We start from the raw sequence: 120,730 nt of genomic DNA, 5'->3' as shown, positions 1-120,730 counted from the left end.
TTTGAGTCGGTTTTCAGTATATTTCAATACAAGTGGAGCTCGATCCAAAAAAAATGATGTCTTTTTTTTATTTTGTGGACTGCCAATTTTGTATTGGAATATACTGAAAACGGGCGTTCACGTTGGTTTTCAGTATATTCCAATACATATGGAGCTCGATCCAAGAAAAAAATGATGTCTTTTCTTTTTATTTTTTGTGGACTGCCAATTTTGTATTGGAATATACTGAAAACGGGTGTTTGAGTCGGTTTTCAGTATATTTCAATACAAGTGGAGCTCGATCCAAGAAAAAAATGATGTCCTTTTTTTATTTTGTGGACTGCCAATTTTGTATTGGAATATACTGAAAACGGGCGTTCACGTCGGTTTTCAGTATATTACAATACAAGTGGAGCTCGATCCAAGAAAAAAATAATGTCTTTTTTTTATTTTGTGGACAGCCAATTTTGTATTGGAATATACTGAAAACGGGCGTTCACGTTGGTTTTCAGTATATTTCAATACAAATGGAGCTCCATCCAAGAAAAAAATGATGTCTTTTTTTTATTTTGTGGACAGCCAATTTTGTATTGGAATATACTGAAAACGGGCGTTCGAGTCCTTTTTCCGACTATTTCTATACACATTCCACTATATTAAAATGACGTCATGGTTGAGTCCAAACAGAGTCGTCCCCGGATAGAGTCGTCTCCGGACAAAGTCGTCCCCGGACAATTTTATACCGAATTTGTATAGAAATATACTTAAAATGGACTTGGAGGGGGGGGCGGAGTCGAAACAAAGTCGTCCCCGAACCATCTTGATGACCAGACATATTGCCTTTTCAACAGCCCGTATTATTCTGAACAAAAACGTGGAATACTTTTATAGAAAAGAGAAGAATTGAAAGTGAAAGTCAAAAAGCAAAATGGGATCGGCTGGGAAAAATTTCTGAGAGCCGAGAAAAAATTCTGATTCAGAAAAAAAAAGAAAAAATATATAATATATATATTATATAATATATATATTATATAATATATATATATTATATAATATATATGTTATATAATATATATTATATAATATATATTATAAATACTTTTTGTTAATTTTTATCATGTCTTCTAGACATGATAAAAATTAACTCATCCCCCTTTTGTCTGGGTATGTTGTCTCACCGTTTCTAAAAATAGACCAGAACCCAGTCTTTTCTTGGAATTCTATTCTTTAAAAGGATGAGTCATGATCTATTTTTAGAAAGTGGGAGACAACATTCCCAGACAAAAGGGGGGTGAGTTAATTTTTATCATGTCTAGAAGACATGATAAAAATGAACAAAAAGTTTTTTTTTTTTTTTTTTTTTTTTTTTTTTTTTTTTTTTACATCTCAGAATTATTTTCTGAGCTCTGAGAAATTTTTCCTAGCCGATCCCATTTCGTTTTTCGACTTTCACTTTCAACTCTTCACTTTTCTTATCCACTGTCGTTGGAATTGTGTTCACTGGAGGCTATTTCTTTTTTTGCAATCTCGCTTTTAGTTTTCTCTGAGATTCTTTAGAAATGGCTATACAAATTTCACCATCTATATAGAAATGATGTCCAAACAAAGTCGTCCCCGGACCATCTTGATGACCGAATATGTATAGAAATAGTCTGAAAATGGGCTTGAGGGCTGGTTTCTGGACGATTCCTCTACAAATTCCGCCGCATCCAGAAAAACAAAAATACATAGTTTCTTTTTGGGTGGACAGGAGATGATAAATTTCTTTTCTCTCTCTCTCCCAATATTGGAGGAGAGAGTGGCCCAAAAAAATGGGTCTTGGAAGGAATCGAATGCATTTTGAAATGCACTCATTCCTTCCATGACCCATTTTTTTGGTCTCCTGATTCAACTCTCCAGTCTTTGGAATAGGGAAAGCGGAGAACGTTTCCCCTTCCTTAAGTGACTGGAGACCATATCGCATCATCATCATCATTATCATCATCATCATCACCACCATCATCCTCTTTCTGATACTTTTCAACGAAGGCTTGATGTCTCTGGATGATTTTGGGGAGATGATGGATCCCGAATTGAGTGATGAAAAAGAGAGGACTCTTTTTCCTTTCTTGTTCGTCTTGCAATGTCTCTCGGAGGGTGATATACGTTTCCCCGTCCTCCTCAATTTTCGTCAGTGGTCTCATGAATATTTTACACATCCAAGGGAAGAGCGACTTGTTATGCAGGGATTTTGAAGCGACGAAGGCCGCTTCATTCGAAGTGAGGACAATCTGGTTCGGTTGACCCCATTCTTTGGAGTAGTTGTCCAAATCGCCTAGTCGAAGAAAATGGTGTCGATTAGGAAAAAAGACTTGGAGAACACTCGTCGTATGCGAGACGTTCGTAGGCAAGAGAGTCAAGATATCTTTGGCATTCCAGTACAGGAATGTCTTTTTTTTATTTTGTGCACTGCCAATTTTGTATTGGAATATACTGAAAACGGGTGTTTGAGTCGGTTTTCAGTATATTTCAATACAAGTGGAGCTCGATCCAAGAAAAAAAATTATGTCTTTTTTTTTTATTTTTTGTGGACTGCCAATTTTGTATTGGAATATACTGAAAACGGGCGATCACATCGGTTTTCAGTATATTCCAATACAAGTGGAGCTCGATCCAAGAAAAAAATGATGTCTTTTTTTTTATTTTGTGGACAGCCAATTTTGTATTGGAATATACTGAAAACGGGCGTTCACGTTGGTTTTCAGTATATTTCAATACAAATGGAGCTCCATCCAAGAAAAAAATGATGTCTTTTTTTTATGTTGTGGACAGCCAATTTTGTATTGGAATATACTGAAAACGGGTGTTTGAGTCGGTTTTCAGTATATTTCAATACAAGTGGAGCTCGATCCAAAAAAAAATGATGTCTTTTTTTTATGTTGTGGACAGCCAATTTTGTATTGGAGTATACTGAAAACGGGCGTTCACGTTGGTTTTCAGTATATTTCAATACAAATGGAGCTCCATCCAAGAAAAAAAAAGATGTCTTTTTTTTATTTTTGTGGACAACCAATTATGTATTGGAATATACAGAAAACGGTCATTCACGTTGGTTTTCAGTATATTCCAATACAAGTGGAGCTCGATCCAAGAAAAAAATGATGTCTTTTTTTTTATTTTGTGGACAGCCAATTTTGTATTGGAATATACTGAAAACGGGCGTTCACGTTGGTTTTCAGTATATTTCAATACAAATGGAGCTCCATCCAAGAAAAAAATGATGTCTTTTTTTTATGTTGTGGACAGCCAATTTTGTATTGGAATATACTGAAAACGGGTGTTTGAGTCGGTTTTCAGTATATTTCAATACAAGTGGAGCTCGATCCAAAAACCAATTATGTCTTTTTTTTATTTTGTGGACTGCCAATTTTGTATTGGAATATACTGAAAACGGGCGTTCACGTCGGTTTTCAGTATATTCCAATACATATGGAGCTCGATCCAAGAAAAAAAATGATGTCTTTTCTTTTTATTTTTTGTGGACTGCCAATTTTGTATTGGAATATACTGAAAACGGGTGTTTGAGTCGGTTTTCAGTATATTTCAATACAAGTGGAGCTCGATCCAAGAAAAAAATTATGTCTTTTTTTTATTTTGTGGACTGAAAACGGGCGTTCACGTTGGTTTTCAGTATATTTCAATACAAATGGAGACCCATCCAAGAAAAAAATGATGTCTTTTTTTTATTTTGTGGACAGCCAATTTTGTATTGGAATATACTGAAAACGGGCGTTCACGTTGGTTTTCAGTATATTCCAATACAAATGGAGCTCCATCCAAGAAAAAAATGCTGTCTTTTTTTATGTTGTGGACAGCCAATTTTGTATTCGAATATACTGAAAACGGGTGTTTGAGTCGGTTTTCAGTATATTTCAATACAAGTGGAGCTCGATCCAAGAAAAAAATGATGTGTTTTTTTATTTTGTGGACTGCTAATTTTGTATTGGAATATACTGAAAACGGGCGCTCACGTCGGTTTTCAGTATATTCCAATACAAGTGGAGCTCGATCCAAGAAAAAAAATGATGTCTTTTTTTTTATTTTTTGTGGACTGCCAATTTTGTATTGGAATATACTGAAAACGGGCGTTCACTTCGGTTTTCAGTATATTCCAATACAAGTGGAGCTCGATCGAAGAAAAAAATGATGTCTTTTTTTTTATGTTGTGGACAGCCAATTTTGTATTGGAGTATACTGAAAACGGGCGTTCACGTTGGTTTTCAGTATATTTCAATACAAATGGAGCTCCATCCAAGAAAAAAAATGATGTCTTTTTTTTTATTTTTTGTGGACAACCAATTTTGTATTGGAATATACTGAAAACGGGCATTCACGTTGGTTTTCAGTATATTCCAATACAAGTGGAGCTCGATCCAAGAAAAAAATTATGTCTTTTTTTTTATTTTGTGGACAGCCAATTTTGTATTGGAATATACTGAAAACGGGCGTTCACGTTGGTTTTCAGTATATTTCAATACAAATGGAGCTCCATCCAAGAAAAAAATGATGTCTTTTTTTTATTTTGTGGACAGCCAATTTTGTATTGGAATATACTGAAAACGGGCGTTCACGTTGGTTTTCGGTATATTCCAATACAAATGGAGCTCCATCCAAGAAAAAAATGATGTCTTTTTTTTATGTTGTGGACAGCCAATTTTGTATTGGAATATACTGAAAACGGGCGTTCGAGTCGGTTTTCAGTATATTCTAATACAAATGGAGCTCCATCCAAGAAAAAAATTATGTCTTTTTTTATGTTGTGGACAGCCAATTTTATATTGGAATATACTGAAAACGGGCGTTCGAGTCCTTTTTCCGACTATTTCTATACACATTCCACTATATTAAAATGACGTCATGGTTGAGTCCAAACAGAGTCGTCCCCGGATAGAGTCGTCTCCGGACAAAGTCGTCCCCGGACAATTTTATACCGAATTTGTATAGAAATATACTTAAAATGGACTTGGAGGGGGGCGGAGTCCAAACAAAGTCCTCCCCGGACCATCTTGATGACCAGACATATTGCCTTTTCAACAGCCGGTATTATTCTGAACAAAAACGTGGAATACTTTTATAGAAAAGAGAAGAATTGAAAGTGAAAGTCAAAAAGCAAAATGGGATCGGCTGGGAAAAATTTCTGAGAGCCGAGAAAAAATTCTGATTCAGAAAAAAAAAGAAAAAATATATAATATATATATTATATAATGTATATATTATATAATATATATATTATATAATATATATTATATAATATATATTATAAATACTTTTTGTTAATTTTTATCATGTCTTCTAGACATGATAAAAATTAACTCATCCCCCTTTTGTCTGGGTATGTTGTCTCACCGTTTCTAAAAATAGACCAGAACCCAGTCTTTTCTTGGAATTCTATTCTTTAAAAGGATGAGTCATGATCTATTTTTAGAAAGTGGGAGACAACATTCCCAGACAAAAGGGGGGTGAGTTAATTTTTATCATGTCTAGAAGACATGAGAAAAATGAACAAAAAGTTTTTTTTTTTTTTTTTTTTTTTTTTTTTTTTTACATCTCAGAATTATTTTCTGAGCTCTGAGAAATTTTTCCTAGCCGATCCCATTTCGTTTTTCGACTTTCACTTTCAACTCTTCACTTTTCTTATCCACTGTCGTTGGAATTGTGTTCACTGGAGGCTATTTCTTTTTTTGCAATCTCGCTTTTAGTTTTCTCTGAGATTCTTTAGAAATGGCTATACAAATTTCACCATCTATATAGAAATGATGTCCAAACAAAGTCGTCCCCGGACCATCTTGATGACCGAATATGTATAGAAATAGTCTGAAAATGGGCTTGAGGGCTGGTTTCTGGACGATTCCTCTACAAATTCCGCCGCATCCAGAAAAACAAAAATACATAGTTTCTTTTTGGGTGGACAGGAGATGATAAATTTCTTTTCTCTCTCTCTCCCAATATTGGAGGAGAGAGTGGCCCAAAAAAATGGGTCTTGGAAGGAATCGAATGCATTTTGAAATGCACTCATTCCTTCCATGACCCATTTTTTTGGTCTCCTGATTCAACTCTCCAGTCTTTGGAATAGGGAAAGCGGAGAACGTTTCCCCTTCCTTAAGTGACTGGAGACCATATCGCATCATCATCATCATCATCATCATCATCATCACCACCATCATCCTCTTTCTGATACTTTTCAACGAAGGCTTGATGTCTCTGGATGATTTTGGGGAGATGATGGATCCCGAATTGAGTGATGAAAAAGAGAGGACTCTTTTTCCTTTCTTGTTCGTCTTGCAATGTCTCTCGGAGGGTGATATACGTTTCCCCGTCCTCCTCAATTTTCGTCAGTGGTCTCATGAATATTTTACACATCCAAGGGAAGAGCGACTTGTTATGCAGGGATTTTGAAGCGACGAAGGCCGCTTCATTCGAAGTGAGGACAATCTGGTTCGGTTGACCCCATTCTTTGGAGTAGTTGTCCAAATCGCCTAGTCGAAGAAAATGGTGTCGATTAGGAAAAAAGACTTGGAGAACACTCGTCGTATGCGAGACGTTCGTAGGCAAGAGAGTCAAGATATCTTTGGCATTCCAGTACAGGAATGTCTTTTTTTTATTTTGTGGACTGCCAATTTTGTATTGAATATACTGAAAACGGGTGTTTGAGTCGGTTTTCAGTATATTTCAATACAAGTGGAGCTCCATCCAAGAAAAAAAATTATGTCTTTTTTTTTTATTTTTTGTGGACTGCCAATTTTGTATTGGAATATACTGAAAACGGGCGATCACATCGGTTTTCAGTATATTCCAATACAAGTGGAGCTCGATCCAAGAAAAAAATGATGTCTTTTTTTTTATTTTGTGGACAGCCAATTTTGTATTGGAATATACTGAAAACGGGCGTTCACGTTGGTTTTCAGTATATTTCAATACAAATGGAGCTCCATCCAAGAAAAAAATGATGTCTTTTTTTTATGTTGTGGACAGCCAATTTTGTATTGGAATATACTGAAAACGGGTGTTTGAGTCGGTTTTCAGTATATTTCAATACAAGTGGAGCTCGATCCAAAAAAAAATGATGTCTTTTTTTTATGTTGTGGACAGCCAATTTTGTATTGGAGTATACTGAAAACGGGCGTTCACGTTGGTTTTCAGTATATTTCAATACAAATGGAGCTCCATCCAAGAAAAAAAAAGATGTCTTTTTTTTATTTTTGTGGACAACCAATTATGTATTGGAATATACAGAAAACGGTCATTCACGTTGGTTTTCAGTATATTCCAATACAAGTGGAGCTCGATCCAAGAAAAAAATGATGTCTTTTTTTTTATTTTGTGGACAGCCAATTTTGTATTGGAATATACTGAAAACGGGCGTTCACGTTGGTTTTCAGTATATTTCAATACAAATGGAGCTCCATCCAAGAAAAAAATGATGTCTTTTTTTTATGTTGTGGACAGCCAATTTTGTATTGGAATATACTGAAAACGGGTGTTTGAGTCGGTTTTCAGTATATTTCAATACAAGTGGAGCTCGATCCAAAAACCAATTATGTCTTTTTTTTATTTTGTGGACTGCCAATTTTGTATTGGAATATACTGAAAACGGGCGTTCACGTCGGTTTTCAGTATATTCCAATACATATGGAGCTCGATCCAAGAAAAAAAATGATGTCTTTTCTTTTTATTTTTTGTGGACTGCCAATTTTGTATTGGAATATACTGAAAACGGGTGTTTGAGTCGGTTTTCAGTATATTTCAATACAAGTGGAGCTCGATCCAAGAAAAAAATTATGTCTTTTTTTTATTTTGTGGACTGAAAACGGGCGTTCACGTTGGTTTTCAGTATATTTCAATACAAATGGAGACCCATCCAAGAAAAAAATGATGTCTTTTTTTTATTTTGTGGACAGCCAATTTTGTATTGGAATATACTGAAAACGGGCGTTCACGTTGGTTTTCAGTATATTCCAATACAAATGGAGCTCCATCCAAGAAAAAAATGCTGTCTTTTTTTATGTTGTGGACAGCCAATTTTGTATTGGAATATACTGAAAACGGGTGTTTGAGTCGGTTTTCAGTATATTTCAATACAAGTGGAGCTCGATCCAAGAAAAAAATGATGTGTTTTTTTATTTTGTGGACTGCTAATTTTGTATTGGAATATACTGAAAACGGGCGCTCACGTCGGTTTTCAGTATATTCCAATACAAGTGGAGCTCGATCCAAGAAAAAAAATGATGTCTTTTTTTTTATTTTTTGTGGACTGCCAATTTTGTATTGGAATATACTGAAAACGGGCGTTCACTTCGGTTTTCAGTATATTCCAATACAAGTGGAGCTCGATCGAAGAAAAAAATGATGTCTTTTTTTTTATGTTGTGGACAGCCAATTTTGTATTGGAGTATACTGAAAACGGGCGTTCACGTTGGTTTTCAGTATATTTCAATACAAATGGAGCTCCATCCAAGAAAAAAAATGATGTCTTTTTTTTTATTTTTTGTGGACAACCAATTTTGTATTGGAATATACTGAAAACGGGCATTCACGTTGGTTTTCAGTATATTCCAATACAAGTGGAGCTCGATCCAAGAAAAAAATTATGTCTTTTTTTTTATTTTGTGGACAGCCAATTTTGTATTGGAATATACTGAAAACGGGCGTTCACGTTGGTTTTCAGTATATTTCAATACAAATGGAGCTCCATCCAAGAAAAAAATGATGTCTTTTTTTTATTTTGTGGACAGCCAATTTTGTATTGGAATATACTGAAAACGGGCGTTCACGTTGGTTTTCGGTATATTCCAATACAAATGGAGCTCCATCCAAGAAAAAAATGATGTCTTTTTTTTATGTTGTGGACAGCCAATTTTGTATTGGAATATACTGAAAACGGGCGTTCGAGTCGGTTTTCAGTATATTCTAATACAAATGGAGCTCCATCCAAGAAAAAAATTATGTCTTTTTTTATGTTGTGGACAGCCAATTTTATATTGGAATATACTGAAAACGGGCGTTCGAGTCCTTTTTCCGACTATTTCTATACACATTCCACTATATTAAAATGACGTCATGGTTGAGTCCAAACAGAGTCGTCCCCGGATAGAGTCGTCTCCGGACAAAGTCGTCCCCGGACAATTTTATACCGAATTTGTATAGAAATATACTTAAAATGGACTTGGAGGGGGGCGGAGTCCAAACAAAGTCCTCCCCGGACCATCTTGATGACCAGACATATTGCCTTTTCAACAGCCGGTATTATTCTGAACAAAAACGTGGAATACTTTTATAGAAAAGAGAAGAATTGAAAGTGAAAGTCAAAAAGCAAAATGGGATCGGCTGGGAAAAATTTCTGAGAGCCGAGAAAAAATTCTGATTCAGAAAAAAAAAGAAAAAATATATAATATATATATTATATAATGTATATATTATATAATATATATATTATATAATATATATATTATATAATATATATTATATAATATATATTATAAATACTTTTTGTTAATTTTTATCATGTCTTCTAGACATGATAAAAATTAACTCATCCCCCTTTTGTCTGGGTATGTTGTCTCACCGTTTCTAAAAATAGACCAGAACCCAGTCTTTTCTTGGAATTCTATTCTTTAAAAGGATGAGTCATGATCTATTTTTAGAAAGTGGGAGACAACATTCCCAGACAAAAGGGGGGTGAGTTAATTTTTATCATGTCTAGAAGACATGAGAAAAATGAACAAAAAGTTTTTTTTTTTTTTTTTTTTTTTTTTACATCTCAGAATTATTTTCTGAGCTCTGAGAAATTTTTCCTAGCCGATCCCATTTCGTTTTTCGACTTTCACTTTCAACTCTTCACTTTTCTTATCCACTGTCGTTGGAATTGTGTTCACTGGAGGCTATTTCTTTTTTTGCAATCTCGCTTTTAGTTTTCTCTGAGATTCTTTAGAAATGGCTATACAAATTTCACCATCTATATAGAAATGATGTCCAAACAAAGTCGTCCCCGGACCATCTTGATGACCGAATATGTATAGAAATAGTCTGAAAATGGGCTTGAGGGCTGGTTTCTGGACGATTCCTCTACAAATTCCGCCGCATCCAGAAAAACAAAAATACATAGTTTCTTTTTGGGTGGACAGGAGATGATAAATTTCTTTTCTCTCTCTCTCCCAATATTGGAGGAGAGAGTGGCCCAAAAAAATGGGTCTTGGAAGGAATCGAATGCATTTTGAAATGCACTCATTCCTTCCATGACCCATTTTTTTGGTCTCCTGATTCAACTCTCCAGTCTTTGGAATAGGGAAAGCGGAGAACGTTTCCCCTTCCTTAAGTGACTGGAGACCATATCGCATCATCATCATCATCATCATCATCATCATCACCACCATCATCCTCTTTCTGATACTTTTCAACGAAGGCTTGATGTCTCTGGATGATTTTGGGGAGATGATGGATCCCGAATTGAGTGATGAAAAAGAGAGGACTCTTTTTCCTTTCTTGTTCGTCTTGCAATGTCTCTCGGAGGGTGATATACGTTTCCCCGTCCTCCTCAATTTTCGTCAGTGGTCTCATGAATATTTTACACATCCAAGGGAAGAGCGACTTGTTATGCAGGGATTTTGAAGCGACGAAGGCCGCTTCATTCGAAGTGAGGACAATCTGGTTCGGTTGACCCCATTCTTTGGAGTAGTTGTCCAAATCGCCTAGTCGAAGAAAATGGTGTCGATTAGGAAAAAAGACTTGGAGAACACTCGTCGTATGCGAGACGTTCGTAGGCAAGAGAGTCAAGATATCTTTGGCATTCCAGTACAGGAATGTCTTTTTTTTATTTTGTGGACTGCCAATTTTGTATTGGAATATACTGAAAACGGGTGTTTGAGTCGGTTTTCAGTATATTTCAATACAAGTGGAGCTCGATCCAAGAAAAAAAATTATGTCTTTTTTTTTTATTTTTTGTGGACTGCCAATTTTGTATTGGAATATACTGAAAACGGGCGATCACATCGGTTTTCAGTATATTCCAATACAAGTGGAGCTCGATCCAAGAAAAAAATGATGTCTTTTTTTTTATTTTGTGGACAGCCAATTTTGTATTGGAATATACTGAAAACGGGCGTTCACGTTGGTTTTCAGTATATTTCAATACAAATGGAGCTCCATCCAAGAAAAAAATGATGTCTTTTTTTTATGTTGTGGACAGCCAATTTTGTATTGGAATATACTGAAAACGGGTGTTTGAGTCGGTTTTCAGTATATTTCAATACAAGTGGAGCTCGATCCAAAAAAAAATGATGTCTTTTTTTTATGTTGTGGACAGCCAATTTTGTATTGGAGTATACTGAAAACGGGCGTTCACGTTGGTTTTCAGTATATTTCAATACAAATGGAGCTCCATCCAAGAAAAAAAAAGATGTCTTTTTTTTATTTTTGTGGACAACCAATTATGTATTGGAATATACAGAAAACGGTCATTTACGTTGGTTTTCAGTATATTCCAATACAAGTGGAGCTCGATCCAAGAAAAAAATGATGTCTTTTTTTTTATTTTGTGGACAGCCAATTTTGTATTGGAATATACTGAAAACGGGCGTTCACGTTGGTTTTCAGTATATTTCAATACAAATGGAGCTCCATCCAAGAAAAAAATGTCTTTTTTTTATGTTGTGGACAGCCAATTTTGTATTGGAATATACTGAAAACGGGTGTTTGAGTCGGTTTTCAGTATATTTCAATACAAGTGGAGCTCGATCCAAAAACCAATTATGTCTTTTTTTTATTTTGTGGACTGCCAATTTTGTATTGGAATATACTGAAAACGGGCGTTCACGTCGGTTTTCAGTATATTCCAATACATATGGAGCTCGATCCAAGAAAAAAAATGATGTCTTTTCTTTTTATTTTTTGTGGACTGCCAATTTTGTATTGGAATATACTGAAAACGGGTGTTTGAGTCGGTTTTCAGTATATTTCAATACAAGTGGAGCTCGATCCAGGAAAAAAATTATGTCTTTTTTTTATTTTGTGGACTGAAAACGGGCGTTCACGTTGGACTGGATGAATAAAACATCCCCGTTTCTTTAAGAATGGGCTCACTGTTAACTATTTCAGCATTCGACGTTTCGCGTCCAATAATAACTGCCGCGTGTTCAAGAATGCAGATGCACCTACTAGATTTTCTACAGAGAAGCTTGACTGGATGGAGAGAGTGGATGACTTTTTCCAAGATTCTCGACTTTGGACCGTCAAGAGGTAATGGATCTTTTTGTTTTTTTTTCTTTTAAGAAAATTTATGGATAGATTCATTTCTTTTTGAATGGACCTAGAAAAATAGGACAAAGTTCTTTTCCAAGATTGGATGAGAGAGGGACCCAAAAAAATGGGTCTCGGAAGGAATCGAATGCATTTGCACTCATTCCTTCCAAGACCCATTTTTTTTGGTCTCCTGATTCGTCTCTCTCTCTCTTCTCAGTCCATATCCATAAATATAGGGAAAGCGAACCTTTCCCTACTTATTTCTAAAAATCTTTTCTTTATTTTTTTTTCTCCTGAGTTTATGTATATATCAATTCAAATACTTTTGAGAACGGTCATCCCAATTCTCTGTCGTCTTTTCGGTTTCATTGTCCCAACACTCAGTGGACATAGTCTCAGTCGATTTTGGAGCATGGGTCGTCCGTTCATTGTCCCAACATTCAGTGGACATAGTCTCAATAGATTTTGGAGCATGAGTCGTCTGTTCATTGTCCCAACACTCAGTGGACATAGTCTTAGTGGATTTTGGATCATGAGTCGTCCGTTCATTGTCCCAACACTCAGTGGATTTTGTCTTTGGATCCTCTGAAGATATTTTGGGGGTCTCATGAGATTCTTTGGAAGGTTCGTCCCAACAGGCTGCTGGATCGTAATGGGGAATATTTTCAGGTATGTCTCCCCAACCCTCCGTCTTCCTCGAGTTATTGGAGGAAGTTGACGAAGTAGAAGAGCCCATCAAGTTTAAAGGCGTATGCTCATCCGAATGTTCCATCACTTGGAAACAGGACAGATTATCCCATTTCTGGATGAGGTTATCGTACGCTTTTGGGGACGGATCCTTCTCTAACTGATCGTAGGCCTTATCAAAAGCTTGCAGAGGATTGTCTGCTTCCTCCTGAATCCTCTCCTCTTTCTCCGTTCCGTCTGGATAGACGTGATTGATATGAAAATCTCCTTCCGTAATATGCCATCGATAGTTGCGCACTTTGTTTTCGGCACAATGGAAATATTTCATCCTTTGATGATGTCGGGCACATTTTCCCCGATACTTCCAAATGATTCCATCTGGCACATAAATTTCCGTCACGGGTTTTTGATAATCCAAGGCTTTAGCAAAGAATTTAGCTTTCTGGCATCCCACCACATAAATCGTGGAGAAGCTGTGAGTGAGCGATTGGAGAATGCGTCCTAAATGGTTGTAGGGAATATGACCCTCGTTCCAACGAAGTCCGTGCCGGTTTCTCGTCAGCCAGGCATTCGTCTTTTGGTTTTTTTCATTCAGTTGGTGGAAGGGGTGAGGAGGAGCAAACGTCAACGATCCCACGGTCAAAAAATCTTTTGTCGCATAGCCCAATTCTTTTAAAACGTAGGTAAATTCACCCTTCTTGTGGTTGTAGGACTGGAAACCCTCTAGATCGAGCACGATAAAGTTTTCTGAACACGCCATGGCGATGAATACGGTGATGTCTTCCACAAACAGGAGCAAAAAAAAGAATCGAAAAGGTATATATGTATAACAGGGAAGATCTAGAAAAGGAAAAAAAATAATAAAACGTTTTAGAGTCGTCGTCTTGAAAGAGACATTTTTCTTTTCAAAGGGTTAAGAAGTTTCAAAGGTCTTTTTAAATGAAGTTATGATTAAACCATATTCATAGGACCAAAGGGACTTACCAGCTCAGTTCACGTCTTCTTCTGTTCTCTGAAGAAATCTCGCGGAGGATACACACTTTTATACTCGCGCGACATCTGTCGGGATCGCGACCCCATCTAAATGTCAGGGTCATTCCAACCTCTTAAAAGGATAGGAATGAAAGAAACATTTTGATAAAAAATATATTTATGAAAAGATATCTGAGGGTCGTGAGAATATTTTCTCTCCCCACCCCCGCCTATTTCAAAAAAAATAATAAAAAGTCTTTCTTAGATCGCATCAAGATTACAAAACAACTCACAGGACTTGTTTATCTCGATCTTGTCAGGGTCACCGTTTCACATAAGAAGATGGATGGACCCTGAACTTTAGACATGATAAAAATTAACTCTACCCGCCTTTTGTCTGGGAATAGGGTCTCACCGTTTCTAAAAATAGACCAAATCCCATTCTTGGAATTCTATTCTTTAGGAAAGGAGGAGTGATGGTCTATTTTTAGAAAGTGTGAGACAACATTCCCAGAAAAAGGGGGGGTAGAGTTAATTTTTATCATGTCTAAGACATGATAAAAATTAACAAAAAGTTTTTTTTTTTTTTTTTTTTTTTTTTTTTTTTTAAGGCTTAACAATTTTTCTGAGAGAGCTGAGAAAGATTTTTCCTCCCAATCTTTTTCGATGATGAAAAGGGAAAAACTACTGATCCGATCTCCCCACGCTTTAGGGAAAAAAATAAAAAAAAATACTTATGAAATATTCATGTGTTGAAATTGGCTATTCAAATAAGTGACATTTTGTTTCTCATTGGAACTGTTCAACGGCGAGTCCATTCGTCTCATTCTTTGGGGTAGGGGATGAAAGTACAGCGGTTTGTTGAAATCGATGATAGTTTCCTCTTTAGTCGGCGGAACTGTAAATCTATCCCGTCTTAACTCTTCTAATCTCTTTGAAAGTCTTTCCACTTGCTCTGCTAAGGTTTCCTCGGTACTCATGATCTCATCATCATGTTTAGGGAAGTCTTGACGTATTGGCTAGAGAACAGAGGGTTTTTTTCTCTCTATACATATATCATGTGGGAGCGTGTAATTTATAAATCCTTGTGAAATATTTCTACGTCTTGTGTAACTTGGAAAATTCTTCTTCTTCTCGTCGATTGGGGTGGAGTTATGGAAAAGAAATGGGATTGGAAAGAAATCAACATATTACAAAAAAAGGAACTTTTTTTTTCTATTTTTTTTTCTCTAGGGATTTACATACCATTTCATTCATGAACATTCAAGGGTTCTCTCCAAGACCAAATTTTAGAAGAGGACCACAAAGAGTACACTTGAGGATCCTCTTTCAGGTCTAGGTGAGATAAGGGTTGAGACCAATATTCTTGGGTCTCTAAAGCATCCCAACTTAGACATTTATTATTATTATTAGAAAGTTCATCCTCCTCCTCCTCCTCATCGTCGCACGAGTTCTCCTGGGGAGATTCTTCCGCCTCCTCTTCGTCTTCGACAGCTTTGCTCTCGGAGGGGTAACAATGTAATTTCCGGAAAACGTAACTACCCTCCATCAAATGGTATCGAAAATTTCTCACCTTGTTCTCGGCACAATGAATCATCTTTTGGAAATATTGGTGTCGCGTGCATTTCGACTTGTTCCGCCACTCGGTTTCCCCTGGGATGTAAAACTCGTAAACGGATCGCTGGCAGAGCTTGCTGAAAAATTCGGCTTTATCGTATCCATTGACGTAGATCACCTCCACATTTTCGGTCAGTATTTTCAGGATTGTAGGAAGATGCTCGTAGGAAAGACGACCCTCGGTCCATTGCAGGCCGTGTCGGTTATTTGTAGTCTGGTTGACCACAGCTTGATTGCGGGACGATAAGACATCGTAATGGACAGGAGGGAGAAAAATCATGGATCCGCATAAGGTTAAATCGCAAGTGATGTAGCCCAGTTCTTTCAAGATGAAACATATATCTCCCGTCTTTGGATCATAACAGTGAAAGTATTCCATGTCCAGAACAATGTAGGAATCTTTGAGAGGTTTGGCACTCAAAATGTCCATCTTCTTCAATTGAGGAAAAAAAGAAAACAAAATTCTCTCTCTCGCTGTGTGTCCTGAAGGAAAAAATGGATAGCGTTCTCTCGCCGTCTCCTCTTTTATATATATAGAGAGAGAAGGTTGCACGTGACAGGTCGTATGAATTCTGGGAAAGGTCACATTCGTATATATATTTGTTTTTTGAATAATATCGTGCGTATCTCAATACACATCCATCATAATAATAATAAAGGTCACCTTGGAAAGAAAAAGATATAAAAAACATGGAACTGTTTCTCAAGGAGCCTTTATTGTGAAAGAATTGGCTTACGTCACATTGGACGGTACTTCTCGAGGGGTATTTGTTTTTAAACCCCCGTTTCCATGGCAAATGCTCACCGAGAAAGAAAAACGAACCGCTGTGTGGGCGAGTGATTATTATCACGGCTTGTCGTGGTACGAAGGAGAAATTCCGTACAGTTATTTTCCATGGGTGTTAACGATGTTGACGGAACCTTTTTCCATGATTTGGGTGCGAGGAGAAATGAAACGGCGGTTTTTAGAGAAATGGTTGCAAAGATCCATTTATTGCATTTCGCGATCTACGCAAGAGATTCTCAAATACAATGGGATCGAACACATGAATTGTCCTAACCATACAAAAGGTTTTTTCCATTGCGCTCTACAAAAAGCAGTTCGGTATCATTATTATTTAAAGACACAGAGAAGAAATTCGCAAGGTCGATCCTGCACAATTCAATCTTGACAGAACTCATTAAAAAAAAAATACATATATCACGTTACTTCTTCAACAGCATAGATGGTTCTGAAGCGAAACTTGGAATTTTGAAATAATAGATCAGACTGAAATCATTCTTAAAAAAAATGGTAAAGTCTCGAATCGGCTGGGAGAAAAAAAATTTCTCAGAGCTGAAAAAAAAAAAAAAAAAAAACTTTTGGTTTATTTTTATCATGTCTTTAGACATGATAAAAATTAATGACCCTCCCTTTTTGTCTGGGAAGGATGGCTCACCCTTTCTAAAAATAGATCATGACTCATCCTTTCTCTAATGGCAATCATTCCATGAATGAATCACGATTTGTTTTTCAAAAGAGTGAGACAACATTCCCAGACGAAAAGGGAAGGGGGGTCGTTAATTTTTATCATGTCTAAGACATGATAAAAATTAACAAAAAGTTTTTTTTTTTTTTTTTTTTTTTTTTTTTTTTTTTTTTGAGTTGTAGAATTTTTCTCAGCTCTGAAAATTTTTTTCCAGCCGACTCAAGACTTTACCATTTATATTTACGAATAGTCTTTGGATTATTTATTTATTTTCTTTTAAAAAGAAAAATTCTGAGCTAGACCTATCTATTGGCTTAACATTCTGGTCATAGAAACAGTCTAGAATCTCATTTTATTTTTCGAGGCTAATGCACGGGTTCTCCAATCAAAAGGGTTACTATAAAGGGATTGGTTTGAATGCATTTATCTGCAAATGTTGTAGGATTCTGTTGTTGAGAAGGGGGTATATTATTATTATTATTATTATTATTATTATTATTATTATTATTATTATTATTGTGGCAGATTCGTTTTCTACATGGAAGTCTAATCTCCTCCGAAGACCTTTTCTGGGGATCGTCGATAGATGGTTTTTCAATAGGAATCGTTTCCCTCGGATCCTCAAGAGATAGAGGGGGGTCCTGTCTTGAGACATGGAGCGGTCTCTCCTCCTCCTCCTCGAGAAGTCTTGAGAAAGGGAGAGGATTTTCGGTTCCCTTATTCTTGAGGGGTCTTGACAAATTGAGAGGTCCCTCCTCTTCGAAAGAGAGAGAAGTTTTGGTTCCCTTATCCTCGAGGGGTTTTGACAAATCGAGAGGTCCCTCATTTTCGAGGGGTCTTGATAAATGGAGAGGTTTTTCATCTTCGAGCGGGTTTGATAAAGGAAGAGGTCCCTCCTTCTCGAGGGGTCTTGATAAATGGAGAGGTTTTTCATCTTCGAGGAGGTTTGACAATGGGAGAGATTTCTCCTTCTCGAGGGGTCTCTCTTCCTCAAGGGGTTTTGAGGAAGGGAGAGGTTTTTCATCCTCGACGGGTTTTGACAAACTGAGAGGAATCTGAACAGGCTTCTCCTCATCCCCATCATTATCGAGGAGGATGAGGATAGGCTTTTGGAAAGGTTTTTTCTTTTTCTTCTGAACAGGCTCCTCTTGATGCTCGGGGAGAGGGATGGGGTAGTTGTTCCACCATTCTATTTTTTCTTGCTCGAGGATTTTTTCAAAAGTCGTGGCCTCTCTATGATGAGACGAAGGAGGAGAGTCCTCGAGAAGAATATAATAGGTATTCTTCCCATTCTTCTTCTCGATCGAGAGAGGTTCGTGCAAACATTTATGCAACCATTCACTAAAATGAACGAGAATCCCTTTTGTCTTCTCAAGACGATCCATAATCCTATTCATTTGCGAGACGGTTAGAAAGTGGGACGTGTAAAAATATTTGGCTCGTTTCATTAACAAAATTTGTGCATCCAAAGGTGGAATGTCACGAGCCATCAACACGTTTTCGTCGGACAAAAATTCGTCCCGCATCTTTTGATAACTCCCCACGGTATAATAACCCGCACATTTTGAAAAATCGGAGGCTTTCAGGTAAACGACTCCTTGGATGATATAAAAGGAAAGATCAACATATTTATATTTGAAAGGAATACACGTAGTGAGCTGGGGATGCCTCCTCATGATCCACTTGGACAAAAATACGACTTTGGGGCTCTCCCCTTTTATTTATAGAGAGAAAGAGAGTGTGACCTTCCCTTCCCTCCTCCTCCTCTCTCCCTGCTTCCTCTATCTCTGGACGTCCTTGGATTAGAAAGGTTGACTTTGAAAAAAAAAAGAAGGTCATGGTTGGATAATTTTTTGTTTATTAAATTATTACTTTCACTTCCTCATTCCCACACACATTCATCTTTTTAAGAAAAGAAAAAGAGGTCATGGAGGTAAGATTTCTTGGAAAGAAGAGAGAGAGAAACAAAAAAACAAATAAAACGGACGTCATAGAGCCTCTATGTGTGTCTGTGTGTGTCTATATAGATATATAAAAAGACGAGAGTACTGGACGAGATCATTTCTTTTCCATTGGGAGCCATGTCGCTATTAGACGTTTTTCCAACTCAACGGATTTCGAACGGGGAGGATTTGAAGACGCTAAAGCAAATCTCCAACTTGAAAATTTTTTTGGCGTGTCATTGTGCGACATTTATTCCGCATTTACCACCTCATCAAGCGATCGTTTCTTTCAACCAAGATGTCGAATCCTCCAACCTGCTCGTTCAGAATATATACAGAAATTTATTCGAATCGCAACAAACGAAAGAGGAATCTCCCTTCTCTTGGAATCGGATGGATCGAGCTTTAAGACGGCCCATTCAAACAGACCGGCGATATACAGATCCGCGCACGAGTTTTCGGTGGAAAAATATTTTTCTCACGAAACGATATTTTACGTTTGGAGTGAGAACGACGGCTGAGGACGAAGTTCATATTGTTCAAACCACAGCCGCTCCTCTCGCCTATTACGAATCATCGTCCCCCAATCTGAAGGAAAGAAGTTTTAAAGTCAGCGACAGGATGAAATATAAGAAATATATTCTAAGACCTTTTCAAAACTATGTCGTTCCCCCGAAAACGCAATATCTCATCGTCACAACCCAGAAGAGTCTCTTTCTCGTCGATCGGTGCTCGTACTCGCTTTGGAAACAATTGAAAGAGGAGATTTCTTTCCAATCGCCGATGATGTTTCAAGAAAAAGAAGAAGAAAACCCTCCACCACCTTTACCCATCCCTTCCTTAGATGATAAAAGGAGCTGGACCAAACCGTTATTTCCCGAAACAAAATCGACCCGGCAACGGAATGAAATTGAAGTCATCACAATTGAAGATGAGGAGGAAGAAAAAAAATTACCTCTTAAAAAACGGTCGACTTACCGGAACCTACCTGGAGTGCAAGATCCGCTTCAGAATCCAGAAGCTTCTTCTTCTTCTTCCCCGACTTGTTCAAACAGGCAACCTCTTTCGGACTCCTCACAGACAGAACCTCTTCCAGTATCCTCTTCTTCTTCTTCTTCTCCTCCAACCTGTCCCGACATCGTAGAGGTAGAATGTCAGACGGGTCCACAAGCTTCAAAAAGTCCCGACATCGTAGAGGTAGAATGTCAGCCGGGTCCACAAGTTCCAACAGGTCCAGAAATCATGGAGGCAGAATCACAGCCGGGTTCACAAGTTCCAACGGGTCCAGAAATCATGGAGGTAGAATTTCAGCCGGGTAAACAAGTTCCAACGGGTCCAGAAATCATGGAGGTAGAATCGCAGCCGGGTCCAGACATCCTAGATCCCTCCACTCATCCCAAAGAGACTCCAAGTGTTTCAAGACAGCCTTGTGAGGATCCAGCCCTTCCCGTATGGAATGATTATATGGACATACAAAATTTGGTGCAACAGGAAGGAGAAGAAAATAATCATACGGATGGGTGGGTCAAAGACTGTTTAGATCATTTAACCTCGAATGAAATTGAACTGTTATGGAATTGCATTTCTGAAATCACATCGGAAATGGGATAAAAACCAAAACAAAAAAAACAATTTTTTTAATAACAAATGGGAGGAGGGTCACGATGTCAATTAAAAAAAATATTATATAGACTCCAATCTTGGTGGTTCACTTCAGTTTTCCAGCATGAGGTGATCCACGTTTCCCGAAATATGGATCCCATTCCAAGAGAGATTGTGTAGAGCCTTCACTTCAGTTCTTTTTTTTTATTTCCTACCAAGAGGAGAGGGTCCCCAAAGGGTTACCCATGTCCAAAGAGAGAAAGTGTAGAGCATTCATTTCAGTTTTTTTTTCAAGTTTAGGGGAGGGAGGTCTCAAAATGACACCCCCCATTTTCAAAGAGAGATGGTGTAGAGCGTTCATTTCTGTTTTTTTCCAAAGTTAGGGAGTTTTCAAATGGCTACCCATTTCAGAGAAAGAGAGAGAGAGAGAGAAGGTGTAGAGCGTTCATTTCAGTTTTCCAACATTAGAAGGTCCCAAAATACCTTCTGAATTCAAAGAGAGATCGTGTAGAGCGTTCATTTCCAGTTCTCCAAGATCAGAAGAAGAGGGTCCGCTTTTCCCAAAAGGGCTTTCCGCATTCAGAGACAGCGAAATGCAGACTTCAGTTTTCTCCCTCCCCAAGAATAGAGGGTCCCAAAATGGCTTCCCATTTCAAAGAGAGAGGGAGAGGCGTTCATTTCCATTCTCCAAGATAGGGTCGTCTGCTTTTACCCAAAATGGCTCCCCAATTCAAAGAGAGAGAGAGAGAGAGAGAGTAAAAGGGTGTGTAGAGCGGTCATGTTCATTCTCCAAGATAGGGTCGTCAGCTTTTTCTCAAAATGGCATCTCCCCATTCAAAAAGAGATCGTAACCAATTTTTTCCAGTTTTTTCCAAGATGGGGGGAGAAGAAAACTTAGGATGGAATAACACGACACACAGACAGAAAGAGAAAAAAAACGCCATCTTGTCATTTTCTGATAGGGTACCGGTGTTCGAATACTTTTGTGACCGACTGTACGTCCGTACAGATGTGATTCATTCGGACCTTAACATTAAACCTGTTGATTACTATATTAAAAAGCTTAGTCAAAATTTATTCCTCAAAATTGAACAGATTGATTACCGACCACTCGTTTTCAAATATGTAAATAACACATTTTTATGCGTACATTACTTCACTTTCATTTGTTTATTACATGTTCAACACTGTATCCTATGCACATTTCATGTATTTTTATTTCTTCTGCATCTTCATAGCTCCATACACGTGATTATTACTCTTGTCTCAGGGGTAAGAGTTAAGTTACTTTGATGATTGGACTTTGTCACTATGGCCGATGGCCCCTCTTTTCCTTACCCGCTCCGATTTCCCGGCTGGGAACTAGCTGATAATTGACATTCTGATTGTCCTTAGGGGATTAGATCAATATAGCTTATTAAAGCCCAACTGGGCTAATATAAGCATAAGCAATTAGCATTTAAGCATTAAGCATCTCAACTTCTCATTTGAGGGGTGGACGCCATAGGAGAAGATTCGAAGGTTCGTCGTCGAGATTGTGCCTGCTTCCGGTCCTGTTACCACGTGTACGCCCTGTCTGATTCTGCGTGTGTTGCGGAGTGCGACCACGTGCTAATTGCTATCCGCTTGCATCAGCATTTTTAAATGCTAATCCACGGTTAGTATTATGTTTTAAAAGCCTGGATGCTTTTATTATTTTATTATTTTAAATTATTTTAAGAATTTTTATATTATTTTTGCTTTTCTTGCGAATTAGCTTAATTGCTGGTACGAGTGATACCACGCTATACTGATACTGAATTTCGGCGCTTTTATTTTTGAGTAATTATTTTTAGCATTTTAAATTAAAACATCAGATTTTAATTAATTGCGTGCGCGTAATAAAATATCGGATTTTGGTCGTTGTGTCTACTTAGTTACCCCCAGGCTCACGCTGTCAGGTGTGAGATAGGGGCCTAGTAGACTTTCGCCCGCTCATCCGTCTGCCGGAACACCTTCGAGTGGGTCCGGTTCCGGGGCGCGGGACTCTGGACTGCTGATTTGGGCGCAGGATTTCTTGATTCTGTATTGCGATTATGGACACGATTTTGGATGCCGTGAGGATACAAATTCATGAACTTGAAACCATCCGCCATCAGAATGCCACATTCACCGATACTGAAAGTAAGATGTATAATTTCTTACAAAGTATGATCGAAATGCTAGTTGCTATTAACACACAGTTAACGCAACAGGATATAAATAAAACTCAGGACAAATCATCACATGGTAAAAATGCAGAAAATGATAGAGACAGAAGTCCTATTAAATTACACAATAACTTTGACACATTAAATGAAATATCATTGGATCAACCCACGAGTTCAGATGATGACCTACCAAAGACTAAAGGTGATCAAACAGTCAGAATAAGAACACAAAGACAAAATTTTAAGAAAATTAAGCTTGGTAGTCCCACTAAAAATACTACACAAAAGCAACAAAGTCATGATAGTATTTCAGATACACCAGCTACCTCGGTAGCAGTCAGCAAAAATACTCGCACACAAAATAATGAGAACATGGACACCACTTCGCCGGACAACGAAAACGCCACTGACACAAATTCAAATAAACAGAAACAAAATAATAGGAGTTCAAGAATTCCGCCAATTACGCTAAAGGAAAATATATTGAAATGGAGTGAAATTAGAGCTATCTTCCTTCAAAGAAAAATCAAATTTCACGGGGAGCATATTCCTACGGGGAGCATCAAGGTTATCACAGAAGCACCAGACGATTACCGGGCTGTAGTCCAAATTCTTAAAGAGAAACAAGTTGAACACGATTCGTATATCCTACCGGAAGACCGATATTTAAAAGTTGTCCTTAGAGGACTTACTGAAAACACTCAGATTGAGGATATCAAATCCGAACTTGAGCAACTTGATTATCAAATTAAAGATGTAAAACAAATGACCAGACGTCGTAACGGAGATGTTACCAAACTCCCTCTGTTTTTAATTTCGCTTCCAAAAAATGATAAATCAAAGGAAATCTACAATGAGAGATTTCTATGTCATATGAAAATTAAAATTAAAGAGTATTTAGGTAGACAAGGACCCCTGCAATGTTTTCGTTGCCAGGGGTTTAATCATACACAAGCGGGTTGCAATTATGCACCCAAATGTGTCAGATGTGGCAAGGGGCATTTCGTTAAAGAATGCCCAGACAAGAACAATAGTGACAAGCCACCAGTCTGTGCAAACTGCGGGGGTTCCCACACTTCCAGTTTCAGGGGGTGTGAGAAATTCTCCAAAAGAAAATCTGACAAACCAAGCAGTTTCCCCAGTAGGGTGATTGAAAACAAATCATATTCACAGGCGCTCTCCACAGGCCTATACTCAGATATATTAAGTGAAGCTAAACAAGTTTTCACTGACCTTGCGGAACTCGTTTCCGTAATAAAAAATGCGGGATTTCAAATTTCGCAACAAGTCAAAGAAATAAAGGAAAATAATCAAGAGATAAATGCCTCTTCTACTGTAGATAATGGGTCAAGCTAGACCAACACAAGTTCCCATCTCTATTATGACTTGGAATGCCCGTAGCATACATTATAAGCTCACGGAACTTTCTAACTTTCTCACGTGTCATAATATTGACGTGGCACTCATTACCGAGACCTTCGCTACGCCAAGTACTCTGATGAAGATTCCCAATTATTTATGTTATAGATGCGACCGTCTAAGTCACCGAGGTGGGGGGGTCGCGATTTTTGTACGCAACTCTCTGCAATCCTGCCTGATCAGCGAAGAGCGCTTTAATGGGCATGAGATAGTAACTGTGTCTGTTTTTCTGCCGCATTATGGTAACGTATACTTCACTTCTATGTATAACCCTCCTAAGAATATTCTTGATATTAATTATCTCGCGAAAATACTAGACCTCAATAAGCAGGTCATTCTTGCAGGGGACTTAAATGCCAAAAATCAGGAGTGGAATTGTAGGAGGACAAATAAAAACGGAATCAAGCTTTCTGAATTCATTAAGAATTACCCAATATATTTTCATGTACCAAGTGAGTACACCTATTTGCCGAATAACCCAAATACAGGTGACATTCTTGATATTTTCATCTCGACCATCTCCTTCTCTTTCAATCTAAAAGTGATTCAAGATTTAGATTCAGATCACTGCCCGGTCATTGCGACCCTAGGTACAACCAAAGATGTCATGGATGAGCACATTAATACGACAAACTGGAAGGTCTTTAATGAAATTCTCTCTGAATGTAACACCAACTGTAAATTACGCACTCCTGAGGACATTGAGCTTGCGGCCAAACATCTTACAATGGACATACAAAGTGCCTACCACGCGGCCACGAGAAAAATTCCCAGAAGACAAATAACAAATAAGTTACCGAATAGGATAAAAAGTCTCATCAGAGACAGAAATAAACTTAGAAAAAGGTATCATCTCACCTGCAATCCTAATACCAAGAAAGAGATGAATAGACTTAGTAGGGAAATTAAAAAACAGATAAACATCAACCGCAAGGATCTCTGTGATGAGAAAATTGAGAGCTTTAAAGAGCCTAGTAGCTCATTCTGGTCTTTTGTTAGACGTCTAAAAAATAAACCCACCGTAAATAGGCCGATTTACCACGAGCATGGCATTGCGCTCACAAATATTGAAAAGTGTAATACGCTCGCTGAGCACTTTGAGAAGCAGTTCACCACAAACACCTACCCATGCAATCAGGAGTTTACAACTCTTGTGAACTTCACAGTGTCAGAATGGCTTCATAAAAACAACATGCAAAATCACTTAGAGCTTACTTCACCACAAGAAATCATAAATATTATTAAAAAGCTCAGGAATAGAAAGGCCCCCGGGCAAAATAATGTAAACAATGTGGCACTGAAATGGCTGCCTATAAATATGATCAATCGTCTTACAGGTATTCTGAATGCTTGCCTGTACAATAGTTAATTTCCGAGTATATGGAAGTCTGCAAAGATGATTGTGATCCCCAAGCCGGGAAAAAATCTGACAAAACCAGAAGGGTACAGGCCCATTAGCCTGCTGCCCAGTATGGGAAAAATACTCGAGAGAATCGTCCTCAGCCGAATACAGCCACACCTGGATAAGTTACCACTCGAACAGTTTCGCTTTAGGAAAGCCCTATCCACGACGAAACAGCTGGTTAGACTGAATGAATTCATAGGTACTGCACAACAAAAGATATGTTGCCTTACTCATGCTGGACGTGGCGAAGGCGTTCGACCGCGTCTGGCATGAGGGGTTAATTTATAAATTAATCAGCTTGCAGTTCAGCAATGAGTTAATCAAAATTATTCACTCGTTTCTTTCGAACAGAACATTCAGTATACATATTGGTGAAAGCATTTCAAATAAGAAGCAAGTGCAGGCCGGGGTCCCACAGGGATCTATTTTAGGGCCCGTGCTCTATTTATTCTACGTGGCAGACCTACCTGCAGAACATTTAGATCAAAATTTTTTCATGGGCTGCTATGCAGATGATACAGCTTCTGCTGTCAAGTCTGGGTCACCAAATTTTGCTGTTAAGAAACTTCAACAATTTATGCCTAAGCTTGAATTTTGGTGTGCCAAATGGAAAATCGCAATTAACGCTGATAAATCAAAACTTCTGATTTTTAAAAAGAATAAGATGAACCACCCCTTAACTGCACAGCTGTTGCTCTTTGATACTGTCGTACCAGTTGTAAAAAATACTACATACCTGGGATTAAAATATAGTTCTAACTTCCTCTGGAAAGAGCATATAAAATGTGTCAGAGGCAAGACTATCGGGGTCATACAAAGTCTTACACCACTCCTGTCTGCGACCTCCAGATTAGATATCAAGAGGAAGAGGCATATTTACAATTCCATTATTCATCCCATTTTTGCGTATGCTTCTCCAGCCTGGGCTACAGTTCAGAAAAAGGAGTTAAACAAGCTGCAAATTATTCAAAATAAAGTTCTTAGAATGATTACTAATGCACATTATTATGTCTCAAATCACACCCTGCACCGTGACCTGAAAATGGAATCCATCGAAATGTATCTGCATAATGCAAATGTCAAATTCTTTAACAAGGCTCAAGAATGTAATTACATGACTGATCTTAATGTTTTGGACTATGTTATTCTTGAGGCAGATGCTTCGTTAAGACCACTCGCGGCCCACCTCGCCAGGGACTTAAATTTCCCCACGTAAAATTTTCATGAAGGGTATGCACAGCTCTTGTATATAGTGTATATATTTTTATTTCTCAATTGTAATTTGTATCATTTATTATGTTTCTTTTCATGTTACCGTAGTATTGTTGTAATAATGTATGAGTATGTTTAAGTTATTATGAAATGTTTTAATTCAGATGTCATGATTGAAATTGTTGGACCTTGTCTGTGTCTTCTTTGATGATACAACACAAACATACCATACAGATCCTCACGGCTCCTGCTTTGCGAATTTCTTGATGCGCGCGCCACTCTTTGGCCTTGCGACTCATGGTCGCCCCCTGTAACCACCTTGTCATGAAAAATCAACGTCATGCGTTCTTCGGGCTCAATTTTTCAAGAGCCGGATAAGTTGCGCAGCTGCGCGACACTTCGGCAATAGCCGTACAGACTAGACTAGATCTCAACTTCTATTCCAGCTCCCGCGCCATGAGGGAAGGACGTCTCTTCAACGAGCTGCCATATAATTGCTTATAACATCATCAGCACCAGCAATTCAAGATCTTCAAGCAAAGTTATCAATCTGTTTACTTAAGAATCACATCTCCCGCAGATTCTAAATCTGCCTAAGAATATTTTCACCGCGTTCCCATTTATTATTTGCACTAACCAACACAAGCCACATGTCAATGAGCCTATTAATCGTAAACTCTTTCCTATCCGCTTTTTGCTTTAGTTTTGTATCGTGTATTAAAAAATTATAAAATATAAAAAGTACAAAAAAATTCTAAAAACTTATAAAAAAAATTATGATATTTAAGTTATTTTCTTATCCCTATCCCTAAACTTTCTCGAGCCTGTGGCTCCCTCTATTGAGCATCAAGTAATTCACTTATGCAAAATTTTTCCTATTTCTGCTCACTATTAGTATTTCTGATGTGGAGGTACATGGTTTTGAACCATAGGCACTCCGAAACTTGCAAATCATTGGCATTGGCATATCTGTTATTTTGGTCTTGGTCCTTATTTTAAAACTTTGTTACTAAAGCATTGTAAAAATGCTGAGTTTTTTACATTACTATTTGAAGAGACTCTTAATCTGACAAATCAAAAGAAGCAACTAGATATTTATGTGAGGTACTGGCATCACGAAAATAAGGTCAGAACTCAGTACCTTACTTCTGCATTTATAGGGCATGCAAAAAGTGAAATTATTTTATCCAAATTTTATGAATGTGTTGAAAAACTAGACTTGTCAAAACTCTTACAAATATGGATGGATGGTCCTGCAGTAAACTGGAAATTTTATGATTTATTGCAACAGGACTTGACAAAGGAATATAATATTGAATGCTTGACATTAGGTTTACACATTCTTAACAATGCTTTGAAGCATAGGATGCCATCCACTGGCTGGGACATTTCATCATTCTTATCCTCCTTATGTTGGATTTTTAAAGATTCTCCTGCAAGACGTGAAAATTTTTTAAGTATATCTGGCTTAAAAAAGCTACCTGTGAAGTTCTGCTTTTACGGATGGTTGCAAAATGTCCCAGCAGTTGAAAGAGCCATTGAAATATGGGATGACTTGCTACTGTACACTAAAGAAGTTCAAATGGGGAAGTTTAAAAAAAAAATCATCGAAATCCTTCTCAAATATTTTGGAGGCAACTAAAGATAAAACATTTCTTATAAAATTAAATTTTTTTCTCTCTCTGTCAAAAATATTATTGCCTTTCCTTGAATATTATCAAAGTGATAAACCACTTATTCCCTTTTTTGCTGAAGATATCTTAAAACTTGTAAATGATTGCCTTCAGCACTTTAAAATTTTGAAATTAGAATATTCAAAAATAACTAAAGCAGAAAATATTTATAAATTTAATTTTAATGATCCAAATTGTTATAATGATAGAAGTAAAGTTTATTTGGGATTCATTGCTGAGCAGTTAATGAATGATAAATGCCGCAAGGACATTTCACAAGCTGAAAGTTTTGCATTGAAACAAGGTCAACAATGTGTCTTAACAATAGTACAACACTTAATGTCTAAATGTCCAATAAATTATTCTCTTATTCAAAATGCATCTTGTAAAGACCCGCGATTGATGGTTAAAAGTCCAGAAAAAGCCCAGAACAAAATGAAAATAGTTCTAACGGTATTAATGCAGAATAAACGTGTTTTACAAGATGATTGGGATGAAATTCTGCTGCAGTTTGGAGAGTAGTCAAGACAAATTTACATGAATTTTCTACTTTTGATCCTCAAAATCTTTCTCTTGACACATTTCTCACTTCTTATTTTCATGATTTTCACTATTCAAAAGTATGGAAAATAGTGAAAATGATTCTTATTTTGTCACATGGACAGGCCTCTGTGGAAAGGGGCTTCTCTGTAAATAAAGCAATTGAAATTGAAAATTTAAGTGACTCATCATACATTTTTCAATGCACAGTATTTGATTACATAAAATTTTCTGGAGTTGTTCTTAATATCGAAATTAATAAAGAAATGAGATCAGCAGCAGCTTCTGCAAGGTCTAAATATATGCAGTATTTAGAAGAACAAAAATCTTTAACTAAATCTGAAAATTCAAAGAGGAAAAGAAATATCATTGAGGAAGAAATTGATTATATGAAGCAGAAGAAAAAATTTCTTCAAAGGGACATTAAAGATATTAATGAAGAAGTAGATGCTTTAGCAGATGAAGCTGAGACCAGCATGAACATTGATTTGTTTATCAAAGCAAATGAACTTAGAAGAATAGTTAAAGAAAAGGAAATAGACATAAATAAATTAGATGTTAAAATAGCTGAAAAGATTTCAGATTTAAAAAAAGCACAAATGTTTTGTATCTTTTATTGTACAGTTTATTATTCTAGTATCTTTCAAAAAAACCAAGGAAATAAATTGTATGTTTACAAATCAGTTATTTTAATCTGCAAAATATTCTTACATTGTGATTATAATAGTAGTTGACTGTGTTTAAATAAATATCAAATAAGTTAATAATAATCATGTAAATCTCTAAAATAGTGACTGTTATTAGTGTAAAATACACTTATACATGTTTTTAAAGAAATTATGTTCCTAATTTAATGTTATCTAATTTTTTCTTTGATGGTCCTTAAAAGTCCTTAATTTTCATGTAAGGAAATGTATACGAACCCTGTTTACAGTTGACATGGAAGGATAGCTTTCCCGAACTGGGCATGCAGTCTGTGGTAAATTTTAGCTGGTCTCAGACTTTCATGGATGAGGATCTTTATAATTATACTAGAGACAGGCACACTTCTCTCATTATAAGGCCTACTAAATAAAGCATGGGACAAGGTGGCGGTGTGGTTCCCTTACTCTAGGCAACCCCACCTAATGACTTCAACTGCTGAAACACATACAAGTACCCATCTCGATGTTCAGCCATTAAAAGCTCGTTTGTATTTGATCGCCCTACATATGGAAGTAGTATCTAAATAGGTAAAATTAAGAAAATGAAAGTTTAATGTTATGATGCATTGAGGATGCAGTTGAATTGTAACAAACAGTAAACTAAATATCTTTAGAAAGTAAGTTTTGTAATTTATCAAAATACACAAAATTTATGATAAATTAATAAAAATGTTAAGAAAAACTGAAATTATTTTTGATTATTATTAAGCAAATGGTTTGATTATTATGAAGCAAAGGTTACTAAGCAATTCTTCAATGAGATGAATAATTCTAACATATCAAATCACACATGTTGTTACTGATTGTTTTTAACAGGCAAGATGCTGGACCAAGTTACCAAATTTAAAAGACGTAGAGATTGCCCTGGACAGCAGAAATTCTAGCACTGGCTCTAATTATTACTAATTTAAAATTATTATTAATGAATTGAAAAAATTATTAAACTGAATGAAATCTTACATATCAGTTTAGATTAAGTGAATTAAACGCAGTTAAAATCCATTAATACTGTGCATTTATATGATACATATTAATAGAGTATTATTTGTAAGATTAACTGAAACTTCTAGGCTTGATATATGGAAAAAAGGGAAATGAGCAAAACTGTCTGTAAATGCATGTCTATGAAAGTATACTACTTACTATCAATAGATTGCAAGTGTATGTTTTGATATTTACATCAGGCTATTGGTCTTCTAAATCAATGTATCACTGCAGGTGTTTTGTAAAATTACCATGTATAGGTTCTCATCTTTATCAGCAGTGATTATAAAGTTCTATAATAGTCATTTTATGTCTCTGAAATGCAAGCCTTTTCATGAATCCTGCTAGCAAAAATCCGGTATACTAAGACAAAAACTGAAAACAACTAATAAAAAGTTTAAAAAAGTAATTTTTATCCGATTTAAATTTATAGGCATGAATCAAATGCCTTAAGGTGGGGTTCCCAACACTATGCCTGCGGGCACCATGGCACCTGCCGCTATGCAATCATAACAATGATTAATAATTCATTGTTATTATAATTTTCAATAAAATTTTATGTGAAAGTTTTCTCATTTTTAATGAAATAATAATTTTTATATGTTGTTTTATTATTTGAACTAATTTTTTTTGCATATTATGTGCATCCAACTATAAATTCACCTTCAAAAAGTAAATGGTGCCTGCTATCCAGCAGATATTCTAGAACATTTTAGATATCCTAGAACTATTCTCTTAGGGACAGACAAATTGGGGACCCCTGCCCAAAGGCGATGCCTCAAGCAAAATATAATAATTTACTCTTACTAAAGCAATCTGTGACAACTGTTTTAGTACTAACTGGTGAATATTCTGATTACTATAAAAATTTAAAGCAGTCGAACAGTGCTGATAATAATAGATAAAAAGGTTTTTTGTACGATTTTCGTCCATATTTTAGAATTTAATTTTGTCCATCTTAGAAAGCCCCAGAATATTTTTTTATCTGATTTAAATTTGTAGGTATGAACCTAATGTCCTAAGGCGACGCCCCTGGCAAAATAAAATAATTTAGTCTTCTAAAATAATTTGTGACAATTGTTTTGGAACTAGTTTGCAGGATTTCTGTACTTAGAATTGACATCCAGATGTATGGAAGTTTGAAGGGAAGGTCTCTGCACATCGATTCTGAACACATGAAATCCACAGAAAGCATCTGGATATCAATTCTGATTACGGCAACTTGTGCAGAAAGCAATAAAAGACAAACTGAATCAAACTATCCATTTTAACTTAAGCTGGGTCATCTGTGAAAGGTCTAACCTATATGTACCGGGTGGCCATAATTAAACTGACAGTGCTCACAGTGTTCTGTAGCGCGATCTATTTGCGAGAATGACACCACATTTTGTAGGAAGATTAAATGAGACGGGGGACGAAGGATTCCGCTGAAAAAAAATTAGTTCCAAAAGTCACCGCTAGGGGAATATTTGGCGCTATGTAATAGAAAATAGAGTGTTAACAAATGCAAATTAATATGGAATAAAATTACCTTTTATTATGGATATGCCTTACAGTACGGTATGGAAAATCTTACGAAAGATTATCAACTTCTATCCGTACAAGATCAGCCGTGTACAGGAATTACTGTACCCCGACCGTGATAAGCGATTGACTTTTGCTCTCACCTTTCTTGCCAGAATGGAGGTGGATGATGCTTGGCCGTGATGGATGATCTTATGGGGAGACGAGGCCCACTTTTACCTGAATGGAACTGTGAATACCCAGAACTGCCGAACTTGGGATGACAAATCACCACATGCAGTCACAGCAATTCCCTTACATTCACCAAAGGTAACTGTTTCGTGTGGGTTCACAGCGGAATTTATCATAGGTTCATTTTTCTATGAGAACATTACCCCAACAGGACCGGAAACCTGTTCTGTTACCGGAGAGAAATATCGCCACATGTTGAACAGCTTTGTCATTCCGGCACTTGAGCAAAGACAATGCCTGGGGGAAATCATTTTCATGCAAGATGGAGCCCCTCCACACGTTGCTGTATGGGTGCAACAGATGCTACGACAGAAATTCACAACAGAAAGAGTCATTAGCCGCTACTTTCCAACTGCATGGCCACCTCGGTCGCCTGATCTTACCCCATGCGACTTCTGGCTATGGGGTTAGCTTAAGTCCAAGGTCTATCAAGGAGTGGTCCAGGACCTGGCTACGTTAAAGGATAACATATCACAGACTACGGGAGATTCCTGCAGACATGTTACTTTCTGCTGTTGTGCATACTGTGCACAGAATGCAATATGTGGTCCACAACAATGGCAGCCACATTGAACCTCATTTGAATGCTAAATAAAAGGTAATTTCCGTATTGATTTGCATTTGTTAACACTCTATTTTCTATTACACAGCGCCAAATATTCCTGTAGCGGTGATTTTTGGAACTAATTTTTTTTTCGCGGAATCCTTCATCCCCCGTCTTGTTTAATCTTCCTACAAAATGTGGCGTCATTCTCGCAAATAGATCACGCTATAGAACACTGTTGGTTTAATTATGGCCACCTGTTAATTAAGTGTGCCAACCTAGAATATTTTATTCAGTTTCTAACTTCATTTTAACCATCCATGCCAGTTAATTCTTTAACATGTTAAAACCTTAAATTTCATAGATATCACATATTTAATTATTCCTACTTAGCGTTTGCACGAAATACGATTGGCAATTTAAAATTCTAAATCTGAATTTAATGTTTATCAGACATTTATAAAAAGAGTATATTGTAAAAAATATGTAAATGTTTAATGCAGGCGAATATTTGATACTTACGAAATTTAAGGTTTTAAAAGTAAAGGACTAAATTTATCTTAGCTTACTGTAAATTTAAAATAACCTACCTTTTATGAAGCTACAAGAGATTAAAAGTTTTATACCAGAGAAATCAAGTAGTTTCATGAAAATACAGACTTTTTAGTGTCAATTTTGATTAATGAAGTGTGTTCTTTAAACCAATATTATCCACAAGATGACTATATACAGTTTCCCTAATAGATATTTCATTTAAGATGTATGCACATTTTTATTTCAGATTTCAGTGTAAATGGCTAAGCAATTATAAAATCTTAATGCATCTTTTGAATAAAAATCAAAGTTTTATTTAATTCTTAAATAAATTATAATTAAAGAAACATGACATATTTTCATTATCCAATGAAATTTGTTTAAAAAATATATTTAAGAGCAGTGTTTTAATTTTGCAATAAAACATTTGTTTCTTAATTAAAAATCTCATTTTTAAATTAAAACTATAAAAATTATCTTTTTATTAAAAATTTTCAATCTGATTTTATTACTAAACTATAAGATGTTATATGTTCAAATATTTGCTTATGAGAATTTTTTTCATTATAAAAACTGCATAAACGATTATCAGTATTGAAAATGATATTTTTTAAAGTTGCATTTTTCTAGTCTTCATCTCCCTTTTTTTTATTTTAATGCTATAATCATTTTACATTAATGCTTCATGAAATAAATATGTAATAAAAATCATTCAAACAATTATAATTTTTTAATTATTCTTTCCATTATAAAATATTTCATATAAAGTAGCACTTGTTCATTTCCATCCACCAAGCCACCCTCTTACAAATCCAGTTATTCCACCACCTTTCTTCTGCTCAATCCGATCATCAAGAGGAGGAAATTCCACTTCATTAAGTGCAAGGTCAAAAAACAAAGGCTTGCAAGGAATTGGTTTGAAATCTGGTGGAAACTGAGCTATTTTAGGCTGTTGAGAAACTAAAGAGGAATCTTCATGATATTGATCAAGCCTTTCTATCAAATTCTGAAAATAAAAACATTTTCCATGATTTTTAACACATTTATTACATTAAATAAATAAATAATAAAATATAGGAATCAATTTTTTTTATATTATACAGCACTGTTAAAAAACTTTTTTTATAATTCATAAAACTAGCATATATTCGTTTGGTAAAATCTAAGAACTATTAAAAAAGTTAACATATTAAGATTTTATGGGAGTCTAAAATGTACCAAAATGACACACTAATGTATAACAGTTTAGAAAAGCAATGCAAAAAGCTATCTGGGCCCAAATTGCAATTTTTTAACAAATATTTAAAAGTTTTACTATGCTTCTTATGATTAGGTATGCTGTATGATAGAGGTTATTAGATTATTTGTTTATTCTGGCAAAGAACTCAGAATTAGTGGTTGTTCTAATACAACTAATGGTAATCTAAATAATGCTCAAGATAAGTATGTGACATCAGCATTGGATAAGTATAAGTAGGTTTGCTATATGTCTCATATATACAGGACAATCACAATTTCACTACTTGGTTCCGTTTCACTAGAAATCTCCAGATACAGTGGGGTTTTCTACAAAAAATTCATAAAATTACGGAGGCATGAGGTCTAATTGATTGTGGTCTTGTAAAGATCTTAAGTTTTACTAACGTTTATTTTATTTTAAAACTTTACTATCATCTCTTATTTTCCACTTCTGGCCAGAATCAACGCGTTAAATTGTTTATGCAAATTGTACTTGCTAACGCATAAGTATTTAAGTTGTGTTTTTTTTTGCCAAGAGCAGAGTTAGATGGGGAGAGAGTGAGCCTTCTTGCCACTATACTTCACGCGAGCTTGCAATCATTTGCGACCTGCCTTTAAGGCCAGAGGTTTTAGTCCTCTTGAAAGTGAAAGACGTATTGTAGTTTTCCACGGTTTGCATACTACATACATAATAATTTAAAAGGCCAGTCTTAGTGTTAGTTATTTGTGTAGAGCACTCAAAGTTAACTCTTATTTTAAATTTAGTTAGTAGTTTTTATACTTTTACGTTCAGACCACAAGTGGTTGGTCTTTGTATCCCGAAGTGCGGGAGCACCTATAATATCGTGGAAAATAAAGGGTAATTCTCATCTTGTTGTCTCTTCTACACTCAATAGGACATAGTTTGTTGTCAAACTCACTGTCTAATCAGGACACGTCATGTTTCGCCAAGCAGATACGGAGAGATACAAGTCCTGATAGTCTAATTGATTGGCTAAACTAATCCAAGGAATTGTGCTGCCAACAAACCCCCTTTCTATGTTCCAAATTGAGACACACTTTAGCTTGACTGATTCAATCACCAAGAATGAATGAAACATCTATAGTGGTATTGAAATACATTGCCCAGGAAACCATTACTACTAAATATCCAAATCATAATTGGATGTTTACACGGATGGGTCATACAGTGATGATCTAACGCCTGCAGGTTCGGGGGTTTATTCTAGCCTTTTTACCATCTCTGCCTCTACCAGAAAAAACTGAAAGATATTTGATGGCCCTGAAACAATTATTGACACTACATTATAAGTTCGAAAATGCTATCCTATAAGATTTAAGAGCAGCAATTCAAGGTCTTGGCTCTTTAGAAACTCCTATATCAAATGAAGTTCTTCAGTGCCAAGAATTACTCTAAAGCCTATTGGATCCCTGGACACAGTGGCATTTTTCGAAAGAAACATGCAGATTTCTTCGCACAAAAAGGTGCATCACTATTACAATCAACAAACTCAAATATGTCATACCACTCCATAAAAGCTGAACATAAAACAATCTATGAAACAAAGACAACAGTTGAAATTGCTGAATAGCACTAATATGAAACAATGGAAGGCTGAAGATCTCGCTTGCCTGCCAGCGGCTACTTATAGGCCATGATTGCCTGGGTGAACATCTTTACCGAATCAGTATATTTGCTCAATTATTTTTACCCACTCTGTGATCTAACGGAATCCAAGAACAGAGCTCACCTTCATCGCAGTGGGGCACTTCTAGATTATGTGTGTGTGTGTGATTATGGCAAAGCCTCGAGGGCTATCTGCCTAAGAGGAGGGATGCCTTCGTGGAGGACTTTCTAAGGGAACTGGCTTGTATACACGTTACACATGCAGAAAACCACGAAAATGCCCATGCAGCCAGCCCGTTCGCGGGATTCGAACCTCGGACCGAACTACCAGTGTTCAGCAACTTTACCGCTCGGCCGCTGGTGGGCCCACTTCTAGATTATGACTCCGAAACCACCCAATATTGGTGTGCCACAGACTGTCTTAGGAATGACTTTCGATTGCTTCTGTTATATGCCTTGCCATTAAAAATAATAAATACAAAAATGTCAACTCAATGGTTGGGTGAAAGAGTGTCAATGGAGACAAATGAAGCAAGACTAGAAGAGAAACACGCTAATGTGACAATCAAAATCGTAAAAAACAACCTTATATTTAGCGTAGGTATAATGAAATGTTTCTGTGACTCCTTCTCCTATTTTCTTCTTTCTATGTATTTCTTTCTCCTGATGAGGAGGGACCTTTAGCTGCCCTCGAAATCGATTGAGTGTTTCATTATACCTACGCTAAATATAAGGTTGTTTTTTACGATTTTGATTGACAAATGAAGCAATTTTGATTTGTCATTATAATTATAAAATGACTTGTGCCCAATTTTATAATTATATGAACGAAGAAAATGATATAATTAAGAAAATAAAATCAACTTTAAAATATGACTGGGCTCAGAAGGATTAATCTCGCATGTTATTCTACATGTTCATTTTATTAGATCCCATAAACAAAGCTAAATACACATAATTTTCAAATTGCCTTGATAAAAATTTAGTCGCAGCAGTCAGTGCCACTCCTGCAGATACACTTTTTTCAGATTCTGAGAAGGCTGAGGTGAGTTGCAACTGCTCTCTCAAGAGAGTTTCAGACATGCTCTGTATGGTTCAAGTCTGCATATTTAATTGGCCAACCTGTCTGGTTAACATCCTCACTTTCCAGAAAATCCTCCACCAGATTAAACCTACATGAATGCATCCCTGAAAAGGCACTTATAGGGCCCTATATTTCCCTTTCAGTGAGAGAGAATCTTCCTCATATCTTGCAGCAGTCACATAGCCTTAGTAAATACAATAATTTGAAAATATGAAATTATGATATTAATCCTCTAGTAAATATAAAAATTCTCTCCAGATCATCAAACCTCTGCTTCATACTGATCCCTTTCTCAGATGTCGAAATACACGTAGCAGGTTCCTGGTTCTCTCCAGATGAACATTTTTGATGCACACTGACCGAGAATTATGGATACATTACCTATCCTCCATTTTAATCATACATGTTGTTTGACTTCTAAATTTTGTCCTGTGGGGTTCAATCTCTTCTTTATTATACAGACAAAGAAACTGGGTTTCTTTTTTAAATACAAAAGTAAAAACGATGTTTTATTTGAATTTTATTTTTATATTTCTTTCGACTTTCCTTGAATTCTATTTTTCATTGCAGATACCCATGTCTCAGAAAATGTCAACTTAAAAATTTTTACTTTGGATTTTCATCACTAGACATCAACAGATATACATATACAATAATATTTTCTTAAGACTTTGTAAACAGTTTTAAATTTCAGAATTCATATGAAGTTAGTATACCTACCATAAGCTACTTATGACAGACATTAATTCATGAAAACAGAGCAAAGCAAAAGGATAATAATAATAAAAACCTTTTTCTCCTTCACTGTTTCAGATGGTACAGAATCTTCGTTTCCTAGAATGCTTAAGGAATATGCACTGTATTTGTTACCCTCAATCCTTATAGCAAGATCTTTAAGCAAAGCAATCAATTTCTGAAAGGCATGGATGGGGTAAAAAATTATTTTAAGATAAAAATAAAGCAATTTCAGTTATATCAATAAATCATGTCTCTTTGCTATAATACACATACACTTTGATTTTTAAAATTATAACCTAATATTCTGCTGCATTAAAAAGTTAAATGATAAGTATTTTATATCAAATGATGATATTAGATAAGTTTAAAATACAGCAGATATATTTAAATAAGATAGGCATAAAAATACTAAACTTTATATGGGCTAAATGATCAGTTAGGAGGACCTTTAATTAATAAAAACATATTTAATGAATTCCTTGAATATCCTTTAAAAGTGAAATAATGAAAAAAAAATTATAAATTAAACACAAAAGTCAGAGCTGTAATACTTTTTAAAACAACTTTAAGACTTACTTTATCTTTCAGTGCCTTATTTTTTAAAGCTTGCTGGGTATATTCTTCAGCTCGCCCATATAAAGCCATTGCTTCTGCCCATTTGTTAGCTGTTGCATACACTTCTGCTATATAAAAGCATCTGAAACAAAACATGCATGTTTCTTGTTTTAAGAACATTTAAAAAAAAATATATATATATATATATATATATACATATATATATATATATTAAAATTATTTTAATCCATTCTTTCCTAAATGGTGAAAACACATTCCATATCATCCAGGACTGAAAATAATGATATGTAAAAAAATAATAACAATACCTATGAGCTTTATATGCTAAAATATTTGCTTCCGTCTCTTCAAGAAAAACCGTATCTGATTCAACACCTTGTAACTGGGTCATCTCATGCAAATTCTGTTAAAAGAAACAAAGATGACATTAGACAGACTGAAAGGAACTTGAACACCTAAGAGTATCAATTCTTTTTGACTTAAATAGAATAATAACAATTACAGACCGACTACTAGTTAAAAAATAGTTAAAGACCTAAGTGTAAAAGAATTAGCAACTCTGACTTAATCAAATATCTACAAAGAAAGTTAACTTTCATATTTTCAAATAAATATTTCATTTTTATTTCTTTTCATATAATATAGATACAGCCAATGTTTATCAAACTGTTACACTTACAGTATCTTATAACATTTCTAACAATGTATCATTTTAAAATGGTTTCCACATAAATTAACTATGGTAATTTTCTGTTAAAGTCATATTAAGCATTTTTGATGCCACATTGGTGCATTCTAAATTGTTTGATGTGTTATTTTATCTTAAACCATGTTTATGTTTGAACAACATTTTATTCTCATCAAGAACAATGGCTGAGAAGCTATTTTTGTTTTGTGTCATATTTCAAGAGGTCATTATTTGAACACAATTTTCCTTTGTGAAGAATATCAAAAATAATAATAGGTTGGAAATGACGTACATAAAACTAATTTTCCTAAGAAAACAACACCTCTTTATAAACATATTAACCCTCTGAGCAGCCAGTGATTTCACTGTGAAATCCATTGCAGCAGTGGGGAAAGGAGAGAAAAACACTCCTCTAATTATATGAAAAAGTGGTTACATGATCGAATGTTATGAAGATAATTATCATCAGGCAAGGAGCTGAACCAAACTAATGACACATGGTACTCACAAAAAACATGAATAAAGCAATAAATGGCAAGCTTGTAATAGAAAAGGGTACTTATTGCAACTGCCTCAGTAGAAGCCGCCAGATACTCAGAATGTGTCAAAACACTGGAAACCGTGCATAAACATACTCCAGCAACTATGGTCATAACAATCCTTCAGTTAAGTATCATCGCCACTTTCATAGGTGTTCTTCTTGTTCTATTCCAAGTCCAAACAGTTTTTTAAGAGACAAATCATGATATTTTTTGCCTTCAACTTAGTTTTAAAATATAGCTTGTGGAGTTTTCAGCAATTGCATGCATTATCTGAAGAAAGTTGTTATTCATAATAATTCTCTCGCTGCAACTTATTTCGACAAAATAAGATTTTATTTCAAAGGAAAGAACTGTAGAGTCATTAGGTTATTTCGAAGCAGGAGAGATGAAAAATGAGGAATGCCCTCACCGTGACTCGAAACCTCTCGAATACACGCACCTCTTTTTTGAAGAAACAGGCTAGCCTAGTTTGTTGATAGCTTGACAAACCTCAAGTTGTGAAATCCATTGCAGCAGTGGGGGAAGGAGAGAAAAACACTCCTCTAATTATATGAAAAAGTGGTTACATGATCGAATGTTATGAAGATAATTATCATCAGGCAAGGAGCTGAACCAAACTAATGACACATGGTACTGACAAAATACATGAATAAAGCAATAAATGGCAAGCTTGTAATAGAAAAGGGTACTTATTGCAACTGCCTCAGTAGAAGCCGCCAGATACTCAGAATGTGTCAAAACACTGGAAACCGTGCATAAACATACTCCAGCAACTATGGTCATAACAATCCTTCACTTAAGTATCATCGCCACTTTCATAGGTGTTCTTCTTGTTCTATTCCAAGTCCAAACAGTTTTTTAAGAGACAAATCATGATATTTTTTGCCTTCAACTTAGTTTTAAAATATAGCTTGTGGAGTTTTCAGCAATTGAAAGAACTGCAGTAAATGTTTTGCAGGAACACAATACTTTGCACCCAAATCACCAAAGGGAACAATGAGATGAGATGGGTAGATAAGCAAAAACAGATCATTGTGTGCATGGGGAGAACAACAACACTAAAAAATTAAAGAAGGGTTTCACAAAAATGTATTTTATTTTTTAAATGTGTCATATATAATCTTAATTTAATACTTGAAATTTGAATCTTAAAATTAAAAAAACATTTTTTCATTTGATACATAGATAAAATTTTGACAAGTTATGATAAATATTGATAATTTGGAGATTTTTTTAAAAAAAAAAAAGTTGAGAAAAATCAGCAACTTGTAACCCACTAAGCAATTTTTTGCCTTTCCACCTGTAAAAGACCACCAGATTGTGCCAAGGTGGTTGCATTAATCTGTAAGTATCCAGAAAAATCTCTCAACATTTCAGTTTAAAAGTAGTTTAATGTTTCACCATCATAATTGGTACCACTTAATGTAATTTGTTTACAGCTCATTTGATAATATTAAATGAAGATAAAATTTATCTCTCTAAAAAAGATCATAGAAATTAAACTAATGAAAATATACTCAAATATATATATGTAAGAGAAAAAATATGTGAATCAAAATTATAATTTAAACTAACAGTAAAACATTAATTCTCCCTCTCTATTTTAAAAATCATAATAACTTCTCTCTATTTATCGCATGATTATTTTTTCGAAGCATTTGCAAAGCACCACAGCAAAAGCATGATAGGTTATTTTTTAAACACTGAAAAAACAGATTTGATGGTTCACTTCTTTCACACTGCCTTTGAAATTATCACAAAATGATGATTTGAAAAGCTGAATAAATTTTCCAATGAGGTCTCAGGCTGCAGGAATCTATCCTGTCAGGACTAATTGATATAATATAAGCACAAGGAAAGACGGGAGCAGTGTTATTGCGTACTTCGATCCATATAGGAAATGAAAAATTCTGATTGCGTAGTATGCTAATGTGTTGACTCCGTAGTATCTAAATAACTTGGTAGTTGAGACAGTTTTAATTCCATTTTTATTTTCCAGTTGACGTTTGTAGCCACAATTCACTTGGCATTCAAGTGTGCATATTCAGGAACATTTACAGTTTTGATATTATAGCGATAGCAAGCAAAATTACATTCTAGCAAGGCAAACAGCAAAGCTGAAGTATATAGTTATGCAAGATGGAAGCACACGAGAAAAGTTTTGGTTTGAGTTAAAAGTTTCAGTTCACAATTATTACATCATCAGCACTGTGCAGGCCATAGAATGATCTAGAAATGACGAAATCCAAAGAAGTTATTGCGAGTTTTAAAACAGAGAGGGGGAATTAATGTTTTACCATTAGTTTAAATTATAATTTTGAATCACATATTTTTTATCTTGCATATATATATATAGAAACTCAAATACATACTTCTTTATGATATTAGAAATAAAGCTACAACAATCATTAAATGTCACTGCTTGCAGTTATTATGCCAAACTCATTTTCATTTCACTTCTGGAATTTATTCCCACCATGCTGTGCACTTTTATCTAAATATAAGAAAAACTGCCTTCATCTTACTATTAAGAAGGAATTCCTCATCCGTTTAATTATTATGTTGGGTACTTACATATTAACGTTAACTACCTTGGTGCAATTTGGCGATTGTTTAGAGATTAAAAGGTAAAAGTTACTTATCAGGTACAAGCTGGTGATTTTAGAAACTTTTTTTTAGATTCCCTGTTCCATCTTTTCGGTAGATAGGTGGCGCTCTTGATGCGTGCCGATGAAAAATATTTCCACTTGACGCTTGAATTTGAAGAATGACGCATGTCATACTTTTTTTATGCTTGATTATGTTCTCATGGCTGCTATAGGTGGAAGTAATATACTATATCATTAAGTTTATTGTTAATAAATGTTATTTCTGTGTTCTGTGAAATCTTGAAGTTTTGATTTGAAATTCTAATGCTCTCCCAACCCGTTTCCTGAAAACAAAATTAACTTGAGAAATTATGACTCATGAAGGAGACACACATTTTTTTGGTGTCTGAAACCCGCGAAAAGGGGAATTACCTATTGAAAGGTAAGAATTTTGATTTATTTGTTCTTAGTATTGATCTTTGAAAATGAAACATAATGGATGATTTAGCAAAAGAGAAAAAGAAACGTGCTATTGTACGTAGTAAAGTTACTACACTTCTAAATAAACTTGAGAAATTATTATCGGAAGAATTAAGTAAAGAACATCTAGAAGATCTAAATTCATCATATGAATTGTTAATTGAATACCATGAGAAACTTAAAAGTCTTGACTCAAAGATCGATGCTCTCATAATTGATGAAAAAGAATAGGATAACGAACTACTTATATGTGAAGAGTATGATGAGAAAATTATAACGTTTAAAGCTAAGATTGTTAGTAAAGTAAAGAAAATTAAAAGTAATGAAGTTGTTGAAAGAAGTATAATTACAACTAGTAATGGTAATAGTAGTACTCTGAATGGTAATAATGTTGTTACAAGTAGTGCTTCAGTAAAGTTACCTAAATTAAATATTGAAAAATTTGCTGGTGATCCCAGTAAATGGCTCGAATTCTTTAATTCGCATGATAATACTATTCATTCTAATCCAAGTTTATCTAAAATAGATAAGTTTACATATTTGAAAAGTTTATTATCTGGTTCAGCATATAATTGTGTTTCTGGTTATGCTTTATCTGAAGAAAATTATTATCTATGCATTAAAAGTTTAGAAGAGAGGTTTGGTCGTAAAGATGTTATTATATCAAAATTCATGCAGATTTTGTTACAGTTAGAACCAGTTAAAAGTTCTTCAAATGTTTTTGAGTTAAGAAAGCTCTATGATCAGTTACAAATCTGCGTTAGAAATTTAAGTAGTTTAGATGTTACTAGCGGTTCATACGGACAGTTATTGAACCCAATAATTCTTAAATTGTTACCTGAAGATTTAGCTCTTGAATTCCACAGAAAAAGAACATCTAACCAAAATATAGAAGTAAGTGAATTAATAGAGTTCATTAAAATCAAAACTGAATGCCAAGAAGCAAGTATTTTGATTAATAGCTCAAAAGGTAATAAATACACAGGGGTTAATCCTAAACAAGGGTTCAAAAATTATAAAGTCAAATCACAAGCTTCTGATTTTAACACATCGGTAAAAAATGTTTTGCATATTCTGCAAATCAAACGAACATACATCTGCCGGATGTTTGAAATTTTCCGACGAAAAAAACGAAACAAATTAAAACTTGAAGGTCGCTGTTACAGATGCTTTCTAAAATCACATTTGTCGTCGAATTGTCGGTCAAAAATACAACCATGTGAAAATTGTAACGAGAAAAATCATAAACTTTTCTGCCGTTTGAAATCGAAAGAAATGGAAGATGTTAACTCCGCAGATACGCAAAATAAAACTTTAGTATCTACTTCCCACTGTAACACTCTAAAACCTAAAAATAGTGTGCTTTTACAGACATGTTCCGTTATTGCTCAAAGCAAAAATAAATCGAGAATCGTAAGATTATTAATTGATTCAGGTAGTGAACTAAACTTCATCACCCACAAGTTAGCGCATGATTTAGAATTGCAAGTCATTAGAAAAGAATCTCTGACAATTTATTCGTTTGGAAATCAGCGCGGTAACTCACAAGAATTTGATGTATATAGTCTAAAAATAAAAAATAAAAACGATGACCGCTGCCTTGTTGTAGAAGCTATCGGGATAGAATTAATATCATCAATAGAATTCCAGGCACCATCAACATGTCAAAACATTAAAGAATTTATGACTAAAAAGGGTTTGGAACTTTCGGATACAAGTCCCGTTAATGAGAACATAAATATTCTGCTCGGCGTGGAGCATTTCTGGTATATACAAACAGGAAGTAATTCAATGATAAATGATGGTTTGTTTATAGTACAGACGATATTTGGATACACAGTGATGGGTAAAGTAAAAAATAATAATACTCGAAGAATTAATGAGTTGTTTTTATCTACCGTTGAAGGAAACACATTTGCAGTCATTTTGGAAATTGGATTCGATAGGAATTGAAAATGAAAACAAAGCATTTTCGGAAACTGATTTGGATACTATTAAGCATTTTAACGACAGTTTAAAATTTAATAACGGCAGGTACGAAACAAAACTCTTTTGGAAGGACAATAAATCAGAACTCGCTGATAATTTTTTCGTTACTAACAACGATTTCAAGGACTAAAGCATAAATTAAAGGGAAATGATTTCCTATATAATGAATATGATAATATAATTAGAGAACAAGTTGAAAGGGGGATTGTTAAACAATGTACGTTTGTTGAAAATGAACCTAACTGTTATTATATGTCTCATAGACCTGTTATACGTGAAGGAAAAGTAACAACAAGAATAAGAATAGTTTATGATGCCTCTTCTAAGTCTAAAGGAGCTAAATCGTTAAATGAATGTTTGATATCAGGCCCTAATTTAAATCCTAACATGTTGGATATAATTTTAAAATTTCGCGTACATAAAGTTGCATTTTGTGCAGACATAGAGAAGGCTTTTCACCAAATTCAAATTGATAGTGAAGATAGAAATTTTTTAAGGTTCTTGTGGTTTGATCATTCTTACGACGATAGTGACAATAGTTTAGGCTTTAAGGTTTTCCGAATGTGCCGAGTGCCGTTTGGAATGACAACAAGTCCGTTTATTTTGTCCGCCACTATCAAACATCATATTAAGGGTTATGAAAAGAAATATAGCAAAGCTGTTGACATGTTAAATAAGTCCTTATATGTTGATGACCTTATCCATGGAGCAGACTCCGTTGAAGAAGTATTCTCATTATCAACTGATGCAGTTAAAATTCTTCAAGACGCTGGTATGAATTTAAGAAAATTTGAATCAAATTCCGTATCTTTCAAAAATCATTGGCAAGATATTGGTTTAATTAATAAGGAAGATAGTTTGGATAAGAAAACGTTAAAGGTGCTGGGAATAATTTGGGATTTGGATGAGGACACATTGAAATTAGATGTACAAGAACTTTTACAACCAGTTGACTGGAAACACGTTACAAAGCGAAAGGTATTACAGATTGTGGCAAAAATTTATGACCCAGTTGGCTTCATTGCACCTTTTGTTATCAGAATAAAATTCTTATTACAAGAGTTATGGGAATTGGGTATTGATTGGGACACAATTTTGCCCAGCTATTTGAAAGAAAAATTTAAAACTTGGTACTTTGAAATTGAGGTTATTCTCAATTTGTGTATTCCTAGAAAATACATATTAAATGATGAATGTGTAAATTTCAATGAAATAGAGCTTTTTGTGTTTTGTGACACCAGCCTCAAGGAATATGGAGCTGTTGCATATTTTCATGATCCTGATTCTTGCTGTACATCTTTTGTTCTTTTAAAGAGCCGTGTATCTCCACTTAAAAAATTAACCTTGCCTTGTTTAGAACTTATTGGAGCCATTATTGCCGCAAGAATAGTTATATATTTAAGGAAATTATTTAATATCCAAGAAGATAATGTATTTTGTTTTAGTGACTCTAAAATTGTTCTTCACTGGATCAGGAGTACCGCTGATAAATGGAAACACTTTGTTGCTAATCGTGTACGTGAAATACAAGATGTCGTATCACCTTCGCAATGGAAATACTGTAAGGAAAATGACAATCCGACTGACATAGTTTCACGTGGATTAAGAGCTTCTGACCTAGTGGGAAATAAACTTTGGTTCAATGGACCAGTGTGGTTAAAAGAGAAAAATTTACCTTCATCATCTTTTGATCCTTTGATCGAGCCTATGATGGAAGAGGTACAGGTAGAACAGCGTCAAACTACTGTATGTTCTGTTATTAGCCAAGAGGCTGAATTTGAATTGACATCCAGGTTTTCATTATGGAAAAAACTGAAACGCGTAACTGCATGGTGTTTAAGATTCTGCCACAATATTAAACCTACATCTTTAAAACTCAAGGATTTTTAACAGTTCAAGAATTGGATAAGGCAAGCAATTTGATTTTTAAAATCATGCAAAATTCTGAATTTAGAGAAGAAATTAGACTTTTGAAAGCAGGGAAGAAATTGAATCTCAGCAGTAAAATCCTGAAATTAAATCCTTTTCTTGATAGAGAAGAAATCCTTAGAGTCGGTGGTAGACCCTGTAACTCGAATCTTTCAGAAAACACAAAGTATCCAATCATTCTTCCCAAAGGTCATCAAGTTACTGAATTGATAGTCAAACACTTTCACGAAGTGAACCTTCACGGAGGAGCCAAATTAACATTATCTGCTCTGTGACAGAAATATTGGATCGTTAATCGCCGAGAAATTGTAAGAAAAATAATTTGGAAATGTGTAAAATGTTTTAAAAATCGAACAAGCACATCCAGTCAGATAATGGGCGACCTACCTGCTTCTCGCGTATTGCCGGATAGAACATTCTCGAATACAGGACTAGATTTTGCAGGCCCCTTTTTAATTAAAGCTAAGAAAGGAAGAGGGGGAACGAGATATAAATGTTATGTTTGCCTTTACATATGCTTCACCACAAAGGCCATTCACCTAGAAGTAGTCAGTGATCTAACAACTGAAGCATTCCTAGCATCTCTGAAAAGATTTGTGTCGCGCAGAGGAAAACCCCAAAAATTCTTTTCAGATAGAGGAACCAACTTTGTTGGGGCTGATCGAGAGTTAAGAAGATATACAGCTACACTTTCCTCTGAGGAAGCATTTCAAAACTACCTGAGCGGTGAACATATTCAATGGATCTTCAAGCCTCCTGCTGCCCCTCACTTTGGAGGCCTTTGGGAGGCTGGAGTGAAACAAATGAAGATTCACTTAAAGCGGACTATTGGGACCCAGGTTCTGACATACGAAGAATTTCACACCTTAATTACACAGATCGAGGCGTGTTTGAATTACAGGCCAATAGTTTCCATCTCATCTGACCCTGAAGATTTTAATCCTTCAACACCCGGACATTTCCTAATTGGGACTACATTAACAGCAATTCCTGAACCTGATCTTACAAATAATAAGCTAACCCCTGCTGAAAGATGGAAATTGACACAGCAAATTTTCCAGAGCTTTTCGAAATGTTGGTCTAGAGATTATCTTTCACAATTACAAGGGCGTACCAAATGGTTGAGGGATAAACCAAATTTAGCCCTCAATGACAGTCTTGACAAAGGACGAAAATTTGCCTCCATTAAAGTGGCGACTTGGACGAGTAATTGAACTAGATCCTGGTGCTGATGGAAAAGTTCGTGTTGTGAAACTAAAAACTTTATTGGGCAAAATGAAGCGTCCTATACATAAACTTTCCCGCTTACCATTGAGTGAACAAGACTCTAAAAAAAAAAAAAAAAAAAACATTAATTGCATATTCATAATTTGTGTCTTTACTGTTATTAATTCAATTATGTTTCAGATTCAGAGAATGGACCACAATTGTGGATTATGGTAATTTAGCAGTTTCATTATTTTGTTTTCCTTCTAGAGGTTGTAAGTATGTTTTATTTGTAAAATTTTGTGCTAAATTTAATGTTGTTATTCAATTTAAATTTGTCATTATGCATTTTTATTTTATATGATATACTGTTGAATGTTTGGGAAACTTGTTTAAATCTAAAATTGAAGATCTTTATAATAATGTTGTAATGAACCAATGTTCATCGGGGCGGAGTATGTTCCGTCTTTTCGGTAGATAGGTGGCGCTCTTGATGCACGCCGATGAAAAATATTTCCACTTGACGCTTGAACTTGAAGATAGACGCATTTCATACTTTTTTGATGCTTGATTATGTTCTCATGGCCGCTATAGGCGCAAGTAATATACTATATCATTAAGTTTATCGTTAATAAACGTTATTTCTGTGAAATCTTGAAGTTTTGATTTGAAATTCTAATGCTCTCCCAACCTGTTTCCTGAAAACGAAATCAACTTGAGAAATTATGACTCATGAAGGAGACACACATCATTCCCCGACTATCGATATTTATTGTAAGTTGATATTTTAATTAGTTTTCATACAAATGCTAAGAACAGTGGCAGATTTTGCTTTTGTTAAGAAAGAAATTTTTATACATACTAATAGTCACATAGGCCTGCTATTGCTAATAAAGGGTTTTGTAATGTGTCATTAAGAATATTGTATCTAAATTTAATCCTTATTGTAGCAACAATACTGAAAAATCTTCTCAATATCTGCATTACTGTGGGGAATTGTCAAGATGTCCAACATTATCCTAGAATATTTACTGTACAGTAAAATTCCATCAGAACCTTTCTGTTTTCCAACTAAACTCTACTGGATGTGAATCCTTGCTGGTTTTGTAACTTCAGTTTATCAGTTGCAAAATCAATATCATTGTCTTTCATACCTAAGTGATGTAAAACTGGATAGCTATTAAAAAAAAATATCTTGTATATAAAAAAAAAAAAAAAAAAAAAAAAAAAAAGCATTTACTAGAGAAGAAACATCGGCAACTTTAGCATGTAAAATACTTATCTGTTGATTGGAAATTTATGTAATATGTGATCACATACTTGTTAAAAGTAGTTTCTAACATGGAATTAAAACTTATTTTGTCTTCCTGTGAACATTCTTTCGCTTCTTTGTTAGTTGCAACCCATATTATCAAATCATCATCTTCCTTCTAATTTTCAATTTTGCCATAAATTACATGATATATAGGATTAGAACGCAAAACAAAGGTTGGTTTTACAAACTTTGATAAAAGGTCTTTAAACGGATCACTAACCCTTGATTACAAAACATGAATTAATGGAATTCTCCTCTATAGAACTGTGTTAAGAACATCAGGGTCCATAAAGAAAAACATAAATATTTGCTTCTCACAAAATAAACTGCAGTAATCAGAAAATGTTTTCCATGTTCAGCAATTTTTTTCAAAACTCTGAATCAGCTTTATGCTTATATTTTGAGAATTGCCAATTAAATTGTGTACATGACCAAAAATTACTTAATTTTTTTCACACCTATTGTTAAAAGTAGAAGTAGTAATTACATCTCCATGTAATTCAGATATTTTATAACTTTAGTCTTTTATCTTATAGCCTTCCTGCATGCGCGTATGCGCAAAATTTACGACAAATTCAGTTTTTAATGCACATTTTTCGCATATCGAAGCTGAGAAGTCTGAACGTCATTTCTATTCCTCCTTTCTACCCTTCCCCACATCATGGAATGTGCCAACAGGAAGTCATCTGACTTATTTTTTTAACTGGGCAATTGTGCTACGTGGCAGCTATTTTTTTAAAAGTTTTGGAAAATATTTTTTCTCAAATATTTTGTAATTTTGTTATTAATTGCTGTGTATAATTTTAATTTGAATACATTTGGCTCTGTAAATTTTATATCAGTTTTCATGGCAAAAAAAATACGTGCAACTAGCTGATTTTGCTCATATTCTTCAAGAATTATCTGACGAAGAAGAGGAAACCTTTGGATGGGAGAACAATAGCGATTTCCATTCCTTATTTTCTTTTATTGCTATTTTTTAGAATTAAATAAAAATATTAAAGTTAGTTTAAAGTGCGTTTTTGTAACAAGAAGTAAATTTTCTTGCAGAAGTAAGTAATGCTAAACTTACTTTTTTTCCTACCAAGGAAAAAAAAGTTATATTTATATTATTTTTTATTTGTCTGTACTTGCCTTTGATGAATATTAAAATTAGTTTCAATTTTAAAATATAATTATTAAATAATAAATTTAAAATGTTCTATAATGAAATATATCATTGCATTTCCATCTCACTTACATAAGAACTTAAAAATAATTTACTTACATTTGAATGTGATATCATTTGTATTTTGCTATAAAAAGATTAATATTTTATTTCTTAATAAAATTTATTATCAATATTTACTCATTTCTTTCGTTTTTCTTGCGAAAAATGGTTAAATAATGACGTGCCCGTGCTCATGTAAAATTGCCAAGCGCACGTGCTGGAAGGTTAACTCTAGAAGCATGCATTTCTTTCTTAAAAAACGTAAGATGAGGGTTCCATTGGTCGAGGATTCTAGATAAACATTTCTCTTAAGATAACCAGCATGAGCAACATGTTCCAAAATTTTTCTTATTTCAGTATTATGCAGCTGTAGGAATTGTGTCAATTCTTCCTTCCTTTTAGAACTCTTTTCAAGGTAATAATAAATATTAACAATATGTTCATCCACACTTATTGGTAAAAAAGCTGCCCCCTTTTCAGCGGCTAAATTTAAGAGATGACAGGTACACCTTATAATTTGCAGATCTGAATTTTCTTTTGTCAAGATACCTGAAATGCTAGTCTTCAAGCCTACGATTAATAATGCCTTGTCGGCATCAAGTGCTAAGCAATTATTAAAGGCTGCCGAAGCCCCTCCTAAAGTGAAGACAGGAAGTAAACTAAATTTCTAAAGACTCTAGATTAAACAAAGAAACAACTGGATACAGTTTTACATCAATTCATCTGTAGAGAGCAAAATGGAGCTGTTTTAATGAAATCAATAGCTGAAGATTTATTTTTCATGTATTTCTTTAACAAATGTAGCCATTTTTTTGCTTCCCCTTCAGTATTTCTTAGTGATTTCACTATTGGTAAGAACAGGCATTCTGAATTAATAAATTTTTGTCCTTCGTTTAAACACAAAAGTTAAAATTTTCGTTTCAGATTTGTCATCGCATTCACACATATTTAAGAACATTGGTTCTTCCATCATGCAAAAATGAAAAATTCCAGTCACAAATGGTACACACTGTAAACCTATTACATTTCCTTGACAAAATAATAGAAGGAAAGTCATCTGTGCACTAATTTTGAAAGGCACATAAGTAGCATCCACTAGCTAAGCTTCATGATGATAGCCACAAATTTTTGACGGTGTTTGCATATTGCAAATAAAAAGCAAAATTTTCTAATTAATGGAATTTTTAAAGAAACTTGGAGAAGAGATAATAAATGAAAATGATATAACGGGCTTTTCATTGCGATGATAATGCCTTAATTATCAATCAACTAAAGGCTAGTGAAATCTGTAGTATGATTCAAAATTTCGGAAATATTGCTATCGATAGTGCAGAAAGTGAAAGAGAAGTTGTTGAAAATGAAAAAATTTTGACTGCCAATTTAGTGGAAATTCTTGACATAGCAATTACAGTACTTGAATAATAGAACTTTGTAAATGACCAAAAAATTACATGTATCTATAGATTTAAATAGAAAGTATTGGCACAAAAACAAAAGAAATTAAACAACTTGCATTGAAAGAAATGTCTAATAAAGCAAACAAACAAATATTGAGCTTTTGCTTTCTAAATTTCGATTCCCTTCAGGTCATAAACATTTCATTGTTTCATATTTTTGATTTTATAATTTCTGCATATCATCTTACTAGATTTAAACTAGATGATCTAACATGAAAAAATTCCAAGTATGGAGTCGAAGTTTCAATGATTCTGGATCTCAGAGTTTGCACTATGAAGTTCTAGCAAATTGGTCTTTTTAATGATCAGGGAAAGATAACATATTAAGCACTTTATTAGAAAATATACCAGATAAAAGTGTAAGGACATAATTAAAAAAGCCATATAGTTTGGAAACACAGGTGATATCATACCTGAATGATAATCTCATACGGTCGAACCAAGTCTTGAGGTTTTGTGACTTTCTTGCCATCTAGAGACACATCTAATGAAGAACCCATATTTTGCCTAAGGGATTCAATGAATAACAAGTTTCGTTCTACAGTTTTAGAAAGTCTAATATATGTCAGGTAAGAATGCAAGTAAGCAAGGCTGGAGTGCACAGCTTCTGAACGACCTTTAGCAGTCTGTAAATAAAATAATCACAAAATTAATCTTATTTATGTTTTATAACACATGCACACACATAAAATGTTTTTTGCAGAACTAATGCAATAAGGTTTATTAGAGCAAAAATTATTAAAAGAAAAAATCATGCAAGTTACTGTTAAGTACTTAATGCAATGATTTTCAATCAGCATGCAAGGTGTCTTGAAGAGTACAGGGTTTGAAAATTCAGAAATACATAAGGAAGGGAAAATTCAAGTGGTGGTGGGAGGCAATCAAAACATAGTTCTAGAACATTTTATATTTTTTTGGACAAGATTACAAGAATGAAATAACAGAGTTAGTTTTAAAATTATCATTACAGTAATATCACAGAATTTCCAACCTCTACTTTCCTAACGCTTTGGTGTTTACTGTATAATTGTTCAGAACTTCAATGTTTACTAGTTAACTATATGATCTGGTTAACGCCAAAGTATGCAAGGATTATTTACTTTGAAAGAGATGCTTTTGGAAAGATTTATTTATTCCTTTTTCCTCATCAGGATTATTTTCTTTGCGTAAAACTGTGCATGAAAATATAATGTTTTTGTATTCTATAAATCTAGATTAAGCAATGTTTTGATAGCAATGTTTGAATTACTTGCAAAAAATCTAAGTTTAAAATAAAAATTAAAATAGGCGAAATATATATATATAAACTGAGAAAAACATGACCTATAACCTTCACAACTTTTGGTTCCAACTTATATAGATTATTGGAATTCTGCAGTACATTTTTATTAAAAGTCGTTTTTTTTTTTTACTTTACATGTCATGTAATAGTGACAATAAATTAAAAAAGTAAAAGCAACCTGATCTTTCATTTCATCTCTCACAACTTGTATAGCATCTTTGCTATCCAACAGCAATCGTTCATAGACTGCTATTTTGGCCTGCAAGTTTGGAGCTTGTTCAACTTGTGTATGAGAATCCTGAACGTTTAATAGAAACAATCTAATTTTTTCATGACGCACGGGTATTTTTCGATTTCTCCATTCAACCTCAGATAGAGTGACAGCTTGTTTTTCTCTCGTTTGAGCTATTAAATGCTTAAAAAAAAAAAAAAAAAAAAAAAAAAAAAAAAAAAAAAAGACAGTGAGAGAGAAAGAAATAAATACAAAGACATTATTAACTTCTATAATCTACCACTTAAAGTAAAGTTTATGATTACAAATTTTTAAAAATAAAAAAACATACAATATTTCACTTCTTAAATAAAGATAGCATCTGTAGTTGGCAACTCTCAAAATTAAATCTTCACAGTTGAATAAAATTAAAACTTTGTTACTGTCAGTCTCATTTTCTTACTTTACGTTATTGCTACCAAAATTCCCAGTTTCAGACAAGGCATGAATGTCAAACTTTTTCAAACACATTATTTAAACTCAACAGTGAGTATATTATATAAAATTAACACTTACATCTAAATCAGCACCTAACATATCTTCTCCTGATGTCTTTCCAGATAATCTCATTTTCATAAGATCATTAATTGCAGTTTCATCTCCAATGTTGTAGGCACAGTAACGAATATTTGGCATCAGCTCCTCCACTCTCTGTTTGTAGAGAACTATTTCTTCCTCATTCAAAGCTTCAGACAGTTTTTCGTAAATTGTTCTGTAGAAAAAAATTTAGAAGCAGTAAATTATACTACAAAATACATAAATTTTAAGCAGAAGGCAAAAGAAAATTGTTACAAGAAGGAACTCTAGATAGTTCTTTAAACTGCTTATGCTTCATTTTATTTATGAATTTGTTGGTTGTTGTAAATTTCTAATTCATTAAATTCAGAATTGATGATACTGGCAGTGGCTTGTGAAGCATTTATTTGGTTCATATACTGATATATTAGAATGTTTTATGCAGAAGGTTTTAACCATTTTAAATCATATTTATTAAAATTAACTAGCCTAAATTTGAAGACTTTCTGAAAGTGAAATTGTGACCTCTGTCACACCATAAATATGTTATTGCAGGCTACTCTATTCTTGTGGCTTACATACAATATACTTGGTAAGAACTTGCATTATTTCATAACTTTTTAAACATTTTAAAGTTTTAGAAGGGCTTTGCAAATTATGAGTTACTCAGCCAGGGTTTTTTTTTAAATTTAGAAAAACTAAAACCACATTTAAATAATAAAATGTTCAGAGGGATTACACCAATAAACTAGGGGGGTAATGCAATCAAACTGTACTTTGAAATATCTTTTTACCATAAAGAAAACTGCACAGATAAATTTAATTTTATCTAATATATTTAATTAAATTTGATTTTCCACTCACCACAAAATAATCCTGTGCTTTCAATCTTTATAAAAAGTTCGATTAAAAAAAATGAATTAGCAACATTCTCATATCTTTTAGTAAAGTATAACCTGATTTTGTCGACTATTACATAGTATTAAATCTTGGCACCAACTTTAAATATAGAGTTATTTTTATTTATTTTTTCACACATGAAGTTTTGATCAGTACTTGGCTTTTAAGCCAGCTAATGGCTGAAAATCTAAACCTGAACAGGCAGCCATTTATAAAAGGAATTTCAATGTTCTGTTATTCAATCTACAGAACTTCTGTTTCACTTAATTGCAAAATTTTGTCAACAACATATAATGTGGCAGACTATTGAATTTATATATATAACAGCCCACTAAAAACTGGTTACTGTTTTTGAAGCATGAAATTGCATAATACAAAATTTATTCAATACTAAAGGGAAAACCTACTAATACTACCATACAAATACTACATACTAATACTACCATGTGTATAAAAAAAAATAATAATAAAGCATATGACCAACTTGCGGAAATCTGCATTCTGGAAGGTATATTTTCCACATGATCATCATTCAAGATGCTGGCTCTACAATGTAAGTGCATTATTACAGATGAACAAGATACAGAAATTACCATCTAAATATTCAGCGAAAATTGATGAAAATTTTAAAAGTTGAGTTCAGAATTTTAATGAAATACAGTCCAAATTGTAACTGTAACAGAATTACAATGGTCTAGACTTATTACATGTCACATGATTGGTTAAAGGTTTTATTGCAAACAAATATATTACACCAGAGAACAATCTGCAACACAATTTCTGTTGAATTCGATATTTTAGCTGTTTTAAAGTTAAACAGTATGCTGATTTCAAACTCTAATTAGTTTTTTTCTACCACATCAAATTTTTTTCTCTATGCCTTATGTGGAGGTGACCACTCTCCACAACATCGAGTGGGCATCATAGGAAATACTATTGCTCTCCAACCGATTGATATAAACACTCCGGCTGGTGCCGGGTGAACGACACTGTAGGAGACTAGCAACAGGTGTAGAGATTAGTTCAGTTACGACTGAGATACTGTTGTGAGATATTGTGTGTAGATCTGATACACTAAAACACATTTCGACAAGGAGTTGGAGTTCTTGCTTGCACACAAGATTAGTAGCATTTAGTTTTTATGTATATATGAACTGAAACCTTTCCTTATGTCTGCCTCTGCTAGTTTGTGTCATAATTGCTGAAACAAGCCTGATTCCATTTGTTATATATGCAGCAGTTTCACCATTTCTAGTCAAAGGACAAACATCAATACATTTGCCAGGTAAGCCTATTTTAAAGTGAAAATTGGTGATCAAGATTTGATGAGATGATTTGATGAGAGCCCAAAGATCGCTCAAGCAATTGTTACTTTTGTATGGTGAAAACGTCAGGATATAACAACAACAAAAATGTAAAATTGTTAGCATAAATTTGGGTATTTTGCATAATGAAACTCGAAAGGCGTACGAAACGAACGTGCGCCAAGGTATATATTGGCGAGAGAAAGTAAAGTTCGTGTGCAATGCAGTATATTTGACTTTCACCTTAGCTACGTGGAGTGCTTTCGATTCTCACCTTATAAGCTATTTTGCACCTGGGCCAAAGGTCTAAAACAGTTAGTACTTTCTCTTTTCAGGTACGGTGTCAAAGTATGTTCCTGTTTCTTTTTTCTTATTGCCTAAAATAGGTAAGCCTGATATTTAGGACTGATGATGATTCTATGTACGTTATTCTTTTCAATACTTCAGTGTTTTAATGTCCGTGAAGATTATTACTTTTTTGTTATGCTTAAGTTAAGCAAAATTATCCTATTTTATTAAATAAAAATTTCGTAGTTAATTTTTTGATTTATGATTCTTTAATGAAAACTGTGCTTGAGGAAACGTACTCATTACGCCTTCAGTGCTAATGCACAACCAACAAAAGATTATGAGACTGATTAAGGTAATTGCCTTGTGGAAATGCTTCTAAAATTGAAATTTTGTAATGTTGTAAGATTCCAGGGGCATAAAGTGTTAAAACTCTTTGTTGAAAATACTAGTTACAAAGTTTACAAGAATAATTGTAACAAATAATAATGTCTATTCTAAAAGAATAAATTTGTATAGAAAAATTAACAGATGAAAATTATTCAGTGTGGAAATTTAAAATAGAACAACTTCTAATAAAAGAAGGTTTAGATGATGTTGTATTCGAAGAAAAACCGGAAACTGTTACTGATATTTGGTTAAAGAATGATCGTAAAGCTAAAGCTTTAATATGTCTAAACACTTCGGATTCGCAAATTATCCATGTTTTGCATAGTAAATCTGCAAAAGAAGTTTGGCAGAAGTTAAAATGTGTCCATGAACCTGTACATTTAACAAACAAATTATTTCTTCTCAGAAAACTATATTCCATTAGATATAATGAAAGTTCTAAAATGCAGGAACATATCAAAGGAGTACTAGAATTGGCTGAAAAGCTGCGTAGTATAGGTGAAGAAATTAAAGAAAATAACTTAATAGCAATATTACTATGTCCTTTACCAAATTCATACAACTCCTTAATAACTGCAATAGAAAGTAAATCGGAAGCTGAATTGTCGCTAGAATATGTTAAAAACAAACTAATAGATGGGTATTGTAGACGTGTGGAAACTAAGAAAGTTCAAAAATACGATTCAGTTGCTTTAAAAAGTAAAAGCGAAAATAAATCAAAGTATAGTACACAATATTGTACTTATTGTAAGAGAAATAACCATACGATAAATGACTGTTTTCATTTAAAACACAACGCTAGAACTTCCCCGAAAATAGATGTATATAACAGTAAAGTAAGAAATTATTCTCAAAATTATAAAAGTAATGCATGCCAAATAGCAAATATGCAAAATGTAGAAAACATAACAAAACTTAAAGGAAATAAGTATCTTAAAAGTATTGAAACTGAAAATTCACAGATTCAGTTTAATCAAGTTCTAAAAGTGGAAAATAAACATGAAAACACGCAAACGCAAGAATGGGTTATCGAGTCAGGAGCCTCAACTCATATGACGAGTGATAAGAATTTTTTCTCTCAGTTAAATGACTCTAATAAACAAATAGTAACTGTAGCCAATGGTGCTAAATTAAATTCTTATGGCATTGGTGAAGGCTATTTTAAAGTTCAAAACTTAAAGGGTCAGGTTACAAAAATAAAATTAAAAAACGTATTGTTTGTACCAGGTTTAGATAGTAATTTACTTTCTGTTCAATCTGTTACAATTAAAGGTTGCATTGTTACATTTGATAGTAATAAGTGTTACATAAAGCGTAACAATATACTCGTAGCCGGCGGCAATGCTCAGCAAGACTTATATAAATTGATCATAAACTCAATTGACGAGAAAGCATACTTAGCTAATGATGTTTCATGTTCTAATACGAACTGCATACTAAAATGGCATCAAAGATTAGGCCACAGAAATATAGATGCCATAAAAACACTTGAGAAAAATGATTTGGCAGACGGCATTAAACTTGGCAAATGCACTCATAGTGTGGAATGTTCTACTTGTGTAAAAGCGAAACTAACTGAAACACCTTATCCCAAAACTAGTTTTAGATCTAAAAATCCACTGAATTTAGTGCACACAGATGTGTGTGGGCCAATTGAAGTCAACAGCTTAGGAGGGAAAAGATATTTCGTAACTTTCATTGATGACTATTCGCGTTACACTCAAATTTATTTTATTACTTCAAAAGATGAAGTATTCGACAAACTTAAACAGTATGTTGCATCGACAACAAATAAATTTAGAAAGAAAATAAAGGTTCTCAGATCTGACAACGGTACAGAATACTGTAACGAAACTACTGAAAATTATTTAAAGAAACTCGACATTTTTCATGAAACTTTGGTTCCTTATTGTCCGGCACAGAATGGCGTCGCAGAAAGGAAAAATCGCTCTTTAATAGAAATGACAAAAGCTATGCTAATAAACTCTAAATTACCGAAAAAATTCTGGGCTGAAGCAGCAGCTACTGCTGCATATCTTCAAAATAGGTTACCAACTAAAGCCACAGATAGAACACCATATGAATTGTGGAATGGTAGAAAACCAAACTTAAGTCACTTACGAGTATTTGGCTGTAAAGCATTTTACTAGGTGAACAAACAAAAACGGCGTAAATTCGACAACAAAGCCGAAGAAGGAATATTCGTAGGATATGATTTATGAAGTAAGGGATACGGGATTTATGTAGGTGGAAGGAAAATAATAGTAAGTAGAACTGTTAAATTTTCAGAAAACTCGTCTTTATCTGACAAGCATGCAGAAAATAATGCTGAAGATTTAAAATTAATTCACTTCAATAACTCGCAAGAAGATGAAGATTCTCTTATAAAGCAGAAGACGGAGAATCAATCTTACCTAAAAATAAAGATTCAGAAAGCCTTGAAGAAATTCTAAACTTACCAAAACGTGAACAAGAAGCTTGGATCAAGGCTATGCAAGAAGAAATACATTCTCTAAAAGAAAATGAAACCTATACACTTACAGAATTACCACCAGGAAAACATGCAGTAGGCAGCAAATGGGTGTTTAAGACAAAATATGATGAAACTGGTAAAAATATAAAATACAAAGCACGCTTAGTAGCCAAAGGATTTACTCAAAAATCCGGCAGTGATTATGATGAAACATTTTCACCAGTAGTGAAACACACTACGCTAAGAGTTTTCTTAGCATGGGCAGCGTATAACAATGCCAAGGTACATCAACTAGATGTTAAAATAGCCATTTTGTATGGCAACTTAAATGAAGAAATATATATGGAACAACCAGAAGGATTTGTGGTTCCGGAAGAAAGACAAAAAGTTTGTAAATTACAGAAGTCGATTTATGGTCTCAAACAAGCAGCTAGGTGCTGGAATGCAAAAATTGAAAATACATTGAAGAATCTTGGGTTCAGTCAAAGCAAAGCAGATCCGTGTCTTTTCACAAAAGTGGTTCGTGATAAAAGAATTAATTTAATAGTGTATGTTGATGACATCCTAATAAGTTCTACAGAAGAAGGATTAATTCTTCAAACAATTAATGATTTAAAGAAACGTTACCAAATAACGCATCTTGGTGAAGCTAAATATTTCTTAGGCATGGAAATAAATCACAAGGAAGATGGAAGTTATCTCTTATCACAGAAAAATAAAATAAATCATCTTGTCAAGCAATTTCAACTTGAAGAAGCGAAACCTGCTAGCACACCAATGGAAACAAACTATTATAACCTAAACAAGGAAGAAAATCTCCTAACTTCAAATGATAAATTTTGTCAAGCTATTGGAAGTCTTTTGTATATATTGTCTATCACAAGACCAGATATCAATCACAGCTTCAACTCACATACTTAGAAGAAGGTGTAATAACCCACGTCAAAAGGACTGGAATGCTGTTAAAAGAATCATTAGATACTTAAACACGACAAAGAACCTATCCTTACAAATTTCGTCGAGTGAAGAACATAATATTAAAGTTTATTCAGATGCTGATTGGGGACAAGATATTGAAGATAGAAAATCTACATCAGAAAGTGTTATTTTATTAGTAAAAAACAGTATTTCATGGTTTTCAAGAAAACAAACTTGTGTTTCTTTATCCTCAGCAGAAGCTGAATATGTTGCACTATCACAAGCTAAGCAAGAACTATTATGGCTATTAAAATTAACAGAAGATTTCAATCTACCCCAAACTCTACCGATAAAGGTATTTGAAGATAATCAGTCTACTATAAGACTTGTAGAATCTGAAAAATTCAGTTCACGCACAAAACATATTGACACAAAAGTTCATCATGATGGTTGTGTAAATGTGTAAGTACTGTCAATTAGAATTCTAACCTTAAATACATTTCCTGCCGCTTAATATACACAGAAAGGGGGAGAAAAGACTAAAGTTAATGTTTTTGGAGGGCTGACTAATAAACTCACACATATATTTAAACTTTAGCCTCATTCATTTCAAATTTTTAAATCTGACATTGAAAAAGGCGGAAAAAAGATTAAATGGCAACATGGGAAACAGAAGCAAATAATTGCTACTATATAAAGCTATTTTCTTTTGATATTAACAAAGGAAGAAATCTTGGCATCACCAAGTTTGCAGGAAACAGTACCTGCTGCCAAGGAGCTTAAAAACTATAAAGATATGGACTCAATATCATACAGGCACAGCTTTTAAAATATGGATGACCAAAAGCTATGGAGCTTTTCCCATAGAATCCTTCAGAATGATGCTGCTAGAGGGCTGAGGTGCGTAGGTGTAGCTAACGATGTAACATATACACCCCAAACAAATAAGGAAATTAAGTGAATAAATCAAATATGTAAAAAATAAACATGTACAGATGCAATAACATTATTACAATCAATGCAAAATGGAAAATCATTTCTTCATTGAAAGCAAACGAATTCGGCTGAGGGAAAATTTCATTAGATTATGCAACATCTTGTTGAGTGAGAAGATGCCACAAGATTGGATGCCAGGCCATTAAAGCAGATTACTGGCTCATAAGCATTGTTGCTCAATTTACTTAAAAAAGAGGCGATTCTTTAGCTTGTGAAACTATAGAGGGATAAGTTTATTGAGCACTTGCTATACAGCTTTCTCCAAACTACAGTACAAGATTAGTTTCTTATGTAAATAGAACTATTGGTGACTATCAAGGTAATTCTGCACAGATAAATCAACTGTGGGCCTTATCTTTGGTCTAAGAAAAATTATGGAGATATTCCATGAATTTAATATTGATTTCATCTTTTTTTTTATTGCCTATAAAACGGCATATGATTCCACAACTGCAACAAATTTCTAAGAGCAATGCATGATTTTGATATTCCCTTAAAACTGATAAAATTAGTAAAAATTAGATTTAGTGCGACTTTTAGCAAGGTTTTGATTCACGGATACCTTTCTAGTGGTTTCCTCATTGATAAGGGAGAGACAAGGAGATGCCCATTCCTGCCTTTTATTCAAAATTGTGTTGAAGAGGGTCATCAGGAAGTCTGGAGCAGACACCAAGGGTAGTGTAGTATTTTTAGATAATCTGTTCAAGTACTGGTTTTTGAAGATGACATAGGACTCGTGGTCAGAAACAAAAGATATTGAATTGGAGAGTTTGAAGCTATTGAGAAGGAGGCTACACCAGTGGGCCTTATTATTAGCCAAGATAAAATTAAATATATAACTAATATTGGAAATACTTATACACCAATTCATCTCTTAATTGGGGATTATAAATTTGAAAAGGTTACAGATTTCATCTATCTGGGATCGATGTTTAATGAAAACAATGATATCCTACCCGAAATAAAGAGACATATTGTTATCGGTAATAAATCTTTTTATGGATTAAAGCATTTACTTAGATTTGGCATTTTATCTGAAGAGACAAAGCACTATTACTCTGCAAGACTCTAATCTAACCTGTTGACTTATGATTTGGAGACCTGAATTACAACTGTGAAGGAAAAAGAAGATCTGTGGTACTTTTGAACCCAATGTCTTAAGACCTTTTCTGGAGGAATTCAGGAAAATGGTATCTGGCATAGAAGACACAACACTGAATTACACCAAATGTTCATTACATTAAAATAAGCCACTTCAATTGTGTTGAGCATGTTATCCATGCGAACAACAATAACATACTAAAAGAAATATTTTTGGCTACACAAAGTGACACAAGAAGAGGATGACCTACACTTCGATGGATAGATGCTGTAGAGGAGGATTGCTTAGTCCTTAAAACTAAGAATTAGAGGAGTCCGGCTGCTAGTAGAGGTGGCTAGAAAGTCTGGTTCAGAAGGCCTTGGAGCATTCTAGGTTGTTGTGCCATGGATGATGATGATGATGTAAAACACAATTGCTGCTTTATGTTTCACGTTTGAGAATTTTAACAATTTATAAGCAATCAAATATTTGTGAATATTTTTAACACTGATAGAAAAAGTAAGGACTTACTGTGATATACGGAAACACTCAATTGCAGATTGCCATTCTTGAATTTCAAAAAACAGTGACCCTTTGATCCATGCTGCATAAGCCTAAAGATTTAAAGATATTATTATAGTAACTCAACCAGGCAATGATTAAACTACTTTCAGGAAGAAATTTGAAAGAATGCATGAAAAAATGCAATAAATATTAAACTACTGATTTTACTAATGATTTTTAAATTTTAAAAATATTAAACTAAAATTTATAACTAAGCTTAAAAGTATTCACTTTCATTGCAGCTGATAAAGACTTAGTACAGCTTGAAGTTTTTAAAAGCACAGCATGCCAATGCAATGTTCTTATTCTGTTCACATCTGCTACATTAAGATATTACTGTATCATAAAACTTTTCTACAGGTTTAAAGCAAAATAATGCATATCAAACATTAACAAGGTATAGGTAATTAATAAATAACTAATGATTTTCCAAATAATTTCAGACTGTACCATTAAACATTAACCTTTGACTGCAAATCAAAATATATATATATATATATAATAATTTATTTCCTAAACCGTATTGATTAATTGATTATATTATCTCCTAAGTTTAATTAAAGTAGAATTATTTTAAAAGTGTGCATCCATACTGGTAAGTTATATTTTGAAAGATGTTTTGAAGTAATTTGAAAGCAAAATGTTAATAATGTTTTAACGGGGACTGGAGTTAAATCATCACGAAGAATAACATTACAATTGCAAAAGTAAAAATTAAAACATGTAATTATTGTCATTGATCGGATATATATATATATATATATATACCCCATTTTCTATCCAAGGAAACAAAATATGTCATAAATAAGGTAAATTTAGCATTTGGGACTTTTTTGATGAATGGTTTTCAAGCCAAAGACAGGAACACATATGCCCTGGCTGTAGTTAACGGTGGGATACATATGTCCCACAAATAGCAATCAACATACTACAGTCAAATACCGAAAATCCGGCGACCTGAAATCCGCGTTGCCTCTCAAAATATAAACATTCAGTTTATAGGTTCTGGAAAACGCAACATTGAGTATGAAATATCGAAGAAACAATACTTACCGAATAACGACGTCATAATTACCGAATAATAATGAGTCATAACGGGAATACTAAATTATTAACATCATGATAAAAGTTTTCCCCCCTCTAATTTGCATCGAGGTAAAAAAGCACACGATTCACTCAACTCTTCTTTCAAGTTCACGATTCATGTTGTATTTTCTGAGCTTTGTTATTTCATGAGATTATTTAGTGCTGCCTTTTTCTTTTTTTAATCCTGATATTTTGTGGATAAATTAAGAATATTTTAAATTTCAGTCCTTTTTAATACAATTACAGATAAGAAATGCACTCATACTGCTTGCAACGTTGAAAAGCGTTAACACGTTGCACTGACTGATGGTAATGCAAAAAGTGCAAATTCTGCAAAAGATGGAGGCAGGTGCTACCAGAATCGTATGGAATTGTGACACGATTGCGCATGATATACGGAAATATAAAGAAAAACTGTTAAAATTTTACAGCAACAGTGATTCTAACACTGGAATCCGAAACCGGAAATCTTTGCATGAGGTGAAATTGGCAAACCTCAATGCTGTGTACATATAATACAGTCAAAAGTCGTTAATTCGGACACCCATAATCCGGAATGATCTATAATCCGGACCTCAAAGCTACAAACTTTCTGCGCATGCGTCAAGCGCGTAAGACCTTTACCGCTGCGAATTTGCATGTGAGCGTGCGCAAAATACGTTTACGAATGCGCGTTTAATGTATAACGGATGGGATAAGCTAAGCTAAAATTATCTAATTATCTATTTCAGTTAATGTTGCAAATTGCGTTGTTCCTTAATCTTCGAATTGGATCCGGATTATTATTTTTTGCAGACTGTTAGAGCAAAAGTAAGCTTGAACTTTCGATTATGTCAAATAGAATTTCCGATATATATTTACTAATATGTAAAGGATATACAAAGCGAAAGTATCTTTCGGAGTCCATTAAACAAAAAGTAGAATTGCTACAAAAAATGGATAATGGCATATCCTTTGTTTATGTAAACTTTAACGTTTGTTTATGTAAACTTTAACGTTTGTTTATCTAAACATTGTTTATCTTTAACACCGGGCGTGCAATGAATTGGAAGTTGATCCAGCACTATCCTTATCTTAAGAGCAGATGTTTTTATTTTATTTCGCTTATAATTGCTTACTCAATGTAGTATTTCATCTCGATGTGTCTTTGATATGATTTAAATCAAATGCCTCGTCATTATAATTCGCTTCGGATAGCGAAGAAAGTGATAGAGGTTATTGAAAACGAAAATTTTCGATTGACAAATTAGTCGGTATTCTTGACACAGCAATTATAGGACTTGAACAGCGGAACTTTGTAACTGAACACGAAATTATGTCTGTTTATAGAATTAAAGAGAATGTATTATCACATAAAAAATGAAGCAACTTAAACAACTTACATTGAAAGAAATGTTTAATAAAGTAAACAAATAAATATTAAGCTTTTTTTTTTGTAAATTTTGATACCCTTTAGATCATAATTGTTCTTTATTTCGTAAATTACGGTTTCATATTTTTAATTTTATAATTTCTGCATGCCATTTTACCAGATTTAAACTGATGATCTATAATCCGGAAAAATCGATAATCCGTAATCGCCGAAGTCCCGACGAGTCCGGATTAACAACTTTTGACTGTACAATGAATAATATAAACAATTTATATATGTAATTATGATTTAATGCATATAATAAATTCTTGCAATAATGTATATAATAATTTAATTAAATGTATCTAATACGCCTTATTTATTTTGCACTTTTAGTCTGAATATTATGATTTATCTTTTCTGTCCTGAAATCCGCACAACCTCTGGTCCCAAGCTTTGTGAATTTCTGGACTTCTACTGAATAAGCCCACCTATTATTCTGGAAAACTTTATTGCATGAAATAGATTTATATTGTATGGTACAGGGTAAAAAATTTTTTGCATAACCCAACATTACACATAGGGCAATGGATATTTGTTCAGTTGTGTACAACGAGCACAGCGGCATCTCAATTTTCCAACTACTGGAAGATGATCCACAACATTTAGGAGATTCTAAGTACCTTTCAACCCAACAGTAACTTTTAAACTTTTAGTGAAACCTATATGTCTCACTAGTAGTCAAAGGGTTAAATTTAAAACAGCATATTTACATTCCACAGTTTTCAACTACATAAAAAATATTAATAATTGGGCTACATGTAAAATTTCCAAAAATAATTAATTTATTTAAAATTTGAAGCAACAATTTATTAAACCTCCATGCATTACATGTTTAGTAATTGTTTAGTTTTCTAAGTTTCTCAAAATATCATGGATAAATAGTATTTTCTTGATTACAGTTTAAAAATGCCTCTTTTACTTTGTACCTTGATTCCTTTTCTTCCAACGCACATCTAACCCGAGATCGGGTACAATAAATCCGCGTAGAAATTTTTATGTACATATAATGAACACAAAATCCACCCTTCCATATGGAATTTTCCATACATAATGCTGAGAAGGTTTATAATAATGTACGCTGTATCAGATACTGTACCTATTGAAAAATAATGTCAGTGGATTCTCAAAATAATTTTCTCATGTTATATATCACAATCCTGATATTATTCACAACATGGCCTTCAGGTATAATCTATTCCCCATACTTTTGCCCTTACACTAATTATATGACTATATAATGACTACAGTTAATCCCATTAATTATGTAGCAAAACCAACAAGGGACATTGCATCAGTTTAGCTGCTATTTTTTTTCACACAGATCAACATTTTACAGCAGCTCTGGTATTGTCTTAACTGGCAATCTACCGAATTTTGTTCCTTAGTTATTAGTTTTTGTAACAGATAGTACCACCTCTTTTCGCAGTCATTTCCCCACATCATTCAGTATGCCATCAGCCAATGAGACAGCCAATTAAAAATTCAGAACTATCTTTCAAATTTGCATGATCACATTTATTATTTAATAATTTTCTACATTCTACAAAATATTTATTTCTGTTTCCGTGTTTTATGGTACGTATAAGAAAACTTTCAGTGTGGGAATAAAAAGGTGAATTTAAATTTTTTTTTTTTTTTTTTATTTATTAGATTAGCTTGTTTAAATTATTTTAATGGATTACTCAATGTTAATTAATATAGCTGAAAGTAAGCCCCTAAATGTTATGGATATAGATTATACACTGTTTTGGAAAAAAAAAAAAGAAGCACCAAGAAGGACTATTGCGATCGTGACGAAATTTGATATGCAACAACATTTTGATCGAACATGCAAATGATCAAAGTTTCAAGGCAAATGAACAGGAATTGTAATCATAGCGCATATTCCTAGTTCACAATTGATCTTTTTTTGTTGCTGCCATTGTAATTCCGTAAAGAAGCAAATAAAGATGCCTTTACAACGATATCAAAGACCTTACAGACAACTAAACGACTTCAAATGTGGTCACATTGTAGGGTGCGTGAAGCTGGGTGGTTATACTGAGCAATAGGCCACCACCTGCAACGTACAGACACTGCTGTGCAAAGATGTTGGCAGCAATTGCTACAAGGAAATGAAAGCTCTGGAAGGCCAAGGAGCACAAATGCGAGGCAAAATAGGATGACTGTTTGCCAGGCCGGAACCGCCCCAACGGTAGCATTGTCTACTATTCAACGCACTACAGCAACATCTATATCTCCTTTGGCATCCACCATCTCATGGTGCTTGTCTGAGGTGGAGTGTCAGAAGCCTTTAAGACGTTTGCCTTTGACCACACAACATCGACGGAGTCGTCTGGAGTGGTGTCGCAGCTGATCATCATGGCTGCCATCGTATAGTGTTCAGCGATGAATCCTGCTTCACTCTCGAAGCAGATGACCACGATGTTTCTGTCTGGAGAGGACGGGTCCCGCGGTCCCAATCAGCCTTTGTTTTACAAAGGCATACAGCCATAACCCATGGCGTGATGGTATAGGGCACTAGTTCTTATGACAACAGGTCATATTTAGTCATCCTCCATACATCTTTAACAGCTCAACGATATGTTGATACCATCCTATGGCCGGTTACATTACCCTTCATGGCATGTCATCCTGGGGCCATTTCCCAACAAGATAATGCAGGCCACATACCACTTGCACATCTCTGGACTGCCTCCATTCGGCTGATACTCTTCCTTGGCCAGCAAGATCACCAGACCTTTCACCAATCAAGCATGTCTGGGACATGGTAAGCTGCCAGATTTGGGCAGCACAAAATACCACAGATCTGGAGCGACAACTGATGAATGCCTAGCAGAATGTGTCGCAGGATGACATTAGGAACCTCTACCACTCCTTGCCTCGACAAATTCAAGCATGTATTGCCGCCAGGGGCGATTTGAACAACTACTAATTTGAACACTCAATGGGTGATTGTGAGCCATGAACAGGTACTACGACCTTGATTTTTTAATCATTTTATTATCTGTGTATGAGCTATACACATATTCAATTTCATCAAAAACAACCACTTCCTTCATGGTGCTTCGATTTTTTTGCAAAAGAGTGTATTAAGAATTTTATGCATATAGTGAATGAAACAGATAAGAGGTAAGACAAAATACACCCGATTTTGTACTGCTATATGTAGCTGTTTAAAATCCTATTTACAAACAATTTGTTATAAGTGGAGTGTTCAAAAAAGAGAGATAATGAATTTAAGAAAGATAAATTAAAACCTGTTGCCACTTAAGATAACAGTTATTTCTTTGTTTCTTAATTCAATTCTTTATAATGCAACCGTGAGATTTATTTAAGAATAAACTGATAACAAAGATTCAAAGACAGCATTTTAAAAGCTCTTCGCAAATTCAATGGAAAAATTGCAAGTGAAAGAAACGATAAGTATAAACATTGCTTTTACAAACAAAATATTGCCTGAAAAAGAGAATGGACCATTTATTACAAAACTAATTAACTAACATACAAAATTCGGTAGATCACCAGTTGCAACAATACTGCTGCTCTTTCATAATTTTATGTTGTTTTCAACTTAATTTCCTTTAAAAAAATAAAGTAAAATAAGGTATGGAACATTTTCACAGGGAAAGATTTTTCTTAGGTTTTTTTTGCCATTTAGTATCATACAGAGGTTACTTTTTTATGAACAAAATTCTTTCAACTGAAAACAATTTTTAAATTAGCTGACACAGATGCATGTAATTAACAACATAGTTAGAATGAGTGTAGTACCACCAAGAACAGCAGATAATTTTATAGAAGTTAGTCATATGGATTTTCAAGCTGAAAGAAGGATTAGAATTTATCAGAGTATAGCAAAACTCGCTACAGTTACCTGCATACGGGAAGAGATGCGTTCATGGAAATTATTGTTCTCCACAAAAGGCTTAAATATTGTTAACTTACTCAAATTCATGTTACAAGCACACTGGCTTGTATTCATGTCAAGCATGTGCGAAATACAATATATATACAACAAATATATACACAGTTACAACAACTATACTTATTTTAAAGAAATAATTTCACTCAAACGGAACCACTAAAACATTACATTTATTCATACCTCAAAATGCTTCCCCAGTTAAGGAAAGAAAAATTACAAACAAGAGAGTTATCTCTTTGTAAATCAAACTTAAAGATGTATTTCAATAAAGATCCATATGACAAAAACTATGAATAAGTTTATAGTCAAACTTAATTAAGTGATGCAACACCAACTGAAATACTTAATAACAGAATTTAATTACATAAAAGAAAAAAATAATACTTGAGCTTCAAGTTTTGTTCTTGCATCACATTTTGAACTTTCGCACAATGATTCTAAATCACATGCAATTTTTGAAGCCTTTCTTAGTCGAGAAATCAAATGAAATCTCTTTCGAGGTTCAGTATTCGCTTCCTGTTTTAGTTGCATGGCATAACCCCAGGCTCGTTCAGCCATTATCAAAGGAATATACAGAAATCTGAAAGAGATCTCACATAAAAAGAAAAATAGACATAATTTTGTCATGCAGAATACAGAACTTCAATATGTATTACATTTAAAAAAATGTTAATGCAAAATTAACTAGAATCAACTCCACTTTTTAATAAAACATATAAAATGTAACTTTCGTATAAGATATGAACAAAGAATTACGCACTGATCAAAGGGACAGATAATTTGTTCGAGATGCTGAATTTTTTATTACATTATATTACTTCTAATTGTTTACCGTCCCCTCCAGTGGTAAAGTCACTGAACACTGGTAGTTGGGTATGAGGTTCAAATTACAGCGAACGAGCTGTGTGAATGGGCATTTTTGTTGTTTTTCCCTATGTGTAAACATGTATACGAGCAAGTTTCCATTAGAAAGTCCTCCACAAAGGCATCCCTTCCCTTAGGCAGATAGCCATCATACTTTGTAATAACCAAATAAACTAAACCATCTAATTGTTAGGATGAAAAAAAAAAGATACCTATGTGAAAAAAAAACAGGCAAAATTAAACACCTTAAATTGGCTTTTATTTTACAGAAAATTTGGAACATATTATAATTATGGTCCTTGTTATTCCTAGTTATTGGGTTTTCGTTAATGCACTTTGCAAGTGACTTCTTGCAGTATGGCTGGCATTCCTAACCATGGTCACTTATTGGCCATTCACACTTGATACGCAACACGGATCTATCTAACCTAGCTTGTTCACACTAACTGGAAGTGTCCACTAGCGACAGCCAATAAACAAGCAGAAAATCGTGTGTGCTTTCATTTGTTTACATTTCATAGCTGACAATATTTCACCATATATCGTTAAGCAGTACTGCAAATTTTGAGCGATTTTTTTTTTTTTTTAAATGGTTCAACTGAAACGTATTACGAGCAAAAAGCAATGAGAACATATTTTGTTGCATAATTTTTTTCTTGCAGCATATATATTGTATGAGACATAATTTTGTCAACTGTAATAAATGAATAATGTAGCGAAAATTGCTCTTTTCGACTGAGCTCCACATAGCTTAGTGGAGAAGATGCAGGACTTGAAACCCGAAGGTCCCGGGTTCGAAACCCAACAATGGCAAGATGCCTGATAATTGGTTTCTATGTAAGTTTCTTTCTTGTTAATGTTATCTTATTTATGTAAATTTCCTTCTTATTCTTCCAGAACATTCCTAGACTGGAATGTTCCAGATTGTTCACCAAATGTTTATAAGTAGCTCTTCATTCAGTTCGAGTTAATAAAAAGTCTTGAGTTTAGACTTCAGTACTTGCCTGTTCATTTGTAGGATCCCCTCATTTACACGACAATATTAAAAGTTAAAAAGCATTGTCCCAAAGTGTTTACAAAGCAAAATTAGGAAATGCTTTAAGTGACATATTTCATTAACTAGAACACAATTAAATACAGTTTTTAGAGCTTAGTTCAAAGCAATAAATTAAAATTATCATTACTTGATAAAATGTTAATACAAAATATTAATATTAAATAATAACCATCATTGATTTTCTAGGTGGAGTAATTAACCCTCTGACTGCTCAATTTATGGACCAAAATCGCTTCCAAAATTGCGTATTTTTTTATTGCAAATTTTAAATCTATACATATATTGGAGAATTGAGAAATGCACTTTTTCTTTCTAGAAAATATTTTTTATATAGATTTTTATCATGAGAAACTAAGTTGCCAGAAAAATCAATTTCAGATATTATCACCAAAAAAAAAAAAAAAAAAAACTTTTTAAAAATAAATTTCAGTTGAATTACAGTTAATTTCTATTTATTGCATAATATAAAAAAGTAAAATGTATAAAATTTAAGAAAATATAAAGTGCTGAGGAAAAAATACCTTAGAAATGCAGTTTAGTATGATAGAGTTCAAAACAGGGTTCAAGGCAAAGTCCAACTTCACATTTTTTGCACCAGATTCAATAAATCTAGTTAATAATCAATCTAATTATTAATCCAATTAATAATTCAATAATTTAATGAAATAATCAAGATAATCACTGAAAGTTTTCTAGCAGCCATTTCTGTAAGAAAAAAGCGGCGAAAAGTGAAGTTTGAGCGCTAATACCACATGCATTCAAATGCCGCAATTTAGTGGACAACTAACGATATCTGTTGGCCAAAACGTAAACTAAACGCCTAATACTGTATGTTTAGCATTTTTTGTTACCAAACGAATTACTAGTGTGTCTTTGCAACAATAGATGGCGTTGCTGCCTGATGATTCAATTCTGGTTGCTATGGTAACGATCTTTCAACTCTTTCAACTCATAACTTATGTGATTTGTATTCTATTCTTTTTTTAATTGCTACAGTGCTTAGAGTGACGTGAGCTGTGTCGTCACATGGATGGCATTCCTTCTATTTCAAAGTGTTATGTAAAATAAACAAGTGATATATACAGTGCGCTTACTTTTTTTTGTGAACCTATTCTTAACATTCCTGGTCCGTAGCGACCGGAGAGAAGAGTTAGCGAGCGTTGGATATGATGTGATTTATTCAAATATTATCAAGTTAAATCACTTTTGATTTGTGGATTAATAAACAGCTTAGTGTTCTTTCGATTCGATTTGTGGATTATGCGTGTGGCATCTGTGGTGAATTAAGTTTTGATTTGTGGAATATTCCCGTGGCATGGTGTAGCGTAGAAACCTCAACATTGGGGTGAGTACGTTCCAAAATTTCATCTTCTTTTGCTAGAGTTGTTAGTATAATATTTATTGTTATTCATAATGGCTGATTTGAAACCAGTTTTAACTAAAAAGAAGGTTTTAAAAAGCAATATAACAACGTTTAAAGGCGAGGTAAATTCGAATTTAGAACAAGCAGAAATTTTAGAGGTAAAGTTGTTTGAAATGAAACTAAATGCTTTTAACAGTGAGCTTCGTTCTATTTATGAGGAAATATTTTTGTTGTGTCCTGAAAAAGATTGTGATACATTCATTACGGAACAACAAACAATACAAAAAACGTTAGATGAATTATGGATAACTATAAATAAAAAATTACAGAAACTTTCCAGTGACTCTGTTATCGAAACAAGTAGTGTAGCAAAAGTAAATTCGTCTGATGTTCGATTACCAAACTTAGAACTTTCTACCTTTACAGGGAAAAATATAGATGAGTGGATTAGTTTCTATGATCTTTTTAAGGCTAGTGTAGATAACAATCCGAATATTTCTAAATGTCAGAAGTTTCAATATTTAAAGGCTTCTTGTAAAAAAAATGGCTCTGTCTATTATTGAGTCAATTCCTATTTCTGATGCTAATTATGATATAGCGTTGCAACTTTTACAGGAACGTTATTCTAATAAAAGAGAATTAACTAATGCATTAATCCATAAAATGTTTAATTTGCCAAATGTTTCTGATTCAGCTCAAGCTATTTTACATTGTGTTGATGTAGTGAATGAATGTGTATGCTCTTTGAGAACTCTTAAGCTAGACGTTTCTGATCTTTCTGATGTTCTTTTTGTTTATCCGATAACTGAGAAATTAGATAAAAACATAAAATTTTGGTGGGAAAGAACTTTGAAAAAAGATGAATTAGGTACTTTAGATAATTTACTCGAGTTTCTAAAAGACCACGCTAGAACCCTTCAGAATAGTAGAAACCAATCTAAAGATTTTAGGAAATCTTCTAATTCCAAAGTATATTCCAAAGTATATATAAGTTGTATAATGTGCAAGGAAGATCATTCTCTTCACAAATGTGGTAAGTTTTTAAACTTAAGTGCCCCAAAAAGAATCGAATTTGTTAAGAAACACAAACTTTGTTTTAATTGTTTATCTTCTCAGCTTCATTTAGAGAAAAACTGTCGTAGTTTACATAAATGTATGATGTGTAAGTTACCTCAGCATACTGTTCTTCATTTTGATCGAAATATCAAAACTAGTGAAAATGAGAAAGCAAAACAAACTTCCTCACTCTTCCCCAGAGCCGAAGTGTTCTTACCAAAGAATGAAGTCGTTACAAATGCCACAACATGTACAGGACAATTTAGTTATTCTAAAGGTGAATCAAAACATGTATTACTGTGTACTGCTCTCGTTAGTGATTCCAATGGTAAAGCCATTCCTTGCAGGGCTTTACTAGACTGTGGCACTGAAGCCAGCTTTATAAGTGAAGAGTGTGTCAGAAAACTTAAAGTTAGGTAGATTTAACAAAAAAATTGAAGTATCGTGCCTTGGTTCGTTCAACACTGTAACAAGTGGAGAAGTGGAATTAATTTTTACCCCGCACTTTGAGTCAAATTCCAAATTTCGAACATATGCATTCGTGATTCCAAGGATAACTTCAGATATGCCTAACGTGTTGCTTCCTTCTAAAATTGCGAATCATTTTGACGATCTAGTCTTAGCTGATCCTAAGTTCTATGAAAGAAAACCTATAGATATTTTGTTAGGTGTAAATGTATTTTTTACTATGCTTAAGGGAGACATCATAAAGAGAGGAGAATCATTACCCTTTGCAATTTGTTCTCAGTTGGGTTGGATCATTTCCGGAAACACTATTACTGATGACTCGAATCTAACTAACACTTTTACAGTGAATAATCTTCATTTGAATACAAACAAATTAGTTGAAAGATTTTGGTCTTTAGACTCCATTCCGGAAGTCAAATGTATTTCACGTGAAGATAAAAAATGTGAAGAGTTCTTTAAAACAACACACTTCCGTGATCAAAATGGTCATTATGTAGTGAAACTTCCATTTAAAGATAACCCTTCAAGGTTGGGTAATTCTAAAGATCTTGCTTTACAAAGATTTAAATCTTTAGAGAGAAATCTCTTAAGATCTCCCGATACATATGATATGTATAAACATTTCATGAAGGAATACTTAGATCTCGGGCACATGGAACCAGTCTGTAGTTAAGAGTCCCCAAGTCAGGCATACTATCATGCAGTAATTAAAAAATCTAGCTGTACGAGTAAAATACGTGTGGTATTTAATGCTACAAGTAAGTCTTCATCAGAACTATCTCTTAACGACATATTGATGACAGGTCCCAGAATACAACAAGAGCTGTTTCCAGTTTTGGTCAAATTCAGATGTTACCCAGTAGTTGTCACAGCAGATATCATGAAAATGTTTAGACAAATTCTAGTTAATGAAGAGGATAGAAACTTTCAAAGGATATTTTGGTGGGACAGTCCAAGTGATCCTATTCAAGAATTTCGACTTAATACTGTCACATACGGCACTGCCTCGGCTCCATATTTGGCTACTCGTGCTTTATACCAACTTGCCTACGATGAGCAGAATAACTATCCTTTAGCTTTGCAGGCTGTACATCAAAACTTTTTTTGTAGATGATTGTTTGGTAGGTGCTCAAAACACTGAAGAGTGCAAAAATCTAGTAAATCAACTCTTGCAAATGTTAGAACGTGGAGGATTTCTTCTGCGTAAATGGTCATCCAATGACTTGTCAGTGTTAGAGAATATACCCCAGGAGTTGAGAAATGATTCTGAGGCTATGAGAATTCAAGACGATAGCTCAATCAAAGTTTTAGGAATTAATTGGAACCCCCGTGAAAACTACTTTAACTTTTCCGTATCCATTTCTGGTGAAAGGTTTAAATACTCTAAAAGAGATATCCTTTCTGATTTAGCGAAAATATTTGACCCATTGGGTTGGCTTGCTCCTTGTATTATTTATGTCAAAGTCTTGATACAAGACATGTGGAAACTCCATTTATCGTGGGATGAACCTGTTAGTGATGAGATTGCTAACAAATGGAAGATTTTCCGAAATGATTTACATCTTATTCAACAATTAAAAATACCGAGAACTGTTTTGATTCCTGACGTGAACTATATTGATATCTGTGCTTTTTGTGATGTCTCCGAGAAAGGCTACTGTGAGCAATTTATTTGCGTTCAGTGTCATGTAATTTGGACATCAAAGTAACACTCTTAACATCAAAAACAAGAGTTGCCCCTCTGAAAATGCAATCATTACCTCGATTAGAGTTATGCGCCGCAGTTTTGTTAGTGAATTTGCTTAAATCAGTGTTAGAACATTTAGAGTTTCCTATACGTAAAGTTTTGGCCTGGACAGATTCAACTGTTGTACTGTCCTGGATTTCTGCAGAACCATATCGTTGGGTTCCCTTTGTTGCAAACCCCATTGCTAAAATACAGAATACAATTCCTAATGTTAGGTGGAACCTTATCAATGGAAAGCGGAACCCAGCTGATTCAGGTACAAGAGGAATGTTTCCAGCAGAATTTCTGAAGTGTGAGCGACGGTTCATTGGACCTCCTTGGTTATATTCACAAGATTACGAACCATGTCCTGACAGTGAACATCTTGCTGATGTAGATTATGAAGGAGTTCGTAGAGAAGAAAGAAAAACTTGCATTTCAGTATCTTATGCGGTAAAGGAAAATGACATTTTTAAATGGTATTCATCTTGGACAAAATTACGTCGTATAGTTGCATTATGCCTAAGATTTATTTACAACTGTTGAAACTTCTCCGAAAATCGTTTGAGAGGTTTTCTGACAACCGATGAGCTTTGATTAGCTACAAAAACAGTGATAAAAAATGTCCAAGAATCATATTTTCCTCAAGAGCTCTCTTATTTAAAAAAAATCGAGAGAATTAAAAGGTGTGAGTAGCCGAGTAATACAATTAACTCCCTTCCTTGATGAAGAAGGTTTCATTCGAGTAGGTGGTCGCTTAAAAAATGCAAACATTCCTGAAAATAGCAAACATCCTGTTTTGCTTCCAAAGGAAGGACATGTCAATTATTTGCATGCTAGTCAAGAGTTATTAATAAGCACTTTACGAATGCAGTTTTGGATTCTTTCGGTGAGAAGCGTAGTGAGAAAGATAATTCACAGATGTATTCCTTGTATTAGAAATCGAGGCAAGACTGTGACCCAGATAATGGGTGATTTACCCTCGCCCAGAGTTCAACCATCAAGACCTTTTGCAGTCACTGGTGTTGATTATGCTGGTCCATATTCTATTAAGTCCCAAGTTGGGAGAAGAACAAAAACTTTCAGGTGTCACGTATCCATTTTTGTGTGTTTCTCAACAAAAGCTGTACACTTGGAGTTAGTCAGTGATTTATCAACTTCAATGTTTTTAGCAGCTCTAAAAAGATTTATCACCTGACGAGGCAAGCCATCTAGAATTTCGAGTGACTGTGCTACTAACTTCAAAGGTGCTAGTAAGGAACTGAAAGAGATTTATAAAAATGCAGCACGCACTGAGAAAAGCAGTGAATTATGTGACTACATTACCTCAGAAGGTATAACTTTGTTATTTAATCCTCCGACGTCTCCTCACTACGGTGGCTTGTGGGAATCTAATGTGAAATCCATGAAATTTCATCTTAAACGAGTAGTAGGATCCACGCTTCTAACTTACGAGGAATTTTTAACAGTGCTTACACAAGTGGAAGCGTGTATGAATTCCCGTCCTCTTTGTGCGATGTCTAGTGATCCAAACGACTTTAGTGGATTGAATCCAGGTCATTTTCTGATTGGAGCCCCTTTGCTTGCCATTCCGGAATCTGACTTGAGTGATGTGAAATCTTCACGACTTAAACGTTGGTCTCTAGTTCAACAGACTGTGCAACATTTTTGGAAACGATGGTGTGCAGAATATTTAACAACACTTCAACAACGTGCTAAGTGATTTCGTGCGTCTCCAAATCTAAAATGTGGTGATTTAGTTCTGATCAAAAACGAACAACTGCCTCCAAACCAATGGAAAATTGGAAGAATTGCCTTAATTCATCCAGGTAGTGATAAAAAAGTTCGAGTGGCTACAATCCATACAGCCGCTGGTGATTTCAAATGAGCTGTTACTAAATTGTGTCTTATCCCCAATCATGACTAATATGAACTATAAACTATTGACTTTTTTCATATTATTGAACTTTAATTTTAGTTATATTTTCAATTAATTTTTTTGTTAATGTTATTATGTATGCTTTAACTATTTGTCTTTTTTGAACCCTTAGAAGGCTTCAAGGCCAGGGGCTATGTTTAGTATTTTTTGTCACCAAATGAATTACTAGTGTGTCTTTGCAACAATAGATGGCGTTTCTGCCTGATGATTCAATTCTGGTTGCTATGGTAACGAACTTTCAACTCATAACCTATGTGATTTGTATTCTATTCTTTTTTTTTTTTAATTGCTACAGTGCTTAGAGTGACGTGAGCTGTGTCGTCACGTGGACGGCATTCCTTCTATTTCAAAGTGTTATGTAAAATAAACAAGTGATATATACAGTCCTCTTACCTTTTTTTGTGAACTTATTCTTAACACTGTATAAAATTTATTTCAATGGTTAAACAGAGAAAAAATGAGATGCACTCCTTAATAAAGGAAGAAAACCACATGCAAGCAGCAAATTTTACTACATTTGAGTTGCCTATGGAAATCACGGGATGATCAGCCAGAGGGTTAAGCAAAGTGCATAAGGATTATCAATTTTATTTCCTTCCAAAATTTGGTAATTTAATAGACAGGTTTCAAGAATCATTTAGAAAAATCATATCAAAAATAAAAACGTGTTTTATTATCATTTTTTTATTCCAAAAGATTAGTGAGTGCTCACAATAAAGTTGAAATTCGAAATACGAAATTCGGAAAATTTTAAACAAATATTATTTAGTACTCTCTGATTATCTGCCCAGCCTGCCCCACCAAGTCACTAAATGCCAAAGAATAAATGTTCACCAACTGAACATGTGAAAATATAGTAGCCATTTTAAAAAAGTGCCAATGCACTGAAAATAACATAAACCAGCAATGAAGTAATGAAATAAAAAATGCAAGAAATATCCTCAATGAAACACTAAAAATTAGATAAAACGAACACCCAAAATGAAACACAAAATAACACAAAATGGCAGCAATTTAATGAAATTTAAAATGCAACAAATGTCCATAATGAAACACTGAAAATTAACAAAACAGGCAAATTATATTAAAAATGTTTATCAACCCAAAATTATGGTACCATGCATATATTTTACATTCTATTTATTTATTTATGTCAAAAATCAACCAATGAACCTACTTACAAGTTAGTTGTTATTTCTCTTCTTCTGGTGGAAATTTTGTGGCAACGGATTTAACAATTGATTCAAAACAACTGTTCTCTGGCTATTTTGTCGCAAATTTTTCTGCAGTTTCTTCCATTGCCAGCAAATTCCACAAGTGCATATTTTTAAATTGAGTTTAAAAGAAAAAAAATATCATGATTTGTCTACAAAATCACTGGAAACTGCAGCACATTAAGATTAGATATTATTGAATTATAAGATTAGATATTATTGAAGATATAAATTACTAAAAAACAATTCACTAAATTCACAAATGCTCAGAAAGGAGTCTCAAGTCTCAAAAATTAAATTACAAATTAAGTAATTTCTCCATTTTATGAAAGCAACAAAATTTAGGAAATCATGATCCTATGTAGAAATTTATAGTCAAAATAAAAAGTAGCAGCATCAAGAATAAGTGATTCATCAAATTTTGCACTACTTAATGATTCTTTTTATCTAAGGAATGCAGATCCTTATTTAAAAGCAGATATTTTTCACTTAAATTCACTGTGTGTAGTTGACATTTTTCACAGTATCATTAACAAGGTCAATATTTATTTATTTTATGAGATGAATATGCTTCTAACACACATATAACTGTTAACTGAAGTTACAGTACTTTCTGATTACCTGTACCCTATGAAAAGTTAGCAACTCATTGCCAATATTTGCTTTTGAGAAAAATGCTTATTTGACTATCTTTCACGGCTTTTATAAAAGTAATAAAGTAGTTTTGTGAAACAAAAGTCTATATGGCCAATTATACCTTTTTACAATTGGGGGATACCGTTCAGTGACATGATGGCTAAATATAAAGCCCGTAAATCCACATGAAGGTATACATATGCATGGATTGGCTATAGTCGTGTGTGCATTTCAAAATACATCAAAAACAATTCTACCAAATGTTGAAACTGGAGGTACAAAAAAATCAGAAAGTACTCAAATTATTTACATTTTTCAAATGCCTTCACACAAAAATAAAATCATACCTTAGATAATGACAAAGTAAATAAAAAGAGGTATGAGGAGCTTCATTCCACCTCTTTATATCTAAATATATATTCAGCTTATTAATTAAAAATTTTTAAATTTCAAGCTTTTAAATAAAAATTTCATTTTTCTATGGTGCCATTTTAATATCACTAACACACTAATCAAAACTTGATCAACACATAAAATAAAATTTACTTTAGCATACTACTGATCAAAAACTGACCCTCATAAATTTAAACTGATGATAAAATACACTCATAATCAGGATTGTGGATTCGGAATCGGGCAGATTTTGAGGTAAAAGGAGTCGGAACTGGAGTCGCTAAAAACACGTCGACTCCAACTCCAGTTTTTGTTGGACAGTTTGAATTTCACATGAAATTAAAATGAATTGGAAAAAAAAAAAAAACACAAGCTGAGTTATTATTTTTATTATGAACTATATACATTAATAAATACTTATTTTCTATTTTATTGACATATAAATAAATAAATATAAGGGAGGAGAATGGATGTGATATTTGCCATTAGTATTTAGTTACAAATCTCACTGGTAAATTAAGGTAAGCAGCAAGAACTCCCAAAATTGATGCCATTCTTAGGAAGCAAGCAGGAAAAGGAGCAAATATTGATCAAGCAACGCAATAAGGAAGTACATATTTGATGATAAAGAGGTTGTTAGAATTAGGAACTTTTATAGAAGATGTAGGTAACCCTAATGTTTCACTAACAGAAAGACTGTGGAACAATCTTGCAGAATTGGAAACTCTTCTTTCTACACCATATATAGCCACAAAAAAGGTGCAATCTGAAGAACTGACAGGCGGTGAGAATGGAAGAATGTGATGTTTATTATTTCTGAAATGGAGGGTTTATTGCACAAGGAATTATTTCTTCAATGAAGAAAAGAGAAACTAGTTTGCTGGACAATGAGATCTTGCTGGGTTCAATATATGGAGATCCGAAAGACCAAATTTGGATGGCGATTAAATTAGAAAGGAAAAGAAAGTCATCTATGAACTTTCATTAAGAATTAAAATATTCTCAGAACAACTGGAGAATTCAAATCAGGACAGTCAAACTGCAGACATTGCAATTGAGTCTCTATTTTGAGAAATATTTTTGAGTAATATTGAAAAGGCTAAGGCAAAGTGAATGAAAATCAAAAATAAGAGCCTTTAGATACAAAAATGAAAAAATACAAACAAGATTTCAACACGGTCTTTGAAGAAATAGAGAAATATGATTGCACTTGCAAGACACCTCTTTTTTCTGTAGCATCTATTACTTCTTTTATACAGTACAAAGTCTGTAATCCAGAGGTCCATAATCCAGAATGATCTATAATCCAGACCTCAAAGCTACAAACTTTATGTGCATGCGCGTTTAATGTATAACGGAAGGTATAAGCTAGGCTAAAATTATCAAAGGCATTTCAGTTAATGTTCCAGATTGCGCTGTTCCTTAATCTTCTAATTGGATGCGGCTTATTATTTTTTGCAGACTGTTAGAACAATTTTATAAAAATTAAGCTTTAACTTTTGATTATGTCAAAAAGAGTTTCCAATTCTGGAGCTGACAAAGGATCTACAAAGCGAAAGCATATTTCGATGTCCATTAAACAAAAAGTGAAATTGCTGCAAAAAATGGATAAAGGCCTATCCGTCTCAAAATTATGCGAGAAGTATGGCACTGGGAAGTCCACTATATATGACTTTTTGTGGAAGCATCTTAAACAACTTACATTGAAAGAAATGTTTAATAAAATAAAAAAATAAATATTAAGCTTTTTTTTTGTAAATTTTGATACCCTTTAGATCATAATTGCTCTTTATTTCATAAATTATGATTTCATATTTTTAATTATATAATTTCTGCATATCATCTTACCAGATTTAAACTGATTATCAATAATCCGGAATCGCCAAAGTCCCGACAAGTCCAGATTAAAGACTTTTGACTGTAATTATTTCTCATGCAATAACTAGGGCACTACATTACTCCCCCACCAGTAACTAAGTTACATTACGAGGATGGAGAAATAGGTAGTAACTAGCATTGCAGTGTTAACCACTATCAGAATAATTTACAGTCTTTGAATCTATCAGGTAAATGTATAGTTCTGCCTGTGCGAGAATGTTTTTGATTCACATCTGAATTTGAGTCCGGTCTCTGCAAGTTACTGTAGTCAGGGTGTGTCAACTGGGAATTTTCCTCAGCTAAAATATATCTATAATTCGAAAAAATCCTTAATCCGGAATCGCCGAAGTCCCGACGAGTCCAGATTACGGACATTCTACTGTATTAAAAAAAAAGCTGTAACTCATGTGTATATGTTTACATATATATATGTAATAAAAACAGTCAGAAGTAACTGAAGAGCAGGAGGAGGAATTTGGATGGCATAGAAGTGTTGATCCATAATGACTAGGAAATTGGAGGGAAAGGCAGATTAAATCTTCAGTTTTATTTTCAGCAACATGTGGCGGCTACACACAAATCGGCACATTAAATGTGCCTGTTCCAAAGGGCTTATATTTTTGATAACTCTGTAGCAAGAAAGCAGCAGCAGACAGACAGCACTGTAGCTAGGCCAAAGCGTGGAAAGCAAGTGCATGATGTTCAGGATGAAATCTAAAGTCAAACTGAGTTAGTTTTGGTTCTCAAAGCATTCTGATTGAATAGTTTATATTGCTTTAAAATTACTATTGGCTGGTTGAGTTTTAGATCCATTTACATCATCATAATTACGTAAGAATCATATCAGGGTTGCCACTCAAACAGGAGAATGAAATTCCCTGACTTTTCCAGGTATGTTTCAAGAAAATTCCAGTCTATCCGCGTAATGTACGTTGGCTGTGCTAAGAGGTAAATTAATTATGGTATTACTTGTATTGTGTAGCAAATTCACTTAATTATTCAATAAATCCCAGAGGACATTTTTTCTTAATTATTCTTGGTATACTTTGTTTGATAATTTTGTTTAGTTTTCCACTTAAGAAACTTAATAAAATTTTTAAGATATATATATTCGATAACAAATGTATGTTTTATTTAATTATTACTCATGATCATCACCAGTTCAACACGAGGCTAATCCGGTCCTTATAAATCACAACGCAATGCTAAATAGTTAGGTTATATTTTAGGTAAATTTAATTTGCGTGAGGTATGTTCTTAAAAGGCACCTTAACACTTGAAAACACAAATATAATTATAATAGTTGTTGTTTTCTCCACTGAAGATTGAAATTAGAATCTTCCCAATCTGGAATAAAATAAGGCTTTTTTTTTTTGCAGACATTCTGCAGCTAAACGAAAGAAAGAAATCTATTTTAATAAATTGAAGTATTTTATATTTATTCCACAGCATACATAAGGAAAAAATATGTGCATTAAATTTCGTGATGGTATGTCATCATACTGCTACAATTAATTTCAGGATTGTGCCAGAGAAAATTTCCTGAAATTTGGAAATATTATTTACTACTAATAAATAAATTTAGAGGGAAGATTACATGAATTATACATTAAATTATATGAATAACATAAAAATAATTACTTAAAAATTGAATTAGAATAATCAACGATATTTTAGCGAATATAGTTATATTACATGGCTAGCCTAGATGACTGATTACTATTTTTTTATTTTACTGCAAAATGGCAAGGTATTTATTAAAAAGAAAAAAAAAAAAAAGGTTTAAAAAGATTTTGCGGTAAAATTCTAGTATACGGTAAGGCTTTGGCACGATTTTGAAAATTATCGCCAAGACCAAAATGACCCGTTTACTGCGCATCAAGATGTCGCCAAATCCCATTATTATTCTAACCAAACAACGTCTATGTAAAGAAGAAAAGGTTCCATACAAGTAAAATGCTATTACGCCGCTAGAATGTGGAGGGAAAATTTGCCAAGGGATTTGGCGACGGAACCTGGCGGCCAGAATTTCCCTCTCCGCGATGTATACAGGAAATTGAGAAACACGTGTCAAGAAGAAACGCTTTTTGACAAAAAGAAAACTACGAAAATCCGTTTTTAAATTATTGCGAAAAATCCAAGAAGGAAACGTTTTATCAAAGGACGTTTCTTCTTGGATTTTTCGCAATAATTTTAAAAACGGATTTTCGTATTTTTTTTTCCCTGAAAATAACTAATCCATGAATTAATTTACTTGCGCCAAAAAATATTTTCTTTCCCTTTAGAGTTTAACCACTTGCACTAAGACTAAACTTCACGGTTGCGGTGCCGTGCGCTACAATATAACAAGCGGTAAAGTGTCTCATTTACGCCACTCCGCATCTGCGAGTGCAATCCAGAGCTGTAACTCGAGAAATAAACAATCTCGTTGTTAGGCGACGTGTGCACCACGTTATTTTCATTTTTGCGATAAATGCTTATCGACGTGGTGTTCACGTCGCTCGCGGTTTGAGACAAAAGCATCTTGACGTCTTTTTAGCGCAAGTGGTTAAAGAAATTTTAAACGATATTCATTTTATGAACTCTTGATAACGTGACCTTCGAACTTCGACACCGGTTTCGAGCTTTGGCGACAGATATATCAGACATGCACAGCTATTTTCCCTCTATGATGGAACGGAGCCACAGCCACGTCTGTTGCAGAGAGGTTTTCCTTCTTTACAATACATATTTGATTCTAACCTCCATGGTACCGTATACTAGGATTAAACCCATTTTGTTTTCTACGAGAACAGGTACTTTCTTTAGTTCATGCACTGCACATGCGATTCTCGAGAATATTGGAAACCAAAAGTTGCGGGAAAGTTGCTTTGCCTTTCTAAAAGACAATCAAATTGGAGCTGCGAAAATTGGCTCTATGCCAGCTACCCGAATGACACTCACGTGATACATAATTCGCCAAAAAAGTTACCTCTTCCGACGTCGGCGCAAAAATCGCTTTTTTTGGCGGGATCGTTGTATGAACTTCCCTGACTTTTCCAAAAATACTTAAATTCCCTGACTTTTCCCTGAATATTTTGGTCAATTTTCGAATTCCCTGACTTTTCCCGGTTCTCCCGGTTTTCCAGGTAGCGTGGCAACCCTGTCATATGACATAGAATAGTCTCGAAATGACGCAGTGCAGAGAGGGGTTACTATTTTTAGAATAGAGAAGGGAAATTAATTTATGCTGCTAATTTAAGCTTTAACATATTCTTTATTTTTCTTACATCATATATATATATATATATGAGGGAGTCGGAGTCTTTAAAATTCCAGGAGTCAGAGTCGGACATTTTCCCTACCGACTCCACAGCCCTGGTTATAATCAGTGCATTGCAAATTTTGGCACTGTTCTGTTATCAGGATTGAGTCCAGAATTGTATGTATGTATGGATGGATGGATGTGTTGGTGTATGCATGCATATATATGTATGTACATATGGCGTGTACAGTATCCAAATTACCCCCCAAGTACTCAAATTTTAATCAAATCTTCTGAACATCAAATTCACAACATAAAATGTCAGACTATAATCAAGTAGGGAAATTTTGGTACTCTTCTGATATTGGGACCAGATTCAGAAATATATATATACATGCATGCATATACTCATATGTACAGAGGCATGTGTTTGGTAAAAATATATTTCAGGATACCCCTTGGTGAAAAATTTGTGACTTTGTTGGCACCATTCCTGTTTATGTCCAGCACACTCCTTAGTAAAATGGCATCCAAAACATAATGCAATTAAACATAATTAAAATAAAAAATATGTAATCTCAATAAACTGCATTTAAAATCAAACAATTAAATAACATAAGAATGGAAATACATGTTATGTAATATATGCAATACTAAAAGGAAATATCGACTTATTAAAAAATTTGTTTCCTTGGTATGTAAGACACACAGAATTCTTTAACAGCATTTAAAAACTATTTAAAATTATCTAAACTAGAATTTGTACACTGCCATCACCACATAAATTCACAAAAGTAAAAACGAAGAATGTTCTCCATACTGCTGCACTGTTGACAGCATTTCTTTCGAAAATCCCTTTTTATTACATCCCACATACCTACCATATGTTGAACCCCAAGGGAAGGTTGCTTGTGCGGCTGGACCAAGGGGGGAAAGGCTATAGGTCACCGTGCTGGTGGTATCAGTAGCGGGCGAGGCTTGCCTCTGGACCTGTATTCCGTGTAAACCCATGGTATTGGTAGCGGTGCATGCCACGGCCAGTCCGTGGTCATCACCTGTATTCCATGTCTAACCTTCAGCCGGTGGACTGCCCACGTAGTACTGGCAGGAGCAATTAACAACCTGTCAAACTGTCAGGTCAATGTTTTTACCCATCCATTGGCGAAGAGGAAAACCTAAAAAAAAAGTCTGCCACTCCTGGTTGGGGCCCCGGAGTTGTAGCAAAAGTTAACCTACGATCCTCTCGAGGAAAAAGTTGACTGTGATCCTCCCCTTGCCTGATATGGGGGTTTCCAGCCTGGGTCCAGTCCATGTAGTACCAAATAAAGGTGGGGCACGTACACTAGATTTATTATTATACCTGCCATAGTGTTGATATGAGCTCGGTTTCCAAATCCTTAAATTTCACTGTGTAATTTACTGAGAGGTGAATGAAGCCATTTAAATCTTCATTTGCACATCAGTCAATCAATGTTTTCATTCCCAGTCTCTAAAGTATATAGAAACTTCAGGTTATTCATATCACCAGCAAAAGCACAAAATAAGCAACACACTTCCTAACCAACATCCAACATATAAATAAGCGCTTACAAATATCTTCCCGTCAGTTAAATTCAATGCAATCACGCAACCAATCACATCATAATAGGGTTTTCAACTACTCAGTTTACTCTAAATTAAACAGCAATCCAAGGTGTACATAAAATGAACACTCATTTAAAAAGAGTTGAAATGCAACTAGACACTCTGTGGCTCTAGGCAAATAATCTTTTCAAGAATACCTTATGCTAATATTTCTTGTTTACATAAGATAAAAACAAGGTTATGAGAAGATAGAAGATGATTTGGAGCCCCTTAAGCCTTTCATCACTAGCCTGACATTCATTAAATATGAAGAAACAACAGCTGGTGAACGAAAATGATTTAGAAAGTTGTGACGAAAATGAATCATGTATAAACACAGCACATTGAGAAAAAGGTGATTAAATGTACTGATGAAATCTGACGAAACTGATGATGTTAATGTACAAAAAATACTAACCCACAGATTCATAAGTTGCATATTGATAGTTTCACTGTCACAAAAGAGTTAAAATCTGGAGCGCTAACCTTAGATGGCAATCAGACCTTGGTTAGAGAAAAATCCTATAAACTCTTTACATTTCGCTTTGTACAGATGATCAACTCATCTGTTCATCATCCTAGTCATGCAATTATAATGCTTCACTCAATTTTGATTACATTAAAGATATTTTATGTTAATTAACCTACTTTTATGATTTGTATGTTTACTATAACTTTCCATTAGCCCTAACCAGGATGCAGATCAGTTGAGAGTTAGGAGTATTTAAGGTGAGTATTGAACGTTTTGGAGATAGAGCTTTTAGCAGCAACTATTACAGCCTTATTTTCTCTTGCCCGGCTCTTCCAGTAAGTATTCCAGCATTAGCCATTCTGCTAGCCAAAATTTAATTGTACCATTACTAGTTTTTGCCAGTGCTTAAATAAACAAATTTGGTTAAATCCATTTTAAGCTGTATTTAAAATTTTCTGTTTAATACCTGCAAATGGCAGAATTTGATTGTACGCAAGTTGTGCTTTCTGCGAATTCAAGTTTAATAAAAGCGTTATTTAAAACATTTCAATGATTTCATCGTATCTACACAGATGGAGCGATAATGACTTGCCAGTCAAAAAGAGTCTGAAGAACATTTTTGCTAGCATCACACATTCAAAAACACTGCAAAACATTTTAACCAAAAAATGCACATTAGAAAAAAATTATAAATATTCTTTAAAATTATTTTTCAATTAAACATTAGTCATTCAAAATTTGAACTACACAGTACAAAAAATGAAAGCAAATTAAATTTCTTTTACCTAACATCATTTAGAGTATCTTCGGTAATTTTTTTTGCCTGAAATCTATGCTTTGAGGCTTGACTGAAATGTAAAGATTTCCGAATTCTTCGAAGCTTTCGGCTGCAATAACTTCTGCACATATTAAAAAAAAGACATAATATTATTAATTAAGCATCTATAAAGACTACCTAAAACATATACTCATTAAAATTATCACTTACCTATACCGTTGATAATCTCCATGACGAAGTCCATGTTGCTGTTGAGCATCTTTTATAATATGTAATACTTCAAAACATTAAGAAATCTAACTGGAGCAAATCATGCCAATATAAAATTTTAAATTAGGCAAAAAAAGCAATAACAGAGTTTTATTCAAAACTTATTTTGAACTAATGTTGCTTTTTTTTCTTATAAACATTAGAAATATTTCAAAATTCATCAAGATAACAAATTCAATAAATTCAATACTTATTAAAAAATGTTTCATTACAAAACTTAAGAATAACACATTTTTACAGTTCTTTAAGTATCAGAATACACATAAAAAGCACTGAAACATAAATATATCTGACATTGTTATGTTACAAATATTTATAGATTATTCCAAAATTATTTAAGAGAACTAAAGCCCATTTAGGAAATACTCCTGATGGAGTTAACTTCAACCAAGGTTCAGATATGGAAGGCTAATTTCTTGTGGCAGTCAAACTTTAGCCTAGTTGATTCTTAATTATGAAAGCAAGTGAAGAACATAGTCTACAGCAATGGTCTCAAATTGACTACCCCTGAATCACTTTTATATGACCCACAAATATATTTCAATTGTGTTGCAAATATTTCAAATTTTCAGTTATTTGAAATCTTGAGTTTACATTATTTTCATTTCCATTAAAAACGAATGTAAATTATACTCCAGAAAATCTATAAATGAAGCTAATTAATTTACAATGCAACAATTTTTTTTAAAAGATTTGAAGATTCTCTCAAATACTACAAGTTTTATCACAATTGAAACACATTAAGTGTCAAATTGTAATAAGATAGAAAGAAATTTATTCACATACAAATGTATGTATTTGTATTTATGCACAAAAGGAAATTTAATAAATAAGAGAAAGAGACTAGGTTGTTATTAGTCATTCTCAAGTTTTGCACCATTGGATGAATTTGATCTGAAAATTCTGAAAGTGTCCATTATATGTTTTTTTTTAGTTTAGGAAAGAAAATTTATTTTTAAAATTAAAAAAGTAAGTTATTTAATGATTAATTAACGTATTAGAATTATTCAAAAGAAATGTCAAGAATTTAATATTAAGCTCTGTATATTTGAATTAAAAAGCATAACAAAAATGTCTTATAGGTATAAACTTTAGATATCTGATAGAAGTATAAATATTTGAATTTTCTCCTTTGTAATATTATTACAATTGCTTATTTATGTTTTGATAAATATCAAGCATTAAAGCTTTTAAACACGTAACGAGTTCTAAAGAATATAAGACGATACACTTAAGAGACGATACACGCAATGTAGTAAATACAAGTCATAATCCGAAGATTAATGAAAAAAAAAATTGTCAGGTTTATGAATAAACTTATTCAACTGTAGTTCTAGATTATATTGCAGGTAAACAAAACATCATATCTGGAGCAGTTATAACGAAAATAAATTACAGAAAAACTGCAAATTAATTTACTTGGAAAAATAATGAAGAATTATTATTATTATTTCTTTTTTTTATGAACGAGTTTAAAAGGATACTTTCGAGTGTAAAAGTTTTTTGATGGACATGAACATCAGATTCTTTGGAAGTATTAATTGCTTCCTCATTTTTCGAATCTGCTAAGTCACCAGTTACCATAATTTTAAAAAGATACTTAATTTAATACTATTAAATAGTGAATAATTTGTTAGTACTAAATAAACTGCTAACTTTGTCTTCGTGTCTGCGTGAAACCGCGATCGGTTGCGGTTCTAATATTGTGGCATCATCTTTTTAGCTGTTAATTTATAATATAATTAATTATAATATTAATTTTAATTATTAAATTGTTAAGTGTTAATTTCATTTAAACGTGGAAATAGAACAAAAACCTCAAGCACCATAACTCTTTGGTTGCAAGAACTACGAGAAAAATCAACCTTAAATTTATTTTTCAGTATATGCTATGATTGTAATACATCTAAAAGTTTATATGCATTTAAAATACAAATAATTTGGCATTTTTTATGAATATTAAATAATATATAGACTCTGATGTAAAACTTGACAGTCTTTTACCCATATTTAGATTCTGTTAGTAATTATTTCATATAAATTTATCCATAATTAGACAACATTAACAACTTTAATGATTGCATTTCTTTGGTTCTAGAATTAAGGTTTTTCTGGATTTCCAAATAAAAATTTTTAGGAATTTAATACAGCTAAATACAAACTATTTTAATAAACAACGGTGGCATCATATAATCATTCAAACACACATCAATAAGCGTGTTAAACGTAAGTAGTCAGTGCTTGTAAAATCTGTATTAATCAGCTTTATTAAATCTAGTTTTATCTAAAATTATATTAAACTTAGTGTTAAATTAAACAGAGGTTTGTTATAAATGTATAGTTTGTTTATTTTATTTGCGTACTCTGTAAAAAATTTTGTATAATGTCTGCTGTACTGCCCTAGGATTATTACCAAAATCTTCTATACTGTATTTTGTTTTCCATTGTAATGTTATATTGTTTCTTGGTATGTAGTTATCCCGTAAATTACTTGAGGTATTAGATTTGTGAATCGTCTAACCAAAATATATCATATTCAGTAATTGTGAAGTAAGCTAAAAAGTTTTCCACTTTATATAGTTTGTATAGCCTCTCGTATTTGTTGAACAAGACATTATAAAGATAACATACAGAAAAGAGTATGTTATTAAGCATAAGACAATATATAAGCATTTATAACGGAAATAAAAATTCATTTAAAAAATATAAATTAGTATTAATATACTGAAATTAACCGGTTAAACGTGCTGTACGAAAAAACTTTGTCTTAAATTCCAGTTAACACAGAAAACAATATATTCCTTACACCAGCAGTTGTTTGCTAATTTTGATGACCATGGTGATGCATCAAACTATTCTGTCATCTTAGATAATCAATATTTTTTTATTTCAATTTAATCATATATTTATGCCACACCTGCCATCCTCTGAAAGGTTATTGTTAGAAAAGCATTAACAATATATTATCTTGTTAAAATTTTACGCCATAAAAATTGCTTTATTCTCATAATTTAAGATGACAATAACCAATAATAAAAATAAAAGCATTACTTAAAGTGCACATGCACATTTTTGCAGTCTACGAAAACAAATTATTTTAGACTTTGGAAACCTCGTGGTTCTTAGAGCTATTAATAATTAAGAACACAACGTGAAAAGCCGTGTTACAAATTAGCATTCACCCCTCCTTTCATTCCGAACCGAGAACCGGCATCTATCTACGAAAATATTTCTAACTATTTGTTGTTAAAAAATTCAGAAAAAATAATAATAAATAAGAGGAGAATAATATAAATCTGCAAATGCGAACAACGACAGTCTTAATTCAACAAAATAAACGCAAGAGGAATGGTTGCAAACTTCGAACAAGCGAATGGTATAAATCCGAAGGGTTACCAAGTTAGAACTATTATCGCCAAAGTTGGCAATGTTTACATTTACTGGGTTCTCTGTGGAAGTGCTTCCTTTCTTTGTTTTATTCTCTTTATATAAATAGATAATTATTCTTGAATCCACATTTCAGAATTTTGACAAACTGAGAAATAGTCTAGCTTTCAGTGCTTTACTTATTTTGTATCACTGATAAGTACATAGAGAATGAGAAAATATAGCTTAACTTGCAATTTATTAATTTAGAATTTTATATTTAAAATATTTTAATGATTATATAACGTGTTTTCATAGAAATAATGAATTTGTGGTTTTTTTCCCATTTTTAAGTATTGCTTAAGTCCATTATGGTACAGAGTTGTAGTGTGGCCTGAAACTAAATTTCTTTTTAAATGTCATTTTCCTTTTTTAAAGTTTTGTTGAAGATTTTTCTGCATGTGTTTGTAGTAACATTTGCAAAGAAGATTTTAATTTTATACATAGAATGGCGGACGCTGCTCCAGCCGGTGGACGAGGAGGATTTCGTGGCGGATTTGGAGGTGGTGGACGAGGTGGCCGTGGCCGTGGTAGAGGCAGAGGACGTGGAAGAGGCCGTGGTCGTGGAAAGGAGGAAAAGGAATGGACACCTGTTACAAAATTGGGCCGACTAGTCAAAGATGGGAAAATTAAAGAATTGCAAGAAATCTATTTGTTTTCTTTACCTATAAAAGTAAGCACTTTAGTCTGCATATTTTCTAATTAAGCAAGATTTAATATTTTAGGATGTTTGTTTTTTAATGCTGAATTTTAAAAAAGTTAATCTAAATACCAGAATCCAATTTCACATTGTGGAATGAAAAATCTGTCCTTGAATGAGCAGTTCGAAATCTCCAGGGCTGGACTGCCTGTTTCTACCTAATGTAGAAAACATTTTTTGAACGTGGAGGGCATTTTGAGGATGAGTAATGAAGCACAATCATATACATTAATGATTATTGGAGTCTATTTATTTTTCGTCAAATAGCTGGAATCATGCTGAAATTTTATGGCAGTTTCTCCCATTACAAGGAAATCCTGCAAGTGCATATTTAAAAATTGAGTTTTAAAACAAAAAAATAATCAGTTTGTCTACAAAGCCCACTTAAATATAGAAAACAACAAAAAAAAAGTTGATCTTTGGATCTTTGGCGATTTTTTGGCGACCAACTATGCTACAGCAACCCTCTATTTTTTTTTTCACCGCCATTTTGTCTTCACGAAGTAAAGACATTTTTCTTTTTATTTACTGAACACTTTTTCCAACAATCTACTAGCCGAATTATACTTATGCTAGAAATTTTATGTAACAAAACTGCTTAATCATGACAAATATTAACTGCAAAATTGGGAAAAAGTGCACAATCGCAAACTCCTTGCGCGTTTTTCAGAATAGCACATACACATAAACCATTTAAACTTCGACTTATTTTTACTTTAAAAAAAATCCCAGAATTGCACAAAAATGGCATTGCACACACTCTTAACTTTATCCATCTACACTGCTATTTTCTCATAAATTACAAAAATTTGTACGAAAATGCAGGAAAATTTTGTGAATCTTTAAACTTGGTAAAAAGCGAATATATGAAATTACCTGATCGCAAAAAGTATATACCCTTTCTAAGAATGAACATTTCCACGTATAAAATAAATAAAATATCCAAAAACTTTTATCTCTAAATTATCTATTATATTATAAACGTCACCAACGAATTCATACCGCAAACATTACAAATGGTTACAAATACTTAGTGTCAAATATTTAAATTATTTCCATATACGTTTACTTCAACTGAAACGTATACCAAATTCCTACAAACATAAAATTCACAAAATAACTATCCTTTAATTAAAATATCACTAATCCATGTACACGTCGACTTATTTTTACTTAAAAATACATCACAGAATTGCACAAAAATGGCATTACGCACACTCTTCACTATATCCATGTACACTGCTTTTTTCTCATAAATTAGAAAAATCTCACGAAAATGCATGAAAATACTCAAACGTATTCCAAAATACTACAAACATATAACTCACATAATCACGATCATTAAATTAAAAAACACTACTTAAAATATAAATAAGCACATGCATTAAATTAATAAAAATTAGATTACAATCCTAATTACTTTAAACTAAATCATTTACAATCCTAATTACTTTAACTAAATCATTGTTAATAACAATTTTCCAATAATACCATATTAATTTATTTACTCCTTACATTTAGAACAATGCATAAAAATAATATCCTCAAATGATTAAAAATACTAACTTACCTAATCTTCATTACGTGGCACGCACACTTCCACTATTTCACACAACACACAATGAAGCTTAATACAAAATAATGTAGTACTGCAGTTTTCCAAATTCCCCCCCCCCTTTTTCCGATTAAAGAACTGTAATTCGTGCATTAATGTCACATGACATATCTCATAATCTCTCATTTCCCTCACACAAAATAATGCGTAATCGGAACTGAGTACTTCTCACATTATTACCAAAGTCCTAGGTAGTAACCTTTATCGCCTCCAAAATGTTGCCAAACTACCAGTTACCATATTTCAAAGATCAGCCAAAAAAATGGGGAGTACCTCAGATAACTGACATTTGGCAAGGCTCCTGAAATCGTATTCGCCAATTTGGGCGATAGGTGACAAACAGTGGGAAGAGTGTTAAGGTTGCTAGGTCAGAAATTAACTGAGATAAGGAAAACCGGTGAATCTTTACATTATGGTAACTTGGCAAAAATTTGGCGACCAACCCTGCTACAGCAACCTGCAAATTTTGTTTTGGACGCCGTTTTGTTTTCACGAAGTAAAGGCATGTATATATTTTTTTTTTTTTTTAACTCAGCATTTTTTCTAACAATCTGCTAGCCAAATTACGCTTATACTAGAACTTCTATGGAACAAAAGTGCTTTAATCATGATGAAGATTAGGTGCGAAATTGGGATAAATTGCAGAATCGCAAACTGCTTGCCACCTTTTTAAGCATTCGACGTACACTGTATCCGTGTACATGTCGACCTATTTTCACTTTAAAAAATCTCAGAATTGCACAAAAATAACCGTGCACACTCGTGACTTTATCTATGTACACATCGACCTATTTTCACTTAAAAAGACAAAGAAAATCGACAAAAATCCAATTTTTCTTGCTCTTGTAAAAAGTGCTAAACAAATAAGTGGGTGATTCTGCACTTTAGCAGCGAAATTGTTTCTAAGCGCTTATTAGCTAAAATCACGATCGGAATTTTCTGGAAAAGGTCACATTACATGTCTTATGATCTCATTTCTATTAATCTGTGATTCGAACTGTGTACTTCTCAGATAATTGCTAAAGGCCTATCCAAAGAAAGTATGTAAAGAAGAAAAGGCTCCATAGATGCATATAAACCAGTATTTTTGCGATAATTTAAACTCGAATTTTCATGCTTTTTTGCTTTACTTGGTGAAGTTGTATTATCCATATCGCAGTTTGATGTCTGCTTTTATATCTGTCAATATGTAGGGGAAAAAATGGAGTCACACAGCTTTAAACTCTTGATAAACGTGACTGTCGAACCTGTTTGAACTTCGACATCACCTTCGAGCTTCGGCGCTTTTTGGCGACATATTTCACGCATGTGCAGTTGAGTCCCTTTTCGTTCGGAGGGAGCCATTCCTGCTGCTGCGAAGCTTTCCTTCTTAACAATACATATTCTTTGGCCTAGCTAGTAACCTTTATCTCCTTAACAAAATGTCGCCAAACTACCTGTTACCATATTCTAAAGATTAGCCGGAAAAGCAAATGGATATTTCTTTCTATATGTAGATACTTTGCATTGGGTGTCCTGACTTCGCAGATAAATCTTTGTGCTGATGATCACATGGCTTTGTGAGTAGATGGGTAAAAGTATAGTTTAGGGTACCCCTTGGCGATTTTTGGCGCTACATGGATACCGATTTTGTGCAATTCTTTGACTCGTTATTTTGGCGATTTTTGCACCAAAAATCGTTGCTACACAAAGCCAAAATAACAAGACAAACAATTGCACAAACTCGGTATCCATGTGCACATCGACTTATTTTCATTTAAAAAAATCCCCAAATTGCACAAAAATGGCATTGTGCACTCCTTTGACTTTCTCCATGTACATGTCGACCTATTTTCACTTAAAAAAAATCCCCGAATTGCACAAAAATGGCATTGCGCACTCTTTTAACTTTCTCCATGTACACATTGGCCTATTTTCACTTTAAAAAAATCCCATAATTGCACAAACTTGCATTGCACACTCCCTTTACTTTATCCATGTACACATCGATATATTTTCACTTAAAAAGTCAAAAGAGCACCAAATTCTACAATATAGGCAAACAAAAAATACATAATCTCGATAAAATATATTTTAAACCAAACAATAAACTAACATAAAGAAGGAAAAACATGTTATACATTTAAGTAGTACCAAAAGCAAATATTCACTTACCATGATTTTCGAATTCGCTTCTTACACCCAGATCCACATAAAAATCAAAATATCAATCATACTCAAATGTTGTTTTTTAAACCAGATACTGTTTTCTGATCGAATGCTTCACATAGTGACCATCTGTACCTTTCTTCCTACAAACCCATTCAAATCCATCTAAACGGTTTTTACGTTCGACTATACGCATATCCTTCCTACATACAGGACACTTATAATGGCTACTAAGTAAACCTTCATTTACACACCAAACAAATAAAGCTCTTTTCTCCTTTCGCTCTAAATAATGTAGAAACTTCAAATTAATCTTACTACATTCGGCCATTCTTACTGTCTAAAGAATCAAAGCAACACACACCACAAAAACGCTTGCAAAACATCCCATGATTAAAAATTTCCCAGAATCATGCACCCGATTACGTCACAATAGGGTTTCCACAACATTCAACTACTCAGGCTACCATAAATGAAACAACAACTTTGTCATAATACAAGGGGTACTTCAAAGTCTACACTACCAGTAGATGTTTTGAATTTGCTGTGTAATTATTTTCTAAATAAATTACACCTGCAGAGTTGCCAACTCTCCCGATTTAGGCGGGAGACTCCCGATTTTCGACAGCTCTCCCGCCAACCCGATTTACAATATATTTCTCCCGACTTTTTCTTATTCTTAAAATTTCTCACGATTTTTATGGAACTTGGCTTAATACTTCGTTATAAAAAAAATAAATAAATAAAGTGATTTTGGACGTCTGAAAGCAATTGAATTTTCTCTAGATTATATCTAAAACAAAACCTTGTGAATCAGATGAGAACTGCTTTGTGAGTGAAAGCATATACGTATCAAGAAACGTCGTTCTCCAATGGGCATCGAGCTCCACTGCGTGTCATCTGGTATATATTAGCCAATGAGCACAAAGCAAGCTTTATTTGGATGTTCTTTAGTTATTTCATTCATCTTGTCCTGAGTTGTGTGAGTACACGTGCCTTCGGGAAATAGTTTTAGAAATTATCATCTTTTGTTATGTTTGCGAGAAAGGTGAAATACTCATGTACGTTTCAAAAATCGTACACATTTGACTTTCCTTCCATTACTTCCTCAAGGAAATGTAATAAATTTGCGGTGTGTACCGTCTGTGATTGCGATTTTTCGATTTCGTATGAGGGAAGGGCAGATGTTCTCAAACATGTGCGTACACAAGGACAACATAAATAGTTTTGAAAAAAACGAAAAATTAAATTTTTCTTCGGGAACAAAGGACTAAAAAGTTATTGATGTACAATGTCTGTTCTCTGCTTTTTTACTGGAGCACAACCTGCCACTGAATGCATTGGATCACGCTGCAGCTTTATTTAGAAAAATGTTTCCCGATGGTGAAATCGCTAAGAAATACTCAAGTGCAAGGACCAAAACAGGTGCAATTGTTAAAAAAATGGGTTTGAAAAATAAATCTTCAGTTACTGATTGCATTAAAACAGCTTCATTCTGCCTCTCTACGGATGGAAGTAGTGATACCGATTCAAAACTGTATCCAATTGTTGTTTCTTTTTTTAATCTAGAGTCTTCAGAAATTGAGTACAGTTTACTTTCTGTCCTCACTTTAGAAGGACATTCGTCAGGCTTTAATATAGCACAGCTAATTATGAAAACTTTAAAGGAAAATGCAGTCCCTCTGGATAATTGCTTAGCACTTGATGCCGATAATGCACCAGTAATGGTAGGCTTGAAGATTGGTGTTGCAGGCATCTTAAAAGAAAGGAAAATTCAGATTTGCAGATTAAAAGGTGCACCTGTCACCTCTTAAATTTAGCCGCTGAAAAAGGAGTAGCTTCTTTACCAATAAATGTGGATAAACACATTGTTGATATTTATTATTATCTTGAAAGGATTTCTAAAAGGAAGGAAAAATTGAAACAGTTCCAACAGCTGCATAATACTGAAATGAGAAAAATTTTGAAACGTGTGTACATGCTGGCTGTCTTTAAAGAAATGCTTATCTAGAATCCTCGATCAATAGAACCCACTTCTTGCATTTTTTAAAGAAGAAGTAAATGCTTCGAGATTTAAAATAAAAGGCTCTATTTAAAGTTATAAAATACCTAAAGTAAATGGAGATGTAGTTACTGCTTCGATTGTTAAAAATAGGTTTGAGAAAAATAAAGTAATTTCTCCACCATTCACCAATTCAACTGGCTGTTCTCAAAATAATACCGCAAAATATAAGCGTAAAGCTGATACAAATTTTTCTCAAAATAAAAAAATTGCTCAACACACGAAACATTTTCCGATTACTGTATGTTCGTCTTGTGAAGAACGAATATTTATGTTTTTTCTTCGGACCTTAACAAAGCATTTTGCTTTTTTTTTTTTTACAATTCATTTTGCCATCATTCGATGTTCTTAACACAGTTCTACAAAGCAGAATTCCATTAATTCATGTTTTGCAATCAATGATTTATGATCTGTTTAAAGACATTTTATCAAAATTTGTAAAACCAGTCTGTGTTTTGCCTTGTAATTTTGTATATGATGTGATTTATAGTGAAATAGAAAATCAGAAGAAAGATGAAGATTTGGTAATAGGAGCTGCAACTACAAAAGTAGAACTTTCAGAAGACAAAAATAAGTTTTATCTTTATGTTAGAAGTTACTTCTGTCGAGTATGTAATTACATACTACATAAATTTCCAGTCAACGATGAAGTGATTTTGCATGCTAAAGTTGCTGATTTTTCTGCTCTAGCAAATGCATCTTTTTCTGATATAAAGTACTTTTTGAACAGATTTCCTGTGTTACTTCATTTAGTCATGAAAGATGATGATATTCATGTTGCCATTGATAATATTGCAGTCGCAATTTTGTAGTTTACGATTAGAAAACTGGATGAAGTTATAAAATCAGCTAGGTGGTTAAAAGGTGCACCTGTCACCAGTCCAGTGGAGTTTAATTGAAAAACTGAAAGGTTCTGATGAAATTTTAAAATATATTGAACTGTCTAGAATTATGTTGGCCATCTTGACAGTTCCCCCATAGTAATGCAGAATGTGAGAGGATTTTCAGTGCTGTTGCGAAAATGAAGACTAAATTTAGATCTAATATTAGTGATCACACATCAGTAAAACTTTTATTAGCTAAAGCAGGCCTACATAGCAATTGCTATGAACAAAATTATGAAGTTTCTTTTTAAATGAAAGCAAAATCTGCCACTGTTCATAACATTTGATTGAAAACTGATTAAAGTATGGTCCCCCCCCCCCTTAAACGATGCAAGTACTAAATTTTTTTTTTTTTTTTTTTATGTGTAAGGTATTTTTGTGTTGCTTGCATTTAAGAATTAGTAACTATTTAAAGTTAATTCATTATTAAAAACTACATTTTTATCATTTAAAAAGTTTTTAACATTGTGAAAAATCTCTTGATTTCTTAAAAAGAATCTCCTGATTTTTGAGTGTCATAGGTTGGCAAGTATGCACCTGTAATTAAAATAAGATAATTTTATTTTTTTACGAGATGGCTCACATTATTCCATGTGTATTTATTTACATATAATTAATTTCTAAAAAAATTGATTATACTTCTAATCAAAATAAGACAATTATATTTTTATAGAATAAAATATGCTCTTTTTCTAACTTATCGCTCATATTTCCAGATAATTTCCATTTAGAATGGGGCCCACCAGCGGCCGAGCGGTAAAAGTCGCTGAACACTGGTAGTTCGGCCCGAGGTTCGAATCCCGCGAACGGGCTGGCTGCATGGGTGTTTTCGTGGTTTTCCCCATGTGTAACGTGTCTATGAGCCAGTTTCCCTTAGAAAGTCCTCCACGAAAGGCATCCCTCCTCCTTAGGCAGATAGCCCTAGTGTGCTTTGCCATAATTAAATACACCACCACCATTTAGAATGAAATTTTTCTTAATTATCTACTTAATATTTAAGGGAGTCTGGCCATAACAAACAGGAATTAATTTCTAAATAAATTTATTGTACTTCTCATACGAATATATATATATATATGTGTGTGTATTTTAATTTATGAAAGTCATTTGTTTAATCTAACCAAATGCCTTTTCGTTAAGTTAATTAAATTTGTATCTTCAAATCTGAATAAGATTTATATTTATACATTTTTCTGATGTGTTACTTATGTTTAATAGTAATGAATGTAGTGTAAACTCAGATTTTAAATAAGTAAAACAAAAAAATCTTTGTATCACTGTATTTGCAACAAATGCATAACTGAAATACATTCACTGACCGCATAACTGCTTCGGGGCTGCCAGTTTGAAACCACAGGTTATAGACAACGTTCAAATAGCTCAAAAATATTTTATGATTTTGGAATCAATACAGACAAATTCAATTAACCTTATCCTATTCAATTTGATTGGTTTCTTTCCAAAATTTAAACAGTTGCATAATGTCATAAAAAGCCATAGAATCGCTTGTTACAAATCTTGTTTCCCTGCAGTTATGAAATTCACGATTACATTTCTTTGGTTACATACATGAAAACTATTTTCACATTTAAACAAATAAAAAAAGCCCTCTTAACCTTATTAAGCGAAATCATGTGCATAAAAGAATCCAATATAAAGATGTATTAGATTAAAATTAATTTCCAATATAAAGATGATGATTGTATAGCCTGGAATATACACTGAAGTGACAAAAGTCATGGGATACCTCCTAATATTTTTTCGGTCCTCCTTTTACCCGCCGAAGTGCAGCAATTCAATGTGGCATGGTCTCAACAAGTCGTCGGAAGTCCCCTGCAGGAATATTGAGCCATGCTGCCTCTATAGACGTCCATAATTGTGAAAGTGTTGACGGTGCAAGGTTTTGGGCACGAACTGACCTCTCGATGATGTCCCATAAATGTTCGATGGGATTCATGTCGGGCAATCTAGGCGGCCAGATCATTCCCTGGAATTGTCCAGAATGTTCTTCTAACCAATCGCGAACAATTGTGGCCCGGTGACATGGCGCATTGTCATCCATAAAAATCCCATCGTTGTTTGAGTACGTTAAGCCCATGAATGGCTGTAAGTGATCTCCAAGTAGCTGAAGGTATCCATTTCCAGTCAATGATCGGTTCAGTTGCATCAGAGGACCGAGTCTGTGCCATGTAAAAACAGCCCAGACCATTATGGAACCACCACCAGCTTGAACAGTGCCTTGTTGACAACTTGGGTCCATGCCTTCGTGGGATCTGCGCCGCACTCGAACCCTACCATCAGCTCTTATCAACTGAAATCGTGACTCATCTGACCAAGCTACGGTTTTCCATTCGTTTAGGGACCAACCAATATGCTCACGAGCCCACGAGAGTCACTGCAGGCAATGTTGTGCTGTCAGTAAAGGCACTCGAGTCTGTGTCTTCTGCTGGCATAGCCCAAGGAAGACAAATTTCGCCGCACTGTCCTATCGGACACTTCCCTCGTACGTCCCACATTGATTTCTGATTTGACGCAGTGTTGCTTGTCTGTGAACATTGACACCTCTACGCAGACGCCCCTGGTCTCGGTTATTAAGTGCAGGTGGTCGGCCACTGCGCTGTCCATGGTGGGATGTTATGTCTGAAATTAGATACTCTTGGCACTGTGGATCTCGGAATGTTGAATTCCCTAACGATATCCGAAATGGAATGACCCATGCGTCTAGCTCCAACTACCATTCCGTGTTCAAAGTCTGTTAATTCTCGTCGTGCGGCCATAATCACGTCAAAGCCTCTTCACATGAATAACTTGAACACAAATGAAAGCCCTGCCAAAGCACTTCACATTTATACATTTTCTACGCGATACTACTGCCATCTGTATATTTGCATATTGCTATCCCATGACTTTTGTCACTTCAGTGTATTTCGAGGATGCAATTTTGTTGTGGAAATACATGCATATTTTTTCTTTTAATTTTCATCAGTAAAAGTTTACAATTGGGTGCCCCTTGTTTTTTGGCTATTCTTTTTTGACGCCAAAATCGGTGCCAGGAAGGCACAATTTCAAGATTGCCGCTACACAAAACCAAAATAAGAAATCAAAGAATTTCACAAACTCTGTGTCCATGTACACATTCATCTGTTTTCACTTAAAAAACATCCCAGAATTGCGCAAGCTAGGAATTATGCTCTGCCTTAAATTTCTCCATGTACACATCAATCTATTTTCATTTTAAAAAAATCAGGAAGCTAAAACAAAGTTAAAACTATCATGGTAAGCAGGAATGAGGTTTCATCGCCAAAATTAAAAAAAAATTTTCGCTAAACGAAGGGGGGGCACCCAGTTCTACACTAGAGCCTTTTCATCTTTAACTATGTGATATATATTGCATTTTCATCATCATTACTGCATTTATATAAAGAGCATGTTTTCAAACATATAAAACCTTTATTATGTATTATTGTTCAAATTAATGGTAAGAATTAAAAAAGATTTTTGCTCAACAGAGCTTTAGCCGCGATATTGGTCTGAAAGGGGAATTTTTGGAAAGTGCCTTTTGATGCCATTTCTCCTGAGGATATGGCGATTTTTCGCGGTTCAAGATGATGGAAAAAATTTACGCCAACTGCCACTTATCTGAGATTTCCCTGTGTTCAGAAAATTTAAGTCCCAAGAAAATAAAAATTAAAAGTTTTATGTAGGGCAATGGAGATTTTTTTCTTCAGGTAGAAAAACCAAATATTTTCTTCCAATTTCTTTTATAACTCTCTTTTTATAATTATTGTTGTTTTAATGTAAGTAATGTGAATCGTAAGCATATTAATTGGTGTACAATTACATAAAAATGTTATTTGAGTAAATTGTAAATCACTGCAGAGAAATGTATTAGAGAAACAGTATTTATGTAAAAATAAGTTAATAACTTGTTAGACTTTTGCTTAAAAAGTAATTTTGTTTCTCTGTGCATTTAATATAAGGACCAACATACTAAGATCATTCAAATCTTGAAAATTCTCTAAACTATCCCTCGAATCGTCCTGATAATTTTGGACTTAGATCATGAAGTTTAACCCCTTCGCGCCGACTGTCACGTATACGTGCCAGCAATGGACACACTTATCTACTGGCCGACACGCAGGCGTGCCAGAGCATTGTTGCATTTTGTACCAAATGTCACGTATTTGTGCCACTACCTTGGAACGTTTTTCAAACTATAATTTCTGCCACAAGATGGCACTGTATGTCCATATGGTTTCAGATACATATAGATTAGACCTTCTACTCGAAATGAGAGAAGCATGACTCACATACACGTGTTTTTGATTATATAAACAAACGGGGAACTAAATGTTTCCGAATGGCGTGATTTATGACCTCTCTTTAAATCGCACGTGGTAGTTGTTTATTGTAAGTAGAAGTTTTATATGCGCTAAAGTGTTGAGTATTTCGGTTTACAGTTCAGTTTTTAGAAAATAATTAGATCTTGTTAGACGTGAATTCTTTCTGTTTTTACCGTTTCAATGTCGAAGCGTCGAAAATGTTTAACAGAGCATGAAATAGCAGAAATGATGCAAAATATTTCAGATATTGATTCTGAAATTCTGATATTGATTCTGAAAGATTAACTGAAAGACATTTTCCAAAACTTTGTTCAGAAGAGACTGATAAGAAAATGAGACAACGATGCTTCGTTTGTTCACATTCCCGGAAAAATCCTCCAAAATGGCAAATGAGTTATTACGAGTTCAAGGAATGTAACGTAGGACTGTGTGTAGATCCCTGTTTTAAAATTTTTCATACGAAAAGAGAATTTTAAGTAATATATTTAGTTTTCAGATGTATAATGTTAAAAGTCATAAAATGGTGAGTAATTAAAATAAAATGTGTAAAATATGCATTTAAACAAGAAATAAGGTAATTAAAGTATATATATATAAATATTCATAAAGCATAAGCCGTTTAAATACTCTATAGAGCATTATTAAACAGTGCGTTGATACTTTGGAGATTTCATGGATTTAGGCTTAGTAGCAAAAAAGGCCCCGGCCCTGGAGAGATGCTTGCGGAAGACACTGCCGGCCTCCGCGATAAGCGCGCGTTTTCGCTACCCGGCTCAAAGGGGTTAAGTGCATCATCTAAAATTCTCAAAGTCAACTCTTGAGTCGTTAAGATAATTCTGGACATACATAACCTCTTGTTAATAAATCTAGTAGTTCATGCTGGGCTAAATAAATGCTATGTTCATATATCTACCAGCCGAACTTTTAACCTAGGTGTTTAATTTTAAGCTGTTTTAAAATACATGACAAATCAAAACTAATGCTACAGAAAGAAAACATATCTGTCACTAATATAATGAATTTATTTCTCAAATGCAGATATAACATTGAAAGCATGATGTTTTGTATTTCTATGGACATGCACAGATGTTCGATGTGGAGGCCTTTTGTAATACGACAGACATCTGTACAATAGTTTAGTTCCTAAGGTCTTGCCAAATACAGTACAAAGTCTAATCCAGACGTCCATAATCCTGGATGATGTATGCTCCGGACCTCAAAGCTACAAACTTTCTACAAATGCGCATAATGCGTTTACGCATGCTCGTTTAATGCATAACGGACAGTATAAGCTAGGCTAAAATTATCTAATTATCTATTTCAGTTAATGTTGCAGATTGCGTTGTTCCTTAATCTTCTAATCGGATCCGGCTTATTATTTTTTGCAGACTGTAAGAGCAATTTTATAAAAAGTAGGCTTGAACTTTCGATTATGCCAAAAAGAGTTTCTGATTCTGGAGGTGCCAAAGGACAGGGTGAAAGCATGTTTCGGTGTACCACTTCCGATAGTGAAGAAAGTGAGACAGAAGTTATTGAAAACGAAAAAATTTCGATTGACAAGTTGGTATTCTTGACACAGCAATTTCTATACTTCCCTTCTTTTTGCGACATAGATGCACCCCTCTGAGAATGCATTAAACTACACACAAGAATCTTTGTTGCAAAAAGGTCTTAAAGGGGGGGAAGCATTCGGTTCAAGATTCGCCGTCGTTTGGTAGCTTTTACTGTTACCAAAACCCTGGCCTCAAAAGGGTAAAAATAAATGTTTATGGGAGCAAAATTTCAATTATTGCCTGAAATTCGTAGTGATCAAGCAGTGGATCATTGTTCAACATTTCGTTCGTTTGGCTACTAAGCTTTCATGAAAGATGCGTCAGACGTATATGATCGAAAATTAGGAAGACGAAAAATTTCAACACATTAAAAGAAGTCTAACACTGGTATCTGAGCTGGGCAACCAGTGCCAGAGCGGCAGTACTAAGGGCTAAAAATTGTTAGATATGCCGGGCAGCAAAATACCCCTAACCTAGTGCAGCAGAATACCTCTGACTAGTGCAAGGTAGAAAGAAGGAAGGTCATCAAACAAGAAAGTGAGAAATATTACAAGCTAAAGAGATTTCTCCAATGATATGCTGATTTTAATAGAAACTGAAGAAGAGAGACATTTGTGTTCTGTTGATCCCTCAATGCTTGATGCAGTCTTATTGATATGAAGATTTAATGATTAAGGTGAAAGATCTCTATCTGGAATAACAATATTTGAATAAAATGGAAATTAAAATTTTTGACTAAAATTTAAATCATCAAAACAGTTGGTGAAATAAATTATCTCTGCCTATGATTACCAAGGAATTATCATGAAACATAGTCTCATGTGGAAAAAAGAGTTAAGCATATTATTGTGAAATCTGTGAAGCAATTGCATAAAAATGCTAACTTTCTTAGGGACAGGAAATTAATCTTGAAGGAGTTTCACAGAAAATTGGGACAAGTATCCTAACCAAGTAAGAGGCTGAAGGGTTCACTTCATCAAAAACAAAATCCTCTTAAAATCCTTAACAGAATAAAAGAACTCGATATGAATTGCAAAGTGAAAGAGGTTTCTTTTAGTAGTTACTCGTGCCATTCAAGGACTGAATAAAAGTAGTTCCCTACAACAGTTAGCTAATCTTCTACGTGGATCATAACTGTAGTGAACAATGGGATCACGCAGGAATGTAAGCACTGCATGAAGTAAAAATTAACTTGAGAGAAAAATATTACGGAGAATAACTGAATAAATATATTAGCATTGCGTTTTAGATTAAGTGTGTACTCCGATTACCATTGCCTGTTCAAAAAGAAACATAACCGGAATAGTAATTACTAGAAATGGAGTTATTTGTAATTTTATGTATTTGTTACTCTGACGATAAGCCAGCAGTAGACAGTTTGAAATCTATCAAGTATATAATACCAGAAATTAAATCGGTGACTAATAAAGTAAGGTGGCACTGCATGATTTCTTTTACAAATTCCGTTTAAATTTAAACTATATTTATTAAAAACAAGTCGCATTTCAGATGGCAAAGGATCGCAGGTAGCTCATGAGCCTCAGTTAAGGTGTCGGAGAGCCGTGGTTTGGCCATGTCTGATATACACTCACGTTTGTGAAAATTGCAACACCAAGAAGGAATCGTCATAATTGAATGCAATTTAATACACAGTTGAGTCGTAGTGGTACAAATAAATGATTAAATGTTCAAAGCAAACAAACAATAACAAGAGATCAGAATCAGTATTTTGTGTGGCCACCACGCGCCGCAATAAGTGCTGCTACACGACGTGGCATGGAGTCAAACAAAGTTTGAATGTCTGACTGAGGAAGAGCATTCCATATCGTTTGTACGCGTACCCAAAGTTCGTCTGCAGACGCAACAGGACGAGGATCACGAGCAAGACGCCGACCAATGACATCCCACACATGTTCAATTGGCGACATATCCGGGGAACACGCAGGCCAAGGAAGAAGCTGTACCTGCTGCGCTGCAAAGAAGGATTTAACAATCCGAGCAGTATGAGGGCGGGCATTGTCCTGTTGAAATACAGCGCCTGGCAAGCTTTGAAGGAAGGGAACAGCTTCGGGCTGTAGAACTTCACGGATATACCGGTTGCTGTTCAGATTGCCCACAATTCGTAGCAATTGAGATCGTCTATGATATATATGCTATGGCGCCCCAGACCATAACTCCGGGTGTTCGTCCACTGTGGCATTCGATAATGCACTCCGGAAGGTGGCGTTCACCGGCATAGCGTCTGACACGAATGCGGCCATCATGGTACCACAAATTAAAGCGGGATTCGTCAGAAAACACGACGTGCTGCCAATCAGCACGCCAGTCTCTATGCTGATTGGCCCATTGTAGCCGCAGGCGGCGATGGTCGTGCGTTAAGGGGATCCTGTATAAAGGAGTCCGTGCGCGCAGTCCACACTGCAGCAGACGTCTACGAATTGATGAAGCACACAATGAAACACCTGTAGCTATTGACCACAGTGCTGCCAATTGTCTAGAGGAAGCTGTACGGTCCGTCCGCGCCATGCGGACCAGGTGTCTATCATCGCGAGCTGACGTCACATTTCGGGGTCCACTCCCGGATTTCCAAGTTGTCCGACACTCGTCCGTCCACTGCTTCCAAACGCGCATCACTGTGCTGCTGTTACGCTGCACACGAGAGGCTACTGCACGATACGACAATCCAGCTTCACAAAGGCCGATGATTCTCCCTCGTTCAAACTCTGTAAGTTGTTCAAATCTCGCTCTCTTTCGTCGACGAGGCATAAGTACAGATTGAGTTAACGTTTACCACTAGCAGATAACCACCGATAACCATACACGCCTCGCTACAGCCGTCTATTTATTCGGATCCATCAGCTGTTCAGAGGGCGTTGCTCAGCATACGCATGCGCTACGGATTTGCAATTCTAATCATTTGCATATCATGCGCTACTTTGCATTTCCTGAAAATTTCAGCTCACTCGCGTAAGTCCTTCATGGTGTTGCAATTTTCACAAACGTGAGTGTAGATTAATAAGATTTCAAGACGTATTAAAATGGCAACAGCCACTTCTGTATGTAAGGATCCTCAAAATAATAAAGATGTGCTTATTTATTCTTTATTTTGATAGAGCTTTTGCAGGCAAGATTAATATCATTTGGCATCAAGGTTAATTGTTCAAATTTCTGGATACTTGAACATGATTGTTTTGCTAAAAACTTTCAGATATTTATTCATTTTAGAAAAATTCCTTCTTTTCTTCCAAGTGATTAGTTAAAGCTGCAATGTTGACTTTTTCTTGGCTCCATTATCCTGATACCAAGTGTACTCCATTCATTATCTTCTTAGTTACAGCCAGTATTTGTTTTACTTTGCCCTGGTCATAATGGCAGTGTTGCCATGGCAAACATACGTCAATTTGATATGGTTAAAATTTAACCTAAATTACTACATTTGATAATTTTATAAAAATGCTGAACATTTATTTTGAAAAATAGATTAAGAATATAATTATGTACGCAAATTATTATATCAAGTTCCTTAACACTTTGCGGCATGGTGGGTCAATATGTGTCCCACCTAATTAATATTTATTTTCTCAGCAATTTCCATTGGAAATTTTCTAATTTTTTAAAAGTAATCGATTTTAGTTATTTTTCTCAGTAGATGTCACTTCTATGCCAGGGCTTAAGTTTATAAGCAAAAAATATTCAAAAAAGGATCACCAGAGTGATATCCAGGTATCTCGCATTTTTCAATATTTAAAAAATTTTGGTATACAATTTAGGATGTGTATGATTCTTTTTAATATTCAAAGGTATTTTATTTTCAAAAATCTTAATTGGATTCAATATTTTATAACATTAATTTTGCAGTTGAAATAAGTGGGTTAAAATTTGTCCCACCACATACTTGAATTTCCGCTCAATAGATGGCAGCACTCACGATTATTTTTTCTTTTTTCTTTGCATCTATTTTTTCCGTGATTGCCAGCGTTTTTACATCCATTGTATGCTCTGATGTGCTAAAATGTCTAGAAAAAAATTAACAACTCGGGAAGCTTTGGATCTTTTTTTCTCAATTGCCATCCGATTGCGACTCAAATGCTTCAGATGTCAGTTCTGATTCAGATGAAATTGAAATCCAGGAGAGAATGACTAAGGTTGAAGTTACTGCTGAAGAAGAAAGGGAAGTAGTTATAATGTGTTTCGCTTTTTAAAGACTCAGAACATCTATGCATGTGGCACTGTAAATATGAATCGGAAGTATCTATCCAAAAATTTAAAAGAAGACAAATTTATGTCAAGAGGAGATATAGACTTTTCAGTTAGCGATGATTCAATTTATTGCATAAAATGGAAGGATAAAAGATCTGTTTCTATCCTGTCTTGCTTGGAAAAGGCAACTGAAATGAAAGAAATTAATAGAAAAGAACGAGATGGGAAAACAAAAAAGGTACTGTTCCCAAACGGCATTATTTCATATAATAAGAATATGGGATATGTCGACTTATTTGATGTACTGAAATTACTTTATGAAATAGACCGCAAAAGCAAGAAATGGTGGCACAGGATCTTTTTTTACTTTTTAGATGCGAGTATAGTAAACGCATTTATTCTATTTAAGTTTGTTAACCCGATCATGATGTAAAAACAATGAAAGATTTTCGTCTCTCAGTTATAGAAGGTCTAATGGCACTTAGAGGCAAGAAAGAGCTGAAAAGAAAACTGAAATCACCAGTTCAAATAAAAACTAAAAAACCGTTCGTACAACCAGAAAAGAGACTAAAAAATAAATATAAGTCACACGCTACAGAGAACGAGCAGGAGAAGATGTGCATATCGAAAGAAAAACGACGAACATTTTGTATGTGTGAAACATGTGAAGTGCCTCTATGCTTACAAAAGAATGAAACAATATGTTTTTCAAAGTTTCATGAAAAATAAAGTTTTTCAATTTTAATCATACATAAATGTTTTTGAATCAAATGCCAATTTTAATATTTTATTTAGTATCAAATGTATGAGTACCAAATTTTAATCTTAAAATAATATCCAAGAAAATATTTTCTTTTGTTCCTAAAATTTAAAAATATTAAATATATTGTAAAAAATGCATTTTAATGTGTTTATTATCAATATTTTAGAATGCATGCTTTATTTTGTTTATTCATTCCACATATGATGGTAGGACAAACGGTATCCCACCTTCCCCCGTAAAAAATAAAAACGCAGAATTTTTTTCAAGCTTGAAAGGCACTTAAGTAAGTCTATCTGACTAAAGCATTTTTTTAAAGATTAGAATATATTTTTAATATGCGTGTCGCAAAGGGTTAAATACTTCACACCTATTTGCTGTTTTAATTTACTTATCTGCATGCAACATAGTTGCAAACTCTCTTGGATTTTCTGCTGGTCTTTAATTTTTGTCCTGAATTAATGAAAATGTTTTTTAGCCATAAAATTAAATTGCGGAGAGAAATTTTGAAGAATTTTAAGTTTTGATATTGAATTTATGAAGCTGAAATTGTGTTGGTTGCATCTCCCCCATTTTCTAATGGTCTTCAGCATAATTTTTCTTGTTAAAATTTTATATGATCTGAAAATATAAAAGACACAGAACTGAACATAGACATATACTGAAGACAGAACTTCATAGGAAGATTCAACTAAATGTTCAGTAAATATTTGTATTTATTTCATTTTTATCAATGTATGAAGTTAGAACAGGAAACAGAAAAAAATATATAATGCTTTCATAAAGATTCAAATTCCTGACCTTCCAGTTGTTAGGCAGAAATACTTCTAATCTCACCATAAGTGTAGGGAGCCTTTGGACCTAGTAGGAAAATTCTGGTGGTGATGTGTTATTTTATTGTTAAAAGCCAGTTTCCACTGCTGCGTATGCTTTTCTCCAATCAGCGAGCAAATTCACTTTGTCTGACATCTGGTCGATTTGCGGTGACAGGTGAAGTTCAACTTCTATCCGTATGTCTGCAGATGCGTTGGTGTCATGTGGTAAAAAAAGAAGCAATCAGGTGTTGTCACCAAAAACTAATGGCCGTAGAAGTAGTGATGAACGCTGGATCCATGAAAGAATGTTTTGCTAAAAAACACTTATTTCTGAATTCAAATTATAGCGAGAAATTGCGTATGAAAAAGCAATCACTGAATTTAGTTTAAAAAAAAAAAAGAAAAGAAAAATAAGGTAACTGCAGCTACAGCACTAGTACGCAGAGAGCAGTGATTACTTTCAAGAAAATCTGGTGCAAAAAAGTACAATTCCCAGTCCATGAAACAGCAAAATTTGTCCTGACAATTATTTTCTTATTCTGTATACACATTTACTTTTAATGAAAGTCTGACTGTATCAAACTGCTATAGCAAATCAGATAAGGCATAAAACAAATGTTTTTTTCTTTTGAAACAGGTAAAAACTAATAACGTTATTTGTAAATTAAATTTGATAGCCTTTTAAATATTCTGCATTAAAAAGTATGTTAAAGTTATATTTATTTATAATTATACCTTTTTCGCTAACACATATTTGTAAGCATATCTTTCACTCTGAATATATTTTTAGCGGTTCGTCTGACTTCAATCGGAATGCCACTTAAAAATTATATTTTTGTAAGAAATGCTCTAGAAGCTGGAGAACAAACTCTGGTAAATTTTTTAGATGATAGCACACTGAAATAAGAAAAATTTAGTTTTAAGAATTCATTTACTTGATAAAGTATATAAGGCAAAATTCCTAATCACGCTTGTTTGACGGTAGCTTAGTGGTAAAGTTGACGGCAGTGGGGTTTGCCCTTTTGGGGTTGTGAGTTCGAATCCCATACTCTTTCCTAAGTACAAAATGGGGGGGGAAACGAACTTAAAATTTAGAATTTGAATTAATATATTTGATGTCAGAATTGTAATATAAATAGCTGAATAAAGTAAATCGTGCGTTACAATGCGAATTTAAGTCGGTTTCGAGCACTTTTAAAATGAGGCTCCCATGCAGTGCAAAATCCACCTAAAAACTTCCACTTTTTCATATATCGAGGCTGACAGATGTGGATTTCTTATACTAAGTTCCTGAAGTAATTCACATGTTTATTAATTTGCTTATGTGCATATATGGATGTTTTGAAAGAGAATATTAAACTTGAGAAAAATGGCACTCACTGGTATTCATTAGCTTAGGTATACAAAATAGTTAATCATTTAAATGTAGCATCAAAAATAAGTTACACACCTATATTTGAGGAAGCATTAAATGTTGAGTAAAAAAATATGAAATCTATGTATAGAAGTTTGTTTTTTCTTCTTGGACACATTATTCTTTTTGTCATTATTTAGGCTATTGGTTGATTGTAATATGATCTTATTTTATGTGTAGAAATTATTTATTGTGTTTAATACACTCTTTTGACATGTGTGTTGAAATATTACTGTTTTGCCGCTGTCACTTGCAACATTTCCATAACATGAAATTAGGCAAACCAACAACCTGCTGTTTGGCATATATTTTAACCAAGACTCAGTTTCAAGGGCAGCAGATGCAGGTCCCTCATCGTCTGGTCCCTCAAAAATCGAGTCTCTTTTAAATAAGTTAGTCTTTAAACTTTTTTCTTACATTATTACAATTGAATGGTCATGATGCCATCTGGCAATAAACTGGAAAATGCTAACAAATACATGCCGAACAGAAGGCTGTTGCTTTGCCTTATTTTGTTTTACTTTGGCATGTTCTTTTTGATTTCCATAACATTTTATTGATTTCATTTTCTGTTACAGGAATGTGAAATCATAGATTTCTTCCTTGGAAGCACTCTTAAGGATGATGTGATGAAAATTATGCCTGTACAGAAACAGACAAGAGCTGGTCAACGCACAAGATTTAAAGCTATTGTAGCTATGGGTGACCACAATGGTCATGTAGGTCTAGGAGTAAAATGTTCCAAAGAAGTAGCTACTGCCATCCGAGGAGCGATAATGCTGGCAAAACTTACCGTCATCCCAGTTAGGCGAGGCTACTGGGGTAATAAAATTGGCTCGCCTCATACTGTGCCCTGTAAGGTAAGGTAGTTTTCAGTTAGCACAGAACTGCAATAGATGCTAATGTAATATCAGCTACAAGATAAGGTTATCTTATGAATTAAACTGAGCACAAGTTAAACTTGTCTTTTTGAATTAACTATAGTTTCCTATTTATTAGGCTGTGCAAGGTTATTTTCAACCATTTAATTGTGCAGGTCTGTTTCCCCCTAAAATAGTTTTTGGTCATTATAAGAGACCAAAACTTCTGTAGCAATGAATATGATGATTTTATCAAATATAAATCCATTTTTTACTTATTAGGTCCTGTAGTTTTCATAATATATGGATATTTAGTAATATTTCTTTGTGAACTGCACAATGAGTTTTAGAAGCATTTTACTGTTATCTGAAAACCTTTGATTGCTTGAAACGGTAATGTGTAAATTTTTTCACGATTTCTGTTTCCCTTAGAAGCAAAATTCCATCTGTTAGGTCCCATGTTCTGTTCCAGTATAAAGACTATTCTTTTTGTTAAGCAATTGATGTGTTTTATTATATATATATATATATTGAATAACAGTCTAGCTCTTATCTTCAGTTTTAAATCTGGTTAATGGAACTGTTGTAAAAAAAATTCTGATGTAGGAATTTAAAAAGGGGAAGAGTCTGCTCATAGCAAGTTTGACATTTTTCTTATTCTGGACTAAGTCGAAATGATTCCAACTGATTGCAATATGCAGTCATCAGTGCTGTTAAATGTTAATGTATCAATGCAATTTTTTAAGCAATTTTATAACTGAAGATGCAAAAATTAGGAATTTTTGGAACTGACATTAATAGATTTTTTAAATTTTAAAACTCAAAATATTTCAAAATGTTTGAGTTTGCAGTAATATACTATTTAAACTCATTTAATACATCTGTTTGATTTTAATAATAAATGATTGCACATTAAGTACAAGTTGCTTGATTTAGTATTCTATGAAATGAAACTAATTTCCAGTAGTTTGTAGTACTGTTTTTGCACAGACACAGCCCACAGAATGGAACTTGTGTGTTATGTACCCAAATAATATGTTAGGAAATTGTATGTATAATGCACTTATTTTCTGATCTGACTTAATAGTTCAGTTTCTCATACTGTAAGTTACAAATAGAAGGATGGCCCATTTTCAAGTTTTCCTTATATATGCTGTCCAAGAAAGAAAATTCAGAATATATATTAATGTTTAAAGTTTAATTTGAGCAATGTATTGCATAAAGATGACTATAAACATATTTATACAATTTAAAAATATTAAAAAAATCGATTGAAATTTTTTGGGTATAAATTTAGCAGATCAATAAAAGCAATTTGTCTTACTCATGTTAAGTCCATTACCATGAGATTATTTTATGCAAAATTAGTTTGTAATGTAGGTCTGCTTAAATGCGACAGTACGTACTCTCAGTAACATAGATATAGGTAGCATAAAATTGGAAAGGGACAAGCATTTTTGCCTACAAACACATTTATTTATTTAACATTTATATGTAAAAAAAATTTTTTTTTTACATTAGCAAAAAATTTCAAAATGAGGCAGATAGTTTAGCAATTAGGTTGTGCCCTTCACTTAGTTTGAAGTAAATTTGTTCATATTTAATTTTTTATTTTTGGTTTTCATATCTCATTAGACCTCATTTAGAATTATTAAATGAGTTCCAATGGTAAAGATCTGAGAAGGATGGTTTTTGTAGTTTTGCAATGTTATGGTAATTATACATTCTATTTCATACCATCTAGGTCATAAAATTGATTTTCTCTTCTGTAGTAAAATTCACAAACAAAACTTTAATTGCATTATTGTAAGGGATACCAGTAAGTACAAATTAGTTATCACTATTTGTCAGACATTTTCCTGTATTGTTGCTAAAATGTAATTTAATTGAACTACGCAACCAATGATGCATTCAGTGAGATGATAAAAATGATTAGTCTTCGTCACTACCACTGAGGTTGTTATAGCACAGTCTAAATTTGAGAATTTTTGTCCTTATAATGACTTTCTGGTTACCTTAAATCTTAAAAATTTAATTTTAGGTTACAGGAAAGTGTGGCAGTGTTTTGATGAGACTTATTCCTGCTCCCAGAGGAACTGGAATAGTTTCTGCACCTGTTCCGAAGAAACTTCTCACTATGGCTGGCATTGAAGATTGCTATACATCTGCTCGTGGATCTACAGCCACATTAGGAAATTTTGGTAAATAATGGATGTTATAATTTTATCTAATTATAGAGTTGTGTATAGTTTCCCCATGCGTGACAAAAATCTATTTTCATTTGAAGTTACTGATACATGCAGTTGTTTCTGCCTAGTAAGTCCATTTGTTGATAGCTGCTTATTGTGTAACATCGTTGTCAGTATAGACTTATCTGCTTTTTTTCAGCTGTAACAGAATTATTTGGTGGGGGTATAGGTGCAAATTAATTCCTTTAACTCTTAAGAATTTCCTGTAATATTTTATGATCACGATTATGCTTAAATCTAGTGGTTGTGTTTTTAGTAAAACTGTCAAGGGAAACGTTACTTATAATTTTGTGGATATTAATACAGAGAGCTTCGATATTTCTTGAGCAGTGTGAAATGTTTTAGTATTCATTTTCTTAATTGGGATCTACCAGTAGTCGAGTAGTAATAAGGCTGTGTTCAGATAGCAACGTAAAGGGCATAAAATACGGGAATTCCATTCACACCTGCGAGAACGGGGTGTAAGGCGTGGCCAATGAGAGAAGCTAAATTTGCACATGTGTGGATATGTCTACAACTTTTCCATGCTGTTCTCCTGCTCGATTGATTTCCCGCCTCCACTCTGCTTGTTTTATCTTCGCTCTGATTAGTCGACACTTATCCCAAACTTAGCGAAAAGTTGAAAACTTTGAACCCTACGCCACAAGCTCTAAACCAGATTTTGTGACGTACCACAGACTGGTTGCCTGGGCAACAGAGCTCGGCTTTAACCACTTATGCCCTTCACGCCCCGTGTGAACGCAGCTTTAGAATCTGTAAAAGTTCTTAGGTTTTTGGAATCACTTTTTGGTCCTTAAAAGTCCTTAATTAGTTATTGCCATCTGTCAGAAGTTTTCCTATATTAGCTGTTGCTAAGATATAATTTAACTTAATATGCAACTGATGATGCATTCAGTGATATGATAAAAATGATTATTCTTCGTCACTACCACTGAGGTTGTTAAAGCAGTCTATAATAAATTTGACAACTTTTGTCCTTATAATGACTTTATGACCTTATCTTTTTCATTAATGGTCCTTAAAAGTGCTTAATTTCCGTGTGCAGAAATGTGTACAAATCCTGTTACAGTCTTTAATTGGTGTAATACTGATGTGTTTGAGAACTTATATATATATTTTTTTAATTATCTGCATTAGCACATAATAAGGCAACTAACTGGATATTTTCCTCTGTGTTATAAATATCTGGTTCTGATCTGGAATGTTTGTAATTGAGGTAAATAAGAAAATAATTGTTTCATCTGCACTATGCCTTTTATTTCATATTTTTATTGTGATTAATTATGTGTTTTTGTGATCTCAAAGTTCTGCAAATGTCTGTCCTGTTAACTCATATTTGTTGAATTTCTGAAATTGTTTAGTTGAAAATAATACATTATTTTCATACTGATCCTGTAGAATATCATTCACTTGAATCATAATTGTTTGCTGATTAGTAAACTAAAAGTTTATTCTGATTAAATTGCTATAATAGTTGCTGAACGTAAGCAAGAAATTTTCATTCACAAAATCATTGTTACTTGATTAAAAATTTCCTGGGTTATTTTAAATGGTATTATTTTAAAAATGTATCCTTAATCTTTTCTCATCCTTCCTGATTGGGATTATTATTTACTTGTCATAAAGCCTTCAGTATCTTTTTGTGATGCAGTATATAAATTTGCTTATAGTTTATACAGTTTTATTCCAGGGTATTCAGATGTTGATTTTATCTTAAACGTACATGAACTTTAATAAATTATGCCTTTGTGAAGCTTGATTTCAAGAAAAGAGTAAAAAAAATTTTCAATTGACATATTTCTAGTTTGAAAATTGATGTTGAACTGAAAATATTCCAAGCACTATCTTGTGCTTTCATAATTGTTTCTTTTGAGTTAAATTTATATCCCTGCAAAATAAATGTTAAGATATAAAATTTTAAAAGCAAGTAGGGGGAGAACCAATAAATTGTGTTGTAAAACTTATTGTAATTGCAGAGCACATTTTAGTTTTTCAAATGTGTTCACAGCAATAGATGTTTGCAATTGTGATGCTGCATACTAAAAGAAAACTGCCCAATACTGAAAATTTTAAATTCCTAAAAAGTGTTTGATTGGTATGTAAGTAGTCTATTAATTATTGTTGTTCGGTTTTTTTTTTTACCAAGAGTTGCAGTGTGTGTTTGAAAGTGTCTTGCCATTTTATATTTGTAAATGTTATTGCAAAAATTAAAAAAAAAAAAAATATGCTGAACTATATAGTGTTTTAAAATTCTATTCTGATTAAAAATTTATTTTACTAGCTAAAGCAACTTATTTAGCCATCCAGAAGACTTACAGCTATCTTACACCAGATTTATGGAAGGAAAACCCTCTGGTCAAATCACCTTATCAAGAATATTCAGATTATCTGATGATGAACCATAGACCAGTTGGGGCTGGCCAGCAGCGTCAAGAACAAGTTGCGACATAAAAGTGAATTTTTGGAATAAAAGTGTCTGAACTTTGAAATTTTGTCTGTTCATTAATCATTTTTTTTAAAAATATCTATGCTCACAAACATGTTCTAGCAACATTGCTAAACTTTAAAAATGGCTGGGTAGATTGTAGTACAGAATTCACTGGCAACATAGCAAATCATTATGTATTAAAATTTACACTACTTCAAAAATTATGCAGATACTTTCTGAATCCAATTTGTGGGTAAGAGAGTGATGCTTATGATCTGGTTCTAGCGGGGTGATGCAGCAGTAAATACACTTGCAGTTGTACTTGGCTATTTGATTCACTATCCTGTCCCATAAATGTAATGACTCTGGAGTTCATCCTGCTGTATATAGACAGATAAAGATTAACTTCAACTGGGAAGTAATGTATGCTTTTCCATGGGATGTGCCGAGTGTCCAACTCTCCCAATTTCCAACCACATTCGTGCCAACCTGTTTTGCAATGTATTTCTCATGATTTTTATGTAGCTTGGCTTAATACTTCATTATTTGCATCCAGAAAAGTTATTTTTGGTATTTGAAAGTGCTTTTTTCTGTAAGTATATATGAAAGAAAACTGAAGTCGTTTCATCTGTTAGATGTGGCGCATTTCTGCTTTGTGTACTTTGGTTCCATTAATAGCATTCTAAACTTGGTTGACTTATAAGATCCACAGAACTATGATTTGCTGTATGTCGTTTAACTTGAAATCTTCTTTTCTTTACTGTACAACAGCTTGTCCAAAGGCGTTAGAATTTTTCTTCCTAGAAATAACTCTGCGGTTGTCTTCTGTATTAGTATCGTGCTTTGCTGTTCTCAAGGCAAAACCTAACACATTGACACAGCTGTCCCAGCGGTCATGGTAATTCTTAACGTATCCCCTGATAATTTTTACAATATTCTTATTTCCGCTTTCCGCAGTATTCAATTGCTGTCTATATGGTACCATTTGTAGGTGGCGTATGCCAAGTCCTGTACACAAATTTTTAAATATACTGTTAACAAACTTTTCCATTATCTGATATTACTTTTAGTGGGACCCCGTATTTTAAAATATAGTTATTTAAAAACGAATCTGCGACTATTTTAGCTGAAGCCCATTTAAGAGGGACTATTTCTACCCATTTTGAAAAATGATCTACAATTGTAAACAAATATCTGTTTTTATTTATATTTGTTTTAGGGTAGTGTCCGAGCAAATCAATGCCAACCATTGGTCTTTTTGTTTTTTTAAATACCTGGCCGGGTTGTAATTAACATCATTTATTAAATGGCACGACTTAACATAGACCGCTTCGCATACCCTCTACACGGTTTTTCGAATTCGGAAATAACCAGCCATCTGGAGTCATGGAGCTCATCTAAAGTATTTAAATGTAGACTCGCTTGTGATCACTGGACGTTATTCCTAATTATCATTTGTTAATTTTGTGTAGAATAACAATTTAGCAATTATTTCATAATGAGCCACACTATTGTGAATAGCTGTAAAATCTGCAACTATGCATAGTTGAACTTTGAACAGAAGAGCACTCGGTAAATGCGAAGCTTTGTGGAGCGATCTGCACCCAGGAATATGTTCCCCAAACCTTTTAAGATATTCATTATTTTGAATTATTTCTTCCCCAAGTACAGAACATGCAAAAAAGAATGTTAGTTTTTAATCGAACAGCCTACTCCAAAACTTCAGAAATGACTGGAATCACTGATCCTTGAAACTTAATCTCTGGCTCAGGGTAAAAGTAAATCTATATTTTACCGATCATTTATGAATCATGTTAAATGCTTTCTGCAGCTGCCATTCGATGTACCTCAGATCTGCACCTTGGAAACTTATTTGAAGGTTGTCAATGTACAACTTCCTCGAAGTGGTTCTTTTAGAACTGAATTTATTTTTAGGCTGTGCAGAGTTGCATTGAATACACAGCCTTGAGGTGCACACATGAGAGTGCAGAGCTAAACTTCACGTGAGAAACTATTCCTCAGAAAAGTTGTATAAACAGTAGTTATACCGACTAATTGTCATTCAAGCCACTATTGTAAAGGTTATGTAAAATGCAATAACTCCAGACCTTCCTTGGAATATGATTGATTTTGATTTTAAAAATTAAAAGGGGAATTATTCATTTAATTCAGTTCTCACTTTGGGGCCAAGCAAAACTACATAGAAACTCAAAACATCGTTAAAAATTGTAAAATACAGAAAAGCATAAAAACACCAAATAGTATTTTTTTTAAACAATAAAAATTAAGAGTTTATGCAAAAACAAGGAATCTTGCCAGCGGGCAAGAAGGCAGATTTTTAGGTACACAAAACTGAAAGTTTAATTTTGTTTCCACTCGGCAAAAAGACACAAGAAGTGCAGAAACAGAATTCACTAATTAATTAAGACCTTCAAATGTAAACAAATGGTGACTCCATTAGGTTTAGCTGCATTACTAAAACTTTTAAATTGTTGATTATTCTACAACTAATTAACGCAGATTAATTAAAGGTATAAAAAAATTAACCGGAACATAAGAACAACACAATTCAACCACTTTTAAAGCAAAAAACTCGCAATTTATCACTATATAAGAATAACAGAACTGAGCTCACCGAGACGAGAAGCAGAGTGAGTATATATTTTTTGGTGCGGCCGATTACAACCAAAAAAGGAGGTGCAGAACTACATG

The 120,730-nt window shown here is 33.9% G+C and overlaps 2 protein-coding genes across 2 annotated transcripts; one reads left to right on the top strand and one right to left on the bottom strand.

Annotated features, from left to right (window-relative positions):
• Positions 1-34,216: 34,216 nt before the first annotated feature.
• Positions 34,217-90,251, bottom strand: Srp68 (signal recognition particle 68). The gene is made up of 12 exons (XM_035374482.2): positions 90,046-90,251; positions 88,502-88,568; positions 88,299-88,412; positions 69,965-70,160; positions 63,120-63,202; positions 54,239-54,434; positions 53,630-53,866; positions 52,583-52,795; positions 39,074-39,168; positions 38,766-38,886; positions 38,242-38,364; positions 34,217-34,507 (listed from the first exon to the last, which is right to left on the bottom strand). Exons 1-12 carry the CDS (start codon positions 90,143-90,145, stop codon positions 34,280-34,282), a joined length of 1,773 nt encoding a protein of 590 aa, XP_035230373.1. The 5' UTR covers positions 90,146-90,251; the 3' UTR covers positions 34,217-34,279.
• Positions 90,252-90,649: 398 nt separating this feature from the next.
• On the top strand, positions 90,650-118,079 carry RpS2 (ribosomal protein S2). Its single transcript, XM_035374484.2, has 5 exons — positions 90,650-90,787; positions 92,435-92,660; positions 113,060-113,341; positions 115,383-115,542; positions 117,872-118,079. The coding sequence occupies exons 2-5, from the start codon at positions 92,436-92,438 to the stop codon at positions 118,039-118,041; spliced, it is 837 nt and encodes a 278-aa protein (XP_035230375.1). The 5' UTR covers positions 90,650-90,787; position 92,435; the 3' UTR covers positions 118,042-118,079.
• Positions 118,080-120,730: the final 2,651 nt, after the last annotated feature.

This window comes from Stegodyphus dumicola, chromosome 8, assembly GCF_044657685.1.
Source record: "Stegodyphus dumicola isolate Sdum_Otavi_A_Nest chromosome 8, ASM4465768v1".
NCBI lineage: Eukaryota > Metazoa > Arthropoda > Arachnida > Araneae > Eresidae > Stegodyphus > Stegodyphus dumicola.
This window is presented reverse-complemented; position numbering and strand designations above follow the sequence as displayed.

What these genes read in the sequence shown, in the direction of transcription:
- RpS2 (XM_035374484.2), top strand. Translation starts at nt 92,436, where the DNA reads ATGGCGGACGCTGCTCCAGCCGGTGGACGAGGAGGATTTCGTGGCGGA. An exon ending in CTCATACTGTGCCCTGTAAG is followed by an intron (nt 113,342 to 115,382) that starts GTAAGGTAGTTT and finishes ATTTAATTTTAG; the next exon opens with GTTACAGGAAAGTGTGGCAG. An exon ending in AGCCACATTAGGAAATTTTG is followed by an intron (nt 115,543 to 117,871) that starts GTAAATAATGGA and finishes TTATTTTACTAG; the next exon opens with CTAAAGCAACTTATTTAGCC.
- Srp68 (XM_035374482.2), bottom strand. Translation starts at nt 90,145, where the DNA reads ATGGTAACTGGTGACTTAGCAGATTCGAAAAATGAGGAAGCAATTAAT. An exon ending in AAAAACTTTTACACTCGAAA is followed by an intron (nt 88,569 to 90,045) that starts GTATCCTTTTAA and finishes AATGTTTTGAAG; the next exon opens with TATTACATATTATAAAAGAT. An exon ending in GAGTGTTTCCGTATATCACA is followed by an intron (nt 54,435 to 63,119) that starts GTAAGTCCTTAC and finishes TTTTTTCTACAG; the next exon opens with AACAATTTACGAAAAACTGT.